General features: G+C 30.3%; 11 protein-coding genes, 1 long non-coding RNA gene and 10 pseudogenes across 13 annotated transcripts in view; 7 read left to right on the top strand and 15 right to left on the bottom strand.

Annotated features, from left to right (window-relative positions):
* The window catches only part of LOC149894803 (uncharacterized), a 1793-nt gene extending 1612 nt beyond the window's left edge, over positions 1 to 181 (top strand). Inside the window, exon 2 of the mRNA XM_090079822.1 lies at positions 1 to 181. This exon is cut by the window's left edge and continues 401 nt beyond it. Within this exon, the coding sequence (XP_089935948.1) occupies positions 1 to 181 (181 nt within the window).
* The window catches only part of LOC149894802 (uncharacterized), a 2191-nt gene extending 179 nt beyond the window's left edge, over positions 1 to 2012 (top strand). The window contains exon 1 of the mRNA XM_090071685.1: positions 1 to 2012. This exon is cut by the window's left edge and continues 179 nt beyond it. Within this exon, the coding sequence (XP_089927811.1) occupies positions 378 to 1079 (702 nt within the window). The 5' untranslated portion in view covers positions 1 to 377 and the 3' untranslated portion in view covers positions 1080 to 2012.
* Positions 2013 to 2946: 934 nt separating this feature from the next.
* LOC149894801 (uncharacterized) lies at positions 2947 to 3545 on the top strand (annotated as a pseudogene).
* A 137-nt stretch (positions 3546 to 3682) lies between these two features.
* LOC149894800 (uncharacterized) lies at positions 3683 to 6209 on the top strand. Its single transcript, XM_090071673.1, has one exon. The coding sequence runs from the start codon at positions 4206 to 4208 to the stop codon at positions 6156 to 6158; it is 1953 nt and encodes a 650-aa protein (XP_089927799.1). The 5' UTR covers positions 3683 to 4205; the 3' UTR covers positions 6159 to 6209.
* Positions 6210 to 8537: 2328 nt separating this feature from the next.
* Positions 8538 to 14735, top strand: LOC149894799 (uncharacterized; annotated as a pseudogene).
* An 18164-nt stretch (positions 14736 to 32899) lies between these two features.
* Positions 32900 to 34950, bottom strand: LOC149894798 (uncharacterized; annotated as a pseudogene).
* Positions 34951 to 45102: 10152 nt separating this feature from the next.
* On the top strand, positions 45103 to 46149 carry LOC149894797 (protein ZBED8-like). The gene is made up of 3 exons (XM_090079781.1): positions 45103 to 45519; positions 45712 to 45818; positions 45876 to 46149. Exons 1-3 carry the CDS (start codon positions 45103 to 45105, stop codon positions 46147 to 46149), a joined length of 798 nt encoding a protein of 265 aa, XP_089935907.1.
* Positions 46150 to 47406: 1257 nt separating this feature from the next.
* On the bottom strand, positions 47407 to 48609 carry LOC149894796 (uncharacterized). Its single transcript, XM_090096770.1, has 2 exons — positions 48533 to 48609; positions 47407 to 48372 (listed from the first exon to the last, which is right to left on the bottom strand). The coding sequence occupies exon 2, from the start codon at positions 48310 to 48312 to the stop codon at positions 47989 to 47991; it is 324 nt and encodes a 107-aa protein (XP_089952896.1). The 5' UTR covers positions 48313 to 48372; positions 48533 to 48609; the 3' UTR covers positions 47407 to 47988.
* A 2017-nt stretch (positions 48610 to 50626) lies between these two features.
* On the bottom strand, positions 50627 to 53514 carry LOC149894795 (uncharacterized). The gene is made up of 2 exons (XM_090074581.1): positions 52274 to 53514; positions 50627 to 52176 (listed from the first exon to the last, which is right to left on the bottom strand). Exons 1-2 carry the CDS (start codon positions 52800 to 52802, stop codon positions 51026 to 51028), a joined length of 1680 nt encoding a protein of 559 aa, XP_089930707.1. The 5' UTR covers positions 52803 to 53514; the 3' UTR covers positions 50627 to 51025.
* A 750-nt stretch (positions 53515 to 54264) lies between these two features.
* LOC149894794 (E3 SUMO-protein ligase ZBED1-like) lies at positions 54265 to 55778 on the bottom strand. Its single transcript, XM_090079772.1, has 2 exons — positions 54819 to 55778; positions 54265 to 54612 (listed from the first exon to the last, which is right to left on the bottom strand). The coding sequence occupies exons 1-2, from the start codon at positions 55776 to 55778 to the stop codon at positions 54265 to 54267; spliced, it is 1308 nt and encodes a 435-aa protein (XP_089935898.1).
* Positions 55779 to 58319: 2541 nt separating this feature from the next.
* LOC149894793 (uncharacterized) lies at positions 58320 to 59753 on the top strand. 2 transcript variants are annotated; one of them, XR_016445366.1, is made up of 4 exons: positions 58320 to 58570; positions 59259 to 59308; positions 59416 to 59554; positions 59629 to 59753. It is a non-coding gene; the product is annotated as an uncharacterized LOC149894793 (long non-coding RNA). The 2 variants fall into 2 exon arrangements; XR_016445365.1 differs by lacking the exons at positions 58320 to 58570; positions 59259 to 59308 and having other exon boundaries at positions 59318 to 59554.
* Positions 59754 to 60721: 968 nt separating this feature from the next.
* On the bottom strand, positions 60722 to 63277 carry LOC145186383 (uncharacterized). Its single transcript, XM_090066743.1, has one exon. It carries the CDS (start codon positions 63068 to 63070, stop codon positions 61337 to 61339), a length of 1734 nt encoding a protein of 577 aa, XP_089922869.1. The 5' UTR covers positions 63071 to 63277; the 3' UTR covers positions 60722 to 61336.
* A 17936-nt stretch (positions 63278 to 81213) lies between these two features.
* LOC145187658 (uncharacterized) lies at positions 81214 to 84955 on the bottom strand (annotated as a pseudogene).
* A 326-nt stretch (positions 84956 to 85281) lies between these two features.
* LOC149894791 (uncharacterized) lies at positions 85282 to 100878 on the bottom strand (annotated as a pseudogene).
* Positions 95726 to 98512, bottom strand: LOC149894792 (uncharacterized). Its single transcript, XM_090076963.1, has 2 exons — positions 98363 to 98512; positions 95726 to 96070 (listed from the first exon to the last, which is right to left on the bottom strand). The coding sequence occupies exons 1-2, from the start codon at positions 98495 to 98497 to the stop codon at positions 95735 to 95737; spliced, it is 471 nt and encodes a 156-aa protein (XP_089933089.1). The 5' UTR covers positions 98498 to 98512; the 3' UTR covers positions 95726 to 95734.
* An 844-nt stretch (positions 100879 to 101722) lies between the features above and the next one.
* On the bottom strand, positions 101723 to 104818 carry LOC149894790 (uncharacterized; annotated as a pseudogene).
* Positions 104819 to 107548: 2730 nt separating this feature from the next.
* On the bottom strand, positions 107549 to 108040 carry LOC149894789 (uncharacterized). Its single transcript, XM_090079754.1, has one exon. It carries the CDS (start codon positions 108038 to 108040, stop codon positions 107549 to 107551), a length of 492 nt encoding a protein of 163 aa, XP_089935880.1.
* Positions 108041 to 119382: 11342 nt separating this feature from the next.
* Positions 119383 to 123641, bottom strand: LOC149894788 (uncharacterized; annotated as a pseudogene).
* Positions 123642 to 123804: 163 nt separating this feature from the next.
* Positions 123805 to 124477, bottom strand: LOC149894787 (uncharacterized; annotated as a pseudogene).
* Positions 124478 to 128055: 3578 nt separating this feature from the next.
* LOC149894786 (uncharacterized) lies at positions 128056 to 128889 on the bottom strand. The gene is made up of 4 exons (XM_090079722.1): positions 128681 to 128889; positions 128442 to 128492; positions 128260 to 128349; positions 128056 to 128177 (listed from the first exon to the last, which is right to left on the bottom strand). The coding sequence occupies exons 1-4, from the start codon at positions 128724 to 128726 to the stop codon at positions 128056 to 128058; spliced, it is 309 nt and encodes a 102-aa protein (XP_089935848.1). The 5' UTR covers positions 128727 to 128889.
* Positions 128890 to 130887: 1998 nt separating this feature from the next.
* LOC149894785 (uncharacterized) lies at positions 130888 to 133128 on the bottom strand (annotated as a pseudogene).
* Positions 133129 to 133280: 152 nt separating this feature from the next.
* LOC149894784 (uncharacterized) lies at positions 133281 to 134549 on the bottom strand (annotated as a pseudogene).
* Positions 134550 to 144179: the final 9630 nt, after the last annotated feature.

The raw sequence follows: 144179 nt of genomic DNA, 5'->3' as shown, positions 1-144179 counted from the left end.
CACTAAAGCTGAATTTGAAATGCAGAAACTAATACAAGCTGTTGAGGACAACAGAAAACGCATTCCAGATTGCCGCAAAAGCATCTTGTTGACATCACAGCGGGCACAAGAACATTCAATGTATGTAAATTGTACGTCCAAACATCGCTTGTCCGTTCTCAGACTAGAAATGAACCTTTAAATTTTTTTAAATAATGGTACCAAAATAGCAACTAAACTTCAAATATAAAGTGAATGTTAGTAAAAAAACAAAATTTAGCATTATCAACTATTATCTATTTTCACTTAAAAATTGAAAGCGGATATCTTATCAAAGTAACGTGGTGTTTTTTTTAAAATTCAGCATAACTCACATTTAAAATTCAGTTTTTGTTTAAATGGCATCCAATGTAAAAAAAAGGAAAGGTATCAATAGGAAAGTAAATGCACTTTTAGATTCACCAAATGAGGATGAGACAGTTGTTGAACAGCAGGTTATTGATTTTTCTCTCCTTACAGAAAAATCAACATCGCCTGGTTCTACAACTGTTTCATCTTTATTAGATGACTTATGCTCAGAGAATAGTGACAATGAATTAATGGAGAGTATAAGTATGTCAGACAATATTTTTTTATGTAATAATGCTTACTCAACTGATGATTATTATCCGAACAGTAGTGAATCTGACAGTAACAATACAGATTTTTACAGTAGTAATGATTCTAATGAGGGTGAAATGTCATCATTAAATAAAGAGTTTGCTCAATGTGCAATTAGAAATCGTTGGACTCGTTCATCTGTTTATGAACTTTTATCTATCCTTCGTGAAAATGGTTCTTCTCTTCCTAAAGATGCAAGGACTCTTGTAAAAACACCAAGAATAATACCAACAGAAAGTAAATGTGGTGGGGATTATGCATATTATGGAGTATATAAAGGAATTAAAAGTGTTCTAAGTGAAAGAAATGTTGTTGTTAATATTATCAAGTTGTCAATAAATATTGATGGAATTCCTCTTTTTAAATCATCAAGTATGCAGATTTGGCCAATTCTTGCATGCTTTGATAATTCTGATATATTTATTATTGCTATCTTTTAGGTTGATCATAAAGCAGATAATATTAATGAATATTTGTTAGATTTTGTTAACGAATGGAATGAGTTAAGACACACTGGCATTATGTTCAATGGAGACCAGCTAAGCATAGAGATTAAATCTTTTGTTTGTGATGCACCTTTCAAAGCCTTTTTAAAGTGCATAGTCCAGTTATTATTCCTGTGAAAGGTGCATTATTCATGGAACACATGAAGAGTGGTATTTAATGAAGATGAAAACTTTCAATTGAGAGATAAAACTACTTTTGAACAATTTGAATATTACAACAGTCATCAACGATCAATGTCACCTTTAATTGCAATTGGAATTGATTGCATTTACTCTTTTACACTAGATTACATGCATCTTGTATGTTTAGGTGTAATGCGTCGCATCTTAAATTATCTGAAAAAAGGACCAGGTGGGAAAATATCTGCTGCTCAAATTTCAGAAGTCTCTCAAATATTGGTTGGTAATAATGGATGTATACCAAGTAAGTTTGCTCGGCAACCTAGAAGTTTAAATGCCTTGGATAGATGGAAAGCAACAGAATTTAGACAATTTTTGTTATATACTGGTCCAGTTGCATTAAGAGGTATAGTATCAAAGAAGTTGTATGAACATTATTTGGTCCTATGTATTGCAATGACCATATTATTTGAGGATGATGACCATCTACGTGATCCATATTTAGATTATGCAAGTGATTTGCTAAAGTATTTTGTGAATGAAGCTAAACATATATATGGCAACAAATTTACAGTCTATAATGTGCATAATCTTTTGCACTTAGTTGATGATTGTCGTAATCATTCATGTTCTCTTAACAGAATATCATGTTTTCTTTTTGAAAACATTCTTCAAAGAATGAAAAGGAATATACGGAATTCTTTCAACCCAGTGTCTCAAGTTTCAAAACGACAATCTGAGTACAAACATTTTTTTGGAAAATTACCTAAAAAAAACTTTAGAAACTAAAGTTTCAACTAACAGAAAAGTTAGTTGTTTTTTGCTCCATAACTCTTATATTGCTTTTGTAAAGGCTAAGAACAATAATGGTACCTTTCAATGTAATGTTATTGATACTAATTATTTAGACAATGTCTTAGATACTCCAGCTCCATCAATGCAGTTTAACATATCATTGTTTCGCACCAAACATTTTAATAAAGTTGTTCAAAAAACATTAAGTTGTGCAGATTTTCAAAGGAAATGTGTTTGTTTGAATGAAATAAGAGGTTTATCAATATTTCCATTACTGCACAGTAATGAAAGAATTTAATTTAATTTTTTTTCTGAACTTGATTTGTAGATCTATAAATTAGTTTACTTATATAAACAGTTGGGAGAAAAACTTCTTTTCATGTCTAGAACTCTTTTATATTTGTTTTTATTATGATATAAAACCGCTTTCGCTTCTATTATAGTAAAATAAGTATGTCTTGGTACAGAGCAGTATGGTTGGAAGGGTCAGTTGAAGAAGAGCTGACAATCTCTTCAGTGTGGATCGAAGGAACTCCAAATGAAAAGCGTTTTGTACGATGGCCTAAAGGTATTAATGTTTTAAAAGCATGTAAACAGCAGCTAATACCTCAGAGTGATTGGTTTTGCTTTCCGCTCCTTAAGGAAAAGTGTCGTCATAGTTAGTATTGTGATATTGATATTTGTCGATAAGTGTCGTCATAGTTAGTATTGTGATATTGATATCAGAGCATCACTCTTTAGGTAGGTCCAGTGTCACCAAAGAGTCCCTATTGACATGGTATAGCAACTTTAAAAAATTCATTGAAGATAATGAATTAAGTCATGTGATTCAGTCACCAGAACGTATTTTTAATTTAGACGAAACGGCTTTTTATCTAAACTCAAACAGAGGTATATTCATTGGTAGAAAGCATGAATGTCTGCAACAGGTTTGCACTACTAGTGAAAAAGATAATGTCACAGTTGCAATCAATTTTTCGGCTGCAGGAGAAATGGCTCCTCCTATGGTAATTTTAAAGAGGCAGAAACTATCTAAAAATCTTCACCAATGTGTTCCACTCGGAATGATAGTCCAGAGAAGCTCTAGTGGATGGATGAAGGGGGAAACTTTCCTGTATTATTTAAATGAGTTTAAAAGGTATTTGGTTGGTAAAGGCTTGCTTAATATAAAAGACAATAATCAAAAAATTATACTTTTTGTTGATGGTCATTCCAGTCACTTGAGCTATGGTGCATCTAAGTATTGTGAAGAGACAGAAATTGTACTATGCTGCTTGTACCCCAATGCTACACACGTGCAGCAACCTGCTGATGTTGGCATTATGAATTCATTTCAAGGTTACTGGGCACGTGAAGTGCAGGTTTACAGAAAGCCACACCGGAGCTGCCATTACAAGTGAAAAATTTCCTGCCATGGCAATGAAAGCTATTATTCAAATAACTGCTCCAGTTACACAGTGGGCCAGGTGGTGGAAAAAAGTATAAAAAAAATATTCTCAAAAATGACATTGTTATATACCATTTTAAAGCTTAAACATCTGGCTTTTATAAAATGTATATATTTCTGTACAGCTCTTATGCCGTTTGCATTTCAAGCTGATAATAAAAAAGGTTTTTTTTTTTTTTAAATTTTTTTTTTTTTTTTTTTTATTTTATAATATTTTTCGTGTTACTAATAAGCATAAAATTGTTATTAATTTTTAAAACTTCATTTTTTATTGCACAATTAAATAAAACTAAGTATTATCTATGAAATGAGCTATTCCAAAGTTATTTTGCAAGTAAGCTATATCAAATAAACTGGTTTCTAATGATGGCGTATTTAAAGTACTTTTTTTAGTGAAAATTTCATTTAAATAACAAAATACTTTTGCGCTCCAGGGTGCTCCAGAAATTTGAGACTTGAAATATCTTGCCCAATATGTACATTATCGATATATATTTTACCTATTGTCGGCGGATGTCAGCTGCGTCTCTATACATGATTTTTACAAGCTTCATCTTTGGGGCAGGGGGGGCCAACATTCTGGTATTTTTTGTGTTCCCAGGCTCCAATCATCGCGATTTTTTAGCAAAACATCTTTTTTTATCACATTAAAATGAACATATAAATATTTGGAGCTTGTTTCATGTCTGGTTGTCCAAATGTCTAATCAAGAATATATTTTTTGTATTTGTAGGCTGAAAATGAAATACTTTGATATCTATGCATTCATCATGCATAAGCCTAATAATTTACAAATATCTGATTCTGGTATTGTGGACAAACTTATTGATGCTATGAATTTGCATTGCAACAAGCAGCAATTAGGAACAATAATAACGCATCTACGAGATAAGTGGCGCAAGTCATATAGCAGCATGGCTCGATTTGAAGAAAAGAATAAAAAATGGCTTCAAAGCCATGTTCCTGAAGATTTAAATGTAACACCAATACCTATTGGAAGACCAATTAAGGCAAACTTTGATGACTACTCTACTAAAACCAAAAAACATAAAATTAGTCACTTAACTGAAATGTATTCTGCTTCTGCTTTACAATTTGCTTCAGAAATTAAACGTAGAAAAGAAAATCCAATTGAAAAAACCTCAAAAAAAGATGGTAGAATGTCTAAAGATGAAGCTCTTTGTCTTCTTTTAGATGCTAGATTGACAAAAGCTTCCTACCAAATTATTCGAAATCAAGCAGTTGAAAAGGGAGTTGATATATATCCTCCATATAATGATGTCCGTGATGCAAAGCTGTTATGCTATCCTGCAGATATAACTGTCTCAGACTTTTCAGCTGAAATAAAACTGCAAGCTTTGGTGGATCATACAGCAAAAAGAATATGCAAGGCACAATATGATGTCCTTTGCACTGAAGGCACTCCAGATAGACTTTCTCTGAGATACAAAATAGGCTTTGATGGTGCCACAGGACAGTCCATATATAAACAAATATCGCAAGGAACGGTAACAAGAAATTTAAACAATGAGCAAGCACTTTTTATTACATGCCTAGTGCCATTAGACTTGTGTGGCTTTAAAAATGGAAAACGGTACCCAGCTTGGCGAAATCCACGACCATCATCAACAATGTACTGTAGACCTCTGCGTTTTAAATTTGAAAAAGAAACGACAGCAGTTTCTAAATCAGAAGAGGATCTCATTAGGCTTGAGATTTCAAATTTGCAAGATACTGAAGTTGATATAAATAATAAAAAAATCAAAATACATCATATAATACAAATTACTATGATTGATGGAAAAGTTCATACTGCTCTCTCAGATGTTACAAATTCTAGTCAATGCTGTACTATATGTGGGGCAAGTCCCAAAGGAATGAATGATATTGAAAAAATGGTTTTGAAAAAGGGTATAACAGGCAGTTATTCATTTGGTTTATCATCCTTACATGCTTGGATACGTTTTTTTGAATGTTTATTACATATTGGATATAAAATGACTTTGAAAAAGTGGCAGGCAAAAACAGTAGAAGATAAATTCAAAGTAAAGGCTTTGAAACAACAAATTCAAAATAGATTTAAAGATGAAATGGGCTTGATAGTTGATGTTCCAAAATCTGGTGGTAGTGGAACATCAAATGATGGAAATACGGCTCGAAGAGCATTTCAAAATGCGGAAAAGTTCGCAGAAATTTTAAATATTGATGTTGAACTGATTCTAAATTTGCATGTTATATTGACAACAATTTCATGTGGTTTAGACATCGACACTGATAAATTTGAGGCTTTCTGTTTAAAAACAGCTCGATTTTATGTTCATCATTATCCTTGGTACTATATGCCCCAATCTCTCCACAAAATTTTAATCCATGGTTCTGAAATTATTAAAACTTTAGCATTACCCATTGGTATGTATTCTGAAGAAGCTCAAGAAGCACGCAATAAAGACTTTCAAAACTATCGTGAACATTTTACAAGAAAAACATCTCGTGTGAAAACTAACCAAGATTTGTTAAATCGACTATTGTGTACATCTGATCCATTTATTGCATCTCTGAGAAAGACAGCAGGAAGTCACACCAAAACGAAAAACTTACCAGCTGGAGTTATTGACTTATTGAGATCATCTACAGATGATATTAGTTTATAAATGTGTCTTATGTACCTTTATAATTTTGGAAATGCGTGTACCTATATGAAAGTGTGACTATGAATTAAAACAAATAGTTATGCTCAATCATATTATAATCATCAAGTTAATTTGCATACTAAGTTTAGAAACAAATGGCTTTAAAAATAACCCTTTAGAACTAAGCATAAATATCTGTTGCTATGCAACTGGGGTTGCCATGGCAACCACAAAAAAATCATCATGCTCATTCAAATTATAATCATCCAATTACTTTATATACGAAATTTTGAGGCCTATGGATGAAAGGAAAAAAAGTTATGACTTTTTTCCAAAAATATGGGATTCTGGCCCACTGTGAGTTATGAAAAAAGCATTTGAGTGCTGTAGTTTTAACCCAGATAGAGTTAATATAAACAAGTTACTTTCAACTTATCAACAAGCTCCAGTTAAGTGATTTTTTCAAGCGAACAGTTTAGTGATTTTTTTTTTCCAGCAACTTCACCAGTCATAGATTTTGCTGTTACTCCAGGATTTCTCAACAATAAGCCAATAGTGAACTCTGAAAACAACATTAATGAAACTGGTGCACAAGGTAACATTATTATAATTTTTATTATGAGGTTATAAAAAGACATATAGAGATTACGTTTTCTGTCATTACAGAGAGTTCTATAAACTCAGAGTCGAATTCATGTGTTTCTATCAATTCTACTAGCTTGGATAATAGCTTAATAGGTAAGCCAACAAAAAGATAAATTATATAAAGAAACAATTCATTTACTTTTTTATATATTTTTAAAATATATTTTCTGATTAATACTTCATAGATTTTGAGTCAGATATAGATGAAGTTTCTGATAATTTTCAAGTTTCCTTAGATCAAGGTTAAGCAACAATGTTGGTATTGGAAGAAATACTTAAAGTACCTGTATCAAATAAACCTGTAAATAAACGAAAGAAACGTCTAGTATATGCTCTATCTACACAAGAGCATAGAGAAACGCTAACAAATAAAGTCAGTGGATCCATAGAAGATAAAAATTGGATTTGTTATGTGTGCAAGGCAAATTATGAAGAGGAAATAAGATCAAAGTTGTGGCTGAACTGTGATTCATGTAATCGTGCTGTGCACTTAAACTGTATATCTGAAGAGCACAAAAAGCTGACAAACAAAAAAAATTTATTAAAAAACAGAACTTTCCTTTTGTGTGCCAAAAGTGCAATTAAATAAATATATAATTTTATTTCTTTAAATTGTCTTCAATTTCGTGGTCTTTGTTGATAAATTACAACATTTATTATATATTTGTATTAAATATACTATAATTATAATATATAATATACTTGTAGTTATTTTACAAACAAAAAATAAAATTAAAAACTAAAAAAACATTTGATCTTTAGGTTCTCTAGCTCTGGATTAAAATTGATGCCAATAATTGAGTCGCGCGTGCCAATAACTTGGGACAACGTATCAACTTATTTTTAATGTTAATATCTTCAAGGTTTTTTGCGCTAATGCGGAATTAATTTTGTTATGTCTTTTATAAGGTATTTATCTGATATTGTGCAAAATTTGAAATTTCATTCACTGGTACGATTTTACGTCTCCTGGTATCTCAGGGCTCGCGCACCTGCATTTAGGCACTATTTATTTTGCACATTTTCTGATAAAAATAAAGTAAAACGCAGCGAAAAGTAGGACATTCATTAAAAATCTGCTTATTCAAAAAGTAACTTAAAAGTACATGTTTTTTTTTGTGCAAGCGTATGAAATTTTTGAAACTGGCTCGGGTATGTTTAAGCAAAAAGTTAAAAGAGGCTCAAAAATATGCTTAAGCTTAAGCATATTTCTAATAAAATATGCTTATTTCAATACTTTTTTAAAGTGTGCGCATTACTAAAGGTTAATGGGTATAAGAAAAATAAAAAATTGACTTATGCTCTGTATTTGCTTTGGTTTTAATTTAGCTGAGTTAATGTTATAGTGTAATAATAAAAAATAAAACATATATACTATATACAAATGTTATCAATGAAATCAAAGATAGAACTTAGAAATAAAATAAACGTTTTAAATATGGTGTTAAATAAACTACACATTAAAAGCGAGAGAGAAAAAAAAAGAGAGAAATAATACACTTCAGAGCGACTCTTAAACTTAATGTTTTTATGTTTAAGTATTGAGGTTTAGGTTTCGCAACACAATGACTTCATTACTTCATAAAGTCGTTGCATTTCAAAACATAAACTTCGATTTTTGTTGTTTTTGTTGGTTTAAATTTAGAAATATATTTAAAGTTTTTAATTAAATAAAATTTAAATTTTTAAAATAGTTCATCGAGGCTCAGGAATATGCTTACATATGCTTATTTTTTTCCAAATCTGAGCCTCTATATGCTTATAAGCGTTATGCTTATAAAAAAAAAAACATGTAACAATGGTCAAAAATGTGACTCCATGAAAAAAAATCTTCGCACAGTTTCTACTTCATGCATATCGTTTACTCGTTTGAAGTTTAACGATGGATGGCGTGGACGAGAGTGAGAAAAATAATATTTTTTTCTACCTTTTTTATAAATTGCTTAATATCAAATTTTTGTATTAGTATGCAAATGATCTCTTTTTTTTAAAGCTTGATTTTGTCACTAAATTTATTTAAAATAGTTGAGTTTCTTTTGAAGAGGGGTATTACGGTATTTTGCTGTAAAATGATTAAAGTATTACGGTATTTTGCTGTAAAATGAATAAAGTAATCAATCCATCAGTCATTAAAAATAAATCGAATTCAAAGAATTTTATATGTCAAGACTTGGTTAAAAGATTCCAGAAAAAAGTTTACCCAATAAATTATACTATTTTGTCTCTGCCCTTAAAAGATATTTCGCAAAATTGCTATTCAGTTAATTCTGGCAAAGTTACTTTTTAAAAACAACAAATTTATGTATATAAATTTGTCGCAGCAAAGACTTCGTTGTTTTAAATTTGTTCCTATTATATACTATTACTTTATGTAATTCAGTTTAATTTAAGACTGATATAGAAATTAGCGCTTTAATCGTTCATATTCGTTACTAAACTAAAGCAGGTTGTTTTAAACCCTGTTTTATTATATTCTATTACTTTATATAATTCAGTTTAATTTAAGACTGATATAGAAATAAGCGCTTTATTCGTTCATATTCGTTACTTAACTAAAGTAGGTACTTTTAATATCGGCCATAACTTGAATCGGAAACTGCCCTTGGTTTTTCATATAATATATAAACCCGATTTTTAGTCATCTCATGATAGTGTGTTTTTTTAAAACCAGACTGCTCTATAAATTCTCTAGATTTTAAAATAGGCTTGTTTGAACTTCAACATTGAATACTTAATCTTTTTATAAATAACTTGGAATATCTTCATCCAGTATGTTGTTAGTGAAAAATTCGATTTTTAAAACAAGGTAAAATTTTATTTTCGAAATTTTTTGCTTTTTGTGCTAGATGGTCATTTTTTTACTAAATTTGCATGAGTATATATGTATTTAATTTACTTTTATGTAATTTTTAAGTAAATATATTACCCAATTTTAAAAAAAAAAAGCTTCCCAACGAACTTACCCACAAGTAACCTAATATTAATACCGATAATGGACATTTGTGATGTAGCACAATCCATTTTAGAATAAATGTTTTAAACACAAGTTTATTAAACTGCTGTTATTAATTTATCAAAATATGGTTGAATACTAATTTCTTAAAATTTGACATTTTTTTTACTTAGTTATAATGTTAATATAGTGTAGTAATTTGTGCTTAGCTAAAATGGCATAACTAATAAATCCATAAAAATATAATTGACATAGCAATGTCTTATTTATTTTAGATTATTTACTAATCCAAAGATTTGTTTAAAAATTAATACTTAGTAGTTTTTGTTTGTTTTTATTAAGTTGCCTTGTTAATTATTAAATATATAAATCACTTTTTTTGTTTCAGTTTTTTACAATAACTTTTTTTTGTGACACGGAGAAAATAATTAAAAAGGCAGAAGACTTTGAAGATCTTCTTGGTTCCCACAAGGATAAACTATTTTCAAATGGTTTTGTGTACAACGTTTTATTACAACAGAACAGAAATGCTACAGAAACAGATAATTATTTAATTCAGCAACTTAATAAAAATGAGTGTAAAGTTTCATTATTAACACTATCAATTCTAAGAGTTTATGAAAAAATCCAGTGTTTTAAAAGACATAAACATTATAGCTGGGATAGGATAGTTGTTTTTTTAAGTGAAGACTTCAAGTTTCCACTAGCCAGGGCATCACTTCTCCCTGTTCAGCCGAAGACACCTCCTTCTGCGTCTCCATTAAAGACATGGATTGACAGAGAATGGCATTCTTGTGACAAAAGGAAACTCTGTAATAAAGCCTAACTTACTCAAAGCAAAAAATTAAGACAGTGATCACAACAGTAAAAAAAGAGAAAACAACGATCAGTAAGACTTTTCAAGTTAAGAGAGTGAACCAACTAATTAAAAGAACCTCAAGCAGAATCTCAAAATATCAGTTGAAGACCCAAAAACCTGAAGCTGATGTTATATCTTTAACAAAATCTTTGAAAAAGTTGAACCTCAAATGCAAAAGTTTGGTTAAAGAAAATAAAAGTTGTAAGAAGAAGATTCTGACATTAGAATTTACTATTTTAGATTTAGAAAAAAAACTTAGAGCTCAAGACTTAGAATTGAAAGAAAATGATACTCCATAGACCATCTAAACTGCGACATTAATCAAATTGAAAAGGGTTCAATTTTTACAAAAGAAAAGAAAAGTTTCAATGCCTCAGCGCGTCTGGTTGTTTACCATTGTCTTGAAAGCAATGTGCCTGTAGATGCCATAACTAAAGTGATTATGTCATGTGCGACTCTTGGTAACCTGAGTTTGAAGCCTCAAGATCTGCCCAATCTGTCAACGATTGCGCAGATGTCCAGAGAAATAGGAGTAATTGCTCTGCTACTAGTGGCAGAAACAATAATAAATGCTGATGTTGTGACATTAGCATTTGATGCAAAAACAATTAAGGGCAGTCACATAAACTAAATTCATTTCGCTACTAAGCAACAAATCCTTACAGCCAACATCACTGAATTACCAGGAGGCTAGGCAGAGTACTATGTAAAACACATTACTGATACCATTGAGGATTTAGCAAACACATATGCAGCATATTATAAATTAGAGATTGCTGATGGAAGGGAAAAACTAATGGGCAAAATAATGTCAACGCTGACAGACAGGGCCTTGGTTAACACGCAGCAGATGTGAAGCTAAACAGCATGCTTGAAAAAGAGCCGTTAGAGTTAAACTGTCATCTGCATCCACTTGATGGAATAGCCAGTGAGACCAGGAAAGCTCGGCGCTAATTTACTTTTCTACCCCCCTATTTTTATATTTGATTATGATAGAGAACTTTATCCTGATTAAGAATCGTATAAAAACATACACCTGAAAACCAAAGGAAAGTTCTCTAATTTGATGTTGAAGTGTCAAAAAAATATACCAAAAACGCTAATATTCGCCATCTTTTTTTACAACACTTTAAAATTTCACTATTTAATTACGCCGCCTGGTTTCTGTAGTTTAAAAGTAATTAAAATTCTCATGAAAATTCAGAAAGCATTCATGAAAATTCCGATGCAAAAAACAAAATGTAATTATAAAAGACTCTCTATAAGAAATGTTTCTTTATTTCTGTTTTAAAATTAAAATGGCGAATGCTAGACGACTGACTATTATTGAGTTTGATAGCCTTAATTTACCGGAAATTGCTCGCAGGTTTAAAAACAATAATAAAGAGTGTATCCGTTGGTGCAGGGAGTTTGGTTTACTTGCTATCAATATGGTCTGTCCTCGATGTAACATCCAGTGCAACGAACAAAATAGTCATAATGTCGATGGAAAGATTTGGAGATGCATGCAAAAACAATGCAAAAAGAAAATAAGTATTCGTGTTGGGAGTTTTTTTGAAAGATCTCAACTAAAACTTTGGCAAGTAATAAGTATTACTTATATTTGAACTCGTAGCGCCGGAAAAAGTCGTGGCCTTTCAGTAGAAGACATTCAAAAGGATTTAGAAATTGGTAGCAATAAAACTGTTGTTGATTGGAATTTTGTAGAGACATTGCCGTTACTTATTTCCTCAATAACCGTGTGCAATTAGGAGGATCAGGTTCAATAGTGGAAATAGATGAATCACTTTTTTCAAGAAGGAAATACAACCGAGGTAGAATTGTGGAAGATCAATGGATTTTTGGTGCATATGATATAGCGACTAAAGAAGGGTTACTCATTCCTGTAGCGCACCGCGATGCTGCAACCTTACTACCCAACATCATACAATGGATTCGTCCTGGAACTGAAATATGGAGCGATATGTGGGCAGAATACCGAGGTTTAGCAGCGCAAGGCTTTCAACATGGTACAGTAAACCATACTTTACATTTTGTTGATCCCGCAATAAGTGTTACAACAAACAGGGTTGAGGCAATATGGCAAAGAAGCAAAGCCAAATTTAAAGCTATGTTTGGGCCCACAAATCGAGAAATGATTCCCGATTATTTGTCAGAATTTATGTGGGCGCAACGTTTTAAAGATCATTCTTATTTTCACTTTTGGAACCAAGTTGTAGATGAATATCCCGTTTGAATAATATTTTTGTATATTTTGTATATATTAGATAAACATTTGTTTATCTAAAATCATTAATATATTTAAAAAAAAATCTATATAATCTGAAAATAAGAAAAAAAGTTATTGAAATTCGAAGTTTTTTCAAGAAAAAAATACTTAAATAAAAAGAAAATACATAACAAATTTCTCCATAAAATGTTTTAGCGAAATAAAAACCGGGCTATAAAGTTTTTTTAATAAATAATTTCATGTTTGCTGCGTTAATTATTAACTTAGTAGTTTTGTAAAAAAAGATGGCGAATATTAGCGTCTTTGGTATATTTTTTGGACACTTCAACATCAAATTAGAGAACTTTCCTTTGGTTTTCAGGTGTATGTTTTTATACGATTCTTAATCGGGATAAAATTCTCTATCATAATCAAAAATAAAAATAGGGGGGTAGAAAAGTAAATTAGCGCCGAAAGCTCTTCAAAAGCTGAATGATGCAATACCCAGTACCACTTATGGGTCAGATTGCAGAACTGCAAACCTTTTTTACAGCATTTCAAAGTTAAGGTCAGTGTTCGAATTATGTATTTGATCCAAATAATGTAAACAAACTGCATATTGTTACTTTTTTTTATAAAATCAGAGTTTAGTTGCTTGCTATATTTTAAATCTGCATTATTGTATTTCAGATACAAGGACAAAGGAGATCCGCATGGATTAAAATACTTTCTCAAGCAAAGTGGATTATCTTGCAGTACTTTTCCAAGGTATCTTGGCAACCTTGGATTGAACATACTGTTTTATTCAACTGGCATTGTATACATGTACTGACATTTGATATTCAACTATCTAGTCAATGCACTTGATATTCCAATAGCAAATGCATAATAAGCTTTATTCTGTTTGACACTGTTTTCGGGCACAGATAGTTACTAGTCAACAGTCTGGATAAGTACTGCAACAACACGACTTTACTGAGGATATCTCTACTAAGAAATTTCAAGAATGAGGAGATAATGATGATACCATCTACAAGCGCTCGGACTCTGGGGCAAATTCAAAACAGGACCTTGGATGGCCCTTTTTTATGCAGAGAAAAAAAAAAAAAAAACCGTTTTGAATTGGAATGCAATTTTTTTTATTCTCACAATGCAGTTTAAACATTTAATACATGTATTTATTTATGATCTAAAAAAATAACTACTAATAAAAAATAACTTCTTTTTAGGCTGAGTATCTAAAGTCGGCAATTAGGGTTGTGGAAATACTTTGTGATGAGCCGGAATAACTATTGTCGTCACAGTTAAACGAATTTGGTTGCCCCTGTTAATAATGTTTGTGCTGAGAGAACTCTTGCCATGATAGACTTTCTTACTCGCAGGATGCCCAATGCTGAAATTTCATTTTAGGACTGGCTGTGTAATAATACAAAAAAAGACCAAGAAAAAATAGTTAAAATTTGAATATTTAGGGGTGCAGTTTCAAGAAAAAAAAGTAAAGAGAGAAGGTTGGGAGGAGAAGAGTTAGAAAAGTTACGTTTAAACGAAAAAGGTCTGAAGAGAGAAATGGATCAGAGAAATAGATTAGCTAGAGATTTAAAAAAACTCCTTTTGGAAAATAGATTAGATATTGTACATATTTCCGTTTTCTCTTTGCTCTCAGAGTACCAAAGGGTCAAAGTATTAAAAATGTTAAATGAAGATCCAGTTAAAATTGAAGGAGCTAGATTTGATCATTTATGGAATGAGGAGGGGAATGATGTAGCTTATAAGGGAAGAACAGATATGAAGTTACCGCCTGTTACTGGAAAAGTCATTAGTTTTAGAATTGCATATTGGAAAGAGGATGAAGAAGATGATGCAGAAGACTTTTAAATACCAGTAGATAGCCTCTTGACTGACATTGCTCTTGGTAAGTTAGTTTTCTATTGATTCAAGTTCTGCATTTGGTTACCGGTATTTAAATATTAGACAAATGTTTAAAATAGTATTTTATTTTAGTTGAGCATTTCAATTTTTTTGTTCTTTTGAACGTATAATTTTTTATGATAAATTTTGTTTAACTTTAAGTTGTTGTCAATTTTACTCCATTTTCAAAGATTTTCAATATTATATTAATAATTAATATTTATGAGCCTCCTTTCAGCAGACTAGTAATTTGTACCTTAAATATAAAAGTTTATGTAAGTCATATACCTTTGAAAAATTTGTCTTCTTTGCACTTAGTTTGTGAACTATTAATTTTTGAAATGCAACCTCGTCATAATTCACCCCACCCCATATTGTTTTTTTAACTGGTAAGATGAAAATAAGCTATATGATCTATAAAAAAATGTAGTAAAATAAAGATATGATAATGATGAATCGCTGTTTTAAAATTAGAACACTAATTAACAATTCAATGTAGAGTCCACTTTAAGTGAAACTAACATTATTATTATTTCCGTTAAGTGGAATCTTCGTTAATAATAAAACGCTAAGTGGACTTCGTTAATAATAAAACGCTAAGTGGAGTGAATGTATTTATATACATATATACATATATATATATACGTGTGTGTGTGTGTTTTTAAATACATATATATATATGTATATATATATATATATATATATATATATATATTTAAATATTATATATATATATATATATATATTTACATTTACATACATACATATATATGTGTGTAATGTATTATTGTAATGTAATGAACTATTTTTGGTAAAACAGAATAAAATTATCTTTGTTAATCTTTTTACCCGAGGAAGTATTTCATTAAAAAGATAATTATTTAGTTGGGGTCCGTATGGCCCCCAACGTGTCAAGTGCAAGTCAATTAGCGATTGCATTGAAGGGTTAAGCTTCTTCTTGCCCTATTTTTTCTCAAACATCTTAATCTTAGAGCAAACCCGAACTTTTTGTCACTCAACATTTATTTGAAATATTAGGACAGTAAGAGTTAAGCAGGAAAATTTTGATTTAAACTTTAACTTAGAATATCTGAGGCAGATGGCATTCTGAATATTTCCGAAAGATATCAACATAAATAAAATAACGAAACTGAATAGAATATTTAATCTTGATTTTTCTTCGAATTTCTGACCCGAATTTTCGACCCGAATTTTCGAACCGAATATCTTTTGTTTTTAAGGTGGTAGGTCTATGAAAAATTTTTTTCAAGTATTAAAGATATATTTTCAATAAAACTAATCAGTTGTTAACAATAATTATGAAATTAAACATAAAATCAATAAAATATATAATAAAGTGCCTCGCTTGCCTCGAAATTATATTAAAAAGTGTGAAAAAAACGAAAACTTCAAAACACAATTTCTCAAAAACGACAATAAATCAAAACTTCAAATTTGGTATGGTAGTTCTACATATGTATAAAATTCATTTGTCATAGGATTTTTAAATTTGCCTTCCTAGTTCAGATTATATTGAATTTTAAACTTGAATATATATTTTTATAAAAAAACTCTGGCAGATAAAACCACATTGTAGCGCCCCAAAAAAAGAAATTTTAAAAATCTTATGACAAATGAATTCTACATGTATGAAGAACATATCCTGAAAATTTCAGCTTAATTGCTTACTTTAAACTGGAGATATCATGTTTTAAAATTTAAAAAAAAACTAAAAATCTCAAAATGAGAAAAATCGAGTCAAAAATTTAAAATCAAAAAATTACGTCTAAAAACACTCCTTAAAAGCTACCAGTGCTATATGAATCAGTTTTTTCAGTATCTAAGTATCCTTTATGAAGAGATCTAAGTTTTTTTCTTTGCCTTTTGCATATTGAAGTTGATTTACGACGCTTGTTTACAATTCGCTTTTGGTCCTTTAAAATCAGTTTTGGAATAGTCAATGATCCTAACAATCCGAAGTGACTTAAAACAGATTTTACCCCATCTCCACCGTCATTATAATGAACTATTGCAGAGTTTATACAAAGTTCAAATGTTCTTCTACTTACAAAAATGTTTTTAGGACATCGAGTCCATAAAATTGAATGAAATGCTTCATTTGAATTTTGGGTTTGACCATGTAAACATTTACTTAGCAAATCGTCATCAGATAAATCTTTAAAAATAGGTTTTATTATATTATGAATGAATAAAGATAGGCAAGTTACTTTTGTTTGTGTGAGTACTTGTACCTTTAAGCTTATCTAGTTGCCACTTGCACCATGAATATTCATCCCTAGGACACATAGAATGACGAATGCTTTTATCACTAAAATTTGTGCTGTGCCACAAAACTGCTCCTATTGCTTTTTTCATTGCATAAATGCTGTTAGTGTTATTTCTAATTGCAATACCATAATAATTCTGCATTGAGTTAATTGCACTATTAGTCAAATTTCCTTTTCCATGTAGGGGTTTATTTGTTCCTTTATACTTATGTACAATTTTTCGCAAGCGTGTACCAAGTCGCTTCTGCACATGCCCAATGCATTCTAATTTTATTGGTTGAATATTATAACTTTTATATGGGTTAGATTCTTCAACTTTAAAAGAGGAAGTATCACCGTCCCCGAGGTATTCATGATAAATCAAATTGTATTTTTTAACTGGTCGAGAAAAGATTTCCAACGCACCAGCTGCTTCCATCGCACCAGATGACTTTGTATGGTTAATGTGACATATGTGATCTGCTTTCCATCTGTTGTCGGCTGGTGATCCTCTATGTTTTTTCCACATTGAACAGCCTTTACAATGCTTGGAAAAAGCTTTAGTGTCTATAATTTTGTTATTAACAACAGCAGTTACAACACCATTTAGTGATGTGAAACCCCGCCTTTGCCAAGAGCCATCAATTGTTACTCTTTGTTTAGTTGGAATATTTAAAGTTTTGTCTTGAGCTTCTTCAGCTGCTTTTTTCATACTATTAAGAGCAGCCTTCTCATATGCTGTATAAATTTCATTGTCATTAAGTTTAGAGAATGGTGTTTTAGATAAAGAAAACATATTCATGCATTGAGAAAATGTTTCCATTGCAGTAAAACCTTTACCAATTTCACGAAAACCAATTACTGCTCTTGCATTTGCTTCGTAGATATTAGGACCTTGACCATGGTTTTGTTTAATGCATTCTTTTGATGTATAAACAGATTTAAACCATTCGCATGACTCATATAACAGTTCTAAATTATGGGCAAATGCCTTTCTCTTCTTTCTGTTATCAATGAGAGTTATTTTTTTATGGCCACATTCAGGACATACTAACAAAGGTTGAAATAAACTCTTAAGTATAGAGAAATTAACAAATAAAAAGTAATCATCTTCCTGCCTTATTACTTCACTCTTGGTATTGAGATTAGTTTGATCTATAATTAGCCTCTTTTTACTTATGCAAGATGAGACTTTTTCTGATGAAATATTTGAAAGATTTATTCTTGAATATTTGTTTAAAGGAGGCTTTTTCTTTCTTTTTCGTGAAAAATTTTGCTTGTTGCTTTTTCCAGAAGACATTACAATTATACACCAGTACAACTTAATTGATTTAAATCAAGAGTTGAAAAATTCATAAATAATGAATTTATTCCACAACCAATATACAGTTCAATACGACAATTATTATAAGAAAATGTGATTTTAAAGCATGACCAAAAACAGCTCAGATCTATATTAAATAGGAAAAAGAAGCTTCACAAGATTTGTCATTTTGACCATCAAGTTTGGGTAAAATAAAGGTTTTAATCTTTCGTTGCTATGGCGTTGCTAAGGTAAATAAACAAACTAGCTGATAATATAAGTTATTTTAAACCCTTTTAGTTTGATCAAACCTAAACAAGTTATATATCAGAAGATAGAGGATAAATTTTTACATAAATACAATATATTACCTATTTTTTCAATTTTTGATCAAAAATCTCTATTTTTCATAGGCCTACCACCTTAAGCTTATTCGTTGATAGTGATGTCAATTATTAACCACATGAAGCGAAATTCTTATACGACGCAAAGAGCATACTTACCAAAATTCGCTTCACTTACCAACAATTTGTAATCACTTAACAGCAAACAAAGTTATTGTCGAGTAAACAAAAATTAGTCGTTGTTCCAGATCATATATATTATCTTAAACAATGTTAGTTTCTAAAGATGAAATAACAGTAAATATAAACAACAACAATATAATAAAGATTATAACAAGAAATGGTTAATGTCATATTTCTATATCCCCTTCCATGTTTTTAAATATCAATCAATATAAACATAGTTTTCAGGTTCATTTTTTGAAGTCGTCCAACGTCAGAGATTTACCGGATTCAGGTTGGTAAAATTTTCTCGGGATACGTACTCTTGTTGAACGCTTTAATTTATGATCTCCGACCTTGGTATCCACAAGAGGTGGCATTGCTAATTGCGATGTGTTTGTTGATGGAGACGTTGGTGTAGATGGCGGCTGGGGCACTGATGCTATTGGTAGAGGCGATGGAGTTACTGTTTGTGCGGATTTCGGGGGTGGTGACAGTACTACGGATGGTGCTGATTTCGGTTCAGATGGTATAACTTTGTTAGATTCTGAGACACATTCTGTGATTTGTGGTGAATCGGTAGGATTTTCTTGGCGAAAGCTGGTTTTTAGTGGTTTGGTCAATGCGACTTCAGTTTCGTGTGACTTTAGTGGGTTCAGAAACTTTCGCAAAAATTTTCTGTTTCTTACAGATAGTCTACCTGTGCCTTCAACTTTAATGACATATTGGCCATTTTCTCTACACTCGACAACTTTCCCACTGCGATCCCATTTTTTAGGGTGGTTCCCTACTTGATTTTGTATGAAAACACTATCTCCATCATGTAGTGGTGCAAGGGAACATTGTTTTCCAGGAGATGTTTCGTCGATTTTACTGCGAGTTCCGCTCTTCCATTAGATTGTGGGTGATGGGCTGATGAAATGCGATGAGTTATACCCCATTGTTGCAAAAACTCTTTTGTTTCACCAGAAGTAAATTGAGGACCACCATCGGTAGATAATTCTTCTGGGACTCCAAACGTTGTAAATAGTTTACGAAGGCACATGATTAGTCCTTTTGCGCTTATTTCTGATGTTCCTGATTTTATTCTGTAGGCTTCGGTCCACCCGGAGAGTCTATCCCCAATAATCAGATAACTCCAGCCACGAAATTCAAAATAGTCAGCGAATATGCATTCAAATGGCGTCACGGGGATGTGAGGTTGGATAGGTGGTCGTCGTGCATTAGACGGTGCATTTCGATTACAGCTGCAACAGCCGTCGCGTTTACTTTGTATGCTGTAAGTGATACCCGGCCAGAAAACGGTAGCTTGAGCTCTGGCTATCATTCCTGACACTCCTTGGTGGGCTGAATGCAGTACATCCAAAATATCATTTCGTAAGGCTGGTGGGATTACAATTCTGTCGTTGTATATTATGACTCCATCTGACACTATTAAGTCTTTGCGGTATTCCCAGAATGGTAAAAGGCTTTTTTCAATATTCTTTTTATCATCTGGGAAACCATTTTCTATTGCTAATACTAATGCTTTAAAGTCGGTGTCCTTTTCTGTTTCAACTTTGACGCTTTCCCAAGACACTGCGATCATTTTATCTATGTCGTTTCGTATTGAGGCTATTATTAGAGATTCCATGTTGTCGAAATCGGTATTTTGATCGCAGGTGGCTGAATTATTAACTTCATTCATGTTCTCTGTCGGGTAACGAGAGGTAGCATCCGCTACCAGATTTGTTTTTCCTGGCTGGTGCTGAATGATAAATTTCCATGGCAAGGTTCTCTGTTTTAGTCGGAAGAGTCGTGTGTTAGCGATTTCATCTAGGGTCCTATCTCCTAATAATTTAACAAGCGGTTTATGGTCAGTAACTACCAAGTGGTTATCACATCCTTGTGTGAAATATTTAGTCTGCTCTAGACTCCAAGCCACGCCTAGCATTTCGCCTTCAACTGGTGCGTATCGTTTTTCCGTAGATGACAAGAATCTGGACCCGGCAAGAGTAATTTTCCATCCGTCTATACAGCAGTCTGGCGAATCTGATTCACATTTACAATGTTTTTGGCTCAGGTAATAACCTATGCCCGATTTTGACCAGTCGCTTCTCAAGCAGGTCTTCTTGGTGATGTCGAATATTTGGACCCCATTTTTAATTGCGCTGATGATCTTTTCCTTTGATATATTGAATGAAGTGTTAAGATCATCCGACCAATAGAATTTAGATTTAAGGCTGAGCAGAGCTTTGAATGGGGCCATAACTTCTCGAAGTTGGGCGTAATGTGATACTTGGTTAACTAAACCAAACCAAGATCGGATATCAGTAATTGAGGATGGTGTTGGGAATGATCTGATTGCGTCAATATATTTAGGCAGTGGTTCAACTCCATCTTCAGATATTCTAAAACCTGCAAAGTCCACTACTCTTTGAGCAAATTGGAATTTTTGGGGGTTTAATATAATTCCAGCTTTACCAACGAGCTCAAGTAATTCGATTGTTCGCCACCAATGTTTAACTAGTTCATCTTCGTAATGGATGGAGTCATCTACACATCTTTGTTTGCAATTAAAGTCTGCTACGATTTCGTCAAAACGCCTGTTGTAGCCGTCCCCGCTGGAGACAAAACCTTGAGGAGCTCGAATGTATCTATAGCGTCCATAAGGTGTAATGAAGGTGGTAAGATGTCTATCTTCGATGCGTATCGGGATGCTATGATAACCATTCCATGCATCGGTTACAGTTTTCCATGAATTTCTTGGTACTGAATGATGATGTGTGTTTATAACAAAACTGATTTCAAGTGGTGCATTAATTCTTTCATATTGATAATGAATCGTCATCCTAACACGTGACCTTAGGGTTAGGGTTAGTTAGGGTAATAGATAAAAGAAATCAAAATGATAAAATAAATATATATTAAAACAAAAAAATTAGGTTATATTTCTAAATTTTTTTTTGGCATCGTAGGTGATGAAATTGGCATCCTAGGGTAGGTGATTGCAAACTTGGCACCCTTGGTACAAAAATTGGCATCCTAGGTGTTTTGTGCACCGGAGGTACGATTTATCACCTAAGATGCCAATTTTTGACTGAGGTGTTTTTTGGGGTAGGTGATATCAATATGAGAGTTTTATTGTGGTTTAATGATTGTTTTTTAAGGGTTTTGAATCAAATGTTGGGGTTAGAGTTAACCATTACCCTAAACCTAACCCTTAGGTTCATGGGGTTAATTCGGGTCTGAGTTGATTTTAACTTTTTGTTGGATATTTTGAGTGTTATGTAGGTTAATAAGGTGTGTTTTTATTTTCTTTTTGTAAATTTTGGTATGTTTTCAAATTTATTAGTGTTTAGAAATGTTTTAAAAACGCTTGGGGTTAGGTGTTAATGAATATAAGAGATTAATTGTTGTATATTGATTGTTTTTCAGGGGTTTTCAATCATTGGCAGGATTATGTTCATGGGGTTGTTAGGTTTGTTGCTTTTTATCTTTTTATTGGATATTTTGAGTGTTATTTAGGTTATTAAGGTGGGTTTTGTTTTTCTTTTTGTAAATATGGTAAGTTTTCAAAGTTTTTAGGTATTACAAATGTATTAAAAACGCCATTATTTAATTATAGCTTTTTATTTTTTCAAGCACTATTGCTTATGTTCCATAATGTTTGCGCGTAGGCCATATATTCTCTGAAACTATCGTGGCAGACTTCGTTTTTGTATTTGGCTGCCATATTACGCAGTATGCAGCGTAGTTCTTGCCACGGAACATTGGCATAAAATTTGTGGAGACCTTCTGTTTCAGTTTTTGCTGTTTCCCATTCCTTTTTGATAATGGTTTCCGAAATGATCATTCTCTGGGCGGTAAGAGCAATGGCCAGGAACGTTGTTCTTTTATGTTTTGAGCCCCTTGGTTTGTACCAATCATTTTCGTTTGGAACATTTAACTCATCTAAACAATAAAAACATCCTTAGTTTAAAAAGCTTCTAAACTCATAAATATTGTTTTTCCATTCTAAAAATACCACATTTTAACTTACCGACTGTTGACACTTCTTTGCTCACACTGACTTGCTTCGCTTGGGGTCTCACTTCTGAATAAACTATTAGCCAGAAAGACCCAGTTATTAATATGCATTACTTAAAATTGCATTCAAATTCCAAACGTTTTTTTACTTAAATACATTACCTGTTGACTTGCTTGTGAAGCTTGTGTCCGTTTTACTTATTACCGAATCGGTATCAGACTTATTTGTTATAACTAAAAAAAGTTTTAGATAAACATAGTTGGGCGAGAGAAAAATAGAAAAATTAATAAATAAAAAACGAATGTAAACAAAAAAATTAGGATTTTAAATGCTTTACCTGCGTACTCTTCTGACTCTTCTGATTCTTCTGACTTATTATTACTTCGACTTTCACTTATTACAAAGTCAATATCTGAAATGTAAGCAATTTAAGTTGATGATAAATGTTACAATGTGTATTATATAAAAAGTTTGTACTACTGACTTGAAACTTTCAATAATGTATTACCTGTTCTTTCATCCTCAATTGCTTCAGAGCCAGTTTCGTCTCTTACTGCAGCGTTGTCTTGAGAAATGACAAGTTCTGTTTTTAAAACATAATAACGTTTTTAAATTGACGTTTACAATGGTGTTCAGTTAAAGAATGGTAATGAACTATACCTTCCACGTCTTCAAGAACTTGAATTGGGGCATTAACGTTTGCCTCAAGATACTGAGCAAGTTCGTCATCCTCATACTTAACCTCGAACTCCTCTTCAATTTGCTTGGAGGTGTGTGCAATCCAAGCTTTCAGATCTTTTGTTGAGGGGTTCTCGGTTTTTCTGCGGATGTTGAACTTCTCACCCACTCTCAAACTAATGGAAGCAGCAGCTCGATTGGCAAAGTGAACAACATAGAACTTCTCCGTTGTTGAGGGTTTGTTCTTCATGAATGTCTTAATGTTAAAAAAAAAAACACAATTATAAACTAGTTTATAGACATAAGCAACAGTGTGTAAGAAAACTACGGAATACAAGCTTACTGTTGCAAACTCTGCCAAGTTTTCCTCGCCAATCCCACACATCTCTGTTGCAATAGACACTCTGATTCGTGTGGGACAGACCCGATGAAAGTCGGTAGCCGTGGTAAACACCTCCGCTTTGGAGAAGGATTTTGACATTCCGTTTGAAATCGCGGAATGTGAGATCTTTGATTTTCTGACCGTTCCAAAGAGAGGTTGTTTGGTGGAGTGTGAAAAAGGACACAGATCATCCTGCACCATTGACTCCACATCGCTACACATCATGTTGATTAGATTTGAAGCTCTTGTAGCGTTGAACATACAAATCATAATTAAAAGGTAATCCCTAGCATCAACAACTTCAAGTTTCGTTGGCAAGTAGTCCAGATGGAGCAGTTTCTTGCGAACGTCTCTAACGTGCTTACTGTTAAAATACTTACCCATTACTGCTTCAGTAAGGACGTTGGATCTCTTAAAACTTTTCAAATCCATCTCTCTTTGCTTCACCAAGGGTTTCAGCATCGAGATGATCTCATTAATTTTACCTTTGATGACATCGATGTCGGAATTTTTCATTCCTGCAAAAATTCTCCTCGTCACCAAAAACTCCAAAAACATCCTTAGCGACCCCAGCTTGCTGACAATTGTCAATGGCTGGGTATGAGGTCTTTGGTCCTCGTTAGCAATTTTTGCTGCTCCTTTATAGTTCGAATTAAAGGAGCAGCGTAGTAATCCATCAGTAGATTCTCGTCACAGAGTGCGCATGTTGGAAGCACTTTCAAGGAGGGGTCTAACAAAGTCCAAAGAGATGTTACGTGGCTCACATGCAGAGAAGCATTAGTTTTTTGCTGCATTTTTACAAGACACAGCCACCTCTTGAAGTCTTCCAACAGAGGCACAGCAGCTGTGTAATAGTATACGAATGTTAAGTGCGACACCTTAAATCGTCGTTTTTCAACAAACGATAAAGGTATCGCACTTCTCAAAACACTCTCCGCCTTCACTTTTTCTGTAGGCAAGGAAGATTTGGCTAAACAGAGAATAACAAAAAAAGGATTTAAATTACTTGTTTGACTGTGTTAAAACGCCAAACCGTTTGTTTTTTTTATATTTATAGTATACCTCTAACAGAAAATCCTGTTTTCGCGGCCCACTTGCCTCCTTCGTCACTGCTGGTATTGGAGAACTTTTTCATGATTTTCTCCTTCCTCAACTCCGCCTCCTTCTCTTCATCGGATGAAGAGTATTCTGATAGAACTGGATCTGTAACAAACAAATATGGAAAAAAAAGTATACATGAAATAGCTATGACAAATGAAATTGTTAAAATACTTACTTTTACTTTTACTGATTGAGGCTCCTGAAGGACCAGCCTCCATTTCTTCAACAGTTTCTAGATTGGCCTTTGGAGTTTTCACAGTTTTCACAGTTTTGTTCACATGTTCTTTTTTCGTTGGAACAGGATCTATGCATTGTGCACAATGAAAGTATTAGTTAAGAGTAAAAATTAATAACCTTGAAAGAAACTGTAAGAGTAACTTTACTTATTTACTTTTGTTTTAAGGTTTGAAAAATACATACCGTAACATTTGGAATAATCCAAGCTGTGCTCTGCAAGGAACTGCTTGGAGGCGTCATTCATTTGCTGAAGCATTTGTTTAAACTTCTCACTGAAAAGCATGAAAGTAATTTATGATGGTCTGCACCACTTATCAAAATTATTAAACTGCAATATGAAATGTAAATATTTTTTTAATACAGTGCTGCAAATCCCCTACCTTCCTCTTTCAAGATGGTGCTTGGTTGATATGTGGTTGTCAATTCTGTCAAACCACTGTTGACACTTGTCACATATGTGGAAGGTGTCGAACTTTTAGCACTTTAGTAAGACATTTGAACTGTCTTACAAAGTACGATACCTGAAGCTGGGCGGCTTTTTGGGAGAAGTTGTGTTTCTCACACAAATGTCTTCTCAAACGAGTGCTTCTTGCTCCACAGCCCTCTACCACACACTTGACGCGGTAATTGGACATCCCGTCCTTTGTTTTAAAAAATGTGACCTTAAAAGAGAATTGAAATAGCAAGAATAAAACAAATATAAAATTTAACGGCTTTGCAAAGGCATAAAATGTTTAATCGAACACAAAACTTACCCTATCTTTATCGCCAAAAAATTTAACTAGATCTTTCTCAATTTCAGTCAGTCGAAATGAGAGCTGCTTTTGGCAGATAGAGATTTGGTCACTAGTGAGGCCATCTTTAAAGGTCCCATTAAATTTTTCTGTGGGAAAAAAGTTACTGTCTCCAACATAATTATGAGCCGTTAAATTTTTTTCAGTCGTTAGGGTAAGGTCTTCGTCTGAACTCTCCATCTCAGGGTTGCCTGGCTCTGCAACGGCCAGCTTTTGTTTTTTCGCTGGCGAAGAAAAAGTTTCCTTCCTTGAAGAATCAGCTTTGGAAAAAAGTTTCTTTTTAGAAGAACATAACGGAGAAGTTGGAGAAGAAGATCGAGAAGGAGAAGGACTTGATGCAGGAGATCGAGAAGGAGAAGGACTTGACGCAGGAGATCGAGAAGGAGTAGGTGTTGCAGACAAAGGTCGTTTAGAAGAAGACGCTTTACGACCTTTTCCAGAGCGAGTCGATGACTTCAGCTTTGATGATGAAGGCGTCTGAGGAATGAAATCCTCATCATCTTCGTCACTTTTCTCTTCCTCACTTGAACTCATCAAATTGTTTTTGTCGATATCTCGACCAGCGCGTTTGCTTTTCATGGCAATAATCTGTTGCGACAAATAACGCCGCATCAGATTAACGTCGTCCCCGCTCTCAGCTTCCAACTTTTCCCGTTACAGTTTCTGAAAGTAGATGAGCAGTTGCTCGTTAGTGCATTTTGCGCACTTTCAATAATCATTACAGCATTATCAAAAGTGTTGTTGTGTGCATAAATATCACAATATGTTTCTTCTGATACTTTTCCATAGTTTAAATTGCAATTATTATGTGATAATCCTAATATTTCACCTGTAAAATGATCATGATCAATAACTAAATAATTTTCAAACATACCAATTAATGAATGTAATGTTGTTTCAAGTTTTTCTTCATCATCTTTATAAATTTCTTCTAATGATTTATTATTTTTCTGTGTGTTTCAATTTTAAATAACAAATTATAGTTTCTTTCCATACGGATACTTTATTTTCATTTATGTGATATAATATTGCAAATGTGTTGATAATTGTTAATTTTGTTTTGTTATTTAAATAATTTATGTGATTGTTTATACGATAAAGCATTTCGCTGTATATTTCAATAAATGTTTTAAATATAAAGGTTTTGTTTTCTAACAAAAACATGATTTGATCTATATCCATTGTGTTTTCTTCTTCAAATAAAGTTTTGTATCGATTTTCCGATAATAAATGGCGAGCAAACCATTTTAACATATCTACAATGTCAAAAACATTGGTGTTAATAATATTTGCCATGTAGCCATTTTGCCATATGTGTCTTTCGCCATGTTTTTCATATAGTTTTGAAAATTTATAAATCATATAAAATACTTTTGTAATGTGTAATAAATCTTCTTTAATTTTAACTGCTGTATTTGATTTGATGTAAATTTGTTGATTCGGTAGTGAATTGTGTAAATCAACTTCGCTAAATTTGCTAAACAAAAAATCATTGATTTCTGTCCATTTATAATTATAATTAATTATTTCATTGTTGTCTTTTTGAATTTCATTTTCTAAAGATAAATATAGATCGTTTATATGTTGCGGTCTTATTTTATCGCATGGTTTTTTACAAATTGTACATGTAACTTTTTCATTATTCCATAATTTTTCTCGGTTTTCTTGTGTAATGTTTAATGTTTCGTATTTCGGTAACAAATATTCGAATGTAAATTTTCGTAATGTAGCTGCTAATAAAAACAAATCATAAACACGTAATTCACTCTTTAATTTTTCTTGATCATTTTCATGACTTTCATTTATTCTTTGCCATAATATATTTCGATAACTGTACGTGATTAAGTTTTTATAATTTTGTATAATTGGAGGTAATAGATCTATAATATTGGTTTTTAAACTTTCCACATTGTTTTCGTAAAAAAATACTTTTTGCTTAATAATTTTATTTTCATAATCAGTTCCAAATAATTCTTGCGCAACATTATCGTTTGGGCAATTAATAGCAATAGTGTGACATAAATATTTCAATCTTGTTAATGATATTCTTGTTTTTAAAATGGCAGTGTTGTCAATATTATCATTTAAGGTTTCACAATCAAACGTAATGAAAAATGGAAATTGTTTTCGATTGTTTGTTATAAATTTTTTTTGAGGTTTATAAAATGTTCTTTTATCTGAATATTTATAGCAGTTTATTTTATAATAACCTTCGCATGATTTGATATGATTTGTATATTCACTTTCAAAAAATTGTAAACATTTCTTGCACTGTTTTAAATATTGTTTGCCTTGAACAATGTCTTTTGTACAAGCATAATCTACGTTTATTAAAGTGACAGCGTGATACTGTTTATTGTCGTTTGTTTCATATAACAAAATGTTGATATCGTTACTAATAATTTCGTTTTGTTGGTTTCTTTCTTCATCATTTTTAAAATAACGGTATTTATTTTTTTCTTCTGGAGTTAAACATCTGCTTTTAAATATACACGATAAGTGTTCTGTAACGTTGCGAAAAGACTTTAATTTTTCGCTTACTATTCTTGTGTATTTTAGTGATTTCTTTGGTATATATTATTTAATGTGAAATGGTAAAAAAAAGTCATCATATACAAATGAATTACATAATTGCAAAAGTTTTTCAACGGTTGTATTAAAACATAAAGATTTTATTTGTAATAGATAACGTTTTTTGTTTTTCCAGTCATCTTTATTCATTCCATTTTTTAATATTTGAAAAAAATGATCTTCACAATTTAAGTCGCTTTCGTATTGCTGTAGAATGACGTTGTCATAATCTTTAATTTTACGTACTTTTAATTTATTTACTATTAATCCTGTAAGAAGTGCGGCATAAAAACAATGACCAGAAGGAAATATACTGCTATAATCAAGTATCATTTTTTCCTTTTGTTTAATAGATAAAACTTTTCCGTCAATTATTGCTTGTTGTTGATTTGGTCTACACCATTTACCAATCCATTCGTTTTGTGTTAATTTTATTTCATCGAATTGATCTTGTTCTTTTAAAAACTTTATCATTTTCTTCATATTACTTTTTGAAAATGGATTGTTTTTTAAATAACTATTTGAAATATTTTCAGCGTCGTTGTCCATTTTAATTCGTTTTTTTGCAGCTCGTATGTTTCTTTGCGATAATCCATTGATGTATTTGTCTTTACCACCAATAATATCTTTCTTTAATTTGCTTATTTTTTGAACATTCATGTTAGTTAATAATTGCGATACAAAAGTAGTTAACGTAATCAATCTCCATCCGCTTCCATTTTCAGAAAATAATAAAGCTTCTTTTGCATTATTTTCGATAATACCGTTAAGCATGATGTTCTTTTCCAACTTTTTAATAGTGTAAGTAAGAGACGTATAGGCAAATTTAACAATTTTTGATGTTCCATTTTCCAAATTATCTTTTGCATATAATAGTACAATAATATTTTGATAAATACATAAACTATCTATATTTTTAAAACTTACTTGTTCTTCTCTGTTCAATAATTCGATTGTAAAAGTTGCTATTCTTTTTTCCAGTTCTACAGTGCTTTCTGAAAATTGATCAATAAAATCCGTCGGAATAATTTGTTCGTCTTTGAATTTTTGTTTTGATATATAACTGTCACACAAAAAAATTGTTCCGCTAGGATATTCTTTTTTTATATTTTTATAATAATATTCCATTTATTTTTTTTGTTAATCTAAATAAAAAAAAAATTATTAAATGTAAAAATAACAATGGTTTTAAAAAAACAATATTTTTTATTAATAACAATATTACAAATCGTACACTGTTTTTATAACAGTAAAAATAGCATTGTTTTTTTTATTATGATTATTTAAATTTTTTTCCGATGATGTCGCAATTGATTTTGCCATTTCTTTTTCGTATATGTTATCAGACATGTTCAATTTCAATTTTAATCTTTCGTATGCTGTTTGATGTTCTTTTTGTTTGGTATATAAATTTTCACAAAAATGTATATACGAAAAGCAAGTACAAAAAAACAACAGCTTAATTAAATTTTTAAAAGATAACGATTTGTATAGAACAAAAAATAGTTTAGATTCGTCAGCGTACATATCCAAAGACGACATTGATAATATACCTATTTTTATGTACGAAGAAGATTTAAATATTATAGAATTTGAAGATCGACAAAAATATTATAACAACAATTATAGAAAAATTAAAGACAGTACAAATTTTACAAATATTAGTCAAGAAGAAAAACACAACATCGAACAATTAAAATATTATTACAACGCTCCCACTGTACCGTATATTTATTAATGATGTATTCATCTGCCAAGTATACTGACGAAAATATTGATATTGTACAACAGTTTCCACCAAAACACAATACAAAAAGAAAATTTAAATTTAAAAACGATTTTATCAATTGCATGCTATTGTTATTTTTAACAACAACCGTTATAGTCGTATTGACGATAATATATATTTGCAAAGCGTATGGATTTTATGGAAATTATTGCAAAGTTATTTTTATAAACAAAAACCAATTGGATTTTATTTTACATTTATTAAATGAAAAAATTACATTTATAAACATTTATCGTCATATAAACAAAACTGAAATTTTATATTACAACAACACTTGTAAAATATTTGTTAATTAAACAGCAATGCTTTTTAAAATACCATTTTTATCAATAAAACACGGTTCGTTATATTCCGTTACAATATTACAAATACCGTAATTTTGTTTAAAAAATACAAATTTTTTGGCGTTTGGATACAATTTACGCCATGTCTTTATAATGTAATAATATTCACGCGATAAAATATAAACAACATCATCTTTGCATACCTCTTTAATTTTTTTTTTAAACATATTGTATGCAAGATCTGGCGAAAAAAGACTATACAATACACAATGATACAAATGATGATTTTACACAATTTACTAAAAAAACGTCCCGCTGTAAAAGTTTTATTAATCTCAGTAAATAAATCTTGTTTACATTTTAAAAAACATCATTGGTAATAAAACATATAACTCAAATCTATTTTCAATATATTTTTTATCTACATTAAAATTGTCTAAACCAAAATTTAAATTAACAATCGATTTAATAAAAATATGTCTTAAATTGTGATATTTTATATTATCTGAATTTACAATCATCCAACAAAATTCTTTAACTTCATTTATGTCATTCCACATATCATCTATATTACTGTTAAAACAATCACGATTATTTATTAAAGAAAAAATGTCGTACCAAAATTTTCCAAAACTATATTTAACACAATTCCAATACAAAATTATCCATATAGACATTTCACCATAAATTTTCACCATGTTGCTTTTTTCTATTTCTGTAATTCCATAATTGTTTATTTCATTATAACCACCATATACATTTGGTATATGATAATGACGGTCTTTTAAAAATTTAAATGTTTGTTCATACCACATAAAAAACGGCATTCTAAAATAATCCATATCTTCAGCCCATAAATATTTATTTTTAAATAAATATTCAGTAGTAGATTTTATCCACGCTACATCTTCAACACTTAACATATTTTTATCATCATGACATTTCAATATCTTAATATCACGCTGTATATTTTCAAATAATACTGATTCTTGTATGTGCAAAGGTACATGATTTGATCCCATGATATTTTTTTCGAGAAATGAATAAAAATTATACTCAGCAAGTGTTTTTATAATCAAATTAAACAATGTGCAACTAAAAGATTAAAAAACCAGAATTACAAGTTTTTTATATTATTATATACAATAGTATTATTAAAAATATAACATCAATAGAATGATCCAAAAAAAAAAATAATAATCACAAACGTTGTTTACATATTTAAATATTTATTATAATCCGCCAAAAACTTTAAATAATTCTTCTTTTGTTGCCTCACGTATTTCAACCTTTTACGCAACTTCTGCTCCCTTTTTTCGTACAACTTAATCGTATTACGTATTTTTTTCAAATTTTTTCGCATTAAATACCACTCCTCTTCATAATTCATGTCATCTTCACAAGAGTTACTTTCGACGTTAAAATCGACTTTGCCGTTTTCGTTATTTTCATCAGATTTTTTTTCTTCCGGTTTTAATACCTAAAAAAAATATATAAAAAAAAATAAATAATTATATAATAAAAAAAAAAAATTTGTTTAATAATATATTACTTACATTGATTTTATGAAAGTACAACGCTTTCACAACCCTTTTTCCACAATTGTTTCCTCTACCTTTAACAGAGCTTCACAATCCACCTGTACAGCATCGACTTTAACCTGACAATTTTGAGTTTCATACTCCATATTTTTCACTACAACCGAATAGGGCTTCCGCGCTCGTTATGAATCTTGTTCTGAATGGATTATATTTATTTCGCTATATACACTAAACACGCTAATCAGGATTAACTCAAACGCGCCAATAGCAAAATTAATAATTAACTTACATCACATAAGCCGATTAAGTTACATCACATAGCAAAACCGGTTTTACCGCTTTACATATGTTATATCACATTGTATTATATTGAAACTTGTACCTAGAGGCTGCTTATTGGCTGTACGAAATATATACCGTCAGCATCATTGTAGTTTTTTTTTTTTTGTTTTAATATATATTTATTTTATCACTTTGATTTATTTTATCACTTTGATTTATTTTATCACTTTGATTTCTTTTATCACTTTGATTTCTTTTATCTTTTACCCTAACTAACCCTAACCCTAACCTATTTTTTTTGTTTTAATATATATTTATTTTATCACTTTGATTTCTTTTATCTATTACCCTAACTAACCCTAACCCTAACCCTAAGGTCACGTGTTAGGATGACGATTCATTATCAATATGAAAGAATTTATGCACCACTTGAAATCAGTTTTGTTATAAACACACATCATCAACTGAACGAGCTAGTTGGAATGGTGATTTCATTGCATGGGTTTCTCTGTGGCAATATTTATTTAATGGGGATAGGTCGACAGTGCGACGAGGCCCGCCGTCATGTTTTCGTGTGATGACCATTCTGTGGCACATGTGGTAGGTTCTCCTAGGGGTACCTTTTCAATGACACCAAGAGATTCATCACGAAGTAAATCTTTCTCGACCTGATCTTGCCAATGAATTGGTATGGTGGCTGGAGTGAATGCTGCAACTGGTTTGACATTTTTCTGAATTAGAATACTAATTGGAGGTCCCTCCATGTCAGGTAAGATCTGGTGTGGGCGTGTGTTAAATGTTGAGGCAGCATATCTTTCGAGAAGCCAAGTTTTCATCCGTTCGTTGTTTCCCGGGGAGCAATCAAAAGGGAGTTTAGTGGGTGCACTTGGTGGAAGGCTTCTTTTGGGGCACTCACATGCATGGTTTGGGCTGTTTTCGCTCAATGTTTTAGTTACTTTAGTCTGAGGGTCTGAGTAAATAGCTCCATGGAGGGCACTACATATCTCTGGAAAGTCTTTAGAGATGATACCCAGTTGGGTCATTGCCTCTTTAGATAAGTAGAATCCGCTTGCATCTGGACTGATATAAACCATTACACCGCATTCGATTTTGTTGCCATTAGTTCGTTGTCCTTCAAGACGTACAAGAACTGCACCATCAATACGGAATTGGGTTTTGTTAGCAGCAGACATGCTATATTTCACAGGTATTAAATTTTGTGCTTTAAAACCTGTACTCTCAAACCCTTTCCTGGACCATAAGCAGGACTGTGCACCGGTATCTGTGATAACTTGTAGATATTTCGGTGTGAGGGAAGGGAATGGGATACCAAATGCATCATAGTCTGATTTGTTGGTGGTCATGCGCAGCTGAATTGTAGGATGAACCAATGATTGAGCTGCGGCCCATCCATCGTGGGTAAATATGTGATGAGTTATTTCTGTGGAGTGTGGCTTTACGTTGGGCATCAATAGAGACTTTGTTTTTGAATGCTTCATTGCACTTAACTTTAACACAAGTCCGCTGGCCTCAGCATCTTTAGAGGCATTTAATTTCATATCGTTTGGGATAATTCTGTTGTTCAATTTAGAATTGCGAGATCTAAGCTTCTTCCAGCAGTCTAGACATAACTTGTGAGGTTTAGTATTCCATCCTCTAGCTGATTCGGTAAATATTCTATAAGATTTTGAGCAATCTGGGCATATGGCTGTGACATTAGTATCTTTAATACCGTGTGTATTGCTCTTGTTTTGTTTCCTGAAAGTTGATACACCTGCTGTTGTTGAACTACAGCCTAGTGAATTTCGTGCCATCTCCTTACCCTCGATAAAAGCAATGATATCTGCGATTGAGGCTGTGTCAAGGGAGACCCATCCAAGTACATCTTTACGGATGTCAACATCTGATAGTCCGGCAACAACAATATCTCGTATGATAGCATCGGTAAAATCAACTGTTGTTTGTGGGTGGCAGTGGCATTGTACAATGTAGTTGCAAGTAGCAGCCTTACCCTTCATTTTTGCGTAGAATGACCGAATATTTTCGTTGTGTCCCTGTCTCATTTGGAGGAGTTCTGCCCTTCTGACACTAATGGCTACTGGGATAACAGCCAGTCTCTTCATTGCTTTAAGAAATGTTTTATCGTTTTCGTTGATTATCTTAGGGTTTTCTTTCAGGAGTTGGTTGCCGAGGTCGTCTTCACAGCACTGAAACAGCTGTGCTGTCATCTCCTCTTGTCTAATGTCTGTACATCTCTTGAACAATGTCCAGCGGCTAATAAAATTTGCCCACTCTTCTTCAGATATGTCCTGGCCAATGTGAGGACGATCCATTTTTGGTGCCTTGTGCTTTGAGAAGGCTGAATGAATGTCAATTGAGTTTGGAGGATGGTGAAGTTGGTGGCTGTTAAATAGTGCAATAGCAATTGCTTCGCTGGGGCCTTCAATGATGACTTTGCATCCTGGAGCCTGGCAAGGTAAGCGTATTGTGGACATATTATGAAAGAGAAAAGGTTAGCAAAGTCCTGCTTTTTAAAATCAAAAAAGATTTAAATTTACTTTCTATATTACACTTAAACATAAGAAGCATGCGGCAAAATTTTGAAAAGTTTAAAGAATTTCTATCTATTATAAATTACACGTTCGACGTCATATCTCTGTCAGAGACTTGGCATGATTCAGAATGTCCTCTAGAGTTGAATTCTAATTATAGTTTGGCAAATTACAAACTAATTAGCCAACCACGAGGAAGCAATAAAAAAGGCGGAGGCATAGGTGTTTACGTGCTCAAAAAGTATTTTAAAACTAGCAAAAAGCAACCCGTAATACGGGTTATGGTCGGTCTGTTATTTAGTGTGGCTGTTGTCCACAATTAAAAGTTGCGAAACCTTAACTAATACCCAATTAGAAAAACGCCTTCAAATTGAAAAAATTAAGCCATCTGTAAAATTAAAAAAAGTAAGCGGAGGTAAAATAATTTACCAATTATTTAACATTGAGTAATTTACAACTGACATAGGTCATATTAGTGTAAAGTAGAATCATTTTCCTAGGCATTGCTAAGTTCAAAACAGTACGTTTTTAGTTACTGACACAAAATAATATCACTTCGTCATGCTTTAAATTGACGAAAAAGTAAAGCTAAATTCTGGTAAAATTTTTTATAACATGAACTTTAATAAGATTATTACAGAGCGAACGTAAATTATACATGAGTTAATAATTTTTTGGTATCCCCTTGATACATGTTTCTTTAAAAAAAAGGAAATTGACTTTAGAACGTCAAATACACACAACTAAATAAATTTATTAAAAATAACTGATCATTTGACCATTACTATATATGGCACTAATCTGACCATTTTTATATATGCCCTCTTTGTTTCAATAGTTTTTAGTAAAGGACCTCCCTCCCCCGTTTTTGCCTAAATGGTGGTCAGGAGAATAGAATTATTCTTATTAAGAGTAATCAAATTTTTGATGGAGACCTTTCACCAGAATAATAAAATGTAAAACAATGATTTACATGTATAAGAATTTTTTCTTTTTAATATATATAAGAATTTAACATATATAAGAATTTTTTCTTTCCTCAAAAGTGTTGCAAATGCAAACTAAGCTAATTAATTAGTTAAACACCTTACAAAATTTAAGTAACTCGATATTTGACAAATGCGCAAAACTAAAATCTTCACCCCCCCCCCCCCCCGTTTAAAAAGATCCCCTAAGTTAAGTACAACAAATTATTAGGCATAAAATAGAGAAAATTAAAAAAAAACTGAACTAATTGCATATATTTATATCATTTTAACTGACAAAAATTTACAATAAAAGGTTATTAACAATAAAAGGTTTTTTTTTATAAATCGTATAAATGCGTCAATCGTAAATCTTTAAGAAAAAAAAAACACCACATAAAAACTGAAAATCGATTTACCTATTTATAGTAAGCTATTTTGAGATGGCAGTTATTATAAAAATATTTCGAAAATGTATCTATAAAATCTGTTTCGAAGTGCAAAAGGATTAACAATACTAATATAAAAAAAAAAAAAAATCAAATTAAGATATAAACTGCATTTTTAGCATAATGTTGTCTTGGCTTTTACTAAATAAATAAAAGCAGTAAGTTCCAATAATGAAACTACCTATTATTCATTTTTAACAATAGACACCAACGTGAAGGTAAGCCAAGCAGTCTATCAACACAAAACATCACAGCAATAACACAATACAATATTTACACCCTTGATCTTAAAATCCAGCGAAAATAACAAACCAAATTAAAATATGAAAGGCAAAATTAGAAAACCAATTTAAAGTTAACTATATATTTATCTTTTTACTAAACATATAAATACATAAAAGTATATTTGTTTTTATGTTCAATATTAGTTATTCAATTACTTCAAATTTAGGACATTAAAACACCCTAGATTTAAAGATCAAGATTGCATACTCTCTTATACACATTACCCTAAACATTAACAGACATTATTATGTATTTACAGAATAATTTAAAAAGGCTAGACAACACCTAGCTCTAAAGCAGTAACACCGCCTGGCACTAAATGTTGCCAAGTCACACCTCTGCTATAAGTACACTGCTTGGCTGGCAAGGTTATCAATCTTGCTCAATATAATGCCAACTCACACCACTTTGAAAACATGGAAACAACATAATTTAAACGTATATACAGCTACAAACAAATATGGTTACATATAACACATATAAACATATTATAACACATATAAACACATTAAATGACAGGTATATTTATCAAAAACTATGAAAAAAAAAATTAAAATATTTAAAAAAATATAACATTATTTGTGTAACATTTATAACCTACCATACCTTGAATGAGATGTTTATCAATTTTGAAAAACAAAAATAAAATGCTCTAGTTCTTGAACATGTAACATATAGTTGACCATGAGAGAAACACGGTTTTTTGAGATATGCCCCAACTCTATCAAATGTTTGACCTTGACTTTTATTAATTGTCATTGAATAAGCCAATCTGACAGGAAACTGACGACGTTTCAGAACAAAAGGTAACTTAAATTCTGATGGAGCCAACTGAATTCGAGGATCAAAAACCTGTTTACCACCAGAAACACCTGTCAAAACCTCTGCATCAATATAATTATTTTGAAGAGCACAAACTTTCATTCGAGTACCATAGCATAACCCAGCTTTGAGATCTTAATTTTTAAGTAGCATAATTACACAACAAAATTTCAATTTTAAACAATGAGGTAGCATACCTGAAGGAGTTAAGCTGTTCAAAAACTCAACAGGAAAATCATTTCTTTCATTAAGGTCATCAGTATCAATTTGATCAGCACTTAAATGAATTTATACCTCACCCGGCAGACATTCAAGCACTTCTTCATTGATAATGAATCAACATTAGTTGGTGTTAAAATCACGCATTTAGAATAATCATTTTGATCAGCATCTCCATAAAATCTTTTCAACAACTGATTCATTTTCTCTAATAATGCACTGATTTGGTATTTTAATGCATCGTTTAAAAGGATCCTCCTCTTTGACAGGTATTGTTCCATACCCAAGTTTTAGTAGCCATTGGGAAAATTCACCTTCCCCATCTTGTACTCTCACATTTTCAGTTAATGCAAACTTCTGCACCCATTGCCAATGCAAAGAACATTTTACACACAATTCTACTATTTCAGCTGGTTGTGTTTATACACAATTCTACTATTTCAGTTGTTGAACATTTTCATCAAAATTTTCTAGATTTAAGCCAATAAACTCATCAATAACAGGCAAATTGTAATCAGTCAGCATTTTACCACTTTGATTAATAATCTTTTCAATTTGATGAAGAGTAGCTTGTTCAGCTATTAGAAGTGGGACTGAGCGGTGAATGAAATCTTCCATCATAAAAGCTTTGCATGTATTCCAGAGATGTAAAGGATTGTCAGATTCACAAAAGGTCAAAATAATTGAAAACAACTGTCTTTTTTGCTTTGGCGTACATGTTAAAACCGCCTCAGAAAGTGTATTCTGCCATTCAGTGTCATCTTGCAACAGACTTTTCAAAACACATGCTTCACGAAACGTTTTAAAGACAATACCATTAACAGTACGCACATCCTCCCAAGATGTTGCTCCTTTTGCTTACAAAAGTAACAGTCTAAGAAAAAACAATTCTCCAGTTGGATTAACTTTATACATTCTTACTATCACCTTATTACCACCCCTTTGTCTAACCTTCCATTTACAATGTTTATCATCAAATATAAAGTGATAAGGAATGTCTACATAAGAATAGCAATGTGCTCTTTCATTTTCAGTATTTAACTTAAGCCATCCCGTTAGGTGCGTATCACGTTGAGCTGCACAATCTTAAGCCATTTGTTCTGCTCCTTCTCTAATATACACTAATTGATTTTCAGGTAGATGTTTACTAAGTCACAGTACTTTGAAAACACAGAAACAACATAATATAAACATATGTTCCAACTATAAACACAATAAACGTGTTTAAATATGTATATAAGGTTAAATATATTCCTTATATACATATTTAAACACAATTTTAAAACAATTATATAACACATATTAACACATACACAAACAGTAAAAAAACACTTTACATTATTATAAAAACACATTGATAAAACAACTATAAAGCACTTATTACCACATACACATACATATCAAAAAAGCATATATGCAAACAATAAACGTATGCAAACAAAAATTTTAAAAATGATGCAAGAAAATTTAAAAAGATTCAAAGTAAACAAAATATATATTTACAAACAATACTCTTTACCTTCTTCTGTTTTTTTTTTTTTTTTTTTTTTTTTTCTTTCATAAGAACTGTAATCCTCATAACAAAATTTAACCTTTACATACATTAACATGTGACATGCGTTGTCAGTGTTGGCACAAAATTTTAATTTATATTTCTAAATTTCCTAAAAAAGAACAAAAATAGTTAATAGCATCACAGAAATTTCAAAGTATTAATAACCCTTTTATGGAAATAGCATTAGTATAACTTTAAATAATATCCATACCCCTATTTTCTTTCCAAAAAATAAAATAATAAAAATAAAACTGCTAAAAGAAAAACTAAACCAAACAAAATGTAAACGATTTAAAAAATTAAAATCCTTTCTACTTTAAATCCTTTCTACTTTATCTAATAAAAATTTTAATTCTATCTACTTTATCTGATAAAAATGTGGGCGCTAGTGCACTTTCGCACCCCCCCTTTTTTTATTGCAGATTATGATAGAGAATTTTATGCTGATTCAGAAAAATGTAAAAACATGGACCTGAAAATCAACGGAAAGTGCTCTAATTCGAAGTCAAAGTTGTAAAAAATCCCACTGAAAACCCTAATATTCGCCATTTTGAGAATAATCAGTTAATGATCTTTTAGCTTACAAAAGTAATACGTTAATAGCATGGTTTATACGTTAAAAAAGTCGTTGAAGTATGTTTTTCCGAAGTGTCTTCGTAGAGCGCAATGCGCTCTACATAGCCATAAGCTACTCAGAGCGCAATATTGTACATGCATGCGCAATTATTTTATTATAACAGTACGATTTATATTTCACAATAAAGCTGGTTGGATAGGCGGTTAGGGTCAAGGTAAGGGTTAGGGATAGGGATAAGGATAGGAATAGGGATAGGGATAGGGCAATACAATAATAATTATTCATCAATTTGTCTACATTTTCACATTCTACGTTCAACCTTTATTTGAAATCTTCCATTAATTTCATTTCGTTATAATACTTTAAAATAATAATGCTAACGCTGATGGAAACCAGGTTTGTTTATTGCGCAATGTGACGATAATTAATTTTCGTTAAAATTGAAAGCGTTTTGAAAAAAATGGCGAATATTAGGGTTTTTATAGGGATTTTTTACAACTTTGACTTCGAATTAGAGCACTTTCCGTTGATTTTCAAGTCTATGTTTTTATATTTTTCTGAATCAGCATAAAATTCTCTATCATAATCTGCAATAAAAAAAGGGGGGTGCGAAAGTGCACTAGCGCCAAAATGTGTATATAACTATTTCAAATACTTACTTCAATTGTAATATGATATATAATTGATTAATATGATTCTTTATGTAATATATCTAAACTAATAACTAAATTCCAAAAGGAAAAAAGTTTTAACTCGTTCAAAAGATCTTTCTCCAATTGCCGCGTGCATTTGAAGAACGCGCTTTTCAAAAGCCTAGTAACTAATTCAAAGCCTAGGAACTAATGACGAAACGACGTTAAACGTTAAACATTAAGCATTTCTGTAGGAATTATATTATAGATAAAAAAGCCATTAAGTGTAGCAAATAATAATTATGAAATAATTAAATATATGAAGATCACAATGGAAATCAAAACGGCAGAGTCACATATAACGTTATTATATGGACCCTGCCTTTTCTTTCCTTGTCACTGGTGGACACTGCTGTTTTTTCCATTGTATACCATATTTTCTTATTCCATTTTACCATAGACTATATCGGTTTTTTCATTTGAAACTTGGCTTAAAAGAAGTATTTTTCAATGCTTTATTACCCAAGGGCCATAACTGAAAAATTATAAAAATGTGACTGCCGTTTTTTCCATTGTGGTCTTCATATTTGAACCCATATTGTTGAAAAATACCTTCACACTTTAAGTTTTTTAAAATAAACAACAATTTAAAAACATCAAATGCTTTTATACTTTATTTTTTTATTACAAACAATTAAAAAACCAGATTTACTTGTTTTGTATGTTATTATATACAATTGAATTGTTAACACATATATAATCGCTAGAATGTTCAATAAAATAGTCACAAACATCGTTCAAATTTATATTTGACAACGGAATTGATCGTCTTCTTTTCGGATTTATAGCATTGTAAATTACGTCAAACAATATCTACAATAAAAAAATAAAAAATTATTAACTTACAATAAAAATAATTCAAAATATATTAAATTTTTTTTGTCTGTTACTTACTTTATTAAATTTATGCAAACACATTTCGCATAAATTAACGTGTAATACTTTGTATGTATTACAATTTTTCACAACTTTCATAACAGACCAGATTTTTTTTGATATTATTTTATTTGGTTTTGCCATCGTAATAAAATACACATCGTAATTTATTTTTTGTTTTGCTATATATGCGTAAAACGCTAATCCGGATTAAACCAAACGCACCAATAGCAAAATTAATACATATTTTACATCACTTAATCCGCTTATGTTACATCACATAGCAAAACCGGTTTCACCGCTTTACCAATTGAATATTATATTGAAACTTGTACCTCGAGGCTAATTATTTGATGTTAAATCTGTATACGAACAACACCGTTGTATACTATTTTTTTGTTCTACTATATATATTAACAATATATTTATCTATATGCAACACTGATTTTTTTTTTACATTAATAAACTACTTACCCAACACTTAACCCCAGTTCTTGCTTACCTCACTACTTACCAATACCCCAATAACCCATTACCCAGGTCTTTAACCAACCCTCATACTCTAACTCATACCCAAACCCTCTTACCCTCAACACCAGGCTACGGCTTATGGTCACGTGGTCTCATAGGAATTTTACCCTTATATAAGAAAAATACCACACAATGATAATGTTTGGTTATATACACACATCATCATAGCTCATCATTCATTTCCTCGTTCATTTCATCGAATAAATCGTTACTGAATTCCATTGTTGCTTGTTCAACGACTGAATCAAATATATTTTTGCTCATGCTCACCGCGCATCTATATTAAGCATTGACGTCACATACGCGCTCATCCCTTAATCCGCTAATCCCTAGTGGGCGGGGATTTTGACTTCTTGGTAATGCCTTTTTCCTTGTCAAAAGGTAACAAAATTTGGTCCCTCTTAAGCTTAATCAGCTCAGCAATGTCTTCCTTCTGTTCCAGTGTAATCTGCACCATTTTGATCAATTTGAACTCAAACTTTCACTTTCTTTTTTATTTTAGCTTTTTAAACTTTTCTTTTGTTTACATAAAGAACCAATGGTTTCTATTTTTAAATTTGTAGATTTCTATGGCTCAAAATTTCTATTGCTTCGGCCGAAAATGTTCCAGTGTAAAAAAAAAGTTTTATAACATGTATATTTTTTTCCTAGAGCCGTAAGCCGGCTTACGGCTCTAAATACGGCGAAATGGTTTCGGCTGTAGTTTACAGCTGTAGAGTTTTTATAACATTGTGCCCTAGATAAAATATTTTGTAACATCGTAAAATATTTTGTAATAAAATATTCTGTAATATCGTTTTGAAGACTTTCTGCAGACCAATCTGGTACTTCTACCAAAAAGCACTTTCGCGAAACGCTTTCAACACCACCAAACACCCAATGAACTGGTAGCCATTGCCCGCGATGAAATTTCAACCACAATTGCAGTCCCGTCAGTGTTAAAACCTCCAATAACTGCCGGGTTAGTCTCTAGATCTACTTCACATACATCTCTGCAAAAGTTGGCTAATGTATGAGAAGCATCATTCATACCCGTTTCATGTTGGATATCTCTTTGCGGGATATATTACGACTTCACCCATATATTTAATTTAATGTTTGTAAGGAAAGTCCACTCTGGCTAAAAACGAAGTCTCCCTGACACTTCGCTTTTCCTTGCAACCTTTGCATTTCCAGCGGTAATCGTCAGTTGCGTCTTTATATGAATTCAAAGTATATTGAATTTGGCAGTTATTTCAAAAAACACTATTTTAAATCAATCTTCGCTGTGCTAGCCAATGCAGAGCAGAAAGTGGTTGTCTAATTTTGGCTCCGAGATCCAGTAAGCGCCAGTTTTCTTGTGAAACCTGTTGTTCTGTTGTAATTTCGTCAACGATTGTTGTGGAGCGCTTGGTCTCCCACGACGAATTTGTTGCAGTGCCATCTAAAAACGAATTACAAACATTTTTCCTAAAACATGTTTTTCACTGTAGTATACATTTTCATAAATTTCTAAAAAGATTATAGCTATATCAGAAAGTTTATTTGTAAACGTCTTTACATTATATTGCGACTCAAAATATATTTTAAGATAAAAAGTTGACAATTATTTTTCGCTTTAAAAGCAAAACAGAAAGTAGTATATCTATTATAAAAATTGCTTCCATATTTAATTTCCTTCTCCATCAAATTTTTATTATCCTTTCGTTTAATTTAATTCCACGCTTAATTAGTAATTTTCATTTTTCTCTTTAAGTTCCATAAAAATTTTGCTCCACCGTAGATTTTAATTAAGTAAAAAAATAATTTATTTTAGGCCGCTTAACTGCTGAACCGTACGTAAACTAAAAAAGTAAAAGGCGCAACTTTGGGAATTTAAGAGAAAGGCGTATAATCATTGCATAATTATGCAACAATTGTGAAGACCTAAAATATGTTTTAAATCAAATTTTTTGAATATTTCTAAGTTAAAAATTCTTTATTATAAATTTGAAATAAATCTTTTTTTCCTATATTTTTTTATTTAATGTTACTAGTTTAAAGGTTTCATGAAAAATTAAATCCTTGTTTACGAGCGAATTTCTCCCAACAAATTCATGCCAGTAACTCGCTAACAAGTCATCACCTGTGCCACTTTGTCGACGTTGCTTTTTTTTGCTCGCATCCGCAGATTTTCAATATTTTGAGAGTTAAGTTTCACGAAATTCTCCTGGTGCACAATAACTTCGTCCGTCTATTCATTGTCATTCTAACTATCGATGTTTGCATATGATGCCAATCCATCTGATATGATATATGAGCCAGGTAATATCCATCTTCCAATAGAAGCTCGAAGTGCTTTAACTGTTCTATCAGCCACTTTAACAACGAAGCAATTTCCGGAGTTATGCTCAATTCCTTCGAATACCCAGTGACTTTGAGGCCATTTGCCACGGTGGTACTTCCTGTGATAGAACTTTGTTTCGTCTTTTTCTACCACAATTGGTTAGCCCATGGTTGGGGAACCTGCGGCCCCCAAACGCTCTTTGTGCGGCCCCGAAATCTAAAATTAAGCATTTGGCTATTTTTAAAAATATTTTAGAGAAAATAATGAAATTTATAAATTACTTTATTTTTACATTTTAGTTAGTAAAGTGTATGAATGCAAATGTTAATTAAGGGAAAAAATTTTTTAACTTGTAAAAGCTGGTACTGTAGAAATTTATTGACAAATAACAACAAAACAAAATCATTAAATAAATAAAAACACAGAACAGATTTTTTTTTGTGACAGTAAAAATCAATTGACTGTAAGTTTTTGTATTATAATGTATGTCATGGTTTTCTATTAATGTCTAATTTTCAATTAGTGTCAAAATTTAACTTCTCCCTAAAAAAAGCAAGAACAGTGCAAGAACAAATCGGTCTTTTATTGAAAAATAAGAGGAAGATTACTTTATGATTCCAACCAAGGATAAAATGTTTTGCTTGTTGTGTGACCTCACAATTGCAACTTTGAAGAATGCTACTGCAAAATGACATTATGAAAACATTCATTAGGATTATAATTATGCAAAATTAGAGGGAGAAGCTCGAAAAAATGCATTTACAAAACTGAAGTCTTAAAAGAACAAATAGCAGCGGACATCTTCAATTGTTCATGAACATGGAAATAGAGCAACTGAAGCAACATAAAATTGCTCTCATTCTTGGCAAAGGAGGAAAACCATATAGTGATATTGAAACCTTGAAGGCTTGCCTCATTGAAGCAGTGTCATGTATGGATCCATATAAAGTGGATAAGTATAAGCACCTTCCGCTTTCTCGGCGAACAATTACGGACCATCAACATGAGCTTGCTACAAATAGTTCTGAGCAATTAATCTCAATATGTCTAATGGAGGACGCATATTATTCAATTGCTTTAGATGAGTCCACTAATATGACTGATTCTGCCCAACTTCTGTTATTTGTGCGGGTTGTAACTGCAGACTTCAACAGTTATGAAGAGTTGTTTGCTTTGGCAACACTAAAAGGAAACACACGAGGTTGTGATATATTTGCTGCTTTCAAAGAAAAATTTGTCAGGCTCAACTTCAGTTGAAAAATCTAGTCAGCATTTGTTCTGATCGAGCTCCTTCTATGCGTGGAAAAAATGAAGGGTTCATTGCTTTCCTGAAAAAAGTTGTATTCTCCATCAGCAAGGTCTTTGTGCAAAAGCTACTTCTTTGGATGACACATATAAAAAGTTATAGGGATTGTAAATTATATACAGGCAAATTCTTTACGCCATCGACAGTTTCGAAACCTTGTGCAATCTGATGAAGAAACATATTCTGTGGATCTTCCTTACAATTCCAAAGTTCGTTGGCTGTCACAAGGGTTAGTACTGCAAAAATTGCTTGAACTTCAAAAATAAATTGAGGAGTTTTTTACAAGTCAAAAGCAGATCTGTAAGCTTTCTAATCCAGAGTTTTGTAGAGATGCTGCATTCCTCTGCGATCTGATGGCTAAGCATAACATGCTGAATAGTTCATTGCAAGTTAAAAGTCAATCTATGAAATGTGGCGACAAATTCGGGCATCTTAATGAAATTTCAACAGCTCCAGAATATTTACAGATGGAATTGATTGAGCTTTCTGAGAACAGTATCTTAAAATCTCTCTTTGACAACAAGAAGGATCCATTGGAAAATCATGAAAACTGCAGTTGAGTATCCAAAACTACGTCAAAGTACTTGGCGTCTTCTGAGCTGCTTTGGTACAACATACTGCTGTGAATCTACGTTTTCACACATGGCATTTATCAAGTCTTGTTTAAGGTCACAGTTGACCGATAAGCATCTGGAAGACCAACTGAAGCTTAAAACTACGAAGATAGAGCCAAATATTCAAGTTCTGGTTCAAAAGAAACAGAATCAGAAAAGTCATTGATAACTTTTGTGATATATGACACATTAACAAATATTGTGATACATGCGTTAAGAAATATTGTAATACAAGATGCTTTAAAAAATATAACATTAGTAAAGGACTATGCACCAAATTTGCATATTTATTAGTGCGGCCCCCAAACAATTTTTTTAAGGGTCATGCGGCCCCCAAGCTCAGAAAAGTTTTCCACACTTGGGTTAGCCTATAACGTCTACACCTCCAACTTCCTCGAGCAACTATTCACAAAGTTCTCAACAAAAGTTTGAGCAATCAACTACAGTGTATTTTAAATCTACTTCTGCTTCGCGTGTAATGTCTTTTTTTGAAAATCAACAGCAGTTCCGTATATTATCAAATAATTTGATACATGTTAAGGTGATCTCTAATGAAAAACTTATCAGTTGTGTTACTAAATTTGTTTTTACTTTGTAGACAATACCAAGTTTTTCCGTCGACTATTCCTTTCCGATTTATAACTCCACATTGACTTTGACAAGAAGTCCATAGAAATGAATTAGGTGTAAGCTGATTACGAGCACACTATTTTATTACAGCATTTTCATCTAATAAAAGATAAGCTGATGTGAAAGATTGTAGCTTGAAGTTTAAATGTCATTCGGTTGTACCAATTCATTATCTGGAACAATTAAACAAGATGCTTGCGGTCTTGGTATATAACAGTTTTTAAAAAAACCAATTTTTTTCGCTTAAAAAAATTTTCAGTTTAAATCTTTTTAAGAAGTTTATAAAAGAAAATTTAAAATAAAAATTTATCCCACTTTGAGCGCGGGATAAAATTTAAACGCCGTTCGGAGAAATTGAACAAAAAAAAAAAAAAAAAAAAAAAATCAAAAACAACTATTTTGAGTTTTAGTTAATTTTTTGTAGTTTTTAAAAAAATTTAAGAAATGTGATGTATTTAATTCATAATTGTTGTGTGATAATTCGAAAAGCATCCAGAGCACAGTCCTACACAACATGACTGACACAGCCAACTGATGCGGACACGGGTTTGATGCCCAGCGACACATTTTTTTTTTTTTTTTTTTTTTTTTGGGTGATAACGAATTCCCTGTTTTAAAGTTTTTAAGTATGCTCATCCCAAATAGCTTCATAAATGGAGTGACTGTCCTATACGTTTTTGATATGATTGAAACTAATTCTTTGTGTATGTCATCACTGACAAGATGAGAGGATTTACTTAATTCCTTTTGCATTTCTTTTATGTTCTCTTTTAGCAATTTATTTTGTAGGGTTAATTTTACACGTTCTGGTGCAGTTTTAGAAATTGGAGCTCTAAGTTTAGCTGGAATAAGTAATTTATCACTATTTTTTTGAAAAGATATTTTTTCTTGAGACTGAAGACATTGGCATGCTTTACAAATTTCATCCTTAGTAATAATAACTTCACATGAAAGAGATCGGATATATTCTGTTTGATTTAAAGGTAGAGAATAACTATTAAACAATTCAAACTTTTTAGGTATAACATGAAGAAGATTTCCATAAGAACTAGCTGATTTATTTTTAATACCAGGGCATATCATATATGATAACAAAATTGAAATAAGGTTAGAAATAGTTGTATTAAACATTGATCTTTTTAAATGCAAGTATACTTAATGATTATCTGGTAAAAGCCATAAAAATATACGAATAGTAAATGAGAGACTATCATCAATGTAAATTTCGTACTTCGGAACAATGTGAACATCATCCATCTTACTCAATTTTAAAAAAGTTTCACTAGCATTTATATCCCAGTCAAGTTTTTGAAAGCTAATACGTTTAACCAATTCCTTAAAAGACTTATATGTTTTACTATTAACTGCTTCTTCTGATATAGAAGGAAAAGCTGATCTCTTTAGGGATATAGAAGAAGCATAAGCAACAAGCCACTTTGAAAATAAATCTGTGCAGCTCATGAAATATTTATTTCCCATTGATGTTTCCGCAAAAGGGCCAGCAAAATCTATCCCAACAATTTCCCATACTCGTGTAGTCTAAAAAAGTTTGCTCAACTATTGCTGCTGTATTTGGTTTAGTCAGTTTTATAGCTAAAATTCTTATTAAATAAATTATTTTACAAAAATTTTTATTTATAGAGTATGGAAAAAAAGCAATCGAAAAATTTTGTTTCACACTAACACTATTTTATTTTACCTTTATTGAATGTAAAGGTTCTGATACAGAAAGCAGCTGACCAGATTTTTGACAACGCTTGCATTGTTTTACCTGTGAGATAAATATTAGTTACAATTACTATTAAACCTTTTGTTAAAAGCTGTGATAAAAAAAACATGTAATATAGAGAAATCAGTCATCCTGTTGTCTCGGGTGTATATCTTGGTAGACATAGGGACTTTAAAGGATTTAAAACAGTCAAGCTACTTTAAGAGATTTGTAAAAAAAATGGGATTTAAAACAGTCAAGTTAGTTCAAATATTTTATAAAAAGTTATTTCAAATATTTTATTTCAAATTATTTCAAGTTATTGTCAACTTATTTCAAATATTTTATTTCAAATATTTTATAAAAACAAAATTGAAACATTGAAAATTAGGAATTCTACAGAAGAAGTAAAAATGTTAAAAGTTGACTCCCTTTCGAAAAGTAAGCAATTTACCCATTTTATAATGTTAATATTAGGCCAATAATATTTTTCCATAATTTTAGCTTTTGTTTTTGTTTGGCAACTATGTCCGCCTAAAGGACTGTCGTGCTCCGCTGCAAATATTTTCATTCTTTCTTCTTGGTCTACAATTACATCTGCATAAACAGAATTTCCACAAACAGTCACTTTTTGCTTGAGCTTGCCATCTACAAATAATTAACAACTTAAAAAACAATGTTGCTAAAAAAAATGTAAAACTTGTATATTGTTAATCATCATACTTTCTACACAATATTATTTTGCCACACTTCGAAATGAACGTTTTTCATTTTTACCAAGTCCAGGTGGATATATTTTTTTGTCAAATAGTGGATAAAATTATCGAAGTATTGTGGGTTTTTCTCTTCCTTTTCCATTGTAGGCTGGAAAATAATTAAAAATATACATTTTTATACAATAATAACATTTAAAATTTATATTATATATACTAACACATCTTGCGTATTACTTAATGAAATATTGGTTCTATTTAATATGTATTATTTAAACATCATTGAACTCTTTCTAATTTGACTAGACATTTATAAAGGTATAAGAATATCAACGTAGAAAACTATATTTTCCTATTAAATTAATAAATTATTAAAAATATAAAAATATATTTTACATAACTCGTGTATTTTTCAAAGTCTTTTCTTTATTTGTAATATTTCAACTATTTAATTTTTACTTTTCTAAATGCTATAACTTAATATTATGCTTGTTTTCTTATGAGAAATGTCATTTTCTGTTACGGATAACAACATGAATAATTTAATTATTACTTTTTTAATAATTATATAACAATTAATTTATGTATATATATATATATATATATATATATATATATATATATATATATATATATATATATATATTATATTAGGGTAGGCCAAAAACAAAAAATTTTGAAAATTTAACATGTCTGCAAAAAAACGTGATCCTTTTCACATATGAATACAAACTATAAAAAAAAAATTGGAAAAAAATATCATTGAGTGTTGCCGAATTTGATTTAATTATTTTCATTTTTAGTCTAAAATATGTCAAAATAAGGATTTTGTAGGAAAGTGAAAAAAGATTAAAATTTTTATATCTATAGGAAATATTTTTTATTTGAGGCTGTTCATTTAATAGGCAACACGTTTTTGAACCTTTTTGGACTTCCCCCATGTATAATTTTGTGTTACTTGTTTATCAACTCCTCCCCCGCCCCCTCTTTTATGCGCAGTGCTACTATTGTTAAAAAAGATATATCTCTAAGTAATTTTTTGCTAAAAATTTACTGATTCCGCTATAATAAGAATTGTAATTAAAAAGTTTTTTTCACGTCACATTGTAGCTAACTACCCTTTCCATGTGATATTTGGTGACACTTTCAATACCCCTCCCCCATATGGGGAGGGGTTTACCACAATACAAGTAATAACCGCTTTTATAACCCCTTTCTAAATCATATATTGCCTGGATTACAGAAGAGTTATTTTATTTGGAATTTTTTTGGGGTCTAATTAAAAACAGAAAAGCTAATGAAAAAGTGGTTATTATTTATACTCAGCTAAATCGACGAATAATTGCTTCTTATTAAAATTAATTGCCTACAACTTTTCTGTGATTTTCAACCACGTTAAAAACTTCGTTTCGTACAGCCTCGTCCTAAAGATAAGAAATATTATTTATCTATAATTTATTCTAAAAGTAGATTTGTATGATTATTTAGATTTTTATTCATAATTTCTTCTCAACTAATTTTACGGTTTACCTTTGTAAGTATTTGGAGATAATCAGAACACAACTTAATTCCTCTCTCGGCTGCGTCATTAGTCACTTTTAGAGTTTTGATAAACAGCTTCATTTTCAAATAATAGGCATTGTTGTCCTATTCTGAAGAAGAAATTTTAAGCCATTTTCCATCATCTTTTAAATTATGAAAAATCAACCAAGACTTGTTCCCAATATAAGATAAAATATCGGAATTTTTTCTTATCACTGGAAGAGTTGGTTTACCGCAATTGATACCAAGTGGTTTTCCGTATTCTAGCATTTTTTTTTGCAATTTTATCTTTATCATTTAGAGAAAGTTTATTTGAAAATAAACTTAATACAGACACATGCTCGGTTAGATACCAAGAGTGTCTGCTTAAAACATATTGGGCTTTTTCAGCAGGTACACCGAAGTTTGGTATACCTTTAAGTGCTTCTAGATCATTAAATAATTCTATATCATTAATTGGTGCATCGCAAGCTTTTGACGCTTCTAACCAAGCTTTAATGTAAATGGCTGAGCTAAAAGTCAAAAAGATTTTAAGGTTTTTTAAATCAGATTCGGGTAAATCTTTTTTAAATATTAACATCTTTGGTGCATACAGCATATGCGCCATCCATCTTGCATGATGGTGAGCACCGCATGTTTTCCATTTATTGGGCTCTTCTCCACCTAATAGAAAAATTGCTAGTTCTGCAGCCTCTATGTAATCGTCTCTTGGGTGATGCTTAGAGTGCAATACTTTCTCTAAGAAATTGCGAGTTTCATTTGCTTTTTGTTTTAAGAATGAATTTTCAAGATCAAGGGATCTATTTGAAAGTTTGAGAGGAATTTTTTTAGAGTGAAGCCACTCTTTTTGAAAATTATTAAACTCTATATTATCATCAGATGATGTCTCTTTTTGAAATAAAGCTTTCCAAAACGACCCTAGGATTAATTCTAAAACATGATGACGACATGCAAGCCAGAGAAGCGTTTTTATAGATTTGCATTCTTCAAGAAGAGTTGTCGCTCCGTTTCTTACTCCATTATTACAAGCCGTTGTATCGAAAACTTGGGCAACAATATTATCTTTAAGATCCCATTTTTCTAAATCTTCTATGATTCCTTTACATATAGAATGACCTGTGCCTGACTGAATAGGTTTAATAGATAAAATTTTACCTTCCTCGCAGTTTGGAAAACCACTCACTAAAACAGTTAAATAGTCAAACTTTTTACCAGATATTTGCTTCATAAGTTTCCCATCCCAATGAAGAGTTAAATAATCTAATCTAACTTTATTTCTAAATTCTGCCATTATATTTCTTGCCATAATTTGTCTATTTTGCTTACGTGCTCTTCTAATTGTGTTTAGTGAAATATCTACATCATTAGCTTTAACCCCACCTAAAAAATACAGAATATAATTTTTCTTATCAACTAATCACACTAATAAAAAACTCATGAAACTGATTAGTGATTTAAATATAAATCAAAAAGTAACCTAGAACCAGGATTGCTGAAACATTCATCATAAACTGTGCGTTTGATAGTTTAGATCTATCAGCAATTGCTGTTATCATTGGATGACAAACAAAGTTTCTTGGCAAAATTAAATTGATATTATCTGATACAACATTTTCCATTACACCTGCAGAAGATTCAAAATTATTTACTTCATAATCAATTTTAGAAGAGCTCTGAGAATCTGAGTACATAGAACCTCTAGACGCAGCAAAAAATGATTCTTCAGTTGAGTCACTATCACTTTTATAAACGCTTAAATCAATTTCTTTATCATTTAATTTTCTTTTCTTTTCTTTATCGATTCTTAATTTTTCTTTTTCCTCCTTCTCTCTTTTTCTTTTGACACTCAATTTTAACAAATTATCTTTTCCACCTAGTCCTCTGGTTTTTACTCCACTTTTGAGTGTTGAAAACCAGAGAATATATTCTTCTGCATTTAAATTTGATCTGGTTTTTTTAACATATTCTTTCCAATTCGGAGAACTAATATCAAAAAAATTATCCATTATTTTTTTAAAGCCTTGAATAAGTTAATCTTTTTTTGATAAACATTTATGTTTAGACTTTGCAAGACTTCTCCATTTATCATGTAACTTAATAATACTTTCAATAATATACTTTTACTGCTTGCAAGGAATATCAGCTTTATCCCAAAAAACTTTAACGGTTTTCATTGCTAATTTTGCAGCTAATTTTAATTTTGAAATGTTGCTTTTAGTACCTATTTCTTTTGTACATTTAAAAAACACTTGAATCGAATTGTTCATCATTTTTAATTGATACCTTAACAAGCAAAACAGAAGATGAATTTAAGTTTATTTTCAAATTGAAAAATAAAGTTATTTTTGGAAATAAAAAATTTAAGTTATAAAAATCTTTAAATAGTATAAACCTAAAAAATCTGTAGACATCTCTAGTAGTAGGCAGAGAACTGGTATTAATATCTGACAGCGGATATCCAACCAACCATATTTCATTTGTCGATTTCAATACCTTTGAGTATTTCTTTTTAATTGACTCAGTCAAATTATTTTTTACAGACAAATTCTCTTTTCTTTTTTGTGTATGCGATGCCAAGTTAAAATGAATTAAATTTAATGACTGCTAGAAAAATAATAAAGCGTAAAACAACACTGTTGTAAAAAATGACAAAAAACTATTTTGAGCTGACCCGAGAAAACTGTTTTGACAGGGTGAAACTACAATGTTTCCTGACTCCAAAAATGTAAAATTTGAAATCTAACTATTTCGTCAGAGAAAATAATTTCGATTTTTAGTTTTTAGTACTTTGCACAATAGGGCGAAATGACAGCTTTTCAAATTTTGCATTTTTACAGCATTCAAAAACTCTTCAAAATAAGCATTTATTACTCCAAAATATAACTGTCTAAAATTCACTTGAATAATAGTTTATTCTGACACAACTGATATAGTTTTTCATTAACAAGATGGAAATAATAAACACTTTCTTAAATAATTCTTTTAGTTATTCTAAGCCAAAACACTAAAACAACCTCTTGATTCTAAACACATAAAGAGCAAATGGTACATAAAATAAATTCTTCTCAATATTTGATTCTTCATAAATGCTTGCTGTTGTAGTCCACAACACATGAAAGAAGCCTCTTTGCATACTCAGGATGATTGCGGTCTCTTTTGTATCTCTGCCAATGTGAGCTGAAATTATGATGCATTGATTCTGTTGCCTGCTCACTAAAGATCCCCAAGGGAGCCCTTTTGATCTCAATGAATTGCTTCACATGGAAGAAAACAGCATGAACTTTTGGAGTCACACTGATGTTCATGATTGCCAAATATGAGTCTCTGAAGCGATCAATTTTTTCAGAAAAGTCATCCTCCAGAACCATATCAAAACATGCTGTCACCACAGACTTAAACTTTCGAAGGGCATCAATGATTCCAAAGACTTGAAAAGCAGACTCAGTCTCTGCAATTCTTTGAAGGAGGTCAAGATTGCTGAGAAGCTTGTGACAGGCATTCCCTGCAAACTGCCCACCATGGTATGGTTCTTGTTGAATGTGGAGAGCTGAGGGCCACTTGACAACATTGGGCCAAACTTCTGTCATGGCTTTGTACATGTGATTGACCACACCAAGGAGAAGATGGAGTTCCATTGGTGGTATGAGCTCCAAGATGAGGATATGAACCTTGATGTAGCTTCCACCACTGAAGAGGATCTGAATCCATTTTGGCGCAGGGTTCTTTTCGATATCGACTCACTTCATCTTCACTTGGGGAATCAACTTCATCCAGATCTGGTAGATTGAATGCCATTTTAAAATTTTTTGCTGATGGCTGTTGCAAAATAATTATTCAAATATTACCATAAATAAAGCATATAGATATTATCTAACTATTTCAATTAATATTATAGTACTCATAGAGTTTTATCTATTATTAAAACGATTATTTTAATAAATGCAATTTTGAATCTATTATTATGTCATTAGAATAATTAAATAAAAAAAACAATATCAAATTTATTACTACAAAATGCTCACCTCTTTTGGTTCTTGTTCTATTGATACTGGTCTGAGGTCTGGAACAGATTCAAGAAGCTTCGACAATCTCTGCCAGACATTTGATCTTTCATTTGAAGCTATAAACGATAAATTTTTAAATCTTGAATCCAATGCTGACGAGATTTGCAACCAACTATCATTCGAAAAATCATTAAATCTGCGCTCCATTTCATTTACAAATTTTTCTTTAAATAGCGCGATGTAACGAGGATCATCATCTTGAATAACCATTTCACGTGATAAGTGGCATATAATTGGTAAAACCACCGAACTAGATACGTATTTATTACCACCTAACAATTCTGAAGCCACTTTGCATTGTTGCAAAACATCAGCAATTTTCTCCATTTTTTCCCACTCTCTTTCCGTCAAAGTCTGTAAGTAATGGTTTTGCTCATCAAGTGTTACTGTGATGGCTTTTTTATGTTTCAACATACGTCTCAGCATATCATACATGCTATTCCACCTTGTAACAACATGCTGAATTAGATTTTCTTGTGGCAGGTCGAGGTCAATCTGATTTTCATGTAATTCCATATTATTTGCTGGACTATGTTTAAAATGTCCAACAATTCTGTGACATTTAGCTAGTGTTATGTCAAATGCAGTCTCTTCAATGGCAGATTTTATAATTAGCTGAACAGTATGTGCGAAACATGGAAGATGTTTGAAGGGAAAACTTGATACAGCCTTTACAATGTTTCTACCGTTATCAGTACCAATAGAAAATATTTTTTCAAATAATCCCCATTCATCTGCAATATTTCTGATGTGGGTTGAAACATTGTCACTGGTGTGTCGGTCCAATGTTTGATGAACACCTAAGGCAAATGAGTTCAACATCCAGTTGTTATCTATTAAATGACATGTTAAACCACGGTAACTGACATTACCCATTGAAGACCAATGATCACAGGTAATTGCTATACTAGTAGCCATGTTTACGAGGTCTATTTTTTTTTCTTCTCATCTTCATAGAGTGTTTGCATTTTAATTTTAATTGTGTTTTGACAGGGAAGATTGTAACTGTAGTCGGACGTTACTGTTCGAATGACATTCGTCAAACCTGGATCTGTAACAATGTTGAGTGGTCGACAGCTACTGGCAACCCAGCAAACAATGGCTTCCGTAATTTCCTTAGATTTATCTGCAGAAATTTGTTTATTTACGCCATTTTGTGATTTAATACTGTCCTCAATAGTAAGTTGTTTTGAGGAACTCACGATCTTGTTTTGATTTTTACTAGTAGTTGCGAAGAACACGTGTTTACTGTTCAAATGATACTGAAGCGTTGTAAGACTTCGGTGATATGCAAATTCTTTGGAACAATATTTACAGATAACCAATTTTTTTGATTCGTCTTTAAAAATAAAGGCTCCGTTGAGGATAGATTGATTGCCGTTTGAACCCATAATTTAAATTATTAACAAATAAAGTTAATCAGGATAAGATATTAAAATTTTGGAAATTTAATAAATTTATTAACAAAACAACAACGCGATCAAAACAATTTCGAAAACAAAAATTATAAGGTAAGAGAGACATAATTGAGACAAATAAAACAAAATGGCATCATCAATGAGTAAACATTGATTAGAAATAAGAAAGTGGTATAAAAATTTCTTTATTGCTCAAAAATTATTTTTTGATGCTAACCAAAATTAGCATCGCCAAAATAATTTATGATCTAATCTAATCGTCAGGGTTAGGGTTAGGGTTTTATGAAAATTTATGAGTTAAAAAATTTCATCTGCGTTAATTTTTTTAACTTGCGTTAAATTATTAGCGCTTTAACGCGTTTTTAACGCGTTAACTTTGCAAGCCCTAATATATACATATATATATATATATATATATATATATATATATATATATATATATATATATATAGAGAGAGAGAGAGAGAGAGAGAGAGAGAGAGAGAGAGAGAGAGAGAGAGAGAGAGAGAGAGAGAGAGAGAGAGAGAGAGAGAGAGAGAGAGAGAGAGAGAGAGAGAGAGAAGCATTTATATACATACACTTAAGTTATACCTTTTTATTTAAATGCATGTAAATATAAAATTAATTCAAATCACAAACATTCGATTTTCTTTTAACAAAAACCTTTCATATTATTTGAAATACAGTTTCTGCTAGGAACATGGTGATATACAGTTTTATGAAAGTCTATTTCAGTTTTCTAAATGTTATTGAAATGAACTAAAGAAAACTAACAGTTAGCAAATAAATTTTAACATGAAAGTACAAATTGCCAAACATAAAATGACCAATTATTCAATAATATAATTGCAATCATTGAAATTTTTTGACTTGGTGTAACAAATTGAAGTAAAGTCCTAAGTTCCGTGATATTATTTTAGAATAGCTAAGATGGCGGCCAACTTTCAAAACTGGCTTCATAAAAGTAAAGTGATGCTGTCTCCTGTTTATTAAATCTACTTGCGACCAACGTGATTCTTTTTTCTACAGAAATCAGATTCATCTATTTCAACAATCCACCCAGCCCCGCTTCTTCGGTTAGGGTTATTGATAAAATATTCGACGCAAATATCTCTGCAATATTGATTCCAATCAACAATGGTGTTATTCAATTCAATGTTAACATCTTCTCTTATATCTTTTAAGGAAAACCCTCGACATTTAAATGCGCCTTTACTCCAAACGTGTGTCAAGCCAAAAACTTGCCATAAATGTAAATGAGGTTTCTCGAAGAGACTGCCTTTTCTCAAACTAAAAGTTCTTTTGCAGCCTTTAGAGTGACATCGTATATCGATCGTGCTGTTTTTTACTTGCTGTGTGCACTGAACGTCACATACACTACAATTCATGCTTTCGGCCAGTAAAGCATGAGTTCTGTACCAGCGAATAGTACCTTCTAAGTTACATTTAAATCTTGCTCCAATTTCTACTACGGAAAGAGGATCAAATTCGTTCATTATCGGTCTTCGAAGAGCCATGTTGCTCTTGATAATTTATCACTTTTTGAAAGATTTAATTTTATTTCAGTATTTGCATATTTGATAATAAATTTGCATCTATAATATAATTAGTACAGAAACGTTTAATGTTTAATGTTTAGTTTTTAACGTCGTTTCGTCATTAGTTACTAGGCTTTGAAAGAGCGCGTTCTCAAAATGCACGCGGCCATTGGAGAAAGATCCATGAAGCGAGTTAAAACTTTTTTCTTTTTGGAATTTAATTATTAGTTTAGATTTGGAATTTAGTTATTAGTTTAGATATATTACATAAAGAATCATATTAAGATAAATAATCATCGTTAAGATCCATCTTATAATTGAAGTAAGTATATGAAATAGTTATATATACATTTTTATTAGATAAAGTAGAAAGGATTTAAATTTTTATTAGATAAAGTAGAAAGGATTTAAATTTTTATTAGATAAAGTAGAAAGGATTTTAATTTTTTTTTAAATCGTTTATATTTTGTTTGTTTTAGTTTTTCTTTGAGCAGTTTTATTTTTATTATCTTATTTTTTAGAAGGAAAATAGGGGTATGGATGTTATTTAAAGTTATACTAATGCTATTTCCATAAAATGGTTATTACTACTATGAAATTTCTGTGATGCTATTAACTATTTTTGTTCTTTTTTAGAAAATCTAGAAAAATAAATTAAAATTTTGTGCCAACACTGACATGGCATGCCACATGTCATTGTATGTAAAGGTTAAATTTTGTTATGAGGATTACAGTTCGTATGAAAAAAAAGAAGGTAAAGAGTGCTGTTTGTAAATATATATTTTGTTTACTTTGATCTTTTTATATTTTCTCGCGTCATTTTTAAAATTTTTGTTTGCACATGTTTATTGTTTGCATGTTTTTTTGATATGTATGTGTATGTGGTAATAAGTGCGTTATAGTTGTTTTATCAATGTGTTTTTATAATAATGTAAAGTGTTTTTTTTATTGTTTGTGTATGTGTTAATATGTGTTATATAATTGTTTTAAAAATGTGTTTAAATATGTATATAATGTATACATTTAACCTTATATATATATTTAAACACATTTATTGAGTTTATAGTTGGTACATATGTTTATATTATGTTGTTTCTGTGTTTTCAAAGTGCTGTGACTTGGTAAACGTGTAGAGCAAGGTTTGTCAACTCTGCCAGCCAAGTGATGTATTTTTAATACAGGGTTACATGATAGTGTTTAGTGTCAAACTGTTACTTGTTAAGGTCTAGCTGTTTTCAAGCCTTAGTTATTAATTATGCTAAATATACATAGTAATGTATTTTAATAACATTTTGTGTAATGTTGTTACTTATGTTTTGTTATATATGAATGTTATTTTACTTAAGTTATATTATAGATACATATTATATTAACTTATGGTGTGTGCTATTGTTGTGTGCTGTTGCTCTAATGTTTTTTTTTGTTATCTTTTGAGTTAATAGACATTTGGCTTATCTTCATGTTGGTGTCTATTGTTAAAATTGGTGAATAGGTAATTTTATTAAAAATCACTGCTTTTAATCATTCACTAAAAGCCAATACAAGTTATTTTGCCATATATACAATTTGTTTTATCTCTATTTGATTTTTTGTCTTTAGCGCTGTTTACTACATGATTTTGCTATAAATATTTTGGAATCATGATGTTCCAGTATAAATTATTTTGTAAAAGCTAACATAAAATAATAATATTTTACAACTACTACTCTGGTAAATCACAACAGCTTTTCTCTATAAGGTACATTGATTTTCATTTTTTGTATGTAATATTTCTCTTATTTATTTACTTATTAGTTACATTTTTTATTTTAGATTTATTAGATGATGTGTTTATGTGGTATAGAAGAACAAAATATTGTAAAGTTTTGTGAATTTTTTAAAAACGTTTACTAATAATTTTTTTTGAAGAAATAATATATGTTTGCAAAAAAGGGTTACCAACGTTTTTTTTTTTTTTTTTTTTTTTACTCAGATATGACTTATGTCAAGTGTAAATTACTAAAATAATGTTAAATAATTGTAACTTATTTAACCTCCTCCTTCCTTTTTATTTTATTCTTACATATAGTCTAATTTTTTCAATTTGAAGGGGTTTTTTCTAAAAGGTTATTAGTTAAGGTTTCACTTTAAATTGTGGAAAACAGCCACTATAAATTAACAGACCGACCATAACCCGTATTACGGGTTGCTTATTGCTAGTATATATAAATAATATTAAAAAGAGGGTTATATGAGAATGTAAAAAAAAAAAAAAACTTTCAAAGAAGTAGTTAACAGTTTTAAACACATTTTTTAAATTTAAAAAATTTGTTTCTTAATTATTACTTAATAAAAGAATTTTTGAAATTTAATTCCTAATGGTTTTTCAAAGTTAAAGTTCGAAAACTTCAACCATTAAGAAGTCTTACCCATCGTATGATACGAAAATTATTTATCGATTTATCTCTATTGTCACGCAGTAACGCCCAAAATGTTTAACAATAATAAATCCGACAAATGCGGCCGAAGCATGGTTAAAATTCCTAAGTAACAGAGTGGACCCAAGTATTTGGCATCGCAGGTTAAATCAAATAAGGGTTAGTCTAATTAATTGACATATGACCATTTGTAAATGCCCAAAGTAGTTGCATTAGAATTCTGCATTTTAGGCACATTTATAAAGCAATAGCAAAGCCAAATAGGGAAGTTAAACATTTTTTACCCCAATTTTATCACCTAAGGTTGCAATTGATGACTATTCCATTATTTTGTTCATTAAGGTGGTATCCCTTTCTGATTTTAAATCGAAGCATTTTTACAAAAAATGATTATTGCTAACATGCTTATACTAGCAAAAAGCAAATTGTAATGCGGGTTATGGTTGGTCTGGTACCTAATTTATATTGGCTGTTTTCCATAATTTAAGGTATAAGACCCCTCAAAAATTTTTAAATTAAAATAACTCTTTTAACAAAAAACCAACTATATTCTGAGAAAGAACTAGGTAACAACATTTAAAAAAATAAAAAATAATTTTATTAGTTGTCATGGTTACCAATTAAAATAGTCAACATTCAAAAATGTTTGTGCCACCCCGGCCATAATATCTCAGTAACTGAAAGCATTTAGGGTATGAAATTTTGGCAAAAGGTTAACAACATGTTTATCTACAAACTGAACTAAAACTATTTTAAAAAAATAAATATTTGAGTTACACTGAAATTTTTAAAATGGTGCATTAAAAAAAACAAAATTTTTTAAGATTAAGCTAGTATAAATATAGAAATTTTTAAAATATTGCAAAACTTTTAGTTCCAATTGTAAAACTAGATGCAATAAACATTTGCTGAAAGTTTCATGCAAATTGAACATACCGTTAATGAAATAGGATGGCCGGGAGGTCAAAAATTTACATATTGAGAAAAACGCATTTAAATATAACATTCATAATTGTACCAAAAATTTTCAATGAAAATGCCAGTTTAAAAACAGTTACTTATAAGAACATGAACCAGGATCATATAGTCTACTTTCTTGGTCATTATCTGCATCTTCTTTTTTTTTTTTTGCATCCACGAATTACTTTTCGTTGCTTTTTTGATGCTGTCCGATTTTGATACTCTGCAAAAATTAGACGCTTTTTGTTCATGATTGAACAACCTTGAAGAGTATATATTCCTGGAATCATATTCAACTTTTCAAATAAAAGAACACTTGCTTTTCTTCCAATATTAAAATTTGAAACAGCGTCGTAAACTCCAAACTCCAACTGTGTTAAAGAAACATACTTTGTTTTGGGTATGCGCTGCCATATAATCCCATTAAAACTTTCATTTTGGTTTTGGGTCTTACCATGAAGGCATTTTTTTAAAAGTTCTTCTTGAGATAGATCGATATAAATAGGTTTTAAATGGCTGACAACTGAGAGTGGAAGGCCTGTGCCTGGTTTGTAGGTAGAGGTTTTATTAGCTTTGTCTTGTTTATAACGACACCAGCTATTAATACCATCAGGGCAATGATCATGCCAATTATTTTCAGCTGATGAAGATACATGAAACAATGTTGCAAGTATGGCCTTTTTCATACCTTCTAAATCATTTACATTTTGCCTAACAGCAATTCCATAGTAATTTTGTAGACGGTTAATTGTAGCATTTGTTAATTTTCCTTCCCCTCCAAGTCCTTTAATAGTTTTTTTCAACTTTCTCAATCTACTACCAACACGTTTTTGTACGTGTCCAACACACTCCAACTTACACACTGTAATACCAGGATAAGTATCCTTAACATAAGAAAAGCTTTTGCAATCACCATCCCCATAATAATCTACATATCTTAGTCTATTTTGTGAGATCGAACGACTAAATATTCTTTGTGCACCAATCACTTCCATACCAGGAGCAGAGCCACGATAATTTAATTTACATACATGTGATGATTTCCATGTTTCAAATGCAGTAGGATTACTTTCTTTTAGTTTAAATTTTAGGCTACATGCTTTGCATGATCGACTCATTGGTTCGCAATCAAGAATTTTACCTGTTTTCATTGATATTACTGTAACAACTCCATTTAATGAAGAGAATCCACGTCGTTGCCAGCTGCCATCAACTGATACTGCAGTATCAACAATATTTAAAGAAGACTGAGAGATATCTTTGGCAGCATCAATCATTGTTTCTTTTGCAACAACTTTAGCACATTCAGAGACAGTTTTAATTGTTTTGTTGTAATTGTTTTTAGTCATTGGTTTAGGGATGTTCATTAAAGATGTAAATTTTTCTAATCCTGAAAAACCTTGACCACATGCACGCATTGAATAAATTATTCTATTATTTACATCAAAAGTTTTTCTTCCAGAGCATTTCTTTGAAGTATAGAATTCAATTTTTTCATCGCAGTTAGAGCACCAAATATATAACATTGAGCTCAGTCCCTTTTTCTTAGAAAAACATTCTGAAAGATTTAAACCAGATTGTAGACATTTTTTACAACATAATTGATAAATCACACTAGATAAAATTTCCATGTCAACAATACGATAACCAACAGAACTGTTTTCATTTAGCTGTGGTGTCTCAATTTTTTCAATTTTTTTTGAAGACACAGATGAATTCAACAAAGTGCTAGAAGAAAGATTGTCTTTTTCAGTACTAATAAAGGAAGCTACTGGCAAATTTGAATCATTTAGCAAATTTCTGGTATATCTATTTCCATGAAATCTTCTTGATTTTTTACTTTTAGTACTTTGTTTTACTCTACATGACTTTCCCATTGTTTAGAAAGTTTATTAGATAAAAAGAAATATAATGAAAAAGCTTGCAATTCTCTTTAAAAACTCGTTGCTATGCGTGTTGCTATGCAGACCAAATTTACCCAGTCAAAGGAAACATTGGATATCTCAAGAACTAAATAAAATCTTTAAAAATGGTTTTTAAATTTGTGTTCAGCGATAAATTTCGTGCCAAAATTACATAAAAAAAAAAAACTTTTTTTTTAAGATTTTTGAGGGGTCTTATACCTTAAATTTGCGAAACCTTAACTTTATTGTTTTTTGTTACAATAATAATGTACGTATTAAGCAATTCTTCGTGATACTTGTTATATTGCCCGCTTCTGACTCTTTGGTTTAATATTTTTGAAATGTATTCTTGCTCACGTGCCAAAACTTCTTCTTCATAATTTCGCTGCATTTTGATCGCGATTTTTGCGCTTGTTTTTAATAGTGCATAAAATGTCAACTTTACTTTGAACACTTGCTATCTCCTAAAAGTTCATTAGAGTTTATTTCGAAATCTGTTGCTTCTTGATCACCTTCAAAACCGAGAATACTATTTACAAAACTAATCAACTCATCTTTGTTTAGATCGTTACCGAACAGCAATATAAACGTGAAATCGTAAGTTGGGTCGGCGAACACATCTTCTTCGTCTTGAACTTCGGTTTTAATTTGCCTTTTTTTTTTAATTTTTTTTTCTTTCTTCACTTAGTAACCTTGGTTTAACAGAATCGAAAATTGCCTTTTAATTCTTATTTAACTATTAAACGGAATTGAATTTTGATTTTTTAACTTGTGATTACCTATTAAATATGTCTGAAGAGATTTCCTTAAAATAAACATTTAATTCTAAATTGATAGCATTATAATACAGGACACCACTAAATATGGAGGTTCCACTACAAATAAAAGGTATGAAAACAAAAGAAAAAGATCATTTTTCAGAGCTTAAACGTTAATGTTGAAAAATTGATAAACGGCCATTTTTGGCAACTGCTGAAAATGGTGGTATAATTACTTTTGAATTACTTCAGTTTATAATGCATTAGTACTAAAAAGATAGAGTTTGGTATCGAAGATGTTAATAATTGCAACACTAGAGATAACTTTCTTCATGTTCATTTTCTTTAATTTTCTCTGTTAACTTTAATGAATGGAGTATGGACGATCTTTTTAGAAAATGTCTTCATGTGCAAACTTAAAATTGTAGCGAGGTGTCCGAAAAGTGGTTATGAAAAAATGGATGTTCTTGAAATGGGAGTTATTTCTGCAGTTTTTTTTTTTTTTTTTTTTTTTTATGAAAGTTTTATACGGTGTTTATCGTGTATTTAAACAATTAAATCATGACTTTCGAATAAACATATCCGTTTCATTAAAAATAGACAAAAAGCGGCTGTACAACACTATGAAAAAAGTAAAACAACAACAAAAAACAAGAAAAAAAGTGTGGAGAGGAATTAAGCAAGGTTGAATTGATAAAGAGCAACACAATGTTAAAGAAAGTTTCCAGTTTTTGTTGTACTTATTTGTTTTTTTATTACTAATTAAAAAATGCTTCGACCTCCAAACTTGCCCATTTGTTCAATAATTGTTCAATATGTTAAGTATGAGCTATAATCTTGATGATTAAATATTAATCGGTTTTTAACTATTTTTCTGTATGTTTACGCCCTAGAAGTTAGTAAATTTTAATTTTTATATTACTTAAAAAAAAGATTAGGTAATAATCCTAGTTCACACTAACTCCTTTATCAGAAAAATATTGCAAAGTACTGAATAGAGTTTGTTCGCTATTGGGGAAAACTACGTTATGAAAAACAAGGAAAATCGAGCTCTTTTGTGTTTTTTAAAGAATATATACAGGGTGTATACTTAATTTCTGACCCCCTATATCTCGGTTTAAGAATACGGTATTTCAACACATACCATTTTATTACTGTCATATCAATTTAATTAGACAAAGAATATATGTTAATAGTCAGTAATCAGTATTTTGTCCATTTCTTTCTATGCATTGGGTAATTCTCCTTGGCAGGCTTTCAACTAGGCGAAAACACTTTTCTTGCGTAATGGCAGCCCACTCCAAGTATCACTGATATAAATAAGGCAAATAAAAATAATGCTGATTATTTCTTGTAGCCAAAATGCTAAACTTAATTTCTGACCCCGGTTTCGAAGAGTAGCAATACGTCATAAACAGTGAAGAAAAAATGTGTTATTAATTGGCAAACTAAGATCACATATTAAGGAGTAATAAGGACAATTTACTTAAAAATCGTGCTAAAACTATAGTCATAATGCCAAAGGCCGTGGAAGACAAGGAGATTGAAAATATCATTTTTATGTATGTTGACAAAATGGCTCCCATAAACATTTTCTGAGGTCATATCCTATCTGAAGTGAGCGTTTTACGTGCAGAAAGTATAGTTACACCAAAATACATACTAAAGTATTTTTCGGGCTAAAGTAGCATTTAAGAGAGCAACTCAAAATCTTGTGTTTGCAACATGTGGGGGGTCAGAAATTAAGTATACACCCTGTATATATATATATATATTAAATTAAATAAATTTCGATGATTTTTTATCATGTTCATTAAATCAAGTTTATAAAACTGATTTTAGAATTAAGTTATTATACCAAAAAAGAATTTCCTGTGAAACAGCAGACAAAAGAGATGTTAATTGCCTCATTGTCACAAAATTGATCGACCAGCCTCCACTTTTATTGTTTTTAACTAAAATAAGGTTATCTAAAATACCTATTACTCCAATAATAACTGTTCGAAAAAGAACGCTTTTGAAAAAGGTTCATTCGTATGTTCATAAATTATACGGACATGGGTATTATTTAGTACAGCCATTTAAATACAGTTTCCTTAACTATGCCACGTACTTTTGCCTACGTTAGAGTCTCAACAACAGAACAAAATTGAGAAAAGCAAATAAAAGAAATAGAAGCCGTAAGTTTTAAAAAGTGAAGCGTACGGAATATTAACCGATATCGTATCAGGCTTAATGCCCACCGCTCGGCACAATGGTTTTACACGACTGTAAGAGAAAAATTTAAAACAAGGACATCTTAGTCTTTACCAAGCTCGATAGACTAGAACGAGAAGCTATTAATGTAAACGTCACAGTTGTCAAGCTTGAAAAAATAGGAATTAAGGTTCATCATCTTGCTCTTGGAGAGTCTATCTTACTGTTTCTGCCGGAAAAAATGCCTATTCGCGTAATTAATGTAATTGCAGAATTCCAGCGTAATTATCTGATTGAACGTACACAATCAGGTCTTGCAAGAGCGAAATCACACGGAAAACCCTTGGGTTTTAATATTAATTTTATTTATTATATATAAACGCAGCAGCTCAGCCGGAAACAAAGATGTCTTTAAATCGTATTTTTACCGGCTGGGTTGTTGCATTGTGAACTCAGTGAGCAAATTGTAGGTCTATAAGTAATTGTTTTTTTTTTTTGTTTTTTTTTTGGCTTTAAAACGTCTCTGTAGACTTCTAAAAAGTAAGTCAGAAAGACACATTTTTATAGATATCTGAAAGAGGTCTTTAGACTGCGTTTTTTAGACCTCTTATTAGAAGCTGAATTTAAGCGCATTCATTGAGTAAATAATATCAATTCTCTATTTTTAAAAAAAAACTTAATAATGAATCTTCATTAAATTTATTTTAAGAAAATGCAGTTAACAATTGATCATATATACATGCAAACATTTATTTGTTTTTTCTAAGCAAATAAATGTATGCATGTATATATGATCAATTGTTAACTGCATTTTCTTAAAATAAAATCAGTTATATAATAATATATAAACTTTGTAAAATAGAAATTGACCATCAACTCATATAAAACCATTGGATAATAGTAAAACACATCTTCATTCATGTCATACATACACTGCGACCATTTTCTATAGACGCATGTAAAATTTAGCGGATTTACAGTGTTACAGTGGTAATAAAATTGTTCTAATGGTACTTTTGAATAAGTATATGTAAGAAAACAATGATCCATTATGCATTTAATTATTAACTATCTTGATTGTATTAAAATAATTAAATTTTTAATATTCACGTGGCAATTTTCTATAGACGCACTAAAGTTTTTACGAGTTTTTTCGCAAATTTCTTATATTCTGTAGTATTTTTTATTTTGTGAGTCGAAATTAAGTTGAACTTAACCAAATGCCGAAAGGAAAGGTCCTTACCAATATTGAAAAAGGTCAAATATTGGCTTATCATCGAGAAAAAGTTCCAAATCGAGAAATTGCTAGAAGATTGAAGAGATCAGATCACGTTATCCGTAATTTCTTGAAAAATCCAACAGATTATGCAACAATCAAGAGGAAACCAAAGAAATCTAAGGTTTCAGACCGTGAAAAACGCAGGATTGTTCGACTCGCATCAAATTCATCAAAAAGTTTGAAAACAATTAAGTCAGATTTGGGTTTAAATGTTTGCAAGGAGACGATTAGGAAAGTTCTCAAAGACAGCCCACACATTGTAAGATCAAAAATGAATAAAGCACCAAATTTGAAGCCTGTTCACAAACAGAAACGGATGGAATTCGCCCGCGAAAACATGGCACGCGATTGGGAACAAGTAAGAAATTTTAGATTAAATTCTCATAAATGCGTGAGATGTCTAAATAGCTGAATATTTTTGTTTTCAATACCAGGTGATTTTTTCGGACGAGAAAAAATTTAATCTTAATGGGCCTGATGGTTTTAGTGGCTACTGGCGTGATTTGAGGAGAGAACCCAAATATTTTTCGACAAGGAATTTTGGTGGTGGATCTTTGATGGTTTGGCTTGGGTTTTGTGCAACAGGAAAGTTAATTTTAGCATTTACATCTTGCAAAATGAAAAGTTCTGAATACATTGATGTGCTAAAATTATGTTTGATTCCATTTCAAAACAAATGTCGACGCAAAAAGTTTGTTTTTCAACAAGATAACGCCAGCATTCACACAAGTAACGAGACTAAAGCTTGGTTTGAAGCTAAAAAAATCGAGCAAATGTGGTGGCCTGCTCGCAGTCCAGATTTGAATCCTGTTGAAAACATCTGGGGAATCATTGTAAGACGTATCTATGCTGACCAGAAGCAATATAACTCTGTGGCAGAGCTAAAAGAAGCGGTATCAGAATGCTGGGAGGATATGGAGCCAAAAGTGCTGGAAAACTTGGTGGGAAGTATGCCAAAACGAATTTATCAAGTAATTGAGCGCAAAGGAGGTCCAATCGAGTACTAAAAATGTGACAAAAACATTTTTTTTGGATAGTTTTGTTAAAAAATGTGAACTGCGTCTATAGAAAATAGTCAGCTATCTTTTGAATTTAATTCATTTATGATTGACCTCTTTTCAAATTTGATATTATTGGTTGGAGGAGGATGGAACTTGATCTCAGCCCTAAACATCCTGAACATAGAATGTGGAGTGGTCCAAGCATATCCTAAAATCTTTCCTGGAAAAATTATACCTGTGTGCAAAAATTGGTGAGGATCGGATCAAAACTGGGGATTTATATAAAGAACACTCCCACATACATACATACAAATTTTGGTCTAAATGTATTACATATATTATCACAATTTATGCAATAGACAAAAGAGCAAACTTTCCACATTAAAGTTTCGTTTCTGACTTTCTTCCCAAGTAACTCAATCAGCTCATTTTGAAGTCGAGGAGAAAAGTAGGATGTTGTGGTTTTTTTTGCTTTAACGGACACAATATGTTCCGCCACTAAAGAATAATAATGGCTAATTAACTCAAATAAGCTCAGAAAAATGCCACTGTTTTGTTGATTGGTGCCTTCTGTTGTTCCCCGAAGGGCAAGATTGTTCTTGGCATAGAACAAAATAGCATTAACAATCACTTTCAAAGATGTCTCTCCACTTTTTCATCTCTCCACTGATAACTCTCTGCAGATCGGAATCCAGGGTCTTTCCTTCTTTAAGTTTTTTTCCGAGAGTTTTCCAATCAGAAAAGTATATTTTGCATATTTTTACGCTCTCTATAAACCAAGGAATCTTTCCCGATAAACATAAATTTGCGAGTGTAATACCTATACTAAAATCAGGAGATGAGACTAGTGTCTCCAATTATGTCTTCTTCTTGCCCCTGCTATTTTTATTTATATTATGGTTTACGACTTTAATAAATTTATGTGGCAGAAAAAGAAAAAAAAAATCTTTAGGAGTTTGTATCAACAGGTGGAATTTTAATTAATTCTCTTATCAACAGCAGCGACGCCGTGAAAATTTGTGTCATGAACTGATTATTATTTTTTTAATTTAATAAAATTTGCGCCCTCCTAATTTTGACGCCTCAGGCCTCGGCCCGGACGGCCCCGCCCTTGTTACGGCCCTGCTTGCCTTATATCTTTTAAGGAAAACCCTCGACTTTTACATGCGCCTTTACTCCAAACGTGTGTCAAGCCAAAAACTTGCCATAAATGTAAATGAGGTTTCGTGCATTAAGGTGGTACCCCTCTCTGATTTTAAATCGAAGCATTTTTACAAAAAATGATTTTTGCTAACATGTGTATTTTAAATAAAGAATAATGCACTAACCTTTTTTTTTTGAAAATCCATATTGTTGCCCTGGTAACCACTAAATACCCCTAAAATGATAAAAAAAATTTACGCCGGCCAAAATACAAAGAATTGGCTCATAGTTACCTTTCCATGTTAATTCATAATGTTGTTTTATGGCAAGGCTATGATATAAGTGGAACAGATTTTTAAACTGCTTTAACTGATATATCAAAGTTGATTTTTTACTGTTGCAATGTCTTGCTGCTTTACATAGCCTCATATTTTGTTGAAGAACAAAATTCACTGCATCAAACGTATCCTTCTCGCAAATCTTCTTACGAAAAACACTAAACTTACTCTTTGGCATTTTAAGATTAAAACATATTAACAGAAATGATTATATATTTATTTGCTCTTACTTCTTTATTGCTGAACAGAACTCAAGTACAACTATATAATCAACTTAATTATCAAGTTGCTACAGCTGTCAACAAACTTAATTATCAAAACTGATTATCAACCATTATAAGTACATTAAAATATACATTCCAATAATGGATTGTGTGTGAAGTGTAAAGTTTACTCTTATTTATCAATAAATTAAATAAAACACAATGCGTAAGATATAGAAATATATAAAAATATAATATTATTGTATCACTTACATTATATTTAAAACTTTGAAAATACCAGCAAGAAAGTAATAGTACGCTTTTCGCTGATTTTTACATACAAGAGCACAGCTGTCTGATAAATTTGATGAAATATTTCTTAAAAGTGTCTTCTTAAAGTTCGCAAAATATTAAAGCGCAGAACGAACCAGTCGAAGGTAACACGTCCTACTCTGGTCAAAGGTACACGAGTTGGGTTTCTTCACAGTTATTATCATCTCAAACCCCATTTAGGGTTAGAAATAATTATTTAAACTTTTCCATAATAAAAAAAAGATGTTGGTTAATGTAAGTAATATCATACATTAACCAAACAACTATTTATGACAGTTTTGTTATCAAAATAAGATAAACATAAGTATTTACTTTTTAAGAGCTAAAACTAATAATTTCTTGTGAATCAACACAATCTTCTCCAACCATGATATTTTAAGGTAAAAAGAGTCGTCATGGGCTAATATTTCAAATGGCGCTTCACGTTTTTGCAAAATGATAATAGTCGCCCAACAGGACAGAGTTACTAAAGGTACAACGTGGTCAAAGGTACAACAGGTTCCCCTATACCAATTTTTAATTGGGTAAGCAAGACAAATGTTTGATTTGGTATTCGGTCCCATATCATTTCTATTAAACGATTCTTTAGCATTTTGTGTTTTGCCGTGCAAACATTTTTGTATGTTTTTTGCAGCATTTATAATTGCTTTTTCTGCTACAGTTTTTCAAAGTTGCTTTTGTCATTGGCTTAGGTAAATTCATAAAATTGCAAATCTTTATTATGCTTGCATTTCTGGCCCAATACTCGTATGCAATAAGTTATTCGCTTATTAATATCAAATCTTTTTTTATTATTATCGTTGATAGAGGTGTAGAACTGATGAAGATAGTTGCCGTCTTTTTTTTTTTGACATTTAAAATATAATAAGGAAGATAAACCATGTCGCTTATTAAATCTCTCACTTATTGAGAGTGTGGGACTACCACATTCTGGACACAGAAAAGTACTGAAAACAGAAACTAAAACAGCAACATTAGTGATACGATAACCAGATATACAAGGTTTCAAAATAAGTGTATCTTTTTAGTCTTAAACTTTTCGAGACGAAGCTGACAAATTAATTGAGTTTTCATTATTGTGTTCCAAACCACAAGTGCTGTAAGCAGCATTTAAATTAATTGTTGGTACCTCAATACTAACATTATCAGAAACACTATCAATGTTCACAGATTTATTAAGACTAGCAATAAGCAACCCGTAATACGGGTTATGGTCGGTCTGTTAATTTATAGTGGCTGTTTTCCACAATTTAAAGTTGCGAAACCTTAACTAATAACCTTTTAGAAAAACCCCTTCAAATTAAAAAAATTGAACCATCTGTAAAATTAAAATAAAAAGTATGCGGAGGTAAAATAATATACAAATAATTTTACATTAAGTAATTTACAACTGACATAGATCATATTAGTGTAAGGCAGAACCATTTTCCTCAATACTAAGTTCATCACAATGTTTTTAGTTACGAACACAAAATAATAACACTATCATGCTTTAAATTGACGAAAAAGTAAGGCTATATTCTTGTTATATTTTTTATAACATGAACTTTAATTAATAAGATTAATGTTAAGCGAACGTAAATTATACATGATTTATTAATTTTTTGGTATCCCCTTGATACGTTTTTCTTTAAAACAGAAAATTGTGTTTAAAACGTTAAATGCACAACAACCAAATAAATTTATTAAAAATAACTGACCTTTACTATATATGGCATTAATCTGACCATTTTTATATATATGTCCTCTGTTTCGATAGCTTTTAGTAAACGGTAATTTACTACCATTTACTAAAAATTCCTTTTGTTAAATATTTTGACACTAATAAAGGACCTCCCTTCCCCGTTTATGCCTTAATGGTGGTCAGGAGAATAGTTATTTTTATTAAGAGTAGTCAAGTTTTTGATGAAGACCTTTTACCAGAATAATGAAATGTAAAACAATGATTTACGTGTATAAGAATTTTTTCTTTTTAATATTTATAAGAATTTAACATATATAAAAATTTTTTCTTTCCTCAAAAGTGTTGCAAATGCAAACTAAGCTAATTAATTAGTTAAAAATTTTATAAAATTTAAGTAACTCGATATTTAAAAAATACGTTAAACTACAATATTAACCACCCATTTAAAAAGATTACCTAAATTACTTACAGCAAATTATTAGGCTTAAAATAGAGAAAACTTTAAAAAAAGTGAACTAATTGCATACATTTATATCATTTTAACTGACCAAAATTTACAATAAAAAGTAATCAGGTTTCTTTTTATAAATCGCATAAATGCGTCAATCGTAAATCCTAAAGAAAAAAAAAAAGGAATTATGATACTATAATTACAACAACAACAACAACAAAAAATAATAAAATAAAACACCACATAAAAACTTAAAATCGATTTACCTATTTATAGTAACCCATTTTGACATGGCAGTTAATATAAACATTTATCGAAAATGTAACAATAAAATCTGTTTCGAAGTACAAAAGGATTAACAGTACTATATATATATATATATATATATATATATATATATATATATATATATATATATATATATATATATATAACCAATTTAAGATGTAAATTGCATTTTTAGCATAATGTTGTTTTGGCTTTCAGTAAATAAATAAAAGCAGTAAGTACCAATAATGAAACAACCTATTATTCATTTTTTACAATAGTCACCAACATGAAGGTGTATATTGTTAAAAATGAATACCAACACAAAACATCACAACAATAACACATAACAATAGAATATTTACATCCTTGATCCTAAAATCCAGTTTAGATAACAAACCAAATTAAAATATGAAAGGCAAAATTAGAAAACCAATTTAAAGTTAACTATATCTATCTTTTTACTAATCATATAAATACATAAAAGTATATTTGTTTTTATGTTCAATATTTGTTATTCAATTACTTCAAATTTAGGACATGAAAACGCCCTAGATTTAAAGATCAAGGTTGCATACTCTCATACACATTACGCTAAACATTAACAGACATTATTATATATATTTTTTTGAGAATAATTAAAAAAAAGGCTAGACAACACAACCTAGCTCCAAAGCAGTAAATCCGCCTGGCACTAAATGCTGCTAAGTCACAACTCTGCTATAAGTACATCGCTTGGCTGGCAAGGTTATCAATCTTGCTCAACATAATGCCAAATCACACCACTTTGAAAACATGGAAACAACATAATTTAAACATACATACAACTATAAACAAAAATGGTTTTATATAACACATTTGATTAATAATCTTTTAAATTTGATGAAGAGTAGCTTGTTCAGCTATTAGAAGTGGGACTGAGTGGTGAATGAATTCTTCCATCATAAAAAATTTGTATGTATTCCAGAGATGTAAAGGATTGTCAGGTTCACAAAAGGTCAAAATAATTGAAAACAACTGTCTAATTTACTTTGGCATATGTGTTAAAACCGCTTCAGAAAGAGTATTCTGCCATTCAGTGTCATCTTGCAACAGACCTTTTAAAACCCATGCTTCACAAAACGTTTCAAGGACAATACCATTAACAGTATGCACATCCTCCCAAGATGTTGTTCCTTTTGCTTGCAAAAGTAACAGTCTAAGAAATTACAATTCTCCAGTTGGATTAACTTTATACATTCTTACTATCACCTTATTACCACCCCTTTATCTTACCTTCCATTTACAATGTTTATCATCAAATATAAAGTGATAAGGAATGTCTACATAAGAATTGCAATGTGCTCTTTCATTTTCAGTATTTAACTTAAACTATGCCGTTAAATATATACTAAAATAAATAAATACCTTACGTACATATTTAAACACATTTTTAAAACAATTATGTAACACATATTAACACATACCTAATTAGCAAAAAAACACTTTACATTATTATAAAAACACATTGATAAAACAACTATAAAGCACTTATTACCACACACACATACATATCAAAAGAGCATATATGCAAACAATAAACGTGTGCAAACAAAAATTCTAAAAATGACACAAGAAAATTTAAAAAGATACAAAATATATATTTACAAACAATTCTCTTTACCTTCTTTTTTTTCTCATAAGAACTGTAATCTTCATATCAACATTTAACCTTTACATACAATAACATGTGACATGCGTTGTCAGTGTTGGCACAAAATTTTAATTTATTTTTCTAAATTTTCTAAAAAAGAACAAAAATATTTAATAGCATCACAGAAATTCCAAAGTATTAATAACCCTTTTATGGAAATAGCATTAGTATAACTTTAAATAACATTCATACCCCTATTTTCTTTCTAAAAAATGAAATAATAAAAATAAAACTGCTAAAAGAAAAACTAAAACAAACAAAATCTGAACGATTTAAAAAATTAAAATCCTTTCTGCTTTAAATCCTTTCTACTTTATCTAATAAAAATTTTAATCCTTTCTACTTTATCTGATAAAAATGTATATATAACTATTTCATATACTTACTTCAATTATAATATGATTTATAATTGATTAAGATGATTCTTTATGTAATATATCTGAACTAATAATTAAATTCCAAAAGGAAAAAAGTTTTAACTCGCTCAAAAGATCTTTCTCCAATGGCCGCGTGCATTTGAAGAACGCGCTCTTCCAAAGCCTAGTAACTAATGACGAAACGACATTAAACGTTAAACGTTAAGCATTTCTGTAGGAATTATATTATGATTTCCCATAAACTCTTTCCTTTTACGGTTTGTTTGTGTACTCTGCTTCACTCGACAGTCTTTTCCCATTTTCACTAATAAAACGAAGCTGATAAAATAACACTATAAATGATTTAAATTGTCGCACTTAATTGTCGCCACCTTTACAAAAATTCTAGAAAATTTCATGAAGAAGTTGTTCAAGCATGTACATGACAATTATAACACATTTGGGTTGAATTAAGGTAAAATGTAGGGTGTATACAGTTAAACAAGTATGTTGTTATGGCGTTGCTAGGGATATCGCGTTGAGTTTGTTTAAATAGACAAATTAAGATAATTTTAGGTTAATGTGGTACTTTTAAAACAGTTTTTATAATCATACACTGGTAAAAGTAGTTAAAAACAATTTTTTTTTGTTTTTGAAAATTTCAAAATTTTAAGTGGGGATAGCCCCTTAAATCCTTCTTTTTTTTTTTTACATCCTGAAAAAGTGTTTAAGCTCTATCAAGTTTGACTTCTCACGAAAGTCAAGTAGATATGCGGGTGTTTATCTGGAACTGCGACACAAACGTTTAATCCTTCCTTAATATTGGAATTAAGCTTGACTTTAATTCAATTGCTTCCTCTCACTACCTAGAAGTGAATGAAAAAATTCCAAAATCCAAAAGACTTTTCCTTTGTCTTTAATCCTCAATCTAAAACTACATCTGCATACCTGGAATATAAAAGACCGAGGCACAATGGTCAGAAAAAAACAAAACTGCGCAACTCATCATTTTACTTAAAAAATGTCAACAGTAAAAGACGAATATCGCTTATAATTATAGTTTCAAAGTATTCTAAGAATGTTAACAAGTAAATTCCTGTAGAAAATATGGTAGTTGAACCTTTTCAAACAAACTAACGTATTGTAATCACAAATGATTTATTTTACGATTAAAAACTTTCACAGAAATGTTAGAAATGTTAAAAAATGAATTTAATATATGAATAATATTTCAATGGGAAATTTAATAGGCAGTAAAAAAATAACCGCATAAAAGTACTGACAGAAATAACTATTTAATAAAGTTAGAAGTTCATAAGAATGAATAGGTTAGTCTTCATAATCACTCTCAAGCACACTTTCGGAAAGGTTAAGTACAAGTCTTTGTAAAAGGTGTGCGATTTCAGGTTACAATGGCTTTCGTTTTCTAGCCTTGCTTTTTTACTTTTCTTAAGACATCCTTTGAATGACTGGATCACTTACATCCATCATGAAACATGTCTGAGATTCCATCATACCAAGAAGTTCTTCTTGAATGATACAATCGAAAATTACGAAGTGTTTTGTTTGATTCACCTGGTTCCTCATTTGTAAATCCAATTGGAAGAACACAATTTTGAATATTGAAGGTGATGGCAAACTAGGGGTCCTAGAGACTAAAGTTGGCGCCTGAGGTGTTTTTTGCACCAAAGGGATTTTTTGTCACATAAAATGATAAATGTCACATAGAAAACACTTTTGGGCATTAAGCTTTTTTTTTATTCTAGCTCATCTTTTCTTTCAATTTTATGATTTAAGTTACAAAATGATTGCCCGTAGGCAATATATTGTGTAAAATTTTCGTGATAATTTTCATTTTTATATTTAGCCGCGATGTTCCTTAATTTACATCATAGCTCTTTTCAGGGAACATTCACATAGTATCACCATATTCTTACAAATTTTGCTGTCTTCCATTCGTTTTTTACTATGTTTTCGCAAATAATCATTCTTTGAGCCGTTAGAGTGACTTCCAGGAACTTTGTTCTTTTGTACTTGGCTTGCACCAATCGTTTATATTTGGTAAATTCAACTCTTCTAAACGATAAAAACATGCTTTAACACCCTCTAAACTCATAAAATTATTTTTTTAAAGAAACACCACATTTTAAATAACCAATGGTTGACATTTTCTCCATTTCTTGTTTGACCTTTTTCCCTTGGGGTTTCACTTCTAATAAAAGTATTAAACAGAAAGATAAATATATGTATATGCATTACTTAGAACTGAACGTTTAACTAAATAAATTTATATATATATATATATATATATATATATATATATATATATATATATATATATATATATATATATATATATATATATAAATTTATAGCCACATATAATGCAAACAAAAATCTCTAAAAATAATTTAACAAACAATGATATGAAAATAAAAAACAATACTTCTTATGTCCGCCTTTTGATCATAGAAGCAAATCTCCTGGGAATAGATTCATATAAATTTGTAATGAACTTTTGTGGAATATTGGCCCACTCTCTTTTTAATATTCGGAAATATTCTTCGACATTTTTGGGGTTATATTCAGCCTTTTTTTTTATCCAAATAATCCCAAACATGTTCAATAATGTTCAAGTCTGGACTTTGAGGAGGCCAGTTCTTTACTTTGAGTACTCCCTTCTCACACATGTCCTGTAAATATTTTTTTCCCAGTCGGGAGCAATTTTTGGGATCATTATCTTGCTGTAGAATGAAATTATTACCAATAAGTCTCATTCCAAATAGTATTGCATGATGTTCTAAAATTTCTTTATACAGTTCTCCTGTCAGTTTGCCATCAATTCTGATTAAATCACCTACTCCAGATAATGAAATACCATCCCAAACTAAAACAGAACCTCCCCCATGCTTGATTTTTGGATGTAGACAATCAGGGCGATAAGCCTCTTATTGCATATTCCAAGTGGAATATGCAATACCTGCAGGGTTCTCTAAGGAAAAAAGTGCAAAGGTGAAAATGTGGCTCTCCCAAAACTTTATGATTTCACAGAAGTCCTGGTTAGACCAGAGACACGTGGTCAGGCTTATGATTGCATTATTTGTCGAATTAGTCATTTGAAAGCACTTCAAAAGCACCCTTTGGACAAATCGGAATCTTCAGGAGCTTCACAAAATCAAAGAAGATGTTAAGACTGTCTCACACTTGTTGCAAGAGGAGTGTCACATTCGTACAATCAATAGACCTTCAGAGAAAATCTTAAAGAACTTGCTTGAAACGATCCAAAAGCCAGTGAACATATTGCATCGACTGTTATCTCAGCAAAACAGTCCTCACCTCATGGAACTGTCATGATTGCGCAAAGTGGTGGAGGCCGTCCCATGCCAATTACTCCAGGTAAAGGGAATCTTGCTTAATACTTCATTAGTAATAGTACTACATAAAATGTTTTGCATTTTAACAAGGCCACTGCTTTTAAAAGTCTCAATTTGGTGTTTTTCAAATTTCTTTCCTAAAGGTCCTTCAAACCCCAAGAGACTGTTTGGTGATGTGCCACTTCTACGAGCTCAAGATCTTGTCTGCATACAAAACAACACTGGACTGTCAAACAACAACATCAAAAAACTTGCGTCTACATTAAACCAAGTCACAAATACTAAAGAAAAGTTTCTTGACATTGGAAAGCAATTGGCAGACTACTTCTCACGCACATACATATCTATTTCAAATGACAAGCAGCAGTCCAGAAAACAACTTGTGGTTCACTGCAAAAATCTGTCTGAGCTACTGAATGATGTTTTGCTGCAACGTTATGTTCAAGGTGACTACTTGGTGAAGTTGGGCATCGATGGTAGAGGTGGTCAGTCTTGGCATTCAAGAAGAAGAAACAAGGCTTCCATCCATTTCACCACCAGGCAAAAAGGCTGTGTTATTTCAAACACCCAGAGACAGTGGAGTTAAGCGCCAACTGCTCTTTGCAGCTGCGGAGGATGTTCCTGAAAATTATGATAACCTCAAAAGTATCTTGTCTTTAATTTGTCCAAGTGCAGTAGATTTTTCTTTGTCCTGTGACATGAAGTTAGCAAACCTTGTTTGCGGGCTTCAATCCCATGCCAGCCCTCATCCATGTACTTGGTGCAATGCGGATCACCGTAACTTGTCACAATGTGGAAAACTCCGCACTTTTGGCTCAATAAGAAAGTGCTTTGCTTCATTTCAAGAATCAGGTCTGGACCACAAGAAGGCCAAGCAGTTTCAAAATGTTGTTCATAATCCACTCTTAGATGTGCATGGCTCTACTTTTGTTCTTGACAAGATCCCACCCATGGAACTTCATCTTTTACTTGGTGTGGTGAACCATTTGTTTAAAACACTGAAAGAAACCTGGGATAAAGCTGATAAATGGCTAAAAGCACTTCACATCAAGCTTCAGCCATTTCAAGGAGGCCAGTTTGCTGGCAATGAGTGCCGAAAACTTTTGAAACATGTTGATCTTCTTCAAAGACTTGCTGAAGAAGACTCAGCATTCCAAGTTTTTCCATGGATTGATACACTCAGAAAGTTTGATGCAGTTGTGTCCTCTTGTTTTGGAAATCAGTTGCAGAGTAACTATGCTGAAAAAATCACACAGTTCAAAAGTTCCTTCCTTTCTTTGCCAAAGGCAAGTGTGATCCCTAAAGTCCACGCCGTCTTCTTTTATGTCAAGGAATTCATTGATCACAGGAAGGAATCTCTTGGCAAGTACAGTGAGCAGGCCACAGAGGCATTGCATCACAACTTCAAGACACATTGGGAAAGATACAAGATGCCAATAGACCATCCAGAATATTTGCGAAACCTACAAAATTGGCTTATTGATTTCAACAGCAAGAACTTGTGAAAGCAATGGCTCCTCTTGAAAACCTGTTGAAATTTTTCAAGAAAATCATCATTTTCAATTTAAAGTTCTGATTAAAATTAAAGGAATGCACTGTTTGGTTTTCGAATTTAGTATGTGGAAAGTGCTGTGAAGAAATTTATGATAACATTAGAAAGAATAACCTTGTATTTATTGAGAATAAAAAGTTCAGAAAAGCAAAAATTGTTTTATTATGATTCTCAAAGCAGTCGACATAAAATTTCTGATTAATTTTATGATTTTTATTCAAAAGATACATATTGTATCACTTTGCAAACTTTTTTAACTATGCCGAAAACTTCAAATTAAATTTTTTTTCTCGGACGATCATTAAACCTGTAGTTGTAGCACGTCCAAGCCAATCATGCTCCATTCGGCTCACATTATGACCAATTTTCTGGCAATTTTTTAACAAAACTTTGTCACTCATTTTGAATGAAAATGACTTACACCCTTTTAGCTGCTTAGAGGAATAATATTTTTCGTTTTTGTTTGAGCTGTTGAAATATTAGTATTTACCACAGTGTTGACTTACTGCGTGAATCAGTTCTTTCTTGAATTTGATCTTCAGTTGCATTAACTGCAATATTATCATCAATAATGTTTGAATTAGGTGGATTCATTGATAAAACTGAAAATAATTGTAATTCTCTGCTAAACATTAGTTAAAAGGGTGTGAAATTAAACTGTTACGGAAAAAGGTGTTCATGTAAAAGAAAAAAGGTGTTGGTGCGTGATACTATATGAACACCTATAAGGTGTTGCCGTTAAAAGGTGTTGATGTAAAAAAAGGTGTTCTTGTTACATTAACACCTAATAGGCGTTGCTGTTAAAAGGTGTCGATGTAAATAAAGGTGCTTATGTTTCATAAGGTGTTCATGCAATTGCGACACGTTTATGACGCACATTTTTATTTATTTAAAAGTAAACATGATCTTCCAAACCTTTCTGTTTACTCATAATTAGCATGTTTTAACAAAAGAATTTGCAATTTAGTTTTATGAAAGAAAAGTTCCATGAGCGTTAATAATATGTTTTATAATATAACCTATCATTTTATATTATATACACATTAAGACTCTAAATACGCAAGCATATTTTATAACATAAAAGTTATCAGTAACAAACAAATTCATATATTTGAAATAAAATTGTAATACAAGTTTTTAATTTTTTTTTTTTTAACTTTGAAACTATATTCGACTTTTTGCAACTAAACGGTTGTCATGCTGACTAACAGAACTTGCATTAAAATGGAATAATAGATATCTGCTCTCCAGACATTTGATGAATGATTATCTAAAAACGAGCAAAAATTTTTATAATTTATTACTGAAAAAATATAATAATAGTAAATACTAAGACATATTCCTAATATATTTCATTTTTAGTTATTTTCATAAAAGAAAAACTAGGTAATGTTACTTTTTTATTTACTTTACTTTTTTCCATCTGTAAATGATGAGAAAAAATTCTCAATAGAGAGCTCTTTCTCTTAAATATTTTCAGTAGGAAGTTCAATCTTTTGTTCAACCCATTGTTGTTTTCTATTTATTGTACCCCTGAATAAACTAAACAAAAATCGTATGAGAACAAATATGATCTTGATAAAACAATTGATATACAAAATAAAAAAATCACACAAATATATTTATATACAATGTATAATAATATCTAACACTGCATTTATCAAATAGGTTCCTGAAAGGTTTTTGAAAACTTTTTCATATCATCTTTTTAAATCAAAGATCCTTTAAATAGGCAAAAGTTTATACAAACAAACTTTTATTTTTTATAATTTCTTTATTAGTTTTATTTTTCCTTAACTATATGGTGCCTTACAATCAGTAGTATTATTTGTATGATGTATTAACTGATTTTAAGACTCTGACGAGTTGTAATACAGCTGATTATACTCAGTTGAATTTGAACTAAGAATCGAAGCCTTATAATCAATTAAATATAATCAGCTATTTATTTTATAAATAATTTACAAACACAAAATATGTGAATGTGACAAAAAAAAATTAAACCTAGAACAATTTATATAATAAAAAATGTTAAAAAAACATAAAATTATTAAAGTAATATGTTAAAGATAAAACCAAAAATATATTTAAACCATTTTAACAAAGTCATTATAAAAGTAACAAAATAGATTTTACAATTTTGATGTTATTCATTTTTGTAATTTGCATAATTATTTCTAATATTTCAAAAACTGCCTCTTGTTTTTTACAATCTATTAAATTAAACGCTACACTCAAAGAAGTGCTGACAAGAAGAACTTCAATTAAGTTTGCACAGGGAATAGAAAATTTATCAACTTTAACTGCAAAATCTCCATTTTCATAGTGAAGACGAATCATATTCTATAAATAAATAAATCAAAAAGATCAATATAAGTTATTTTTGATGTCAATAAAAAAAAAAAAAAGGCAGAACAATTTTAACTAGTATAGTTTCATAAAAGATATATGCATTTAAAAACAACTTATATTTTATATTAACTTGCTTATTAACTACGCAAATAATACACTAAAAACAATAAATAATACAATAGATTATGCAATAATAATTATGCAATAATACAGTTATACGATGGGGTTTCAAGGCTTAACAATAACTTTAAACTAAATTACCATTATTATTAATTTTACATTAAATGATTTAAGAAATTTTGAAAAAATTCAAATTGCTCTTGTGGAAGATTCAAGAAACCGTGTTCAATTTGTTTCTCCATGTAGTACATCAAAGCTTGTGTTTTGAAGTTAAAGAGTTGAAAGAGGGTTGTAACAATAACTAAAAAATGTAGCTCCACAGGCCTTGTAAAGGGAATTCAAAAAAAATTTAACTTTAAAGTTAAACTTACCTTATCAGTAAATTCTACAAGTTTTTCACGAGATCTAGCCACAATAAATTGAAATCCAATTGTATATGAATCGGAAGAAGACATTCTAGCATTTACCATCTTTACCAGATTAAGAAGAGATGAATATCTCTTTAAAAATAGGGCCCTTTTCATACAAATATTTCTTAGCGAATCTTTCATTAAAACTTGAACCTCTTCAAAGTCTAGTCCATTATCCTTGTACGGTGAGCTCTCGTTTAACTGATACACTTGGAGCATTCTCTTGCTTTCATTATATACCTAAAAAAATATAATTTTTGACAGTTACCACTAATAAAATGAGGATACCAATAAGGATATTAAGGAGATTTAAGGTGACATTTCCCCAATTTTTAAGGAGATTTAACCCTGAGCAGGAAAATTTTCATTAAAAAATAAGGACAACTAAGGAGAAAGTCATTACTTTTTACGCATTATCTTTGTTTTCAAATAGACAGAAAAACGTCAAAAACAAATTAGGTAAAGAAATTCTTACATTTTCAGCTGATAAAAAGTAGGACTTAAATAGTTCCAACTCTGTCAAAAATCCAACAGTTTCTCTTGCATTATTACGTTGCATGAAAGTTGTTTCCATTAAAACCTCTTGTTCAAGTGAGGTTTGAACATTGTTTGAAATTGTAACAACCTAAAGTGTTTTATTAAAATATGTAATAAACATTTATACAATCAAAAGTATGCTAATTTATAAAACAGATATAAAGCTAATATGCGGTACCCAATTTTTTGTGACAATCTAGGAATTGCAATTTAAAAAGATTGGGAGCAAATAGATAATTCTAAATTTATATATGCCTCATTTACAACTTCTGTTACTTCATTAATATTGCTTATAAGTCTTAATGGTTCATTGATATCACTGTCACTTACTGCTCTAAAATAGATTAGGACACAAAAGAAATATATAATATGATTATAAAATAAAAAAAAATTATTAAATTGAACAAGGATTGATCATCCATATCACATTTTAAAAATCCGGAAAACTGATTGCGTAAAATATCTGGAAAAATCCGGAACATATTTTCCATTATTTTCTTCTTAATCTTGCTTTGAAAGTAAACAAAGAAAATCAGGAGAAATTAATGAAAACTGACAAACTTTTCATCTTTTTATAGATATTTAATTTAATTAGGTTTTAAATTTTTAAAGATTTTTAAGGAGGAGTGGAAACACTGCGATAAAAATATAAATGACATAAAAATATATCAAATACATAATAATCAAGTATATATCTATATATATAAAACCTCTTCATTGCCTTTGACACAGCAGCTTTTGCATATTTCTTTCGCTTTTGAATAACAGAGTTACAATTCATTTTTCTTCTATAATTTTTGAATCTGCCAATAATTCTTTGGTGGAAGCATTTCTAGTAGTAAAAAAAATAAATTAACATTTTTCTTTTCTAGTCAATTTAATCGTGTATTGTTTTGTATAGTTTCCATTATTACTTAAAATGATATTAAAATATAAAAAACTTTATAATTTAAAATTCAATTTACAATTTATAATTTTATTGAAATTTTATTCATAATAAATTAAAAATCACATGTTATGTTTTTTAGATTTACTCAATTTATTTAAAAGTCATAACACATCTTTAATAAAAAATTTTTATAATAGTAATAATAAAACTTTACATTTTTTCAGCAAGGATAAAATATTTTTAAACAACAAATGTTATAATTTAATTTTTTTAATTCAACCACTACACCACAGATTAGCTCACTGAATATTGAACAGCTTAGAACTCTGGGTACTTTTCTTGAATAACCATCACCTGCTCATTTGAAAGAATTCCATTTATATATCTATGATATTGAAACAAACTAATTTAGTTTAAGAACTTAGAGTTAAAATATTTAGATAAAAATCTATATAATACAACTAAAAGCACACGGATTTTGTTGATCAACATATTCCAATACTTTATGAAAAGTGATCCCAACCCAGTGGTTCATAAATTGACCATCTGCTAATATTGATTTGGCATCTATTATCCCACATGTAAGCCTTGCTTCCACAATTGTATCTGTTGGGATTTCAAATTTCAATTCTGGCCATTGTTTTGAAGAAATACTTTCATTTCCCACAACTTCTGATGATGATTCATTTAATGCAAAATTTGACTCTTGAGGTTCCAAAAAAACTAGTTTCAAATTATCATTTTTGACTAAAAAATCGAGGGTTTCTCCATCATCGATTTCTGCACCAGAACCATCATACAATTGTAGCAAATTACTGGACGAACATGGGAACTTATTGCCACATTTTGACTGCAAATCAGAATATGATGTGTATAGAATAACTTTAATTGTGTCACCTTTTTGTACATTAATTGATTGCATCTGCAAATATCGATGGTAATATATAACGCAAAAAGTAAATTAATTATTTTTTTATTAGTATATAATTAACTAATTAGTACTAAATTAGTATATAATTAATACTATCATTGATATTAATTACCATTAATATAAGATATAATCATCATGACCCACCTGCTGGCTTTATATGAGGGTAATAGGGAGGACGCAGGAGTTTGCCAGGGCCCTGGGTTTTTTCAAGGGCCCAAAAAGAAAAAAATGATAATACATAGTAACTAGTTTTGTTTAATTTTGAATAAAACAAATTATAAACATAAAAGGCAGAAATAGCAACTCATGAAAAATATTCATATGATAAATAATCGGACAATAAACTCTTTTTCTTTTATTTCAACAGATTTAGATGCACTTAATTTAAGAGAAGAAATGTCAAGTAAAGAAAATGAGTTTTTATGATGCTCTACAACATATGAGTTAACCAAAGGAAAAAATGACATTGCTATTTCTTAGCACATTGCATACCAAACATTGTTAATAGACATCAAATAATTTATTTTAACAGCTTTTTCTTCGCTTAGAATCAAATAAGGAGATTCTGTCAACTGTTTTCCCTGGACTGTTAATTTTTCTGTATGAAAAATTGTGTTCAAATATGGTTTAAACGGTTCAAGAAGTACTTCTTGAGCATGACGAAGAGATATCTTTGCATATGAGATAGATCCTGAAAAATAAAATATTTGTATTATATTGGATGAAAATAAACAAATATGTGATTCATCAATTATTATGATTGTAGCTTACCTGGAACAATATCATTAGTCCTTTCAAGAAGACGTCTACAAGTTTCATGCATTTGAAATCTTTTTGAAAATGAATATATAGGGTTTTTGAATTCATGACAAACTCTAACTAGCTTTATAAAAATCTGATGCCGTTGTTCAAAACGCAAGCACCAGAAAGTTTTTTATTGTTCCCATGTAGCTTGAAAGGTCAGGATAGTGAGTGATGAAGTTAAGCTTTGCTGCTACTCTTGTGCCATTATATGTTTTGATATAGTTAACAAGTTGTGGAATAAGAAAATCAATAAAACTTCACAATCGATAATCATCATATCCCAATAAGGTGCATCTTCATCATTGAAATTATCAAAAAGAAACAATGGCAAACACAATGAAATGGTTAGCATTTCACTAGCAGTAAGTGCTAACTTTGATGTCATATAATTTGACGTCAATATTAAATTCACTGGCAATTTTATATCTTTTAGCAATAAATTCATACCAATCAATGTTAGTTTTCTCTTGACCATGTAGTGATTCAAAAATGTTGAAATTACAACATGGCTTATTCCTTCCAAAAAATCATGCATGAAATCACTTGGGAAAAATGCAGGTAAAAATACATACGGTAAGTGTAAAAACGGAGATAACTCCAAACATCCATATTGTTGTTTTGTTTTATCAACAATATAAGATTCGTGAGTTCTTTGAAATACATTTGTGTTTTCCTGTTTAACACAGAAGTAACAACGTCTACATATGTATCCACTATGAAAATGTGATTGCAAACCAAGAAACGAATGAGCTGTTAAAATGTCAGCAGCCATAAAACATGCAATAACATGATATTCTTCATCATTTACAAAAAATGTATTAAATAATAAGTTGAACAAGTCATCAATAACTGGCTTAAAAAACTCATTGAGTGCAATGTTTTTAACCACTTTAAAATTGCACAATGAAGCTAAATGATAGTTGCTCATTTTAGATCCATTATTGTTTTGGTTTAAAATAGAAAAATAAATGGCTGATATTTAATGTATACCCCTGCTGGTACCTATTGGGTTAGATACCTCTACTCATCAGAATACAAACAAATGTATACTGTTTTGGCTGGATCTGAAAATAGCAGGATAGAACTTTGAAAGTAGTTTGATTTTGAAAAAGATAAAGAGTCCGGGTGCAAAATTATTTTACCCTTAAGAATACTTTTTAGGTTTTCTCCTAGAGGCACATGATAAAAAAAATCCTCACCAACAGTAACTTTCACTGCTTTTACATGACCAAATTCACCTAAATAACTATCAAACTTATCTGCACTCAAAAAATGTGATAAACACAAATCATTACTGTTGTCTCTTTGAAATTTATACAAGAAACATTGGGCATATGGGTTGTAAATTGACATGCCAGCCTGTTGCAAAAAACTTTTAAATGAGCAACATACATCACCCAATATATCTTTAACTGAATCACCGTGTAGTAAAAGTAACTTTTTTGATGTATTTTCAGAAACCAAATGATAATTCATAGTTATCATAAAAAACTTTTTTATCTCATCAAACATGTCAAATATGCTTGAGTCTTCTGCGGCTGAAAATTCAGCCACTTATAGACTAAAAATTGCTTCTGCGGCTGAAAATTAACGCATGCGCAAAGTTACATCGAGATGACAAATAAATGATAACATCAAAAAAAAATTAAATGCGCATATGAATGTATTGATTTTGATGTAAATAATTTATGAAAAGTTTTACAACATGTTGTTTATGTGATTAATTGCTATTTTTGACCTTGTTAACAACTCTGATTTTATCTCCCATTTTTATTGTGGAGAATTTATTATTTAAATTATTTACAGTTTATATTGATAAATATATATTACTTGTGATTTATAAATAGTTTTATAATATTATTATTTTTTATTTAAAAAATTGTTTGTTTTAATACTAATTGCGAATTCCAATGTTATTAAATTAAAGTTGCAATGAACAAAAACAAGTACTTTAATTATGATATAAATAAAAAAACATAAGATTAATATATTTAAATTATAATATAAGAACAATATAATAATAAAAAAACAAAAGATTTTTCTTTAAAGTTAGAAAATAAGAGATAAAACATTATAATTCTGTGATTGATATTTAATTTCATACCCATCAATAATAGGGGTATCCGGATAGCATATTCGAATTATCCGGCCGGATACCGAATAAACTTATAATAAAAAATTATCCGGTTAGATATGTTTGGACGAATTACGAATGTAATTCAAAAATTTATTATATTAGGTAGAGCAAGCGATAAATATTTAAAATAGCGAGTTTTGTTTGGAATTCAAATTTATTGATTGCTGTGGTAAAAATGCAAAAAAATCTGTTCAGAAGTCGTTTTTCACAACTCCTGGAAACTTTATAAAGATGAAAAATCTTTAAATAAAAGATTCTTTTTCTCACAAAAGTCTTAGTATAACAAGTGATAGGCACCGCCGATTCGATTCGTAAAATCCGCAAAAAGCCAATCCGACTTATTTTGCGGATTAAAACAGTCAGTTCGTAAAAATTTTTCGGATTAATAATCCGAAAACTAATTTACGAACCACTAGCGAATTTTTTTTTTGCGGATTCACTTTGCTGTTCGGATTGTTAATCCGAAAAATTTTTACGAACCACTAGCGGATTTTTTTTTTTGCGGATTCTCTTTGCTGTTCGGATTGTTAATCCGAAAAATTTTTACGAATCAATTAAACTTTAATTCGCTTAGCGAATTATACGAATCACAATCCGATCGCGTCACCATTAAATAGTGTGGTCCAATAAATTACATTTTTATTATGTGCGCGTCCTATAAATAGTGGATATCTCTTTTATTTTCAATCAGTCCTATTTGGAAATCTTAACCTACAACAATTCGTTCAACAGATCAAGTCTACTATTCTTCACTTACTAGTGATCGACCGGATCAGATATTTTGCCGGAACCGGAACCAAACCGGTAATAGATTCTAAATATTCCTAACCGGAACCGGAACCGAAAATAAATCCAAACCGGAACAGGAACCGAAACCGGAACCGAAAATAAGTAATGTATTTTTAAAAAGTTAGTTCTAATTTAAACAAAAATTAATGTAGTAAAAATAACTAAAATTTTACATTTTTTTAAAAAGTTTTTCCGAAACCCAAGGCATAGAGAAGCAGTTAGACAATCTAAAAAAATCATTTAACACCTAAATGATTTTTTGGATTGTCAAAATGCACATTAATCGTTTTCCCCTGTTCGAAGTTGCGCAATAATTTTTACAATGTGCGAAAAAGATGAGCTGCAGGAGCCAAATTCATCTTTAAGAGGTTCAAAATTGTCCATTTGGATCATGACAATATGTTTAAGAAAATGAGCTGGTAAGAATCAGAATGGTGTAACTTCAGCTCAAATAATAGCGATAAAAACATTACAAGATATGAATATTAATTTAAAGTTAATTTAAACAAGAAAATTACTTAGTTTTCAAACAAAGCCAAATTTTATTAACATTAATTCTCAAGCTTAACAACTAATTTAAAAATTTTTTTAATCATTTTTATCAAAATGATCATAACGGTATTATGCTAAATAAAGCTTTATAATATATATTTTCGGTAGCATTTTGAACCGGAATTCCGGCCGGAACCGAAATCGTAAATATACCCGGAACAGGAACCGGAATTTCGGTTCCGGTTGTAATTTTGGCCGGAAACCGGATCCGAACCGAATTCCGGTCGATCACTATCACTTACATTAATTACGGTAAGCCATTATTATATTATTTTGATTTAAAAGTTAAGAATATTTCAAACTGAATTTTTGCGGTTTTTTTTTTTTTTTGTGGATCGAATTCCTTTGCAAATTATTTCGCTTTGCGGATTGCTTCAATTAGTGGATTGGTCCGATAAAATTTATATTGTTATATTTCTTCTACTTAAATATTAACAGAAATAAAAATAGAAATAGAGATAAAAACTAGTTTTAAAAATTGTTACGTTCATTTCAACAATTAAGGCAAATAACCTTTAAATAATTAGTTCTTTTATTGAAAGCTTTATGCATGCCTCAAAAATATCATTTTTTGTTAAGACAAATATAAAGGAAAAACTCAAATAATCTGATTTATTCCATTTTTATGTTATTTCACTTTTTTCTTCTTTTGAGATGCCTAAGCTATCTAATATTTGAGAATTCTTCAACAAGGTGGAGGAAAAAAAGGCAAAATGTAAGGCCTGTGTCAAGCCAAAAACCGAGGTGTCATTAGATCTTGCTCACTAATTCAATGAAGATCTAAACAAAAGATTCGAAGGGGAGCTGAAGAATATTGAGTTCTTTATAGCTCATTTTTAAAATCCTAACAGGAAGGGGATGTGCTTTGTGGATGAGGAGGAGGGGGGGGGGGGGATTTGAAGTAGTCAAAACTGCAGTAAAGAAAGCTATGGAAGAACTGTCAAAAAAAGAAATTTTGGCCAGCCAAAGCACTCCTTCCCCTTCAATGCTGGATGATGAAAATGATGACAACTTTGATTTCACTGAACAACTGAGGAAGGAAGTGTTTGGTGCAGGTTACATTAATCCTGGAGATGAAACAAGCACCAAGAAAGCCATTTCTGCTGAAATTGAGGGGTATTTGAACTCAAAACCAGTTCCAGCAAATACAAATGTACTGGAATTCTGGAAACAAAACCAGTATATTTACCCAATAATGTCAAGGCTGGCCAGAAAAAACCTCTGTATACCTGCTGCATCATCAACATCTGAAAGAGTTTTCTCAACAGCAGGGAATATATACAGCTCTAGAAGAACCAATCATGCAATCTCAAAGATTGAGATGTTGGTATATATGAAAGAAAACACTAAGCAACTCAGTAAAATTCAAGACATCGTGTGGTCAGGAAATGAATTCGGAAAATGATTAACTTTCAGTGTGATTTTGACTTTTTTTATTTCTTAACATGGAAATCATTTCGTTTCATTGTATATTTGAATATTATAAATGAATAAAAATGAATCTTATTTCAAAAGCATTTTTATTCTGAATCCGTATAAATCCGTAAAAATAATATCGGTTCGGATTCCAATTCGAAAAAAGTTTTTCAAATTGCAATCCGATCCGAAAATATCGAATCGGATTGCAATCCGAAAAAATAATCCGAAAAAATTTTAACGAATTATTTTCCGATACATTATTTTCGGATCAAATCAATCCGTAAGTAATTTGAACCGTTTAGCAAAAATAATTCGGTGCACAATCCGCAAACCGATAAACAGTAACGAATCGGCGCTCTCTAACAAGTGATAAAAGATAAGTTTTACCCACCATAATTAACCCTAGCTACAAGCTCAAACTGCTCCCTGAGAATAAGAGAGAAATTAATGAAAGGAAAAAAAAGAGAGAACAAGGAAGATCAATTCTAATAGAAGCTTTTGTAAAATATTAAAGAAAGAAAGTAAATGATTTTAATTCTTGCTTTTTATAACTTCGAAAAATATAAAAGAAATGGAGGTAACAAATTCTTGTAGTCATGCATTCTAAAAACTTTTTTTTATTTTTACTATTAACTTTTTTTAATATTATATATATACTGCATATTGCAGATTTGCTGATTTAAGTAACACTGAAGTTAAACTGTTAAAGAATCTAGCCCTTAAATTACAAGCACCAATTGCATTTTCTCTGTTTTCGAAGAGATTATTGTTTAAAGGATGTTACCTCAACGTGAAAAAATGTTATTGTTTATACATCATAATGTAAATAAAATTATAGATTAGTGATAAATTGATGGATTTGTAATATATAATTTTAATGGTATTTTAATAACAATAACAATATTGAACAAAAGTCATTAAAATTTAATTATTTAAAAATATAACATTTAAAAATATTTATTTTAGGTTTTTTCGTTTTTTCCAAACAACATGTTAGGTACCAAAACTGTGTATCTTTATTTTAAACATGAAATATCCAGTGTATCGTAAGCCTGATAAAATTATTATTCGGCAAGATACCGGATATCAGATGACATCCTAACGGTCTTAGCACCGCGGCAAGAGCATTTAACAGGAAGTTCACATTTCCTTCCTAACTGATGTCGCAAAACTTGTCTAGAGGTGGGATCGTTTCAATTCTGCCCGAATATCTGGCCGGTTAGCTTATCCGGGACACCCCTGATTGATAATACTTACTAAATAATAAGCAATATCGTTTTAAGCAATCAATACCGTTTAAGCAAAAAATACCGTTTTAAGCAATCAATTTACAAATTCAATTTTATAATCATTTAATATATACAACAAATTATATACAAACAATTCATTGAACAAATTATTGTTTTGTAAGTTTAAAAATTTAGATGGTAATAACAAATTATTGTTTTGTCAGTTTAAAAAAAGGAAATAGAACATTATCATTCTAACGTCACGATATACTAAAAATGACCAACATATCCATAATAATTTAAAGTAATTGTTAACTAATCAATTAATTATCTACTAATTCAAAAATTTAATAAATTCCCCCATAGCTAACTGTTTTTTTGTTTTTCAAAATATCCATTAATAGCATCGTTCAATAACATTGATAAGTATTTCAAATCAAATTCTCCTATAGCCAACCGTCTTTTAATTTTTTAAAATATCCATAAATAAAATCGTTCAATAACATTGAATATCTGTATACATAACTATTTTACGATATTATAACGTGGAGGTGACTTCACAACATCTTTATAATCTTCAAAGCATTTATTAAAAAATAGTAACTACACATTAGTTATTTCCAAGATGTATTTAAGTCATCTTTATCTAAAAAAAAAAAATTCATCATAAACTAAAAATCAAAAATAATAATTAAAGTCTTATGAAGTCAAATTTTATAATATAAATAACTCAACAAATTAAAACTCAAAAAAAAAAAAAAAACTCAACAAAAAAAAAAGTTCTTCAATACAAAGTAGAAAAAAAAAAAAATTATAATTATAAAGTTATACATACAAAATAAAACGCCACAAAAGTAACTTAACAAAACTATTACTGTCCTTAACTTTTGTTTAAGGACAGTAACACTGCATTTAAGGACTTGTTTGTAATGCAATTTTTAAAATAAAATAAAGCTTGCTACACACATGTGGTAATTTCCTGCTAATGGTCTAACAGTCATCTAAAGCCAAAACAAAATCAATAATATCATACAGCTACAATTAACATATACAAATATTTTCATGAACTAAAGATAAAAAATATACTTTTGCATATAAAAAAATGTAAAACTCAAAGTTGATTTTTATATAGGATCTACAAAATAAAGCACTGTATTGTTAATCATTAACATATAGAAACATTTTTACAAACTACAAATAATAAATTCTTTATACAGATAACATACGGAAAGGGAAAAACTTGATTTTTAGATAATTTTTCTGAATATTGATAAAAAAAATAATAAAAATATTAATAATCAAAATAAATAATAAAAAAAAAAGAAATTTCATATATTGCAAAGCATTTTATTTCTTTTTTTAAATAGCAATTTTTCTTAACTTATTTTTTTGCAACACCAAGCACAACAAAAATCTAGACATTTCTGTTTATTGGTTGATAAGCAGCAGTAATGAAACCAACGCCCACAATCATTACTGCAGGCAATCCAGTCGATCAGAGAAATGTCCATCGGTGGCTCCTAGGATCCACATACAAAACAAATGCTATCATTTACATCCTTTTTTAGTTTTTGCCCTATATTTAAGGAAACTGTTTTTGATTTTTTTGTTATGCTTTGTTCTTTCAACTGTGAAGAGTATTTTTCTTTAATTTTAAAAGGCCTTGCACGTTTTCTAATCGGCCGACCACGAGATTTAGGCAGTTGTTAAAAATCTACTTAACTTAATCATGTTGTTGAATACGCATTGAATTTAGCACCTATTTTATTTTTTTCTCCTGATGTCAATTGAACATTTTTACAAAGCGTTGTTGTTTGAGGTAATTTATCTTTAAGCAATGTCAACTCTAAAACGTCTTTGTCTACAGCTGAGACTATTGAAAAATCAACAGATGATGTTGCGGTTGAATTAATGTTGTTGGCACATTCCAGAGATAACAAGGACTTATACAATGGTGTAGTCTCTAGTGGCATAACTTCTTTGTGTACAGCTGAGACTATTGAAAACTCAACAGTTGCGGTTGAATTAATGTTGTTAGCACATTCCAGAGATGACAAGGACTCATGCAATTGTGTAGTCTCCAGTGGAATAACTTCAGGTGTAGTGGGCATTTCCGGTTTCAGTTCATCAATAAGGTTTTGCAAACAAACATTCAATGCAGAGTTGTTTTGATACATTATCAACATTTTGAATTTTTCAACTGCCCTGATATTTCCATTAAAAGCAGAAATTGGTTGATCTGCTATGATGGAAGCTAAATCTTTAAGAACAACCATTACACTGTTAAATCTGTCGTTTCGGGTGTTTTTGGGAACATCAAAGTTTTTCTGTGTCACAGAACCGGTAGAAGAAAAAAACTGCTATATTTGCACCATTAGAAAAATATTGTGATGTCTCCTTTTTCCATCTAAACAAAAATACTTTTAAAAAATTGAGCGAATCAACTTTAAGAATTTATCAAAAAGTATTACAAACTATAGCTATATTAAAAACTATAAACTATACTAAAAACTATAAAGAATACTATGTAGCTTTTACTAAGTATTTGTTGTTTACTTTGAAAATAATATTTAATTTACTAAGTATATTGCTGTATATTCAAGATTAAGAACTCAAATTGTGAAAAATTCTAGTAAACAGACTAAATGTAAATACTACAAGTACAGTAGACCTCGAAGAAACTGAAAGTGGTTGAAAAAGCGGTTCATTAGTAAACTTCCAAACAGCAATAAGGTGACAACAAGGAATCCCCATTTGTGTTGGCATCCCACAAGAACAATTAAAGCCTTCCACAGTTCTTAAAGTGCCTATATCATTATAACTTACTTTCCACTGGTTATCAGATTTAACAACGGAATACTTTTTTGATCCTTCAACTTCTATTTGCTTAGAAATTAATCTTGCTGCATAGTCTGTGAAATGTTTGTAATATTCGGCGACATTTGGCTGAGATACAATTGCAGTTTTCAAAGTCATATCAAACTGACGGTGATGGGTTTCATATGTTCGAACGTCCATTATGGTCAATAAATTCTTTATTAAAACATCTAATGGTAATTGTGCTGAGCCCAACACTCGTTTTAGTGTGTTATGAAATCTTTCAATTCTGCTGTTAGTTCTATTCTGAAGATGCATTATGCTGGAGTCGCAAAATAAAGTTATGTTATTTTTATAGGGAACCCAATTTTCGATAATGTAATTGTAAAATTGCAATGACATATTTTGGATTTTAATTAGTTCGTTATCAAAGTCATCAGAAGATTTAGACTGTAGCAAAATTTCAAATTGGTTCATGCAAGACTTTTTATCATGCTTTCCATTAAGAGTTAAAAGATACTTATCAGCAGCCTTTAAGACATGGAAATAGCAAATGTTAATATGTATATTTGGAAAAACTGTCTTGATAACATTAATTTCTGCCAAATCTTTATCTACAACAAAGCAATGAACCCCTAATGGATCGTTTAGCTCCAAAAACAACTCCAGAAATTTCTCTAAATGAGCTTGATCTTCTTTAGCCAAAACACCAAATGCAACGGGTTGTCCCATTCCATTGTTATCTTCTATTAATAAAGTGTACAGTGGGTAACGCATTTTATTGGTTTTATATGTTGCATCCATTTGTATAACTTCTTTGTATTTTGTAAAATTAATTTGCTGTTGGACAGTCTGAAAAAATAAAACCTCAAAATGGTTATTGACGTCTGTTATAATGCGATAAATAACCCCAGGCTGTGTAAGAGCATTCAGAATAGTATCATTCACAGCGCCAAGATTTTTTAATAGTTTTTGTTTTCTGTTATATAAATCTTTTATTCGTACATGTGATCCTTCTCTATGTTAAACATCTGCTACAAGCGTTGGATTGGCATGCATAACAAGCATGCTGTCAATTTCTCCCTGTCGTTCTGGAATTGGCTTTCGGATATCATGATAGAGAGAATATATTTCTGAACAAATTGGGTGGTTTTTGTGTTCTAAATCGGCTTTGGTGACAAGAAATTTATTGAGAAGGCGATTATAAGTAACAGCAATTTTAAATTGACAGCCCTTGGCAAAGACATGCTGAACTTTTCTTTTCTCATTTCCTCGGCTTTTAAAATTACCAAAATGTTTACACTCCCAATATAATTGCCAGTATTTGATTTCCTGTGGAAGTTGACTGTTGATTCTAACCTATTAAATGAAATAAAAGTTTTATTTTTTTATTACATAAAGTTTATTAGTTACTGTTATTATAGGGGTAGATAAGACTTCATAACCGTGGTGAAAGCTATGTGTGCTTAAAAGCAAAGTGGTTTTACAATTATTAGAAAATCACCTATTAAAATTTATTAACGAAAACATTGATGGAAGATGGCGCACACTACTAAATTTTCATGTCATATGTGCTGAGTCTTTACAACATTAAAAAATTTTTATTGAATTTAAATACTCCAGTTTAAACTCTGCTGCCAATTTTTGTGACAAAGAAACAAATGGTAAAAAATAATTTACTAACCATCTTTAAATATGTAATTAATAATATATTTAACAGTAACAGATCGTAACAGATGTCTGCTTGTGAGTTATAGTTAAGTGTGTTGTTAAGTGTACAAAATATTACCACAAGTAATGTAACATGCAAAATAGGACTGCAAGTAGTGTAACTTACAAAATGGTACAGCAAGTAGTGTAACTAGCAAAAAGATATAGCAAATTTAAATAATGACATTTTATGATATATTTTTAAATGGAATAATTTTTTAGGTTGCAGAGGGAGAAGGACGCACCCTTTACCCCAAGTCAATGTATGCCCCTTCTAAAAAATGGATACTCTTATGTTGTTATGTGGTAAAAGGTATTGTTATATTAAAATGTATAACTTTAAATAATAACATTTTAAAATATATTTTAAAAAAATACTAATTCCTTGTGAAAATGGATTTTTACTGGAATTAGCATTTTTATTACCTAGGAGCTCATACTAGTGTTATGTTTTGATTGTTTATTCTAGATTAGAAAAACTTATAAGAATTAATTTGTTTCTTGGTCTTTTTACAAGTGTATCGATATTTGTATCAATTTTCTAATCTTTTGCACGAAATAATGGATAGAGCCCTAAGACCTTCTCGCTTCAATGCATTACCGAACTCACCTTCTGCAACAAAATTATTTAAGCATCGGCTTAAAACATTTGAATATTATCTTGATGAACTTCCTCAAGAACTTAACAAGCAAAAATTCTGAGAAATTTACCTGATGTTTATGAGATAATAAGCGAATGCCTGAATTATGAATCAGCTCAACTCAAAGGGTGGAGGAAGCATGCCCTCTCCGCCTTTACCTTCTCTCTTAGTCCATGCACCACTCATGTTTTTTTGTAAATTAGTAAAATCTAGTTATTTATTTTTTTTGGTATGTTTTACATCAATTTTTCCACACTTGTGTGGTTTAGATGGTTCTCTATAATGACATTTAAATGTCATTATGAAAGTGTTGAAGCAATGTTTTACAACTGCCTTTCTTAAAGTTAACATGATGCAGATTGTACTGGATAACATGTTACCAGTAGCAAGATAACCTGACCTGACATAATAATAATAATATATACTAGTTTGACTTTTTATTATTAAAGCAAACAATATCTATAAAAATGAATTCTTTTTGAAAGTATGTGTGATTAACCATCGCAATACACCCATATTTAGCAATAGTCAGGATTAATAAAACTTAAAAAGAAGTTGTATTAATGCAAATTATTACAACTTCTAGCATAGGTAAGCTACAAATTTAAAGAGAAAAACAAAAACAATTTTGTTAAATGAAATTCTCATTTATTAGGGGTAAAGATGGTGGTTGGATCCTGCTCTAGCCCCCCGTATACACCCAATGGTTTGAAGTAAACAAAATTTGTAGTCTACTCCTGCACCATCTTTTGATACCAAGTTATAGTCATTTAGATAACAACTGATCAAGTTATAGTAATTTAAAACCATATATAACAAAATCGGTACTAAAAAGCTCATAACATTTTGTTGAATTGTTCAATTTTTATAATTATTTTTGCAATTAAAATACTGTACTGTAGGGCTTTCTAAAGATATATAACATTTTACTGTTTAGTCAATTTAAAATTTTTATGTTACGTACCTAGTTGTAAGCATTTACATAAGAATTGAAAAAGTTATAATAATTTTAGTGAGAAAAAAAACAATTTTTGAGGTTAATCAACAAAAATATCAGAAATTAGTCACTAAAAACGTCATAACTTTTTGTGAAATTTTTTCACATATGATTTATTGATATTAAGCTCTTTCCAAAGATATATAACAACTTGGTATTTGAAAATTTTAAATAATAAGTAAATGAAGTATATGAACATAGCCTTTATTGAGCCTAAAATCCTTAAGTTGAAGTATATGAACATAGGCTTTATTAGGCCTAAAATCCTTTAAAACCCTATCCATTTATTTAAAAAAGTTCTACCTTTTTGTTGTAAGCCGCAACCGTCACATTATGTCTTTGCCTCACAGGATGAAAATTAATTTTACAGAAATTAGAGATGAAGATATCCGCTTCTACAAAATTCTCAAAAGATTTTCCAATCGATAGGTCGCTCATTGTATTTTTTAAATTATCTTCAAATTCTCTTCAAATTCCTAATAGATATCTCACAATGATATTTAAGTTAAGAAAATGAAGTAAATTAATTTGAATACTTGCGCATGCGTTAATTTTCAGCCGCAGAAGCAATTTTTAGTCTATAAGTGGCTGAATTTTCAGCCGCAGAAGATTTAATCGTCAAATATATCAGTGAGCTGGTCTGTATTTTTGTCACAATTTTGTATCAATACAAACCGGCAAATCCAATTGAATAGGTGATTCAATGTGATACTTTAAAATATTATGTTGTCGTTCATCTTGATGCCTTCTATAAACATGATTTTTAGCAACTACATAGTTTTTAAATTCAGCAGAACAAAAATGGTACGGTATTCTAAAAAAACATATATATGTTTGTAACATATATATATATATATGTATATATATATATATATATATATTTATATATATATATATATATATATATATATATATATATATATATATATATATATATATATATATATATATATATGTATATACACTGGCGAGCAAAAAAAAGTGAACAGTACAATTTTTCAGTAAATTATGTATTATTAATCAATTAAAAATATAATACATAAAATATATCATATCGCTTATATTAAATACATATACATACACATATATACGACTCATTTTGAAAAAAAAAATTAATATTTTGTGTGGCCACCACCATTTTTCATCACTTCATTTAATCGACGCGGCATCGACTCAATTAAATTTGCTATCAAACGGTCAGGTATCGTAACACAAACTTGTTTTATGGCTGCCCAAAGATCATCCAAAGATGAAATATTATTTTTATGGACCTCTTTATCCATATAGTCCCACAAATTTTCAATGGGATTAAGGTCTGGACTTTGGGCAGGCCAATTTTCAAAAAGGAAGATATTGTTATCCTTGAGCCATTTTTTAACTTGTTTAGACGTATGGCAAGTAGCATTGTCATGTTGAAATTTAATTTCATCCTCTTCTAATTCTTCCAGTGTGGGCAGCAAAGATTTTTGTAGAATACTAATGTATTCTTTGGAATTTATTCGTAATCCATCTTCGACTCTATGCAATCTGCCCACACCTTTGGCAGAAAAACAACCCCAAACCATAATTCCAAGATTACCCTTTACCGTTTGGTGAATACAATCTGGATTTAATTGTTCGTTCTTACGTCTAATGCACATCTGTGGACGATCTGAATGCAAACAAAATCGTGATTCATCTGACCATAATATTTTTGTCCAGTCTGTGTTTTTATTATTTTTTACCCAAGCTAACCTTGCCTTTTTATGGCGTGCTGTAAGAAGAGGTACTTTTTTACATGGGTTTTTTTTTGAACCCCTGATCTTTAAGACGCCTCGAAATTGTCCATCGACTAACCTTTTTATCATCAGAACACGTAAAAGTTTCTGCGATATGCGTCATAGTGGTTTTTCGATTTTTTAAAACATTGAATTTTAACTTGTGACAATCTCTTTCCGTCATTTTTCTTGGTCTGCCAGAACCTTTTTTTCTAGCTGTTGTTTTATTGTTTTTCTGACATGAAAGTATCTTGTGAACTCCACCAACACTAATGTTTACACCTTGAGCTTTCATAATTTGAATAATTTGGCGTATCGATTTACCGGACGCACTCATTCCAACAATGATTCCTTTTTGTTCCATTGTTAAATGAGGTCCTCTGTGAAAGAAAAATGATAATATTTTTAGAGTAATATATGAAGAAAATATTTATTTAATGATAAACTATGTATTCTAAATGAATATTTTTTTTTTCATAAGAATCCAATAGCATCAAAATTAAAGGGGATTTTTCATTTTAAATAAGTTAGAGGCATAAATAATAACCAAAATAAAAATAAAAAAAAATTACCTTTTATTTGGAGACATTTTTTTCCTTTTATTTTTTATAATAATAATATAGCGATAATACGACCTATTTCACCCACGCTCTTATATCAACTACAGATTTTGCTGACAACGTTCACTGTATTCATATCTAATGTTTAGAAGTTTATTCATGTTTTCTTTGAAAGATAAACGTAAATTCTTTGATAGTACGAACAAAAATAAACAAGCTTGTATGAGTTTCTGACCAGAGCTCTTTCATTTTATGCGTAAGCAGTCGCTGTTCACTTTTTTTTGCTCGCCAGTGTATATATATATATATATAACTTTCAACTCATATATATATCAATTAGATAATAACTTTTTAATTTTTACGTGTATGTGCATGTGTATATATTTTATTTAAATGATGAAAAGTTAAAGTACTTTTGTCCATAATGGATTCGATGATAGTGAGATATCAGATTGCCAACGGATTTGCATCTAAATGAACACTTGACACAAGGAAAAGCCATTGCAAATATTTTTTGCGCCAAATGACAAAAATTTTATTCTAAAATAAGCTTTTTGTTCGTTCGCCCTAAGAATTTATTTTTAAAGCTTTATGTTTAAAAAGGTGTCGACGTCGACACTTTTTTACGTGAACACCTTTTTTTTTACGCCAACACTTACTTTCTAAACAGTTTTTTTTTTTTTTTCTTCAACAACTATTACGTTAACATAAACACCAATATAGGTTCGTGTTTATATTATCAACACCTTTTTACGCTAACACCTTTTTTTTCAGACACGGACACCTTTTTCCGTAACAGTGTAGATGATTTTTGCACTCATGTGCGAAGACAAAATAATACCGGTTCTAACAACCCTCTGTTAGAACCGGTATTATTTTGTCTTCGCACATGAGTGCAAAACTCATCCCAGCTATCGCGGGCTTCGTCACATATATTTTGAAAGGGTTCTCTTAACAGTCTGATTAGTTCTTTCATCTCGCCCATTGGTTTGTGGGTGATGATCAGAGGTTATTATGTGTTAGATGGTAAATGAAAAAAACCAAAGCTCTTTTACACAGTTTAAAACTCTTTGCCTTGATCCGAAAAAAAATTTTTGGGTGGACCAAAGCGATAAAATAGCGGTAAAGCACTTGGAAACATAGAGTACAGACTTTTCAGGAATAGGGAAAACTATAACATATTTACTCCAAAGGTCCGTTATTGTTAAAGTACATTTTTGGCCTTGTGCTGTAACAGGTAGTGGGCCAATAAGATCAATGCCCAAAAACTCCCATAGCCCATTTACCTTAATAGATTTTAATTCAGGAGCAATCGTTTTAATTTTTTCTATTCATAGGCATATTCGTTAATCCATTTGGCTATATCCGTTAACCATACCTAGAAATTTTACAAAAAAAATGTAAATTACTCCATAGTAGTATCATGACTAACTGACCTTATATAGTATTTTTTATTTAGAATTTGTTTTACAAACTTTAACAGTATTTTGTTTTTAAAATCTATCTTTAAGTAAAGAAAAAAAATCTAGCCAGAAAAAAGAACTTCTTAGTTTATCTCTATTATTGTTGAGACCACCATGTGCCTTGTGATCAGAATCATGGGCATCTCTGAAAGCCAAATTTTTTCCATAATAAGTTGAAAGAACTAGTAGTTTCTTAGTTGACTTTATATAGTACAATTTCCCATCTAAATTATATACAAAAAAATTAATCTAAAATAAAATTATATTAACTAGTATACATATTATTAGGTTTATTATGATGTCACGTTTAAATGAACACAGCGTATTTTAAGAATGCGATACGTTGTAATTTAAAAAATTTAATTATGCTATCAGAAAGATACTGCTTAACATCATCAACTGAGTAAGCATGGACACCCATTTTTAATACAAACTAATATTTTATGTATAAAATACCCTAATGAAACGATGCAACTTTTTTAACGCCTAATTTCATTCCATAATGAACGCTTTTTAACCATACTGCGCATGCGTAACGCATGAGCAGAACTGTTTGTTAACTTTTTTAACGACCAACTTTTTAAACGCAACATCGGGTTTCGCTCCCTAACGGCTAGTGATAAAAAGCAGCCATTCTAGAGGAGTTTTTTTTAGTTCGTATTTTGACATATAGTTAATATTATTGTATAAAGCTTGAGAAAATTTTAAATATTAGAGATTAAGAAGTTAAGTAAATCAAAAGTTATTGACTTTTTTGTACTGAAAAAATTGATGATTTTTTGACAGAAGGTATAGACATTAAGTACAGAAAATTGGCTACGTTATAACAACAAAAAAGAGAGTATTTTGGGGTCACATCGACATTTGAACATTTTTTGAATCGTTTTTACATTTTATTTGAAATTTTCCATAGTGATCTAACAACTATGAAGGGTTTTCTTTCTTTCGAGAATAAAATTTAAGGTTTTTTATGCTATTTAAAGCAAGTAAGTTATATTTTCCTAAAAGTGTATTTAGCTAATTTTTAAGTTTCAAATTAAGCTTTAGACTAGAAAATGAAAAGAAAACATTGCACGATGTCACTGCATTATGAATTCACAAAAGTTTAACATATCAAAACAAACGCAAAAATCAAAAAAAAAAAACAAACATCGTCAAAAAAAATCGTCACAAACATCCTTTGACGAAAATACAAGAGTTCAATTATTTATTGATTTCTTTCGTTTATTAAAGAAATTCAAATGCTATAACTATTTACCAACAGCACCATCAACAAGGTCTTGACAAATTTTGGGTTTTGCTACTTTGTCAGAGTGAGCATTACTTTGCTTGCCAGAAAAACTGACACTTCTTAGATAGTCTGTGTTTCCCACCAATGACACCTAAAGATCGTTTACAAATCTATTTTTAACATGCCATTTGTTATATTTTCTTAATTTTACATGGTCAATATATATTTTGTGACCTGGCACTAAATGTTTCTAAATTACAAAGTAAAAGTCCTATGAATATAATTAAATATAAATATAAAAAAAAAATAGATAAATTTTGCAACATGAAAATTCTTACTCTACTAGATCCGCCTGGGTAGTTAGGTTCTTTCCAGATTGGAATGGATAAATAAACAGGCATTTTAATTTATATTTGATTTAGAAACAAGACTGTTACTAAAAGCATTACTATTTGTTATGCTAAATGAATGATTAAGTTGATCAGACATATCAGAAGAGTTGAGAGTGTGAGAGGTTCCTCCACTAGGCCCAAATGAATTGCTGGGTGCCTTGCACTTCTGAAAAGATGAATGAAAACTTTGAGTTACGCTGAAGTCACGTGCATTTTCTAATTCAACAGAACAATTTAATAAATCTGAATATTGATTTGAATTAGAAGTAAGACTTTTTGTCAATTTTGGTATATGTGTTAAGGAAGATAGATCATGGGGCTTGTTTAACTGCAAAACTGGATCGGATAAGTCCTGGGTTGATCTTTCTAATGAACTTAACACACAAATAATCCCTAAAAAAGTCATTAAAGCAAATAAGTTAAAACAACTAAAATTAATATTATTAAATGCAATGCATTTAAGAAACAATAAAGGCAAATAGAAAACAAAATCACCATCACCTTTTTCATATTCATTTGATTGATGTCTCCATCGTAGTGAGAAGTTGAGCAAATCCTAATTAAATAGTCATTTAAAATTTTTTAACAATGCATAAACCCAGCTAACACAAAACGTTCGAGTACGTTCGAAGAACGTTAGAAACGTTCTTAAAACGTTCTTAGAACGTGCCCGACCGTTTCTAACGTTCTACAAACGTTTCTTGAACGTTTTGTGTTAGCTGGGAATACACAAACATACATATATACACACACGCACGCACACACACACCCACACATATATATATTTAAATGAATATATACATATATATGTTAACATATATATATACACATACATACATACACACATATATATACACATACATACACACACATACATACATACATACATTCATACATACAGATACAAAAATGTAGATATGTATAACTTTAAAGACACCTGTAGCTCTTTCTTGCAGTTGTGCTTTTAAAACTTTATTCTCTTCTTTTAGTTCATCAAGTTTAATTTTTAAAGCAACTTTATCTGCACTCTAAAATAAGAAAGTGATGGAATACTGAATTTAACAAAGTTTACTATTAAATTAAAAAGAATTTACCGCAAAACAATAGTTAATATACAATGTTTTTAATAACTTTAATGTTTTTTTCTACACAAAATCGTTTAGCTTTTGCACAACTTTTACCATCATATTTCTAAAATAAGCTGATAAACTAGAATCAAATATTTTTAAATAGCATTTAACATTCAAAACCAGTTTTTTAAAATGTTCATCATAACTACACACTAAAAGTAACCTGATTTGGTAACGGTGGAACAACTTTTACAAGGCCATTTGCTTGATTGTTTAACTCCTCCATATCATTTTAATTATTTAAAATATAAAATATTATAATACTTGTTTCATTATTAAATGGAACTTTTACACCTGCATATAAATGTATATCCAAAATTCAGCTTACCCCTGATTTCAAGGCTTTTGCCTCATACTTTTCCAAGTAGGAGAACCAGACTTTAACGCCTGGTTCTGCAACAGTGCATTGAAATGACTTGATGGCCACTGTACAACAACATTTTCTGCATATACAATAGGACCTTTAATCCAATCAGTTCAACCAACCTAAATGAAATTAGTTAACAAATAATAAGTATTTATTTTTAAAGAGATTTTATACCTTTACTCTATTAAACTTTTTCATTTTATCAAAAAAAAAAAAAAATTAAAATAATACTTCAATAGAATTATCAGCAACAAAATTCTAAATAGAATATTCAAAATTCATTTTAATTTAAGTCTTTTGTTTGCTATTTCAAAAAGTAAAAGAAAAAACTAAAAAACAATAAATGATATTAACAAATTTATAAAATAAAGTAATCTTCTTTTTATAATAATCCTTTAATTATTATCGTCCTCTGTAGTTGTTCTTTTTTAAATTTCTTACATTTAATTTATACAATTCAAAAATAAGGAAGTCATTTAATTTACACCAGTCAAAAATAAGGAAGTCAGACACTTTGACTTTCTGTTGAAATAACAAAAACATTAAAATATTGATATTATAAAGTTTGGCACAGACAAATGGGAAAATTAAATGAATTTTCTGTTTATACCATCCAAAAAATAAATCAAATAGAAATAAAGTGCTGCAACAAAACAAATGATTAGTAATAAGATTTTTTTAAACAATTTTAAATCTTTAGTTCACCCTCAACAAATATATCATGTTTATTAATATTTACATTATTTTAGCTTTGACATTTTTGAATTATTGCTTGCACTTAACAATTTAGATGCTCAACCATTCATTATTTAAATTAAACAAATAAAAAAACAAAGAAAATGTAATTGTAAATTATAGTATATATATATATATATATATATATATATATATATATATATATATATATATATATATATATATATATATATATATATATGTATATATATATATATATATGTATATATAAACACAGACACACACATATTATTTATAAGTAGTGGCCTTAGGGAATGTTTCCCTCATGTTTAAGTAAAGAAATGAACTACTTAAAGTCAACAGCAAAAGCTCCTAAATTTTGGGTTGATACAGCTTCATAATTATTTAAAAAGATAAAATTAGCCTATTTCTGTATGTATATTAGGGTGATAACTTTTATTCAACCTCGTTTCCCTGTATCATAGTTTGATGAGCTTTCATTTAAGATTAAATAAAATATTACATTCAAGGCGATTTGATAAAAAAACCTCACGCACAAAATGGTTTTAAGAATTTTATTTACTAGCTTTTTGGCCAAATTTTTTAAGTCACTGTAAGAAGATACAAAATTGAACACAAACTTTAGTGTCACATGCATACAGCATTATATAGGATCATCAAACCCACAAGGAAGTCAAATATTCACGATAATGTCATTAGAGAGGATGAATTTCAGTGGGAGGTTGTCCTTTTTGCGGCAGGAGTCGTGCAATTCTTGCATAACTCTAATGGCACGAACGCAGCACTGGTTGCTTCGGGCAATATTGATTGGAGAGTCATCTGTTTTCCAGTGGGTTTTTAAGCAACTGAGAACATTTGGGTAGTTATTCAGAGCTTCAGATGGTTCTTCAAAATCTTCATCGCGGAATAATTGATTGCTGAACCAATGGTCAGCCCATAAGTAAGAAATGAATGAACAGATTTTACGCAACCTAATCCGGGTTTCTGGCATCAGAACAAACTCAAGAAGGGCTAGAATAGCACGGGAGTTCCAGCGTGCATTGCTGATATTTCGGATCTGTTTGAAATTCACGAAGGGGGTCTCATTCCTCTCAGTTAAGTGACGGAAGACACGAGTGAGGTGGTAGAGAAACTTCAAGTCATCTCTCCAGCCACCTGTTTTATTAATCTCAGTTTTACCGTTGCTGAAAGCTGCTTTCAATTTATCGTAATTGCTTATCAAACCCTGCACAAAGAAATACTCGATGTTTGGTGATTTAGTCGACCCAAGGAGCTCATCGTCCATGACAACGCGAAGAACGCGGTCTAGCACATGGTGCTGGCAACTGATGAACTTGGGTTTGGGGTGACCTTTCTCTTCGAACATTTGCTCCAGCCGAACAACAACCCCTGTCTTCTTGCCGGTATTCACGTTCGTTGTGTCGGCAACAATCATCACAACTGATCCCCACTGTGGATTGCTGATTGACATAGGGTTAGGATTTTAATGCCCTCACCAGAAAGCTGGTGGCACACCACTGCTGCTCCGTGGGACGACAGCTTTGAGCATGTAACAAGACGTCTTGCAACGCCTGTTGGGTTATGCTTCCTTTGCTCATTGATGTTGCATTCTCATCCTCCCAAGGACTGTTTGCACTATTCTCGGATAGTCTGTGCTACTTTCGGAAGAATCAGGTAGCACTAAGCTGGTAAGTGTGGACACAGTCGCTTCCATTGCCCTCTTTCGCTTGGATGGGTGGATGGTATTGAGACTAGCAGGTTTGCCAGTCGAGTAACCAACGTGACCTTTGCTCTCAATTTGCAGTTTGTAGAGGTTCTCATACTCTTTGCACAACCATTCGCCTTTCATCTCGGTCATGTCAAACAGTTCATTCAATGAATCAAAGTTTTGTTTTTTTCTGCAAATTGCTTCTTTGGCTTACAACTTAGAACAGGTCCGTCTCCACATAAAGAAAAACAGTAATCTGATGTTTTACATCGATCTTCTAAAGATGAAGCCCAATCAGTATCACAGAATCCAATAAATTTTACCTCATCATTCTTCCGAAAAGTTAAACAATAGTTCAAAAAATGTTTAATATAGCGGAATACATGATTAATCATAATCCAGTCACAATTATCTGGTTTCGATAACTGCTGAGATAATCGAGTAACAACATAGCCTAAATCTGGTCTGGTAAATTTCAATGCATAAAGGAGACTTCCAACCATTTGTCGGTTTTGTTTTATCTCTGAATCATTTACTTCTGTTGATTCTTGATTATTGTATGAATTATAGACTTGCTCACATAGGGTGAATCTTGGTTTGCATTTTTCAAAACCGAATTTCTGTAAAACATTCTGCAAGTAACCTGATTGATTCATAGTTATACAATTACTATCTGAGTAGAATTGGTTACCGATAAATGAGTTCAGTGATCCTAAATATTTTGTTTCAAATCGTTGGCAGCAATAATTATATCACTAACCCATACTTATATAACTTCTATTTCTTTTGACAAAAAACGCAAACATCAGCATTTATTTGAATGAATTTTATGTTTCCGAAAGAGACATTTTAATGGCTCCGCGCAAAATCGGACAATCTGCAATCTCCGCGGAAAACAAATTTGGTTTATCTGCTTTCTCCGTATAAAACAAAATTGGCTTATCTGCAATCTCCGCGTAAAACAAAATTGGACTCTGCATTTTTGCCAGATACATTTTTGGACTATCTGTGTTTTTCGGGTGCATAAATTTTTGGTGGTGTTTCTTTAAATATTTGAAGTTTTTTTATAAAATTCTACAATTTCTTAAATAATAGCGATTATTTAAACATTTATTAATAGCGATTATTTTTAATAGCGACAAATTCTTCCACGCTTCAGTTGCAACTGCTTTAACTGTTTCTCAGTGCGATCAGGGATTTGTTTTTTCTTAAAATAAATGTTTGTTTTGTTTTTTTATTGTTTTTACAATGTAGGAATGATCACAATTGAATTTATTTGCAATTTTTCTTGTTGAGGTTCCAGACCGGTTGTTCAAAAGACCTTTCAGACGATTGATGTTCCCAGCAGTCATAATCTTTGGTTTTCTGCCTGATCCAGGCTTACGAGACTTGTTCTTCCACTTTGCCATATAACGTTTTATGATTCCTTTCGGGGTGATTAGAGGCAACAAAATACTCTACGGCGCTCTTCGTTTTAGCGTTAGGATGCAAATTACAATAGTTGTACACTTGTTCAATTAATGTAGTCGACTTAATTTTTGGATAACTTTTTTATAAATTAATCTAAGTAAACAAAACTTTCAGTAAAAGATAAGTAACACTTTATAAACAAAATAACTAAAAAATTAAGACTGGATAACTAAAAGTTCAATAAGTTTTAGCTTATCAAAGACTGTGCCAAATTTTTGTCACCAGTGGTTGTAATAACTCACGGTCACATATCAATATATAAATTACCGGCAATATATATATATATATATATATATATATATATATATATATATATATATATATATATATATATATATATATATATATATATATATATATATATATATATATATATAATTTGTATATATAATTCTATATAGTACTTTATAATTACTCACGGTCACATATCAATTGGTTTTTGCATCACAGACAGGTTACTTCTTTGAACTTTATTGCGCGTTGGTTTAAATGTTTGTGCTCTCCGTTTTATTCCCGTTTAAAATCCATATTTTTAAAGTTTAGATTTTTTTTTTGAAATCTTTTTGAGTCTTAATTTTTTTTGGGGCTAGTGCATAATTGGTATTGATATTTTGATTAATATTTAATACGTCTCTGATAACTCATTATGTCATTACTCAAATTATGCACTAGCCCACTGTTGTAACTATAAAAATAATTATTACTCTTGTAATAATTATTTTTATAGTTACATCAGTGCATTTAGAATTTAAAAAACGTGGTACAACATTTTGAGTCCCGATCTCAAATTTCAATTATCTTAAGTATGAACTCTTTCTAAGCAAACGTCAAAATCTTTTGCCAATCGCGTTATTAAAAATGTATTGTATTGAAGTAAATGTGAAGTAAAATTAAAAATATTCTTGCACCTCTATTATAACACAAAAACAAACACACAAACACACAACCCCCCCCCCCCTCTCCCCACTCACTTTGAACATACGCATTATCAATAATCAAACCCTTTTCCTCAACGCAAAAATTTTTCAAAACATTGAATCAAAAAAAGCATTTAGTATATTAAAAAAAAATTTAAGAGAGATAAAGAACAAAAGATAGTCAAATTGCGTACGTACTTTAAAAAAGTTTGAGAACGACTGAATTACATAAAGTATTTTAAAAACTGGAGTAAAATTTATTTATGACCAGTTATATTAGTTAAGTTCTAGAATAAAACTTAACTAATATAACTGGTCATAAATAAATTGTAAGTTAAAAGTCTAGAGTGCTCATTACAACTTTTTATATTATGGCCCACAGTTTTGATTACGGAACTTAGAACAGAAAGTTCAAATAAAACGCTAAACTTAAATAAACTTTGTATAAAAGAATATATTGACCCCACAGCTGTAAACTATTAATCTAAGTATATTGTACCTGAAAATTTCAGCCTTAGATGTCCAGTCATTAACTAGATAAAGTCTTTTGATGTCTTTTCGAAAGTATGAGACTCCAATTTTTACAACGAATCAATAAACTCACCAGAATACTGCTTACTCAATTGAAAACTATCAAGACTAGTAAATAAATCTGGTTTAGATAATACGTAAGGATTTGCTTTTGGGAATTCTGTTAGACAAAAATGTCTTACTGTGCTATGAGACAATGCCAGAGTGTTTAAAAAAGTTGCTTGCATACAGGCTGTATAATATTTTTAACTTTAAGGTGGTATGCAAGCTCATTATTTCTAGAGTATTTATCGTATGGGTTAAATACTGTTTTTCTTTTAGTATTGCTAATACAAACTAACAATTTAATCATTTCAATTTTCATATTTTTATCAAGTAGACAGAACTCGGTTAAAATATATTGTCTTGTCTCGTCATGTATGTCACGACACCGCAGATTTTTTTGAAAACACATAGTACTTTCATATCTTGGACCAAGTTCTTTGGCTTTTTTTTGAGTTTTTTTTCGAACCCCATCAACTAGTTTAGTACCGGTATATTCTATATCTTGCTCGCGCAGTCTTTTGTTTACATTCACAAAAGTGCTTTTTTTTATACTTTTTTTTAATGCGTTGTTAAGATCATTCCTAATATTTAATGCATTACTTGATTTGTCAAAAATATTGGATAGTTCAATGTTATTTTGGAGTTCAACTGTTAAAAATGTTCCTTCTTTGTCCGATGAACCATCATTATTTACTATTTGAGCCATACTGTTATCAAAATACGTTTTTTAATAAGGTTATATGACATAAAATTTATGAAAACCGGATGCATTTAATACCTTGGTTGACTGTTTCTCTTCACTCTCCTTATTTTTCATCAAATTTAATTGAACACGTTTTTTTACATAGGCAGTGCCGCGCATAGAAGTTAAGAGCCTCCCCCTCCCCATAAAAGGCCTAAAAATTTTTAATGTTAAAAAAAGTCCTTAACGTTGTAAAACGACCCTTAAGTTTGCAAGCGGGTCTCTAAATTCTTTAGGACTCCCTAATTTCGGTGTGGGGCAGCCTAGTCACACCTCTATCCACAAGTATTATATAATACCTTTATAAAAAACTAATATTTTGATGTGCCCAATGAAATTTGCTGAGGCACGAAAAATTGTTTCTACGACATTAAAATTATATAAAAATTTTTAATTTACTCACATAAACAAAAAGATTAATCATTAAAAGGTTATTAAAAATAGATAGTATTAATTTCCATTACTTTCCTCAAATATCTATCTATCTTTCTATCTACCTATCTATCTATCTATCTATCTATCTATCTATCTATCTATCTATCTATCTATCTATATATATATATATATATATATAAATCTAAATTTATATCTATATATATCTAAATAAATATTTATATTTATATAAATATATATCTATATCTATAAAAATATATTATCTATATCTGTATTAGTATTAGTAAATGCTGTAACAGGTGTGAGCCAGTGAGTGTGGTATCAACACACTATGACAGCCGATTCGCTTAATTGCTGCTCATCCAGCAATCAAGACCTGCTTTAAAACTGTTAACTGATTGTGGTTTAACCAACTCACTTGGCAAGCTTTTCCATAAATTGACCGATCTATTAAATAAAAAGTTTTCACGACATGCTTGCTTAGTGATTTGTTTGACATATTTAAAGTTGTGACCTCTTGTTTGAGTTTTTTGAATACTAAGTTTTTTTATTGTTTCCAAATTTGTTAAAACCGTTGAAGAATTTATATAGTTGAACCATATCTCCTCGTTGTCTTCTTTTTGTCAAGGTAGTCAAGTCGAGAGCTTTTAGATGATACTTATAGTTCATTTTTTTAAGTGATGGTATTAATCGAGTTGCACGATGTTAAACTCTCTCTAATAACTCTGATCAACAAAAAAAAACTTTCGGAAAATATCTTGGAAACCAACGCTTGTTTTAAGACAAGTAAGACATGCTGATTTCAATTATAGAAACCGTTTGTCTCTATCACCCACCGTTGTTGAGATATTTGGCATTAACCATTTATATATGTTTAATATTGTATCAAAGCAAACAACTCGCAGGCAAGTTACAGTAGAGCATATATCGCTAAATAGAGTACTACTTAACATAAATACACATAGTTTAAGATATAATACACTTGTAAAATACATAGGTATAACGTAAAGTTCATTAAATTAAAAGTTAGTTTGGTTTGAATTTCTTGGCTGTAGACTTGCGTTTGTGCTGACAATTTGGCATGTTGCGCTGAAGCATCCAGCAATAGTCGGCTAACATTGCTGCACTCCATCGGCCTTGATAGCGTGACTCCATCACCGAGATGTCCTGATGGAAACGTTCACCATGTTCATCACTAACAGAACCTAGGTTTTCTGGAAAGAAGTTGAGATGTGAGTCGAGATGAGTCTTGAGGGACATGTTGCAACCCATTAACTTGTACGCACTAATGCACTTCTGCACAATATTTACATAGTCAGGAGATTTATTATTTCCAAGGAAATTGGCTACAACAAACTTAAATGCCAACCATGCTTTTTTTTCAGTTCTGCTGAGTAAATCTTCGAAGTGACTGTCTGCTATGATCTTCCATATTTGTGGACCTATGAATACACCTTCTTTCACTTTCGCATAACTCAACTCTGGAAACTTGTTGCATAGGTAGCGAAAAGCATCTGAGATTTTGTCTAGTGCCTTCACGAAGTTTTTCATGAGCCCCAGCTTTATATGAAGTGGAGGCATAAGAACCTTTTCACGCTCAACCGATGGCACACGCAGGACGTATTTAATACCTGGCTCCATTTTATCTCTAATGGGCCAATTCTTATTTATATAGTGGTGCTTCCTATCTCTGCTGTCCCACTCGCAGATAAAGCAGCAGTACTTGGTGTACCCTGTCTGCATTCCCATGAGAATAGTGATCACTTTTAAATCACCACACATACTCCAATTGTAATCGCGGTAGCAAATTTTTTCAAGAAGTAGCGACATGGTTTCGTACGTCTCTTTTAGATGAGTAGAATAACCAACCGTTACTGATGCATACATGTTTCCATTGTGTAATAATACAGCCTTCAAACTTGCGTTGGAGGAATCAATAAATAGACGCCATGCTTCAGTCTTATGTTCTACACCGAGGCTTGACATAACACCTTGGATGTCAGTGCAGTAGCACATAGTCACTCATTGCAAAGAACTGCACGAATTCTTTGTGTCTATGTCGAAATTGTAAAGTTCTTGTACCTGGTGATAGCAAATTAAACTCTTTCAGACGTGAACCTAGCAGTTCAGCTTGACCTTTTGTTAGTGCCAGGTCCCGTATAAGGTCGCAAAGATCATCATTATTAATCAAATGAATTTCATCATCATCAGGATTGTAGTCAGAGTCTGCCATGTTGCTGGAAGACGAACTTTCTTCTTGTGTTGCATCATCGACTCTGTATTCTATAGGTGATGTTGGTATTGGACAACTGACTGGATCATGTGGAATTGGTTTTGAAACCGAGGGAATATCTAGATACTTCACAGATGAACGAGTCTTGTATGAGAAACCTGTGACATTTGTCAAACAGAAATAACAGTCAGTGATGTGGTTGCTTGACTCACGCCATATCATAGGAACTCCAAATGCCAGATGGTTGTTATTTGTAGCCTTCCTTATCCAACCCCGTAAGTTGCATGCACATGTCAAACAAATGAACTGTGGTGCACATGACTTGCCGTTGTCAACCTTTGAATCAAAGTATAGTTCATAAGCTTTTCTCAGAAATGGTGTAAATGTCTTTCGGTGGCTTTTATCTGTGAGAACCGCACACATAACAAAACAAGTCTGGTGAATTGATGCAGCCTCTAGACGCCATTGTTTTCACTGAAAAAAAATAGCAAATACATAGGAATAGTATAACTCATAATAAACACACAACTCATTAATAAACATACAGTTACAAATTAAGTACACTAAATTAAACAAGCAATTCGTTCATTTACATCAGTTTATAAACATCTAATACACAGTAAATCAGTCACTAGCTCTAGACACTTGTCATTCATATACTTATTACATTTCCTCACAAGGGAGAATTCAATTCACATAAAAAGGAAAATATCAAAAATCACTAAATTTGCATTCGATAAAAAATAAATGAACTCAACAGGGTTCATTTCTGTAAAATGATATTAGTCTTCTTAAAAGACAGGTGAAACATTACCTTACTCGGTAGAAAACAAAACAAACTCGAAATAACTAATTTCGGTCTCGATTAAACCACTCAGGGGTTTTCACTTTTAATTACTATGTTTAAATCAAATACTTTATTCATTACTCCTTATCTATAAACTAAAATAGCACACACGGGATCTTTTTTAAGAAGCACAATATTCGAACATAACTTCACTCGATCACAACAAACAACGACTGCCCCGCACATCTTTTAGCGGACCTATTTTCAGAACAGAATATATCATTTTAAAATATCAAAAGAATATGTTTAATGTTGCCATCTATTATTAACTTAGTAAACTAAACTCTATTTTCTTATTCATTCGTAACAATAAGGGATTAAATAATGTATGTTTATGTTAATATCTTAAAAACCTGACGTGATAGAGAAAAACGGTTTTCAGATTTGTAATCAGCATGAAAAACTGCTTTAGAAATTGTGATCATCAAACAAGATATTTTTGGGTTGTTATTCAGTGTAATTCAATTTCTCCCTTTCGAATAGGTGACCAAACTTGTACTGCAAACTCTAGCAGTGGTCGCACAAAAGAAACATAAAGAATTCTTAGCAGTCTAATATCTAAGCAAACAAAGCATTTTTTAATCCGACCCAACATTTGGTTGGCTTTACCTACACATTTTATTACATGATTTTTCCATTTCAGATTGCTTGAGAAGATTACTCCAAGATCACTTTCAGATTCTGTTATGTTTAACTTTTATAAATATATATAAATACATGTATATATATGTATAAATGCATATATCAATATATATAAAACACATGTATTAGGGATATGGCTGAAAGTATGTTATTATTAATTTTTATTGCACGTTACAATAGGAGGAAAAAAAATTAAAACAGAAAATACCACAAAGATGTCAACTTCTAAAAAAGGCCACAGCCCAAGGCACCTGACAATATGGTGGCTTCCATAAGTCACCAAAAATAACTTATCTCCGAAAGTATATTAACTTGGGTATCAAAAGAATTGGTTTCGCATATATAAAAAATTTTTTTGAAAAAAAAGTTTTTTAAAATGTGTATTAAAAAAAAAAAGTATAATGTGTATTAAAAAAAAAAAGTAACAAGTCTAAAAAAGTTACTTTTTATTAAAAACAAATATAACTTTTTTAGACTTGTTATGAAATTTTGCTGCTTTTGAGAGCCAACTTAATATACTTTGAGAAAAATTATTTATGATAACTGACACTTCCCATTTTATTGAGCAACTTGGGGTGTTTAAGTTTTTACTTGCAAATGATATTTTCTTGATTTAGGAAGATGTAAAGATGATTGTTCCAAACAAACTTGTGACAAGACCTTTTTTTTTGATCAAGATAATAGTTAAGGTGACATCTGGCTGTAGTTTACTTTGGGTTGAGCTTCAAAATATAGTTTGAAGCTCAAACCCAACTGAAGCTCTAACCCAACTAAATCAAATCTGGAGAAACTGGTTTTAAACCAGATAACTACTTATGCATGTGTTTGAAAGCAGTTTGTGTTTAGCAAAGTATCATCTACAAAAAAAAATGTTTATATATGGACAATAATGAAAAGTTCCCAATGACTGTTTGCTTATGGAACCAAATTAGACTATTATTGATAATTTTGTTACTTATGATCTGGTCTCAAAAAAAATGTTTATAAATATTTCGTATTGTTGAATTCACTCGGAAAATTTGAATATAAATATATAAATTAAAATTTTTTTTTAGCGTATTCTATAAATAGAGTGCTTAATGTTCTTAAAGAGCAGAGCAACAATAAACTAGTAAAAACTAATTTTTTCTTCCACAACTTGTTTTACCATAATAAGTAATCAGGAAGGTTAGCAAGTTAATCATTAGTTAACATGTTATATATTAACCTTATGTATTTATAAACTCATCTTTCACCATCACTAGGTTCATCAGACTTCCTGATGAACCTACTGATGGTAAAACAAGCTGTCAAAGAAAAAAATAGATAAGTGCTTTTGCTAATTTATATATATTTATATATTTATAAATATATATATATATATATATATATATATATATATATATATATATATATATATATATATATATATATATATATATATATATAGTAACCTAGATCGTAACTAACAAAATTATTGTTATTAACCTAATTTTGTTCATTAAGCAATCAAACTATGTGGGGTTTTCTTTGTTGTCTACTTAAAACCATTCTTTTTTGAAGATGCTACTTAACTGAACACAAACTAGTTAAAAACTCATGTATGAGTATTAAACATTATGGTTTCCAACTTTTCTTAAATTTGGCTTATCAATAATTAGGATCAAAGTTAAACTGAACCGAAGGTATAGTTGGATTTGAGCTCTAAACCATTAAACATTGGTTTAATCAGATGTCATCTCAACTGCAGTGATGATCAAACAGTTTTGGTCCAATTATTTTTGATAACTTTTACATATCCAAGACCTTGGGATGTAATGATATATAAAAATGGGTTGTAACTTTTTTACTATGATAGTAATAACTATGATACTATCAAAAATAGCTGTATTTTTTCTATAAAGGAATAATTACAAAATAACAAAAAACTGCTGTTTTAAATAAACATATCCTTAACTTGCACATTGATCTGAATATAAGGCTGTTATTACTTTTACCGTATATCCAATATAATAAATCATCACATTTGTAATAGACAATATTAATTACTTGAATTTAAATTATAGTCACATTTAGGTAACTTTTAACTTTAGGAACTCATCTATAATTTTGTAGTCATAACATTTTTAAGATTTAACATATTTTATTTGACGATAGGAATAATACACTTGAATTAATTAATTTTTGAAGCTAAACAAACCAAATTGTTATTTTCACATTTAACCAAAACATGACTGACTGCTATATGCTATATAGTATACCTATATAATATAGATTACACAGTAACACTACTTTTTTTTTTTCTGTTGAAAATAGACAAACTTGAAAAACACCAAACAATGTTTCGAATAAGCCTCGTAAAACTGTAAAACCTTTTTCTTAATCCAGTAGCATTTTAATTTCATATTAAATTGAATACATACAATTGGTTTTGCGATCAACTAGATTTTGATCAATTCATGATGTGTATACGCTTACTAAGTTCAGAATTGAGATTAGAGTAGATGCAGACTGTTCTTATTTTAGCTGCTAAAATGATGTTCTAAAAATATTGTAAATTTTTCATTTGCATTAACATACCATATATCATATAACTATTTAAATTAATTACTTCTACACAAAATCAAATGTGGCAAGTGAAACTTTGTGTTAAAACTTAAACAGATTTATATCTCAGGAATAGATGGAAAATAATGCAACTACTGTCTTCTTATTAACAACTTTTATTATCAGATCTGCCATTTGTAGTGAAATCACATTTTGACAAGGCGCATAATTTCATCCAATAAAAACTTTGAACGCCCGGAGAATGCAGATAGTTCAAAAATAAAGCTGGCGGAAAATGCAGATACTCAGCGTAGTTAAGGTGCTTTTCAAAAAACTGCCGTCAGTCAATTATTAGTTTGAACAATCGAGATATTTCCGTTAAATATCTGGTCTGCAATAAACCATTTGACATTTTATTGCAAAAACACGTTTATTTGCGCAACATAGTTTTGAATTGAAGTCTTATTAAAATTTATTTTTAACGTAATTACTTGCTTTTTTTACTATTGAGATAAGTATTTATTTCCTTTTTTGATCTAATTATTTCATGGCAGTGGCTAAGTTTCCGAAGCCCCAATGATGGGGGAGGAGGAGGGGGTGGAGGGGTTTGCAGTGAATTAATTAAAGTTTAATTAAAACTTAAAAAGCTAAATTATTTGTATTTTATCATAAAATATATATAATTTAACCAGGGGTGGGAAAAGTAAGTTTTTTTGCTTTTTTTAAAAAACAGTAAAAACTTACTGTTTTTTAAAAAAAGCAAAAAACTTACTTTTTTGGTTAAATTATTTGACTATTTTTCTGAAGAATATTAAATTGTATAATAACGGTAGTAAATGACCATTTTTTAAGACAATTAGATTTTATAATGAGAATTTTTTTTTTGTATATTTGGTGTTTTTTTTGCTTTAAAACAAAAGACCTGTAAAGACTAAAAAATTGGTTTTTTTATCTCCTGATATCAACTTCAAAAAAAATTTTAAGTTTTCTTATCCATTCATAACTTTTATTTTATAGATATAACATAATAATAGCAGTAAGTTAATATCACAACAAGATTATAGCCATTAAAAAAATGTTTACAAAACAGAAGTTAATTTATAAAAAAGACAGTTAAAACAAATAAATAAACAAATAAATAAACAAATTAATAAAACAAATATAACCAATATTAAAATTTTTTGAGATAACATCAAAATAAAACAAAGTTATTTGTTTTATTATTGAAAAATTGTTTAAAAAAAAAGAAAACTATTTTAAAAATTAAAACAATTTATATTTCATAAGGAACAGTTTTTCAATGTTTTCAAAAATATTAATTATGTCTTGTTGGTAATTTTATCTTCAACTTTTATCTTATATGCAGGTATTAATATATTAGCACTCGCCAAGCATGTTTCATTCCAGCAAGTTTTAACATAATTAAGTTCTTCTATTATTGTTTTTGTTCTAAAATGATGTGAAGTCTTTTTACTTGATGTCACGTTTTTAAAATCATAAAGCTCCACACCAAACTTTGTCTCACACCAATAAACATTTGGTTCAATAAGAAAATCACCTATTTTTTGTAGCATTGCTTGATATTCATTCGGATAATTTCTTATTATTTCAAATGATATAGTTGTATTAGACTTTGGTTGAATGACTTTATATTACGTTGAAGTTGATGATTCTATTAAGGGAATTTCACTAAATTTACTATTCAACTCATTGGATACTTGCATCCTAATTAATGCATTTGAAATAATATGGCTAGGGTAACGATTTGATGTGGCGCTTGTTGTGGTTTTGATAAAGTTAAACTGTCTCTCTTCTTTTTCAGTGTTTGCAGCTCTACCTGAAATAATTCTTAATTGGTCAGGAATATGAGTCACTAGACAGTGGAAATGTTTGCCATAAAATTTTCGGACTGTTAAAACATTCAAATTTTCTCCAAGATTAGACATAACCAACATTACATGCTTAAATACCACTAGATACATTTTTAATATATGTTCGTTGGTGCGCTCAGATTCTGGATTGTATATTAATTCTTGAATTGGGCACATTGTAATAAAAATATCGGTCAAAGGATTTTGGGGAAATTTCTGCTGACAATATATAGTTGTTTTTATCATGCATGACCTGTTGTCAACAGCTCTTTTTACATCTTTCCCTTCAAAAGAAAGTTTAATAATTCTTTCAATTTCTCTTTTTGTTTTTTTATCAAAATGATGGGGCAGTTCTGCAAGAAGATTTTTTATGTGATTAAAAACGTCATGAAGAGGTTCCATTAATAATTCATATTTTGATAATCCAATTTCTGGTAAACTGATATCAGGTTGATAAAATATGAAACTTGGAACTCTTTGAATACCACACATGGTTGTTGTTAATTTTAAGTCTAACTTTTGTTTTGATTCATTTTCAGTGAACTTTACACAGCGTTGATTCAGTTCAATTATTATTTCTTTTTTTTTTTGATGTGTATAAAGCTTGTTTACTATATCATGACTTTTCCTCCTTAATTGTTCTTGTAAATAGGACTTTTTCTTGTCGATATTATAAATCGATGCAAATCAATGTAATGAATGTGAATAATTTGAATGCTCTACAACGTTAATGTCACAAACCCAGCACACATAATTTCCTCCCTTTTGCTGACCTGCTTCAAATTGGGCTGCAGGACCATCACCTTTAAAGAATCTCATTTCATCGTAAGTTTCAACACCATTGATCTTAATAGGGTCTTTCATGTCAATAATATCATTTATTCTTTGTTTTGAGTACAGAAGCATTTCATCCGTAGCTGAACATCTACCAAACATATACCATATAGGAGCTTCAACAACCGCTTGAATGTTTATGGTTTTATTATACTTTCGTTGATAATCTTCAGATGTGTAATGTATTGCTGGATCAAATAAAGATGAAATTGTCATTAAGACATGACTGTGATTGCATATAGTCGAAGTGTCATGCCATAACATAAGATGTCTCTTTCGTTCAAAGTTTTTTAATTTTATTTTCAAGTTATTGGTTTCTTCATCTTGCTCAACATCCTGCATCTTAGTAATTCTTTTTAGATAGCTATATCAAATGATTTTTTGTTATGTATTCTCTAATTATTTTTAGTGGATGTACTCGGCCATCTATAGTAAATGTTTCAGTTTGTATTTCATTGTTTCTTAAAACAAGTTTGAAGAAAGTTTGTGGAGCAATAAGCTCTCCTAATGAATATTTATTTTCTGATATAAGCGAATTCAGTTTTTGTGCAACCTGAAAATTTGTTTCTTCTTGGGGAAAGGAAACATTATGATTCGTTAGCCTGAAATTCCTCTATATAGTTAAAGTATCTATATAAAAGCTTTATAAGAAAAAGTTTACCAATTGACTTATTTATCGCGTGATTGAATTTAAAATTACGGTATATTTAAAATGTTGGCATTAGCTATAATTTCCAGACCTGTGAAATCTCATGCTCTCGGACTCTATTTTTTAATTTAGACCTTGCTTGGTGCTGGAAATATCTTAACTATTGCAAATACATTTACACAATAGAAAGTTCATTGAGAAAATAAAGGAAAAAGAGCTACAACTCCCACCATCTCATTTTTTTGAGTACTTTTACTTAATAAGTGGGTAACATAGTAATTTTAAGTAAAAATAACATTTTTTATAAAATTATCAGCTTTAAACACTTTATAAATGTTCTAGCTCTTTTGATCTATAATCATGTCCAAATTAAGGACAGTTTGTAATTTCATTTACGTCAATTTGATGCAAACCGACAGAGCAAAATCGCAAAGTACCTCAAATATACACTTTACAAAAACCCTAAATACTGTCTAAATATTCTTTTTTTTTTTTTTTTTTTTTTTTTTTAACACAAGCAGATATAGTTTTCATAAAAAATATTGAATTCAAATTTATTTCATCTCATTCAAAACCTAAGTTATAGATTGTCAAAGTTAGGAATTTTGTTGGAATTCTCGGATAAAATTTTACTTACTCGCCTTAACTACGCTGAGTAGTCCAATTTTGTTTTACGCGGAGATAGCAGATAGATCAATTTTGTTTTGGGCGGAGATAGCAGATAGTACGATTTTGCACGGAGCCATCGATTTAAAACATTTTGTGATTTTCTACCAATCCGTTTTAAACCATAAAGTGATTTATTTATTTTCCATACTAATTGTTTGTTGTTCTGAGTTTTTTCATAGCCAGGATTGGTTAACATAAATTTGGTAAGCTGGCACTTTACACGACCATTTGGTGTAAAATGAGGTCATATTTGGATAGAAAGTTGCATTAATATTCGTACAGATTCCATCCAAGATATTTTTGAAAAAGTTTTTAAATAATCAATTCCTTGAATATACTTGTAGCCTTTTGCAACAAAACTTTTGGCTTTGCACAAAATTTTGTAATTTATACCTTTAATCGTATGGATTCACTTTCCCCCAACTATCTTCTTTTTTATTGAGAGCTCTGTAACAATGGAGGTGTCATCACTCCTTAATGATTTTATTTCTTTGTCCATGTCACTTTTCCAACTCTCTGAATCATTTGTGTTAATAATAGCATTATTGTTTGATGTAGGTATATTAATTAAATAGCAATCTATATAATTAGTTTCATCTTCATTTGCATTATTAACTCTGCATTCTTCCAATTATCTTGGAGGTTATCTTTGTCTTGTGATTAATTATTCTTTATTAGATGTAGGGGGCTTAAGTGTGGGCTCTGCTGTTTTCGGTTTCACCATTGTAAAATCGTCTGTATTATTATTATTAAGGTATAAGGCCCCTCAAAAGCTTTTTAATTAAAATAACTCTTTAAAAAAAAACCATCTATATTCTGAGAAAGAACTAGGTAGCAACATTTAAAAAAATAATTTTTTTAGTTGTTATGGTTACCAATTAGAATGATCAATATTCAAAAATGTTTGTGCCACACCGGCCATACTATCTCAGTAACTGAAAGCATATAGGGTATGAAATTCTGGAAAATGGTTAATAGCATGTTGATCTACAAACTGAACTAAAGCTATTTTAAAAATATAAATATTTGATTTACACTGAAATTTTTAAAATGGTGCATTAAAAAAACAAAATTTTTTAAGATCAAGCTTGTACAAATTAAAAAGTTTTTACAATATTGCAAAACCTTTAGTTCCAATTATAAAACTAGATGCAATAAACATTTGCTGAAAGTTTCATGCAGATTGAACATACCATTAATGAAAGAGGATGGCCGGGAGATCAAAAATTTAAATATTGAAAAAAACTAATTGTACCAAAAATTTTCAATCAAAATCTCAGTTTAAAAACAGTTACTTATAACACCATGAACCAGGATCATTGAGGCTACTTTCATTGTCAGTATCTGCATCTTCCTTTTTTTTTTTTTTTTTTTGCATCCACGAATAACTTTGAATTGCTTTTTTGATGTTGTCCAACTTTGATTTTCCGCAAACATTAGACGCTTTTTGTTCATGATTGAACAACTTTGAAGAGTATATATTCCTGGAATCATATTCAACTTTTCAAAAAAAAAGAACACTTGCTTTTCTTCCAATATTAAAGTTTGAAATAGCATCATATACTCCTAACTCCAACTGTGTTAACGAAACATACTTTGTTTTGGGTATGCGCTACCATATCATCCCATTAAAACTTTCATTTTGGTTTTGGGTCTTACCATGAAGACGTTTTTTAAAGTGTTCTTCTTGAGATAGATTGATGTATAAAGGTTTTAAATGGCTGACAACTGAGATTGGAAGGCCTGTGCCTGGTTTGTAGGTAGATGTTTTATTAGCTTTGTCCTGTTTATAACGACAGCTATTGATACCATCAAGGCAATGATCATGCCAGTTATTTTCAGCTGATGAAGATACATGAAGCAATGTTGCAAGAATGGGCTTTTTCATACCTTCAAAAATATTTACATTTTGCCTAACAGCAATTCCATAATAGTTTAGTAGACAGTTAATTGTAGCATTGGATAATTTTCCTTCCACTCCAAGTCCTTTATTGGTTTTTTCAACTTTCTTAATCTACTACCAATACGTTTTTGTACTTCAATTCTTCGCTTCAATCAACGTGGTTTGATGTTGCTTGGGTCACAGGGTCAACAAAGTTACTTGTGTGACTTACTGTCAGATGGTTATAGCCTATGCTATTCAAATTATTCTAAGCAGCCCATTGATCTGAATGAATGGTTGAACCAACAGCCACCAATCTTTGAATTAAGGGAATCAATGATGCAGCAGATCGGTCCTCTGCATGGGTTAATTATCCTTTTTTATTTGTTACATCATATGCTCCAAATATTCAACGTTGTTCAAGAACATGCCGTACATTGCTCTTTCTTTCAAACATTAATGACTCGTCTATTTTAACAACTTGGCCAGGGGCACCTAAAAGATTTCTATTAGGAACATCAATAAATTTAAAGGAATAGATGTCCCAGAAATCTGAAGTTAAACAATGAGAAACTCAAATCTTAGTTTAAGAAAAAACTTAAAACAGAGCTAAAGTAAACAATAAAAACACTTATGTCAAGATTAAGAAAGCTTTAGACTTTAATAACTTAAAGTTTAAGACTTTTTCAAATATATTTACTTGACAGCGATTATACTTTTGAACATTCATAGCCATGTCCACTTTCAAAATAGTTCTGAGAGTCCATTATTCTGTGGTGCAGTAGAAATCTTGTTAAATTTTCTTCGTTAATTTGTTCAATAAAATATGTCAGAAGAGACATTTTCTAAGGTTTGAGAAGTTAAGCTTGAGTGAAATATTAAAACGTGATTAAAAAGATCGTAAATATTTCCCATCAATCGTTTGTTTTTTGTTGTTTTTTTGTCAATTATTTGGATTTAAAGCAAATTGTATTTAGGGTAACCTGGGGCAAAGCGAGACACTTTCAGGGAGAATGATCATAACTTGAGAAGAATCGCGTTTCATAACAAGAAATTTTGCAGGTCACTAGCACATTATGTGTCTAATAATCTCTTAAATATTTATGGTGATAGGTTGTTGCATTAGTACATAATTAAATTTAAAATGATAATAACTACCCTGTCTCACTTTCCCCAAAACCTGGGGCAAAGTGAGACAGATTTCATTTAGTAAAAAAATTTGAATAAAATCTATTCACATAAAAAGCAAACATCGTTTAATATGCAGTCTTCGTGTACCCAAACAGTACATACACAACAAGTTATCCAGTCAATTTGGGTACCATTGCACCATTTCCTTAGACAAACTGGACAAAACCATTCCTCTTCATTGTTTACATTTTTTTCAATCAAGCATTTCTTCAATTTTCTTTTCTTTTTGTTCTTTATTATATTTTTTTTTTTGTTTAATTTATTATCATTGTTCTTTTTCAGTAAATTTTTTTTCTTATTGTTTTTTGTTTTTTTTCCTATTGGTTTTTTTCTCATTGTTCTTTTCAAGTAAGATTTTTTTCCTATATGGAGAACTAGTTATAATTTGAGATTTTTCAGCTAATTTTCTTTTTCTAGGATAAAGTTTTGGAATTTGAAGTATGTCTTCAAAAGAACTTGTTGAAGTAGCAGGGGTCTCTAAAAAGCTTCAGTTGGCTTTAATTTATCATGACTCATAAATTCTAATGTAGTCAACTCTGGCTGCTGTAAAATTTCACTTTCTTTTTTTTTATCGCATTCAAAGTGAATTTCATGAGGTATGGATAACCTGATTTTATTATTATCAACACTTAAAGATATCCTTGGATATTAATTTTCTAACAAATGCGGATTAAATGGGACAATTCCAGTTGCTCCAAAACTAGAAGTAACATTTTCCATACTAGCAGCTTAAATATGCTTCATTAAAAATTTCGCCAAGATTTTCTCTTTGTATTCGTCTTCCTGAATGGTTTCGCATCCATCTCATACATGCTTGATTAGAAAAGGTTTTCAAAGGCTTAAAAAATCCTCGGTCCAATGACTGAAGTTTATGAGTTGAGTGTGGTGGTAGCGATAGCAAAAACAATCCATATTAACGAGCATAGTCTATAAGTTGTAAACTTTTGGTATGAGAACGATGACCGTCAAATATAAGTAAAACTTTGTTGATCAAGGTGCATCGTACATGCTTAACAAAATGTTGTATATATTCAAAAAATAAATCAGTATTAACCCAGCCATTTTCTGAGCATCCTTGAATAGTTCCGACTGGAGCATTATCTGTGAGTAATAATTTCTTTTTTTTGCGCTTAATTATCATCATGGGTGGTACATAATGACCAACAGAACTATATGCACATAAATTGTTGTTGTGACTCCTTTTTCCCCACTTGTCACTGATGAAAAACACCGTTTTCCTGTAGATGAGATAACTTTTAATGGCTTATGGACGCATGACAACTCAGACTCATCACAATTAAAAATTTGATGTAGCTCAAAGTGATATTTATCTAACAAATTTTCTAAATTACTAAAGTAGATTTTAATATTATCTTCGTTCAAACCAATTACTCTGTTTATAGAAATTGCTTCTGGTTTTCTTAGAGATAAATCAGGATGGGGTTTTAACCCTTGTGTGCACAACTGAGTACCCGGGTGCCCACTACAGCACATTTTTTAATGTAGATAAGTTTTTAGATAATATTTTACTTTGGGCATTTAGATATGCATTATATGGCTCAAATTTAACATAGTTGTGCATAAAAAATACTAGAAACAAAAAAATTTCTTAAAATAATTAAGTTTGAAGTGAACATGCTTTGTGGACGCAACCGGGTACCCTGGTACCCGCAATAAGAAATCTCAAGATTGGTTGAACTTAAAAACTCAGTGATCAATATGCTACATTTTTCTAAATAAAATATAAAGTTTATAAAAAAAGTTAAGAAAAAAACACTCGTATATTACATTCAACACATTTAACAAAACCAAATGAATGTTTGTCACACACAGGATTATTGCATTGAGAGCAACTCTTTCTTGTTTTTCTTCTCTTCTTTGTTGGCTGTTGGTAACAAATATGGCAAGAACCAGTAATTTTTTTTCTTCTAGATGAATCTCTTTCAACTGATGGAATTAAAATTTGATCCACTAAAACACTTTGCTGTCCAATTACACTTTCAATAGCAATCTTAGTATTGTAATCCCTTCTTATCTGCAAGTTTTGATACCGAATGTTTATCATTGGTTTAGCAAGCTCTTCACTTAATTGGCGCATAAACAACCTTCGCTGATTGCTTTTTTTTTTTAATCATCTTATCATTTTCATAATAAATCAAATACGATGCAAGTATACTGATGTCTAACATGTTAAAAAACATCACCAGTGGCCATCTCAAAGTGTGACGTTGTGTAGTTTATCTACTTATCATTTGGTCCATGGTATCAACTCCTGTTTTGCATTTGTTATAATAAGTAATAATGTGTGGCTTTTTTTTTAGATCCTCATTTACAGCAACATCAGAGTGCATTGTTGATAAAAGAATTACTGATTTATTTTTTTTTGGTACGTAAGAGCACATTGTTATGTTTTCATGGAAGGCAAATATAGATGAGTATAATTCTCTTGATTTATTTGGACCCATTAACGGTGGAATGTATGGTTTGTTTTTCTTTAATGTGCCAACTATAGTCAAGTTCCATGAGAGCAATTGTTGAGCAAGAGATAAACTAGTAAAAAAAATTATCCATGCAAATGTTTCTCCCACTGCCTTTGTACGCAACTGCGAGTTCTTTAACAGCTCTTTCACCTTGGTTTTTTTCTCGTATATGACCAGTTTTCCCAGTGTAAATGATACCATTAAGAGGAAAAGCATTTTCAGCATCACAAACCCACCATATTTTAATGCCATATTTGGCTGGTTTTGAGGGAATGTACTGAGTAAACTTTGTGCGACCACGAAAAGGATAAAGTTGCTCATCTTCTGTTAAATTTTCTGTTGGCTTATAGATTTGTGATAAATTTTTGTTAAGCATTGTCCAGATATCACGAATTGGAGCTGCTTTATCTGTTATTTTGCGCTGCTTGCGAGTGTTGGCATCATCAAATAAAACGCATTATGTTTCGAAACCTATTGATTCCCATTGTTGCTCGATATAGTGGGTATGAGCTAGAATGCCACATATCACTAACGTGGTCAGTATTAGAGTTATTTACACCAGAACAAATCAAAATAGCCATAAAAGAATATATTTCCTGAACTGTAACTGGCTTCCATTCTCTTTTAGAATCTGTATTGAGATTGAGTGATGAGTATACCGAGAATGCTTTTTTAGTTGTATGTCGAGTAACAATATCTGCCATTTCCACAGTAAATATCTTTAAGAAAATGTCACTAATCGAGAGTGTTTAGGTGCTCTTACTAGGAATACTTCGCTGACGCACTATGTTTCGAAATGGGGTTTTATTTTGTTGAGAAGGGATTTTATTCCATACAATTCCTTTAGCTATGTAAATTCTCTGTGATTCTGCTAAAATTAAGAAGAAACATTTATTTCATAAACATAAAATAAAAATAATAATGACTCTTTGTATATCACTTTTATTAACTACCTTCTTGTGCTTCAACTGCTTTTTTATCATTTCTCTCATTGTCACTATTTTTACCTTGGGATGCTTCTATTTCTTCTTCATTTTCTTTGTCTGAAAATAATGAGTTTAAAAAGTAAAAAATGGAAATATTTACACCAGTTAATTCAGTGATTAAGATTTGCAAAATGCAGTAAGTTAAGTACCTTCTTCTGCAGATATATCTAATTCTTTTGGCATTGGAATTTCTTGAGGATCTGCAAATAAATAAATAAGCATATATATATATATATATATATATATATATATATATATATATATATATATATATATATATATATATATATATGTTTATATATATATATATATTTATATATATATATATATATATATATTTATATATATATATATATACATATTTTGGTCTGACTTTATTAAAACTAACCTGAAATATAAACATTATCATCATCAGAAACCTCACGCTCTAACATATTGTTAGGCACTCAATCACCATCCTCGCCATCAGAGTTATTGCTAGAAATATCACTGTTGAATCCTATCAATGCAACCAAATAGGCCTCCTTTTCTACATCACATAATCTGAAATAAAGTTATAGTTTTATTATTCAATATTGTGATTTTTCAATAAAATAATACACTAGAATTAAATTTATTTTACCTTTCAAATTCTGCTATTGATAATTCCTCCATAACTCAGTTGTTAATTTTCTTTTGTTATCTAAATATTATATTATTCCAGCACTATAACTTGAATAATAATTGAAAAACTATTTTAAATAAAATAATGTATAACAATAAACAATAAAAAAATAATTTAAATTATAGTTTGCATTGAATTTACATTTTAAAGCCTGAAAAAAAAAGTTGTGTACCCTGGTACCCTAGTTGTCTAACAATGTTAGTAAATTTGGTTGTGTACACAAGGATTAAAAAGCCTCGCACTAAGTCTTCTCCTGCTAATTTATTATCTTTGTTAAAAGGATTTGGAATTAAATTTTTTTTGCAGAACTCAAATACTATCAATCTAATATCCATCATTGAGAGACCATAAAATGAATTGTCCATATCTTTAATATACTTATTTAGATCTTGTTCTTGGTTGTCAGAAAGCACTTTTCTAAATCTTCCAATTAATATAGTATATTAACTACTTTCAAGTGAAGCCTTTTTATGCCGATGTAGTAAATCTTTTGGCACACTAAATTTTTTACAAGCTTTTCTTAAAAATATCTTGTTCACCTTTATTGCTGTTATAGCATTTTTCATGCCACATTCGTTCCAGTTAGCTTGATTAGTTTTTCTCTTGTAGTTTCTCATTTAAAAATTTTTGGTCACTAAATGGCAACAAAGTTATATTATATTCTTTTAAAGTTTCTAATAAAATTTTGTTTTATTTTTACATAAAATTCTTTCATAAAATGATATTATCGTAAACGTTTACTTTGACGACTTATAAAGTTTATAAACTTGCTATCCTAAACGTTTACTTGAGCGATCTTTTTCAGTAACTAGCGTTGTCGCACTTTCCCCGTAAATGTGAAGTTATAAACTTCTTAAATATCTTTAAAACAAAATAATCTGACATAAAAATAAGAGTGGCAGCTGAAAGATAACAAAGAAATGATTACAAACTCAATATTATGTTTGTTATGTGGTAAAAAATGGCAGCGTACATGGATTTTTTCCATATCAGAAAGAAAAAAAATTTTCAATCAAATTGACGCAACTCGTAAGCTTTAAACCGACTTTTCTGTGTCATATAATATGAAAACACTGATGGTAACTACTTTAAAACATAAAAAAACATGAAATTTTTAATATATTAAACAAAATTACTGAATCATTTTACAAAAATTCTGTACAAAGCTAGAAAACCTAACTGTCTCACTTTGCCTTGGTGTCTCGCTTTGCCCCGGTGTCTCGCTTTGCCCCAGGTTACCCTAACTCGTAAACTGTAGTTTTTATCGAATTTAATGGGGGTGCGCCGTTTACATGTTTGCCCAGATAAGGTGGATGACATTATGAGCATCCATATTGAGTAAGTCCTAAAGCTATAACAGCAATGGAAGAGCAGTTTATTTTAACGTAGCTGCTTCATAAGCCAGTTCAGAACAACCTGCAGGAAATAATACAGTAAGTAAAAACAGAAACCTAACGTTCAATCACCTCCCAGTAGAAACGCCGACGTCTATATGACGTCGAAAAGACGTCTTTTTGGAACGTTCAGGAACGGTTCTAAATGGCAACCCCAGATGACGTCTTTATATGACTTAACAAGGACGTTTTTCTAAGACGTAACTAAGACGTATTTTTGCGACTTTATTAAGACATTCAGAACTGGTTCTAAATGGCAACGCCAAATGATGTCTTTTTAGGACGTAATTCAGACGTCCTATTTTTACCTCTAAAAGACGCAAATTCACAACGTAAGTACGTTGTTAATAATTACTTATTGGATAACTTAATTGATTGATTTCCTAAGGTTGAAATTTATGTTTTCACACTATTTCTTAAGAATAGGAAAGAAAATAATAATTCATACAACAATATGGTATAATAAATATTAACGATAACAAGTATTAACAATAAGTACGAACTTTTTAATGTGCTTTTGGAAAGAATTTATATATATTATAAATTTAAAAAATCTTCTTCTTCCTCTATATCATATCCAAAAATCGACTTTTGGCGTACTCCGCCCTCTTTTCTGTCAGGTGCATGTGTTAAAATACTATCAACAGCATGAAGTTCTTTTTCTCTGTACAAATCAGGCAAACAGTCTTAAACGGAAAAACTATATATATAGCATTTATATTTTTATAGGCAAAAATCATAAAAAATAAAAAATACTCAACAAAACTTTAAACTTTAGCATTAATTGCTGAATTATAATAACTCAATACCACACAGAATCTTCATCAGATTAGTCTTTCTGAAACTAAGCTTATTTGTTCTAGCCATAGTAAAAAGACTAATAACTTTATTTGACATCACTCTAAATTGCGAAGATTATATATATATATATATATATATATATATATATATATATATATATATATATATATATATATATATATATATATATATATATATATATATATATATACAAAATATATAATGTATTGTTAAAGTATAATAATACAAATACTCTTGTTCGTTTGAGAGTTCTCGATACTATTGAATAATAGAGCAATATTTATTTATTTATTTATTTATTTGTATAAAATGAATAAAAGCACCTTTTTATGGAACTCTGAGTTTCATGCCTTTCGGCAATCATCACCCATAGTGTATATCGTTACTTAAAAACCGTTTAAAAATTACAAATTAAAATCACGGTAGAACGAGTTCTGACGTTACTAAACCGAAGCTAAACAAGTAGACGTCAAAGGTTTTAGTCCCTGTTGTCGAATAAGGATAGCAAAAATTTCTTTGCACGACGGCACTTTGATATTATTTCATATCTTTTGTTAAGTAAGTTTTCTCCTTTGTATGATAATATATGAAATTTTTCGCGAAGACAAAGATTACAAACTTTTGCTGCTTGATTCTAGGGCTTGCATTGTGCTACAATCTTTCATGTAATCACCGGTTTCAGATTTTTAGATTTTAGCATCCATATTTCTTTGGAAAGTTCGGTGTCATTTTTATATTTAAGTGCGTTGAAAGATTTAAGATGGTTGGCATATCTAAGTTTAAATGTAGTTTCTCTTATACCGAAATAAATTTTGTCTTTGAATTGAGGATCCCCAGAATTTACTGTGGCTTGGTATACGACATTGCTAGAAAGGGATTGGTTATTTAACGGACAATTTTTTTTGTCTATGCAGTTGCATTCTTTTAATGTTTTATATTTATTGCTTTGAAGATTTTCTTATTATGTGCATTTATTAAAGAATTGATATTAGGCATGCAACTATAACTAACTTTAATATAGTTTCGAATAAAAATTTTATGAAGCCTGTGTCCTACTGGAAAGTGTTGGTCGATTAAAGCTAAGAAGCGCTTTCCGATATTAGTTACAACATTTTTGCTAAACGGGGGGTTATACCATATAATTTTACGTTTACGATGTTTACTTTGATGTTTGTCTATTTGCGGTTGGTAGGTGAGTTTTGAATTGTATCCTGATTTACGTAAAGCCTCTTCATACGGAAGAATAGAGTTATTGAACACAGTTTCATTTATTGCCATAATCTTGTTGATAATCTTGACTCAATAGTGCGAGGGATTTCTTTTATTATATGAGGTGGTATATATATATATATATATATATATATATATATATATATATATATATATATATATATATATATATCTGTGTGTGGGTGTGAATGTGTTTGTGTGTGAATGCATTAAAAGTTTGTTTTTCCTAATAAAATTACTTACTTTGAAAGCATGCCCTTTGCAATAGCACTGCATGTTAAGCCACCAATGTTAAATAATTTCTGTTTCTAAATTAACAAGATAACACAGATATAAGTGATAATGCATATGAGCAACTTACAAACGTTTTGATCATTTTGCAAATATTACTTAACTGTGTGTCAGGGATGTAACTTCAGTTATTTTATCCTTCCACCTTTACAGCAACTAAAATATTGCTCTTGACTTGTTTAGGTCAGCGGAGAAATAATTTACTTAGTCAACCATAAGATTACACCCATGTGTGTAAGTGTAAAGTGAGAAACTTGTGTATAATTACAACTTCGATTGTAAAATTCAAGAATCAAAATAACATATTTAAACATAATAACAATAATGTACCACATTTTTTGCAACATCTTGATCTAGAAGTGATTGATCAAAATCATGAAACTCCTTGATAGATTTACACTGATGAAGTTCAAAACTATTTTCCTTTTTTTACATGGTTTTTATATCAGCAACAATTTTTCAATTCAGTCAGCAAATGAATAACTTTATATTGAAAGCCTGTAGTTAAGTAATTAAAAAATTGAAACTAAAAATCTTTACATTTCTGATGTTATTTATTATACATAGTTTTTTTTGTTCAATATCTACTAATTTCCTTCTTCTAAAGGAATAACTGAAGCCTTCTTCTTTTCTTGCTGGGTTGATTTTGGAACTATTTTATGGAAAAATAAACAAAACTAACACATTTTTATTTGAGAAAAAAGAAACAAATACAAAAGCATATGTTAAAAATTTTCCAAGACCAGTACTAGAACAGAAAAAAAAATTTACTTACATTTACTGTTACTTGCTTTCTTTGCATAAGCATTGCTAATTTGACTATCTTTATTTCTCTGTTCAATTTTAAACTCTATCTCATCATTTGAGTAAAGTTTAAAACTTTCATATAACTCTTTTTTAACTGAAAATATACAAACACTGAAATACAAAGATCATGCCAACTAATAAATAACTACATATTAAAACCTTAGGCATTTTGTTACTAAATAATAAAATTCAACGCCATTTAATTTCCATAAAACAAAAAACAATATTTACAAAAAAATACATACTTTTTCCATTACACTTTGGAGTTGGATAAGTTGCTAAAAAAGAAATGTTTTCAAATAATAAATATAAATCCTAATCTTAATAAAAATTATTTATTTAGTTTTTTCACAGAATTAGAACTAAATAGAAATATTCTTACACTCCTCTTTTAAAGGAGAAGTTAAAGTTGATTTCCCCTTGTCTGTTACCTTCAATTTCTTTAATCGTTTAGGAGGAGGAGCTTCAATTTTTTTTTGAGAAGCTTCAAACTGTAAAGGAGTAGGATAAGCTACTAACAAATTAATTTTATTTAAAAAGTTATGGCCATAAAACTTAATTTTATGATATGCCAAAAAATCGAAAGTCTATAAACAATTATCTAAATATTATTGTAAGTAAAGCAATTTATAGGTTTTTTTGTTTAACATTTAAAAAAAGAAACTTGATTAATCTTACAAGTGCTACTTGCTGCTTTTTTTAAAGTATACTTCATTACTTTAGTCTCTTTTTTGAGCGGTTCACTCTTATCAAGTGTTGATACTTCCTCATTTGACGAAAACTCATAACTTTCACATAACTCCTTATCATCTCTTTCAGTACTTTAAACTTTTGCCAAGTTGCCTCAGACTTAGCATGCCCCTTTGCAGCAGATAAAACATTTATCTTTGATGGCAAATACACAAACTGACTATCTACCCAACATGATGGAATAACACCTTCCTCCTCAAGTTCATCTTCTTGCCATACAGCTCGACACCAAGCCATAAGTACTTACTACACTAAGTATAAGTATAAATACAATGTTTTATTTAGATATTTTACAAATACAAAAAGTTAACTAGGTAACACTCACAAGATCTTAAATGGATTAAAATTTTATTTTTTCTTAAAATGTTAAGTAGAAAGTGTCCAGAGTTATAATTTTAATTTTAAAAAGGTTAAATCTTATAAAACAAGAACAACATTAAAAGTATATCTGACATATATAATAATAAAAATATAAAGTACAAAAATTTAATTCTATAAAATATAATTTATAGGCAAATTAACAGGAATTTTTTTTTTCAAAAACAAAAAATGTATGTAAATATAATCAACAGAAACAAAGTCTAAACTCTTTCAATTTCATGCAGTAATGGAAAAATTGCAAAACCACGTTGTTCTGGTTGACAGACTCTTTCTAAGACAATCATCTTTTTGAAGAAATTTTCTTTTTGATTTTCTTTTATTTTGATAAGGAAAGATTGCAATATTCAACTCTAATGAGTTCATTAGAGAATCATAAAAATTGTCTAGGTTCCTTGTCTTGACAACATCGCACAAAAATGAATCACTATCTATGTATTCTTTTACAAAAGCGACATCATTACCTTGAATAAAAAAGCAATTGTCTTTTCTTATGTTTGATATCTTTGTATACAATGTTTTCTTATGTAATGATATAAAAGCATTTTGGAATTCAGTTTGTCGCTTTGCCACCTGAGCAATTGGATTAGCAGAATTTCGAATAGATTTTTTTAACCTTTGCAAAAAATTTTCATATTTTAAACATGATATTAGATCCAATGAGCAATTATTATATAAACAGTCATCTGGTAAATGTAGCAGATGATGAATGTTATAAACAGTGAATGTGGGCCCATAAATGTATTTGCAGTTATATACAAAATATTTTATAAGTTCACGAGCATTTTCTAGATATTGTAAACGTATTTTGTCGTTGTCCTGTAATAAAATACTCACAGAAACACTTAATGCCAAAAAATGAATATAGGCAGTAACTGACAATATTGAACGAAAAATAACTGGGCCAGTGTATAAAATAAACTGACGAAACTGTTGCTTTCCATCGGTCCTTATCTTGAAGGCCACGTGGCACAGTGGGCCAGAATGCCCATTTTTGTGCCAAAATTATTTTTTTGTTAAATATTATTAAGTTTGATATAAATAACATACTTAGAGCTTCTAAACATATTTGTGACTAAAAATATGATTTTATTAATTTTTTTTTTCTTAATAATTATATATACAGCAAAAAAAAAAAATTAAAATATGCATTTTTTCACATCTTATCAACTCAATTCAAACACAATCCACAGAATAAACATTAAAAAATTACATTTTACTGTTTTTAATAGGTACACAATCTTATGAAAAAAATACTTTCCTGTCTTATCAACTCATTCAAACACAATTTACAACTTTAAGGCAACCATCTATGTCTGCATATATTTAAATGAAGTATTTACAAATTTGCAATGTTATCTCCTGATAATAATAACTCCAAAACCTCAACAGGAAAGTTTTTCTTTTTTGGAATGCAGGTTTGCCTCAAAGATGCTATGACAGGATCAGATGAGCATAGAAATCTTTTCAAAATGTCCTCATTTGCCATACATCTTCAAGCTATTCGAGCATTACGTTCACGAAACCGTTTGAAAAATTTGTTTGTTGCCTCCTGTGCTTCTTCACTCATCATTCCAATTGGCAGTGAGATTCTATTAATGATGGCTGGGCCGTGGATCAGCAGTTTGTGGAGGCTTTGTGGCATGTAGTACCATGGGTACAGTTTCACAAACAGCTTTGCAGTTTCTGTACACATCATGGTAAACTTTTCAGTATTTATTTTATAGCCACTTGATATGGTTGACAAAATAATGTGCAATTTTAAAATTAGTTCCTTATTGACATCTGTGATATTTACGAAAGAAATGGCATCAGTAAATGTTCGTCGAGAAGTGTTGCCATCATTAGATGTACCTGATCCTCCAGACTTTGGTTGATTAACAACAAGGCCCATCTGTTGAAGAAAAGCTTGTTGGATGTAAGACTTTGTTTCAGCAACTTGTGCTTTGTCTTCTGCTGTTCTTGCTTGCCACTTTTTGATAGGCAACTTGTAACCAATATGCAGAAAACATTCAAAACATCGAATCCAACAATGCAGTGTAGATAAACCATACTGCAAGCCTTTTGCCTGGTAATTTCTTACTATGCAGGCATCAATGTTGTTCATCTCTTTTGGTGAGCATCTACAGACAGAGCAACACTGACTTGAGTTAGTGGCCTCAGATAAAGCTGTGTGTACTTTTCCATCAATCATTATTATTTCAATTACATGCTTTACTTGAAGTACTTTTCCATTGTTTAATATAATTTTTGTATAATTTAAATTCCTTATTTCTTCTTTTAGTTGAGCTTCTTCAGAGATTATAATATCTTTAAACTCTTTTTCAAACTGAAAACGCAAAGGGCGACAATACAGAGTTGATGATGGTTTTAGGTTTCGCCACAAAGTTGTCTTTTTTCCACCAGCAAATGAGCAAATGAGCTTATACCGAAATAAGCTTTTGTCTTTGAATTGAAGATCTCCACAATTTACAGTGGCTTGGTATGCGACATTGCAAGAAAGGCATTGGTTACTTAAAGGACAATTTTTTTTGTCTATGCAGTTGCATTTTTTTCTTGTTTTACATTTATCCCTTTGAAGAATTTTGTTATTATGTGCATTTATTAGAGAATTGATATTAGGCATGCAATTATAACTAACTTTAATATAGTTTCGATTAAAAATTTTATGAAGCCTGTGTCCTACTGGAAAGTGTTGGTCAATTAAAGATAAGAAGCGCTTTCCAATATTAGTTTCAACATTTTTGCTAAACGGGGGGGTTAAACCATATAATTTTACGTTTACGATGTTTACTTTGATGTTTGTCTGTTTGCGGTTGGTAGGTGAGTTTTGAATTTTATCCTGATTTTACGTAAAGCCACTTCATAAAGAAGAATAGAGTTATTGAACACAGTTTCATTTATTGCCATAGTTGGTAATCTTACCTCAATAGTGCGAGGGATTTCTTTTATTATATTAGGTGGATGGTTTGAATCAGAATGAACATACAAAGGTTGGTTATAAGGTTTGCAATATGGTTGATATGAACTGTCGATCAGGTTTAATGTTACATCCAGATAATTGAAAATTTTAATATTAGATTGAATGGAGATATTTAGGTTGTTACATTTAAAAATATGCGTAAAATGCTTTTTAATTTTCTCCATTTGTTGGCCGCTTTTATTTTAAAAAATAGCAAGTCCTTCATCACGATAGAAGCCAAAATTGTTTTTATCGTAATGTTGAGAAAGCTGAAACAATATAAAGATACCAACTAGTTCGCAAACTTCACCTCCATCAAATGCATCCATTGTGACATCAAATAATCAGCCTCTTTTTTTTATCCAAGTATCATCGTTTTTTTAAAAATTAAAGATTTTTTTGCATGATATATTAATTTTTTATCATCATCATTTATAACAACATGTTGTTCGGCGAAACTGATTGCATTGGTAAGAGTGGTTTCAGACAATGGATAAAAGTCATTTATATCAAAAATTAAAAATTTCCAAAGGGGTTTTATTTTAATGTTTTTAAACCAATCTATAACAAATTTGGTGCTTTGCCATCGATTCAACTGCAGTTTACTTTTTAATTCGTGGATAATTTTAGATGAAACGACTTTGCTAATTCTTCCTACCTCGTTTTTCGAAGAATTTAAAAGGCGAACTGAAGGGTTGTTAAAAAAGTTGTCTTTATGGTTCTTTAAAGTGAAAAAAAAACCGGACGATCCGTTTATCTCAATATTATTATACACTTCATGGTGGATTAAAAGGTTTCTTCCTTATTTATTTGATCTTTTAAATCTGACGACGATTTTTTGTAGGTTGAAGTAATTGCATTTGTTAGCACTTTGTTGTATTCATCTTTAGATAACTTATACAAATTAGATGTTTTATCTGCCTTTACTAATGTTTTATGCGATGTGCGTATGGATTTTAAGTCTTTTTGCATATTGTTCTGAACCTTGCAGTTTACTTTGCAAAATTTTATAGATTTAATTAGGTTTATAAGGTCTTTTTCAAAAGAACGCATTTCATTTACTTGCGGTGGGCATTTTGATGATTTAATTCCGTAGTTTGTATAACTTGAATCATTTCTTGGGTAGTTATTTATGAAGAAGAACGCCTTCCATCTCATTTTCTTTACGAGCATTTCTGTTTTGTTTAGTAGTTTTAAATTGTATTCTTTTTCAGATGGAATCGGTATATTTTTGATTGAGTATTTCAGGTTTATTTTTTCCATTTTGTTGACGACTTGAGAAGAGTGCTCAACTTGTCGGAGCAAATTTATGCAAAATATATAATGTATTATTATAGTATAATAATACAAATACTCTTGTGCGTTTGAGAGTGTTCGATACTATTGAATAATAGAGCAATAATTATTTATTTATATAAAATGAATAAAAACACCTTTTTATAGAACTCTGAGTTTCATGCCTTTTGGCAATCATCAGCCATAGTGTATATCGTTACTTAAAAACCGTTTAAAAATTACAAATTAAAATCACAGTAGAACGAGTTCTGACGTTACTAAACCTGGAGATCCTCAATTCAAAGACAAAGTTTATTTCGGTATAAGCGAAACAACATTTAAACTTAGATATGCCAACCATCTTAAATCTTTCAACGCACTTAAATATAAAAATGACACCGAACTTTCCTAAGAAATATGGATGCTAAAATCTAAAAATCTGAAACCGGTGATTACATGGAAGATTGTAGCACAATGCAAGCCCTGCAATCAAGCAGCAAAAGTTTGTAATCTTTGTCTCCGCGAAAAATTTCATTTATTATCATATAAAGGAGAAAACTTACTTAACAAAAGATATGAAATAATATCAAAGTGCCGTCGTGCAAAGAAATTTTTGCTATCCTTATTCGACAACAGGAACTAAAACCTTTGACGTCTTTTTCTTTTGTTTCGGTTTAGTAACGTCAGAACTCGTTCTACCGTGATTTTAATTTGTAATTTTTAAACGGTTTTTAATTTACGATATACACTATGGGTGATGATTGCCGAAAAGCATTAAACTAGAGTTCCATTAAAAGGTGTTTTTATTCATTTTATATAAATAAATAAATATTGCCCTATTATTCAATAGTATTGAGCACTCTCAAACGCACAAGAGTCTTTGTATTATTATATTATAATAATACACTATTTTGCATATATATATATATATATATATATATATATATATATATATATATATATATATAGTATATATATATATATATATATATATATATATATATATATATATATATATATATATATATATATATATATATATATATATTCAGAAATAGTTTGCATTATTTGCAAATGTTTTGTAATGTGTTATTAGGAGCATAAACACTTTTTTATTGATTTTTAAACAATACTAGTTTGGTCTTTTTTTTTCGAACTCGTACTCCTTGTATATAACTTGTTGCACAGGATGAGGTATGGTATAAGCGCACATGTAATTAAGCATCAATAATCAAGTTGATCAATTTAATCTAATGATTATCTTCAAATGAGTTCCTGGATGTGATTTATCAGTCCTTGAAAAATGACTACGGATATTTAATTTTAGATATGGAATAGATTTTGTAAAAATTTGTAGTTCCTTGATTTTGGATATGTCTGGAATGCTTTGCCTTAAAAATTTTTCAACAATAGTACAAATTACAATGACAACTTTTGATGGATGAAGAAGACCACCTCTACTTTTCTGTTCAACAAGTAAACATTGTGAATTATCATCAGTTAGAGAGGCAGTACAGGCCTTACATTTCATAGATCTTTTTAGTTTTTTACTAACAAATCCACTTATATATTTCACCACTTCTTCAGAATATTCAGACAACTGTGGTGGTTCCATAATATTTACTTGTGTAATATCATCATTAGCTATAAAAACAGTTAGATCATCATCATTGAATTTACATTCCTGATGATTCACAGTTCCTCCTGTTACAGACAGTATTTCTGTTGCATCCTGGGCTAAACAACTCCCAGTTTTTATGTGTTTAAACAAGTGGTGTATTAGCAAACGTCGGTATGTTGTCATAAATTGCTTTGCAGATGGATTAATGTTAGAACCATCTTGACTTCTAACAGCACTAAAGAACGTTTTAATGTGGTCTTGACTCAATTTGTATGTCAACAAGAGTTTGAATTGACTCTCTGAAGATAAAATCAAATATCTGCAAAGTTGAATAACTGATTGAAAGCTAAACATAAATCCAATAAAACCAGTTTTGCAATTTGTTTTACAAATTAATTTACCAGCACTTTCTGTCAAACTGGACAAGTACTGACATACAAAATTGACAAAATTTGCGTAGTCTTCCAAATTACTCGAAGAGATAGGAGCTTTATAATTTTTACCAATAAAATTTCAACTGTTTAGTAAATCAAAACTTTTTACTATAAACTGAACAAAATTGATGGTTGGCCCACAACCTTGAAATTCTTTTTATTTTAATTTATTTTCACAAAAATCAAGAGCATCTCCAACACTTTGACTTAAAGTTTGTGCTGCCTACTTCACCTTCGTCTTTTGTTGTTTCCATTCTATATGATTTTTTTTCAGTTTATTAGCAGCATGAATTCCTTCTTTTGACTGAAGCTCTTACAACCGTTCAATGAATGCAAAATTGATAATACCATTATTATTGTCTTTTAGCAATTTCTTTTCGCCAAAGTAATTTCTAACCAATTTTAACATAAAGGCAGGCATCAAGAATTAAAAATACTGGTTCTGCACTTACTGGATGTTGAAATTATGGTTTCAGATTTCTTACATCACTAAAGTCAGCACCAAGAATCTTCATCATAGATAAATTTGCAGCTGTGCCATCAAAGGTTAAAGAAGTAACTTGAACTCCAGTTTCGTGAACTTTAATGAGACATTCAGAAATAATATTTGCTTTTTCTTTTGAATTAAATCCATCTGTTAAAAAATATGCTACTGGGATCTTCAAATGTCCATTAACAGCAACTAACAGTAAAACAAAAGCTTCCTTAGCAACACCAAAACTGTCATCATTAAATCCTGTTCCATAATCAATAAAACCATATGATTTATGTCCATCCCAATCAATTTGCTTTCGAATTGACATTTCATCCATCATCAAAGTGCATATAATTTTTTTATTGGATTCATCATTTTTTAACTTTAAAACTTGGAATGCTTCATGAGTAAAGCCTGGTTGTCCATTAACACTTCTATACCACCGTCTAAGAGTATCTGGATGAGGAAGACAATTGTCAAAGGACTGTCTGACAAAATCATATGCTTTTGCTGAATAAAAATGTAATGTCAATTCAAAAGTTTGCAATGATTGAGGATATTTTAATTTGGTTTTGGATTTCAGTTTTCTTTGAATTAAAACTTTAATATCAGGATTAAGACTACTTAAAGTTGCTGTAGCTTTATCACTAATCAAACATTTACCTTGTAATTCATTGATCACATTTTGAAGTTTTGCAATTTTTTTGTTGAGTCTGCGCTTTTGTTGCATTACACATCTGATACGTTTTTTCTGTAACTTATATGCATCTAAGACAAAAGACAACTTCTTTTTGACAGTTTGCAGATTGTCTGAATCAAATTTGATGCAATCTCCTGTATTCTCTATATTTATTTCACTTTTTTCTTCTTTAATCAGTTTTCTTTCAGTGGGTACTTTCTGAATATTATTTGTAGCTGGTTTTAAATGTTCTGGAAAATCAAAAATTGTTGGTACTGCATCAGATTTAAGATATTTTCTCAAGCAGAAACCAAATGTTTTGTCTTCATCAAAACAATCTTTAGAAAAATGATCTGAGCAAACATAACTTGCTGAAGAGGGAACAAAATTCTTTCGTTTTGTTGCAAGAACCCATGCTTCTCTTTTTTCTGTATTTACAGGAAATCCATTTAAGAATGCTTAGCTAAGATTCATTATACATACTGTGCCTGTCATTTAAAATCTACATAATAAAATTATATTGAATCTTTATGAATAAAATGTTTCAAATGTATATGAACAACTTTCTTACCTATAAAAACTTCTTGAAACCCCTTTAGCAGATCTAGCTCTACATCCAAAAGCACTTCAAGAATCAACCATTTTAAAACTAATATCAAATCTTGAAATAAATAGTACAAAAACATATATGTATATTATAGATAAATATATTATACATAAATATAGATGTATAATTTTGTATTTATTGTTAGACTTCTAAGAATTCCATATAAATTTTACATCATACAACCATATAAAAAATATTGTGTTAATTTACAGCATGACATTTAAATTAAATTATACGCTCTTTTAACATGTTTTTGCCTCATTCTACGTCATCATGGCAAACTTTTTTCGGCTTCAACTATTTCTGTCTATGCCGGATCCAGTGTTTTATATATCTATGACCAGAATTTAACTAAATTTGCAAAAGTAAAGGGAGCTGGTCATGTTAATCATGTAGGAAACTATCTTCCTGCTAAAACTGTTGGCAGGTATAAAATAAAGCATTGAATTATAATATTGTTAACTAATATTCCATATATCATATGTATATATATATATATATATATATATATATATATATATATATATATATATATATATATATATATATATATATATATATATATGTATATATATATATATATATATATATATATATATATATATATATATATATATATATATATATATATATATATATATATATATATATATATACATATATATATATATATAAAATTTAAGTGACATCTTTAATAGTATGTGTAAATGTATTATAATTATTAAAGCACCATATACGGTATCATACTATTATTTTTTTTTCTTTTTTATGTAATATTTCGGCTCATATGGTGAGAGCCCTTACCAAACTAATGAAACAGTTTAAAAAAACCGATTAAAAAATTATAATAAACGTAACCAAATGATGTCATTGCAACGTCACATATTCAAGATTTTTTTTTAGTTTTACAAAATACGGTTTCCAATGGTGAGTCATCACCAAATTGCCACTGTTGCGATTTAAATTGTTTTCTTTAGGTTTTGTGCATTGTATACGTTGTATTTCAATAGCCTCGCGAATTTTCCTTGTGTAGTTGTTTGAAATTATAGAAAGTGATTTAGGGTTCTCCCAGTTTATTTTACCATTACAATGTTGTGAATGTTCCACTATTCCAGATGTTTCCCATTTGGCTTTTGTAACGTTGTTTTTATGTTCTTGAACTCGTGTAGAAATCTTTTTCCTTGTTTCCCCAATATAACATTTGCAACATCTTGTTGAGATCATACAACCAACTTTAAATAAAAATGAATGCCGTGTTAAAAACTCATCTTCATTTGTATCAACAGCAAAAGAATGGTTTATTAATGACGAAATTCAAGTATCGTTTGATGTTATTAATTTATACCCATCAGTGCTACTTGATAAAGTAACTGTTGCAATTACTGATATGCTTAACGATGATAGAGATGATCTAATACAATGAACTAAATTATCTTTAGTAGACATTCATAAACTAATTGATCACTGTATTAGTAAGTGTTATTTTTTATGGGAAGAC

This window comes from Hydra viridissima, unplaced genomic scaffold (assembly GCF_058129835.1).
Source record: "Hydra viridissima isolate aposymbiotic clone 2 unplaced genomic scaffold, HvirCarnegie_v1 scaffold_1, whole genome shotgun sequence".
Taxonomy (NCBI): Eukaryota; Metazoa; Cnidaria; class Hydrozoa; order Anthoathecata; family Hydridae; genus Hydra; species Hydra viridissima.
This window is presented reverse-complemented; position numbering and strand designations above follow the sequence as displayed.

What these genes read in the sequence shown, in the direction of transcription:
- LOC149894800 (XM_090071673.1), top strand. Translation starts at nt 4,206, where the DNA reads ATGTCTAATCAAGAATATATTTTTTGTATTTGTAGGCTGAAAATGAAA.
- LOC149894797 (XM_090079781.1), top strand. Translation starts at nt 45,103, where the DNA reads ATGGAAATAGAGCAACTGAAGCAACATAAAATTGCTCTCATTCTTGGC. An exon ending in CTGCTTTCAAAGAAAAATTT is followed by an intron (nt 45,520 to 45,711) that starts GTCAGGCTCAAC and finishes AATTATATACAG; the next exon opens with GCAAATTCTTTACGCCATCG. An exon ending in GTTCGTTGGCTGTCACAAGG is followed by an intron (nt 45,819 to 45,875) that starts GTTAGTACTGCA and finishes GTTTTTTACAAG; the next exon opens with TCAAAAGCAGATCTGTAAGC.
- LOC149894796 (XM_090096770.1), bottom strand. Translation starts at nt 48,312, where the DNA reads ATGGGAAATAAATATTTCATGAGCTGCACAGATTTATTTTCAAAGTGG.
- LOC149894795 (XM_090074581.1), bottom strand. Translation starts at nt 52,802, where the DNA reads ATGGATAATTTTTTTGATATTAGTTCTCCGAATTGGAAAGAATATGTT. An exon ending in TTCAGCAATCCTGGTTCTAG is followed by an intron (nt 52,177 to 52,273) that starts GTTACTTTTTGA and finishes TGTATTTTTTAG; the next exon opens with GTGGGGTTAAAGCTAATGAT.
- LOC149894794 (XM_090079772.1), bottom strand. Translation starts at nt 55,778, where the DNA reads ATGGCTACTAGTATAGCAATTACCTGTGATCATTGGTCTTCAATGGGT. An exon ending in TAGAACAAGAACCAAAAGAG is followed by an intron (nt 54,613 to 54,818) that starts GTGAGCATTTTG and finishes ATTTTGCAACAG; the next exon opens with CCATCAGCAAAAAATTTTAA.
- LOC145186383 (XM_090066743.1), bottom strand. Translation starts at nt 63,070, where the DNA reads ATGGGAAAGTCATGTAGAGTAAAACAAAGTACTAAAAGTAAAAAATCA.
- LOC149894792 (XM_090076963.1), bottom strand. Translation starts at nt 98,497, where the DNA reads ATGAGCGACCTATCGATTGGAAAATCTTTTGAGAATTTTGTAGAAGCG. An exon ending in TTGCGGCTTACAACAAAAAG is followed by an intron (nt 96,071 to 98,362) that starts GTAGAACTTTTT and finishes TTCATTTAATAG; the next exon opens with GTTAGAATCAACAGTCAACT.
- LOC149894789 (XM_090079754.1), bottom strand. Translation starts at nt 108,040, where the DNA reads ATGAATCAATCAGGTTACTTGCAGAATGTTTTACAGAAATTCGGTTTT.
- LOC149894786 (XM_090079722.1), bottom strand. Translation starts at nt 128,726, where the DNA reads ATGTTAGAGCGTGAGGTTTCTGATGATGATAATGTTTATATTTCAG. An exon ending in TGATAATGTTTATATTTCAG is followed by an intron (nt 128,493 to 128,680) that starts GTTAGTTTTAAT and finishes ATTTATTTGCAG; the next exon opens with ATCCTCAAGAAATTCCAATG. An exon ending in AGCAGTTGAAGCACAAGAAG is followed by an intron (nt 128,178 to 128,259) that starts GTAGTTAATAAA and finishes TCTTAATTTTAG; the next exon opens with CAGAATCACAGAGAATTTAC.